Source organism: Lethenteron reissneri, chromosome 18, assembly GCF_015708825.2.
Source record: "Lethenteron reissneri isolate LAM-NWPU_2019-01 chromosome 18, ASM1570882v1, whole genome shotgun sequence".
NCBI lineage: Eukaryota > Metazoa > Chordata > Hyperoartia > Petromyzontiformes > Petromyzontidae > Lethenteron > Lethenteron reissneri.
In genome coordinates, this window is record NC_083796.1 from 1,630,394 (window position 1) to 1,774,572 (window position 144,179).

Consider the following 144,179-nt stretch of genomic DNA (forward strand, 5'->3'; position numbering starts at 1 on the left):
CGCACACGGCCCCACCCCTCGTTGGGGACTGGGCATATAACCGGAGCTCCCTGGACGATCGGCCCCAGTTGTAACTCAAGACCCAAGACCCACGACCAGCCATCTGAAGACCCTGGGATGCTGTGAGAGCCAGCGCTGGGACTCTGGAACTCCCGACGCTACGACCTTGTGAGGGCGAGTTCCGGAGCGTAGCCAGAGTAGAGTATCTAGGCTGTGTAGCTAGGCTGTGTACCTAAGCTGTAGCAGAGTACCAGGACTGTTGGAGTGTTGTGTTGTAATAAAGAAGTTACCTCTACAAGTGTCTCCGGAACCCGTTACATTTGGTGTTAGAAGTGGCTATGGAGACAAGAAGTAAGCCACGTACCTTCAGTCCTGACGGCGATGAAGAGGAGCAGGCAGCGATGGGGCGGCCAACGCCGGCCGACAGCGACGCTGCACCGCCGGCTGAGCAGCTGTCTGCTCCGCCGACCGTCCCCTCTCCAGCGTTGGGAGCAGAGATGGAGGAGGCGCTGCTTTGCCTTGCAGAGCTGCTCTGCGCCACCGCCTCCCTCCTGGGCGAGCTGCGGTGCTCGCGGGCGATGGCGGGAGGGAGAGAGGAGGCGCGGCGCTCGCCCGAGCCCAACGCCGCCGCCATTCCCCCCACGGATGTGAGGGATACTTCCGGGAATGACATCACTTCCACCAGAGGAGCAGTGACCGCTGGGAGCGACGTCACTTCCGGGCCCAGCGTGTGCCAACCCGACGACGCCGCGTCATCAGCGCTGCGTCCCTCACCGCCGGGTGACAGCTGTTGGCAACCTAGCACACCGCGTCATCAGCGCTGCGAGCGGACAGTGAGGGCGCCATTGTTACTGTAACCAGCGCCGGGGCCGGCACATGGACCGACACGCTGCTCGCCGCCTTTGCTGCTCTGGCCAAAGGTTGGAGGTCGGGAGACCAGGCCCCTGACACTTCGTACATTTTACGCGCTCCGGATTAATGATTTTTTTGTTGATATTTTCTTCGTTGTCGTCGGGGAGTCGTGACTGTTGTTGGGTAAACTGTGTGGAGCTTCGCCCGTGAGTGTTGTCAATGTGTGTGCGAAACTTTGCTTGTGATTGTTAACAATGTATGGTTTATATTGAGCTTTGTTCGTGATTGTTAATGTATAGCTTGTGCTGTCATTGTTAACGATGTATATACTGTATGGGGCATTTATCTTGAGATGGTGACATGCTGCCAAGGATTTGGAGTTGTCATGCTGGCTCTCAAATATCTTGGGGTGCAGATCCTGACCAGGATGTCCCAGCGGGTGTTGCGTGTCTAACACGAGAGTTGTGGTCCCGTCATGCTATGGCTGACGGCTTGACCTGACAGCCCGGAGATAGACACTCCGTGGCATGTCTAGCCTAGTGGGCTGTGTGCTCACATGGCTCGGAGAGTGTGGTCCCGTCATGCTATAGCTGACGGCTTGACCTGACAGCCCGGAGATTGAAACACTCCGTGGCATGTCTAGCCTAGTGGGCTGTGCGCTCACATGGCTCGGAGAGTGTGGTCCCGTCATGGAATAGCTGACGGCTTGACCTGACGGCCCGGAGGTTGAGACCCTCCGTGGTACGTCTGGAGCAGTAGGCTCACCCTGACGGCCCGGAGATTGAAACACTCCGAGGCGCGTTGAAACAGTGGGCTGGAGATTCGTGGTGTTCAGGTGTAGTTGTCCCGTTACGTTGGGACTGTATCCCTCAGTTGTTAGGGTGCATGTTGTGCAGGGAGTGAACAATGGGTCGTCTCAGATCGGTCGGTACAGCTATATGCTGCGATGCGAGTCTTGGAGAGAGATTGGGTCTCAGATCGGTCGGTACAGCTATATGCTGCGATGCGAGTCTTGGAGAGAGGTTGGGTCTCAGATTGGTCGGTACAGCTATATGCTGCGATGCGAGTCTTGGAGAGAGGTTGGGTCTCAGATCGGTCGGTACAGCTATATGCTGCGATGCGAGTCTTGGAGAGAGGTTGGGTCTCAGATCGGTCGGTACAGCTATATGCTGCGATGCGAGTCTTGGAGAGAGGTTGGGTCTCAGATCGGTCGGTACAGCTATATGCTGCGATGCGAGTCTTGGAGAGAGACTGGGTTGAAGTCCCCCCCGATATGGCCGACGTGCGCGGTTTTAGGATGGAGACGCCACGTTGGAAAGGCGGGGGGTGCAAACGGTTGACATGTAATGTGGGTGGTGGTCCTCATTGAGGGCTGCTGGGACGCAAGCACGGGATGCCTTTTGGAGATGCGGTTCATGCGTGCGGCCACCATTTATGGACAGGAGCAGGCAGATTTATTTTGTTTGTGTCATGTAAATTTTATATATATATATTTTTAAAATGTAGATACTGGAGCAGCCCTGAAGTACGACTTCTTTGCCCAGTACATGGGTCGGCCCTGAAGTACGACTTCTCGACCCGGGACGTAGACAGACGTCCGGATAAGTGCGTGTAGAGGGATGCTCGACATGTTGGTCTTCGCCTTCTCTCCACCTGACGGATGGGAGGCTGGCAGGGTGGTGTGGATCCCTGCCATCCATGCGGTGATTGTGTGATTTCGGTTCGATTACCGGTGTTGGTTGGGCATCCAACGCGTCGGAATCTATATATTTGTTGTTGTTAATTCCCCGTTTTCTATGCGGATCCCGAGGAGGGCTAGGTGGGCCGCGGGTCGTTTGTTTACGTGTCATTGCTTCACCTTTTTGTTGATTGATGCTTGTATATAGTGTAGAGTTGTACAGGTTGGTTATGGTATTTATGGTTGCTTTGTTGTTCTCTTTTCTTTTCCTGTTGAAGCTCGCGTATTTTTTTTTTCTTCTCTCTCTCCCTTTCGTTAATTTAAACTTTCTAATTATTGACAGCCGGGACGGCTGGAGGCTACATAGAGGGGGGTAATGTAGTGACATAAGAAGGGAGGGGCTGCTGTAGGCTCTGGGTTCCCAGGTGGGTCCAGACGCGTAATCCCCTGGGCACCAGGCGCTGGGTTCCCAGGGGGTCCAGACGCTTAAGCCTCTGGGCGCCACCAACGGGGGGGGCTGTGTGTGCTCTGTGGGATGTCTGGTGGCGCACACGGCCCCACCCCTCGTTGGGGACTGGGCATATAACCGGAGCTCCCTGGACGATCGGCCCCAGTTGTAACTCAAGACCCAAGACCCACGACCAGCCATCTGAAGACCCTGGGATGCTGTGAGAGCCAGCGCTGGGACTCTGGAACTCCCGACGCTACGACCTTGTGAGGGCGAGTTCCGGAGCGTAGCCAGAGTAGAGTATCTAGGCTGTGTAGCTAGGCTGTGTACCTAAGCTGTAGCAGAGTACCAGGACTGTTGGAGTGTTGTGTTGTAATAAAGAAGTTACCTCTACAAGTGTCTCCGGAACCCGTTACAGAACCAATACCTCTGCAGTGGCTGATCATTGTTATAACGCAGTGCGCTCGCACGATATTGTTTTTTCCGAGACCAAGGTACTCTGCAAACCTTCGGGCTACCATCAAAGATTTGTCCATGAAGCGATTCAGATATATAAACACAGAGACAATTTCAACCGAGAAGATGGGTACAAGCTGAGCAATCATTGGAAGGACGTTATTAACCAAGCAAAGTCGTCACTTGCTGTGGTGCATCCATTCTTCCCTGCCGTTTGGCTGTTATCTCCGACTCTCTGAGTTGCATTGCCCTGTTAGGTGCCTCTGCATTAACGGGCTGGGGTCTCACTAACATGGCCACCTCTGTTACCTTAGCCTCTGGCTGTGCGATGGGCTTTGTGTCTCACTGACACGACCACCGTTGCGGTAGTTTTCTTGTGTGGACGCGCATGCCTCACAGCGCAGCTGGCAGCGCCACAGCTTGTGTTACACATAGACATGACATTAACTTACTAACCCCCCTAATATCCCTGCCTAATCTCTCCCATCAACATAGTGCTAATCTCCCATTAACACTGCTGTTGTTCGCATATGCGTGGATGATACTCTTATGCGTCGACGGAAGCTCATTTTATGCTAATCTCTCTCCCTAATCTCCCCCATTAACACAACTGACGTGTTTGCATCCGGGGATGGAATTCCTTTCCAGCTCAGACCCCGCTTGCTTGCCCATCGCCACATATATAACCTCGTGTTGTAACAGCTCTCTCGCTGGTTCAGCAGTTCCACTGCTGGATTATTTTTTTCTGCCTGAGGACGACCGCTTGTGTTGCGATCGAAACGTCGTGATATATTATTTTTTGTTTTATTTTAATCTCTACTTACGTGACTTTACCGAAAGAACCAAAGAGTAACCAAATATATTATCAAGCATTTTTTTTGCTTGACACATCCCATCAGCCAGGGCCGGATTAAGCTTCTTCTAAGCATTTCTGTTTCGCAGGCCTTCACTGATAACTTTCTACAGCTGGCACTGCTGCTGCTGCTGCTTGCTGCCCCATGTCACCACTACCGCCACTGTCACTCCGCTTGTTGCACCTTTAATTCGTCCAGCCGCTGGACAGATGTCCTTACTGCTGATGCGTTCATTATTTAGTCTGTGCCATAATTAAATAAGAAACCTATTGACATGACTCTGCCTCTTTGTATGTGCACTGTTGCATATCCTTGCGAGATAAATATATTTATTCAAGAAGAAATCTTGGTCAAATTTGTTTTATCATACAAACAACAAAAACATGTTTAACACGTAGACTTTCGCGACCAATATAATCCATAATACAGGTTGTTGGGTTGTAAATGTTGTGGATTTGCTCTCCAACACACCGGTGTGCCGAGCTAGTAACGAATTGGCATGTTCTGTTTACGTGACAACCCCTTACTAATTGGCTGTGTCGGGCGGTGGCGGGTTTAAAGACAAATTTATATATTTACGCGATCTAACCCTAAAAAAACACCGCTATTATGAACAAAAATAACATGGTCAACATTTATTTTTTTTCCCGTAGGCCCGAGGAACCGTGCCCACAGTGCCCTACTGGATAATACAGCCCTGCCACCGGCCACACGGCCCCTCTCTCTGGGAGGCGTGCAGCACAATTTCAGCAGCATTGCTTCAACACAAGCGCCACTAAGGGGCCGTCCATAAATGACGTCACGCACCTGGGGGGAGAGTCAGACGTTTGTGACGATGTGTGACGATGCGGGGTGGGGGGTTGAGAAATGTGACGTCACATCAAAATGCGCAACTTTAAATAAATATAGACAACACGTTCTACTTAATGAAATAGACTTTTTAACAAATGTTTTCTCCTACAAGATCAGAGTGCAGCGCCACATTAAATACGCACTACAATGACAAGAGTTTAAAGCGATTTGAAGCATGCTTTTTTTTGGGGGGGGGGGGGGCAGAGCTTTGTGACGTCATATTTGAGGGGGGGGGTCTGACGTTTTGTGACGCCGTGTGACGAAGGGGGGGGGGGGTCAATAATCGCGTGAAGTGATTAATGGACGGCCCCTAACTCCCTTTAATTTTGGTGGAGGAATCGACGTTCAGCGACCGTGGCAGTAGCGAGCAGAGGTGGGACAAAGTCATTGTTATGCAAGTCCAAGTCGAGTCTGAAGTCATCAAATTCATGACTCGAGTCTGACTCGAGTCCAAGTCACATGACTCGAGTCCACACCTCTGGTAGCGAGACAAGAGCGAGGCGGAGGGCGGTGGCAGCTCAGTGTTGCGACTGGCAGGAGGAAGCCACATCTTTATTTTGACTGCAGGAGGAATCCGAAGAGCTATGAAGCTCTTTATTGCAGATCTCCAGTATGGGCTGGTCAAAGATCGTTGGGCCAAGTTAGAGTACTGCTAGGGAGTACCTAATAGGAGACATGATGTCACCTCGTGGTTAATTCCACTTTGCCCCTCTGAGCTTTTACGAGTTTCTCGCCACAATCGCCGCTATTATAGCGCCCCCGGTGACGTCACCGCGCGCACCGGCTGAGATTTTACGGGCAAACGGAAACTTGGGGGGGCAGGTGGCAGGGAGGGGGCGCAAGGAGGGGGGGCAGGGGGTGGGGGGCAGGGAGGGGGGCAGGGGGTGGGGGGCAGGGGATGGGGGCAGGAAGGGGGGGCAGAGGGTGGGGGCATGGAGGAGGGGGGCATGGAGGGGGGACAGAGGATGGGGGGTAGGGAGGGGGGGGGGCAGGGGGTGGGGGCAGGGAGGGAGGGGGGACCCCCTTCTATTTAATCCCCGGAGTGACCCAGCTACCAACCCCCACCCCACACCCCGTCACTTCCCCGTAAACGCTTTCACACGCAGCTATAAACCTCACAGAGTGAGCGCTTATTAAACAGTTGCAAATGAGCAAAAGGTGAAAAAGCTCCTTATAATTATTGTTGCCAACGGCAACTGTACCCATCGTCAAGCGAGACGTCAACGACGTCACCTCGCCGCCCACTCAAGTCCCGACCCCATCCCTTCTGGGATCGCTGCTGCTGTCACCCATCCTAGAATCTCACCCAGAAGAGGACGAACGCTGCTGCTGGTACCCATCCTAGACGATGCAGCTGCTGCAGCTGCTGCTGTGCGAACATAGTGGGAAAACGCGGACATAGAACAAACACCTCCTCATTCGAGACCCAAACACCTCCTCCTGGCTTTGAGATTCAAACACCTCCTCCTGGCTTTGACATTCCTCCTCCTCCTGGTGGTATAACCATCAACTGCGTCAGAACATCACCAGGCCGATGCTGCACCACATCTTCGTGAACGTAAAATGAGAGCCACGAGCCACGGTGGTGCGATTGCCGCCATGAAACCCACACTGTGGCCCTAACAGTAACCCTATAAGACCAGCCGCCAAGTGATGGTGACCTCACCACGGCGCCTGTGCCAGGCCAGATGCACTTTGAGGCCACATGAAGTGTCCAAGGCTCGCTGACAGGTGACGGGACAAACTCAGGTGTCTGAGATGACTGGCAGATACACACATTGGCTGTGCCATTTTGTGCTACTGTGCAATTTTGCTAAATTGTAGATGCCTGGCTCTCCACTCGTTGTTGTGAGCATCGCTCCTCTGCCCTCCGTCGTTGTTGGAGGGCGACTGCCTCCAACTGCCCAGGAGTGTCCTTCACGAGCCTCCTCCATAGAGGTCGATCTTGACACCGCTGGTACCAGTGTTTGGGAAGTCCACTAAGCTCCACATCCTCCTGTACTGCATCCGTCCATCTATTTTCCAACCCGTGTCGTGCCCGTTTAACCTCCTCTATCCGACCAAACAGAAGATGCTTAAGCATGCGTTGGCTGGGCATGCGAGCCTACATGACCCCGGAGGAGATCACTCATGGGACTGTGTCCAGATCTTTTAAGGATTTGTGAGCTCATCACACAATCCAGCCTGGTTAAACCCAGGATGGATCGTAGGTAGGCCAGCCTGAATGTTTCTAACCGGTGCAGATGTCCCTTTAGAGGGCATGACCTATAGACACACATAGAGATACATAGAAACCCATAGAGATACCTTGAAACACATAGAACTACATAGAGTCCAGAAGAGATATACAGTGATCCCTCGTTTATCGCGGTTAATTGGGACCGGAACCCCTCACAATAGGTGAAAATCTGCGAAGTAGGATTGGCCCCCTAGGAATTTCCGTATATGTGTGTGTGGGTACCAGAATGTTTAAAATATGTATATTTATACTTTATATATATTTTACTTAAATCTATTTAATTATAAAACCTTAATATTATACATTCACTCTCTCTCTCTCATACGATACGCATTATGGTGTTCTACACTCACCAATGACAGTAGTATCTTGAGACTTGACTCCAGTAATGACGACGACGACGATGACAATGACGATGACAATGACGACGATGACAGACCTGTGCAGTTCGATGAATGTGATGATGAATGATGATGATGATGGTGTTACTGCACAGGTATAATGAGGCCTTTAAATCAGTTCGAAAAATCCGCGATGCACTGAGGCCGCGAAACTTGAACCGCGAAGTGGCGAGGGATTACTGTATGTAGATATATTAACGACAACCCACAGTACTGTCGTGCGATTGTGGCCATACAACCCAATTTATGGGCCCGACAGTAAACCCACCGTCGTCTGTGCTCCTTCCACAGAGTAGGAGGAGCAGCAACACGACACGAACTCTCTGTCTCTCTGCTAAAGCCCTCTCGTCGTGGCTGGCAGACCTCCAAATTGGCATTTAGCTGCTGAACATCATTGCTGGCGCCATTACTCGCGAAAACGGAATATAATTATACAAATTACGCCGCAATGCTGCTGCTGCGTTGGCAGTGGTGCACAAGCAAAATTAACAACATCAAAAACGATAAAAACATTCATCAATAACAGCACGGTGTGTACGTGTGTGGCTTTAAATGGACAACAAAAATAAAAGGCGATGTTTCCGGCACTGACCCTTTTGCATATCACTACGATATACTATATATGTGGGTGCCACGGTGGTGAGATGTTAACTACCTCGCCTGGTATACAGGAGGTCGTGGGTTCGAACCCGCCCCTCACGCCATTATATTTGAGTCGTGTGGATTTTTCTCCGAATTTTCCCTCCACTTTTAACACGAATTTCGAGTATTTGGCTGCTATACATTTCCACGTGATAAGCGACTTTATTGAGTTATCATTTGTGGCCAGGTCGCTTCTGAAAAAGAGCTATATAGCTCAGTGGGACTTACCTGGTAAAAAAATAATAATAGTAAAAGTATTGTATGTATAGCTTCCCTTTAAGAGAGTGTTGTTGACAGAGAGCTACTGTGGCGTGATGGTGAGCACACCAAGACTGGATAAACCAAGAATGTCTCTCCTCCGTCCTGCCAGACCGGTTTCGACATTGTGGGCCTCATCCGCAGGGTGCGCGTGAAGCCTTGTGAAGCGACATCTTCCACGTCCGTGCACACAGGGAGGTGCACTGCTCGCTGCGAGCCCTGTTGTTCCGAAGGTAGCAGGACCCTCCCGAGGAGTCTTGAGACTTGGTGAGGCTTTCGTGGAAATTTCATCATCATTATAATCATCAGCAATCAGTGTCTATCCACTGCTAGACGAACACCATTCACAGTCATTCCTATTCTATCCCTGAGCCTGCGTGATGGAAATTCCACAATCATATGACGTTGACGACTCCATCCATAAAAAAACGACTTCCCACGAAATGGTCCTTATTTTTTTATCACGCCGGAAAATGTTTCCGGTTTACAACCGGAACACTACATCCAGTATACACCACTTTGCTAATCGCCACAACACAGCCTACCAGCGACGCAGGGAATCAAATTAGCGAGGAATTACGCCGAGTCCTGCATCCCACAACATTCGCGACTCTATCATTAAATACATAAATAAATATATAATCTCTCTCCACTCACTAATTGGCCCCTCAATTAGGACAGCAATTCACCAGAAAAAAAACTAATTAATTTCCTCACCCCGTCCAAAGTGTTTCTCACATCCCCCCCCCCCCAATCACCACTCCCCATCACCCCCTCTCTATACCCTCTCATTCACCCACCCACTCACCCACCAATAAACCAACCCTACCCACTCAGTCACCCAACTGAACTACTCATTCACTCACTCACCCGGTTACGACTTCACAAACCCAGCCACTGACGTTACCCTCTTAGCCACCCACCCAACCTCTCACTCACCTTCCCTCTAACCCACGCACCCACCCACTGACTCGCATGGAATGGAGGGGAGGGATTTTTCGCTCAACGCAAACGCAGAGGTGGCCCCACAAATCAGAGGCGGCATTACCCTGTCACGTACCCTGCCACGTGCGAGTCCGTCACGGTGACATCTCCTCCCCGTAGGGGGGATGGGGGGTATTTCTGGAGAGTAAATCATCTCGGTTTCATCATATAAACGCACGGCAGCAGCAGCACCCATCATCACCTGCGGCAGGGAGGTTCCGCACCTGGGGAGGAATGCGGAGGTCACTTGGGGGCAGAGCTGGACGGTACTCAAGGTCGAGCTCATGGGGTTCTATTCGGCGCCCCCCCCCCACGCCTGCGAGCGCATAGATGATAACTCGGTCACTCGTGCACTCACTCGCAGCAGCAGCGAGCATTGGTGCCTGTACTGTGCTGATGAGTTCTAATAAGGATGAGGCCGGCACACGGTTTGTCTATCGCTGCATCCTTGCTGTTGCGGCTGCTGTCAGTCTGTCACATTTGCTAAAATAAAAATTTCCCAACGTCGGCACGTGGTTGGAACCGTTGGACCAACTTTGGCATCTCTCAGCGATTGAGATATGTAATAGGGACGACGCTGTTTATAAAACTAACATATTACAGCATGGTGCTAGTTCCATAATCTTTGTGTTACAGTGCGTCTCACCTGGCGAGGGATGGAGCGACAGGTAATAAAGGGGGTGGTGGGGGTGCAGCTACATCCCCACGTGGCACCACGCCGCCCCCTGGCGTCAAACATAACCACGACCACTTCCACAGCAACTTCAACTACCACACCATCAATCACATCCACCAGCTACCCACCTACGTATCCCACTCACCAACCCACCTACCCAGCCAGCGACTCACCTACCCAGCTTCCCACCCCGCCAACTACCTACCCAGTTGCTCAACCTACAACCCACTTAACAAGTCACTGTCTGCCACCCAGCTACCCAGCCACCCAGTTACCCAGCCTGCCACCCAACTACCCAGTCACCGAGTGTGCCGCTCAGCCACCCACCTGTAACCCGGTCTGCCTGCCATTCATTCACCCACTCACCCACCCACGTATCTAGCCAACCAGCCTGCCAAGCTAGAGGAATGTCGCCGTTGATGAGTGAGCGATGCCCTCCCCGGTCGCAAATAAACCACGAATGGCCATGTGTGGAAATGACGTAGTGTTTATACATAGATAGTGCGCACGTGGACATCGACTCCAGAGGAGATACAGCGAGAGTACGACGATAATACTGAATTGCAAACAACACTTCAGCTAGTGGTTAAACCGTTAAACACGTGCTTTAGTAAAAACAAAATCATGATTAATATAACCGTACGTATAAAAAAAATGCTACGATGTGGAATGTATTAAATACTGTGGTTTTTAAACAAAATCACATCAACACAGGTTCATAATTGCCACGACGAGGTGGCGTGCTGTGCAGTGACTGAAATGTAGCTGACGGTGTGTGTCAAATAATTAAGACGAACAGCAATACGAATTAACATCGTCATTAGTAGGCACGTAACGATTTTCCCTCTCCACAGTTGTCTAATTTGTGACAATTACACTTGCTCAATTCCTTTAAAACCGTTGTATAACCGTACAATTGGAGTTTGCACGCTCTCTCTCCCCATAGTCGTGTGGATTTTTCTCCAGGTCCTCTGGCTTTTCCCTCCACATTTAGAATCAACACCACGCATTTGGAGTATTTAGTCGCTATCAATTTCCACGAGATAAGCCACGTCGTTGAGCTATCATTTGTTCCCAGGTAGCTTCCGAAAAACAGCTATTTCGGTCAGTGGAGCCTTATCTGATAAATGACTAAAATAATAATCTATCGTGGCCGACAAGTGTTCGTGTAATTATCAGCAACACACGTGGCCTGTGATCACATGTCGTGAAAATCCCTTCCCATTGGGCGTCGAGGAGGCGCCGTGCCCTAAACGTCATCTGTCCCTTCTGTATGCTGGGATAGAGGGTTGCCCCCTCGCTCACACATGTGGGTTTTCTTCGGGTGCTCCGGTGTCCTCCCAACATGTATAAACACTCATTCATTGGTTGAAAACACCTTCATATATAGAGATCGCAGAGCTTGGGCAACTTTTGGCAGCGCCAGCTCACCAACTGGCTGCTGCCGTCCACTTTGTCTGTGGTTCCTCGGCGATTGTGAGAGATTTAATTTGCATGAACGCAAACATATACATTATATTATTATTTTACACGTGATATTACATGAGTGCATTGTGAATTAATGACGGGTTTAAATCCGTGTAGTACAATAGAACCCCTCTTCTTAACTAGCACCCCTGTTAACGACCCATAGAGCCCCATGTGTAGTGTATAGTAGTGTAGTGTATAGTGTAGTTTATAGTAGTGTAGTTTAAGTGCCTCCATAGAGCCCAATGTGTTCGCTTACCGACCATTCCCCTGTTAACGACGGGCTGTTGTAGGTACAGTAAATATTAATTAATACATTGATTAACCAACATTTATTTTAATACTATGTGTTTGATGTTAGCATCTTCATGCATTAATATCCATTGTTGAAATGTTATAAAGTACGTTTTTCGTGCAAAAAAAGGGTAACGTTCGATGCTATCAGGACGAATTAAGCCTATTTCCTATACTCGCTTAATGACAAAATCACATAACGACCGGTTTTGTGGAACCAATTACCGTCGTCGAGAGGTGGTTCTTCTGTTTATGGATCGTTACGTGCCTAACTGCAACACCGTCCTGAAACACCAACAGCATTAAACGTACAGGTTCAATTCCTATATGAAAAAGAGTATAAAATGACCACACACACACAGAAAAACGACAGTTATTCTGCCTTCGGATCTACTGTTATTCTCACCATGTACTGGGTTTCTCATCAGGATTTGTTCTCAACTACATTCTGCTTATTCTCGTCAAAATGAATCTGGAAGGTCTTCGAAACCCGATTTTAAAAAACCCCTATTAAAAAAGTGGTGTTTTAACCTGCCCCGATCAAGACCAGAACGAACGTTTACCCCGTCCGTATTTTTTGTGCACTCCGGACTGGCGCAGTGAACGAGAAGCAGAGACTGTGCATCGTTTGCGACAAAACCTTTCGAGCGGAGGGTCGTCTCCCGATTCCTGTCAGAAACCCACTGACTGGGCGCTGCCATCCTTTATTCCACCCTAACCCCGAATGGCACGTGACAATTCCAGCAAGGCGTTTATTTGGCACAGGTCTGTATAAGCATCAACCCCGGGCAACTAGAGTACGGGACGGGCAGGTGCTAAGCCTCGGCCCATCCGTTATCCGTCCGTGTCTCATCATCGCTTGCGTTTGGTCCGATTTCTATTTACTTGTTTTTGCCCCAATTGATATTTTGGGGCGTCACGGTGACGAAGATATGTTATCTCCCTCGCCTGGTATGCAGGAAAGCGTGGGTTCGATCCCAGACCCTGGCGATCCGTGTTCTCTCTCCTTGTGGTGGTCCTAGTGTGGATTTGTTCTGTGGGTTCCTCCCGTTTTGCCCTCTTCCATATTTAGAAACGTGCGTTTAGATTATATGACTTATACATTCCCACGTGTGACGATGATGATATAAGCCACTTTGATGATCACGTGTGGTCAGGTTGCTTCTGAAAACGTGTTAATGGCTCACTGGGCTTCATCTGGTGAAGTAAAATGGTTTAGCTTTTGCTCCAATTTTTTATTGGCTCAATAGTTCTGATATTGCTTTTGTTATTTTGGTGACCCAGGTCAAGTCACTCTTGCAAATTAAGACCACTGTCATCTCTCAAGTTCTCACCAGGTCAAAACAAATTCAACTCGACGGTCGACCGGTGTTAACGAGGGGGTCGTCCGGTCGCCCCCCGCCGTTGCTCGGCAGCGCCGGTGAGGGTGGAGCGAGCGAGGCTCCAATTTTGAGGGGCCCTCGCTGCTGCCGCGCCCTCGATAGGCCGCGACGATGGAAACCGTGATGGGAGCAGACAATAGAAGCAGCGCGCACAGAAAGTACGGAGACGGACACTCACGTCCGCGCCTGGTTTAGCGACGCATTCCTACGCTCGCCAACACCGTCGACTCCGGACGTAAACGATTCCCTCGTTAGGGTTAGGGCTCTTGTCTGGGTTCGGGCTCATGCCGGGGTTAGGGTGAGAGTTAGGGCTCTTGCTTGGGTTAGAGACAATCCCTCATGCCCACAGCCCTCACCCGCCCGTCTGCCCGATCGCTCGTCTACCACGTGCTGCCCGAGGGCCCAGCCCTGTCGGGTGGTAGAGTGGGATAGGCAGGAGGACCCTCTGGTCCCCTTGGAGCGCAGAGGAGGTGGGCAGGGGGAGGAGCGTGGGGAAGGGGGCGAGCGACGTGTGGTGAGGTGAACGTCGCAAGTGAAACGTGAACAAAAAGTGAAGAGTGGACCGAGTGACGCGACAGATGAGGGGCTAGTGTTAGAGTTAGAGTCAGGGCTAGGGCTTAGGCCTGGTTGGCTAGTTTATTGTATGGATATGGGTAGGGCTAATGTTTGGTTGGTCAGGGTGTTAGCTAGAAGTACAATTCAAGTCCGTCTGGCTCGCTGGTTAGGCTCACGGCTCGTGCTAGCATCCGGCCGACCTCTAACACTTTACCCCTCAATCTCTCTCGCTCTCTCTCCCCCTTCTCCATCATTATCATCAACCATCACCGATCCGCTACACGATCCACTCGTCAACCCGTCCGTCGTCCGCTCCCCAGCGGGCGAGCGGCCCTCAGCACTCGGTGGCGGCGCGGGCGGGCCCCAGCTGGCTCAGTGCCAGCATCAGCACGTCCTTTCTCTCTTTGTGGAAGCGCAGCTCCCGGCCGGCGAGGCGCGCCCCCTCCAGCTCGCGCCCGGCCGCCTCCAGCTCGCGAGCCACGCAGCCCGGGCGCTCGCGCTCTTTCGACACCCAGTCGAGCGCCATCTGACTGCGCAGCTCCTCGTCCAGCGAGCGGTCAGAGTAGTGCGCCAGTACCTCCTGGACCGTGGAGGCGGGGGGGGAGAGAGGAAACCGCGTTGAGTGGAGTGGGTGATGATTAAGCGGGTGAGTGGGGCGGAGGAGGTGAGTTTGGAGGGGGGGGGGGTAGGTAGGCGAGTGTGTGAGTGGGTAGTGTGGGGAGTGGTAGTGAAGCGGTTAGCATGATGCGCTGTGAACCTGGCGACCCAAGTATGATTCCCACTCACGGTTAACACCAGTGATGATTATCTGAACTGGGCCTGGGCCTCCTCCCCTAGGTCGACTCAGCCTCAAATGAGTACCTGCTGCGGTATGTAAACATCGTCACTGGGAAGACAAAGGCAGTTGGGCGTGATGCCAGCCACCCACCTCCTTCGTGTGCTGTGCTGGCCTTCATAGGTGCTCGCTAACTGTACTTGCCCCAACAGTCTGTTGAGGTTATACGGGGATCTTTGTCTTTGAGTGGTCGAGTGGGTGAGCAAGATGATAGGTGCAAAAGTGAGTAGGCAGTGTGGTGGGGGTGGTGGGGCTGAGAGTGAGGGAGTAGGTCGTGTACGTGAGTGTATGGGGGATGGATATGGAAGAGAGGTAGGTGAATTGGATGGGTTAGTAGGTGAGGGGGTGGGCGAGTGGATGGGGTGAGCAGCTAAGCAGGCTTGAGCCTGGTTAGCAGTAGGGTGCGCCGAAGGCCGGGGCGGTGAGGTGACGGAGTAGATGGTCACAATAACCCATGGCACACAATATCATAATCATTGTCACACCCACGGCCTGATGCGTGTGAGATTTGATTGTGATCGAGTAATCGATGCAGTGTTACATGCCTGCTGTGAATGTCGTTCAGTGTCACAGGTGTCCAGGTGAGTATAGGGGGAGCGGTGGCACAGTGGTTAGCGCGCTGAGCTACAGGCCCAGTGACCCGAGTTCGAATCGGCTCACGACCAATAACAGTGACGAATATCAACTGGCCCTGGGCCTCTCCCCTAGGGCGACTCAGTCTTAGGTGAGTATCTGATACGATGTGTAAAACATCAGCAGCGGGGAGACAAAGGCAGCTGGGCGCAGTGTTGGCCACCCACACGCTCGTGTGTGCCGTGCCGGCCTTCATAGGTACTCGCTAGCAGCACTGATGTAGATTTTTTAAAATCTAGATTGAATACTAATTTCTTTAGAACTGCTTTTTTGTTTAGTTTGTTGGCCTTCCCCTGCACCTCCGATTAGGACGGTTGGCTACGTACGGTGTGAAAGAAGTTCAACATACCTACATACATACATGGGTGCCACGGTGGCGAGATGTCAACTATCTCACCTGGTATAGAGGAGGTCGTGGATTCGATCCCAACTCTGACTCTTGCATATTTGGGGTTTGCATGTTCTTACTCCCAGAGGTCACGTGGATTTTTCTCCAGGTCTTCCGGTTTTTAGCTGCTATACATTGCCACATTATAAGCGACTTCATTGGGCTGTCATTTGTGGCCAGGGTGCTTCTGAAAAGAGCTACATACTATAGCTCAGTAGGCCTTACGTTGGTAAAATAAAAAAATGTGTTTAGTTTTAGTTTACATACATGCCTGCCAACAGTTTGTAGGGCTACATGAGGGACCTTTCTCTTTTCATGGGGGCGGGTGGAAGGACAGGGTTCGGGTGCGGTGGAGGAGAAGTTGGTTCACCTGGCGAGAGCACTGCCGCTCCCTCATGGCCTTGAGGCTGCCGTTCCAGTGCAGCAGCTGGAAGACTGTCATCAGCTCCTGTGTGTGTGTGCGCGTGTGTGTGCGCGTGCGTGCGTGTGTACGTGTGTATGTATGTGTGCGTGTGTGCGTGCGGGCAGGTATGCGTGCATGCGTGTGGTCAGGCATGCGTGCAGGCATGCAGGTGTGTATGTATGTGTCCAGATGTGCAAAGATATGCAGATTAGCGTGTGTTTTCGTGAGCGTGTATGAGTGTGCGCGTGTGCATTTGTTTGTGTGCGCATGTGTTTTTATGAGTGCGTTTATTTGTGTGTATATGTGTATGTGTGTGCACATTCATGTCTTTGTGACTGCGTGCATGTGTTTTTGCGAGCATGTGTGCCTGTGTATGCGCGTTTTCGTAAGCACGCGTGTGTGTATTTTTGTGCATGTGCATACGTTTTTGTGCGTGTGGTTTGTGTACGTGCACGCGTATTGTGTAGGTGTGAACATATGGCGAGCACACAGCATTTTCAAGTCACGTGACTTCATGATGCACTCCACTTCACACCACCACCAAACAAAGATAAAGATCCCCGTATAGCCGTAACAGACTGTTGGGGCAAGTGCTGTTAGCGAACAACTATGAAAACCGGCACGGCACTCGAGGGGGTTGGTGGTCAGCACTACGCCCGATGTTTACACATCGCACCAGGTACTCATTTGAGGCTGAGTCGACCTAGAGGAGGCTAAGGACCGGTTCAGATCATCATCACCGGTGTTGGCCGTGAGCGGGAATCGAACTCGGGTCGCCGGGTTCATAGCGCAACGTGCTAACTGCTACACCACTGCTCCCACACACCACCACCACCACCGCTGTCGCTCAGGCGAAACACCAGTACCAAACAATCGCACGTCGACACCACGGCCCTCATTCTTCGTCACGGATCAGCTCAGGCTCGCTTGACTCTGGCTCGAGCGAGCCAGCCTCAAAGGAACGCTCTACTTGAACTGGCTCCCGGGCGGTCCCGGCCACGCTCACAAGATTTCCATAAGGCAGAGCCGGAGCCAAGCCACGGTTGTAGCCGTTTGAGATTGTTTATTTAGATTATTTGTATTTTTTGTGTGATTTGCTTTGCTTACCTTTCCCGTCTATACTTTGCACTGCGACCGTGTTTTTACATCGTTTGCTGTCTTAACGTTCTGAGCCGCCCCTAAATGGACATCCGTGAAAAAGAGCTGCATAGCTGATTGGATTCCTCCAGTATGAACAAATATTCTGATTCACTCGGACGAACTCCGATATGAGCGGGCGAGTGGCTCGAGCCCGAGCCGAGCCGCGGTCAAGAGGCCGAGCCAGATCCGAGCAATGACCGGAATGCTGCCCACCCCCCACTACGAGTCTGGCGTCTCAGCGGAACCACAGCGCGGGCCGGGTACCTGGAACTCCAGCATGCTCTTGCCCTTGTTGGCCTCCAGCATGAAGCGGAAGGCCCCGATGCCCGTGTTGGGGTTGTCTGCCTCCTCGGGATTTCCCTGCGCGGAGGGGGGGGGGGCAAAGCACCGAACAGGGGAACAAAAAAAAGAAACGATAAACAACGATACAGACGGGACAACATCAAAACTGACTCTGAATCTATTTGCTGAAACAACTCAGCGCCACCACACAGTGACGTTTCAGTGTGTCCCCTGGAGCACGGTGAACAATTACATGCACAGGCCATGGTCAAACCCACTCGTGCATGTGACAACTAGGCCCCATATCTAGCAGACAGAGAGGGTCCTTGCCTATACATACATATCTGGTAGTTCATCAACATTGGTTCAAGCGAGCTTGGCTCTGTTGATCCGAAAACAAATGTCGAATCCGGTCCAAAGTTTTGCTCGTGTTGAAACCGAAGCCGCTGGAATTGTGTGCTGACAGTTCGTGTGGAAATGTATCGTAGCCAAATTCTCTAACCGCATGTTTCTAAATGTGGAGAGAAAAACCATAGGACCCGGAGACAAATCCACGCGACCACAGGGAGTGAGAGAGAACATGCAAATCCCAAATATACAGACGTCAGGGTCGGGATCGAACCCACGACCTCTTGTATACCAGGGGAGGCAAATAACATCTCGCCACCGAGTCGCAGTACAGTGTTTTACACACTGCGCTTAGAACCCTACAAACCCAGTTCAATTCCCTGCCACGGCTCACATCAGTGGCGAGTGATATCTAAACCGGTCGTGGGTTTTACCCTCCTCCCCCCAAACCCACACTGACCAGCATGGTGAAGTATGGTCAAACTACAACCCCCATGACCGACGCTGTGTGGGGAGGCCTTCATCCAGCAGCGGATAGACATGGCTGCAAATGAAAATTGTTATGATGCTCACACCTGGTTTCATACACATCATATGACTAAGATGAAGCGTTTTGAGTGTTACAAATGTAAACAAGGAATTACGATTCACGATTGGTTTCTCTCAGGTCAGATCGTCGTGTAAGGTTAACGTCGTTCAAGCCACACAGCCTCCGCCACCCGGCACGGCCAAACAGACGCAGTTGTCGCGTGGGCAAACGTGCCGATTGATTTTTGTCTGTTTTATACACGTAGGCTTTTGCAACTAATATCATCCATAATAGTTTTGTTTGGGTTAAATCGCGTAAATATGAATGTCTTGTTAAACCCATCACCACACCCGACACAGCCAATTAGTAAGGTTTAATCATGTAAACAGAATATGCCAATTCGTTACAAGTACAGCACACAATATTTATAATCTGAGTACGACGTTTCGCTAATAAATTAAATTAAAAGTGTGGATTTGCTCTCCAACACACCAGTGTGTTGTATTAGTAACGAATTGGCATAGTCTGTTAACATGACAAAAACCTTAATAATTGGCTGCGTCAGGTGGTGGTGGGTTTAACAACACATTCATATTTATGTGATCTCACCCAAAAATATCTATATTATGGATGATTTTCGTCTTTCAGTAAAAAAAACCACGCAACGTTGAAAAGCGAGCAAAAAAAATTGTTGACAATTTTGCAGGAGAGGTTTCGCCGGAGATTACAACTGGCGTCGCCAGGTGTTAGCAAAGAGCTCAGATCTCGAGTGAAATTTGACAGTTGGCGGTGTTTTAATGACAGCGCGGCGTCAGGAATCTCGTATTTCGGGTCGCCGTGGGATTAGACAGCTGTCCCAGGAGGCCGCTGTGGTCGCGGCTGTGTGTGTGTGTTTACTGCCGTCGTGACACTGCTGACGTCACACGACAGCTACGCGGCATGGCCAGGGGTCAACTCGGCCCACCGCTAAATCTTCGTCGTCAGTGTCATTCTGCTGGGGTCCAACATTGGAATAATTAACACTTCTAATAATAATAATGGTTACATTTGGGATTTATGCCATCATTCTCATAGCGCGAGCATATCGCCAAGGAAGAAGGCGCTGCTGTTTCACAAAGTTTGCCAGTAGTTTCACAGTAAGGGGCGACGTGTCATCCAAACTGAGTAATTTTCGGCATCTTTTTTATTTATTTTGGTGGCAACAGTCGGCACACAAATGGCCTCCTGCCCATATTTGATAACGTCATGGCATCTTTGACACTAGTGGGAGATCGGTGTCATTGTTACGGTCAGAATCATCAGTATCACCACCACCACCATTGTCAGCAGTGTCAATTTCACCAATATCATATCATATCACTCGTATCAACAGAATCAACATCATCGGTTTCATCAGAATTGTCAGCAATGCACCATCATCAATGTGTATCAATAGTGTCGCCAGCATCATCGACAGCATTGGTATCGTCAGCGTCACCATCATCATGAGCATCTTTGTGTTGCCAGTATCACCGGCGCAATCGGCGTCGTCAAGTATCATTAGAATTGTCAGGTTCGACGTCATCGACATCGTCAGCTGTTGTCGCTGGGCGCTCACGTTGAACGAGGCGAGGGCCTCGGCAACGCTGCTCTCGATGAACTCGGGGGAGATGCGGCGAGATGGGTGCTCGTTAAACACCGAGTTCATCAGCGCGATCTTAGCAGCGCTCCTCCGGGCCTCCGCCTTCGTCGGGCAGTACTGAGGGAGGGGGCGGCAGACAGGGTGAGGATCAGTGGGAAGAGGCAATTAAACCGAGGGGGGGCGGGGGTAAATGTAATTCGCATTCCGACCAACACAAACGAGCACGTGTGTTGAGGAACGCAAGCATCGTGATGACGTGACAACATGCGAGCGATTCGGTGATTTGCTGGGTTCCCATTGAGAGGCAGGAGGAGCAGTTGTAACCGAGTGGCTCAGAGGTCTGATCACCGAGCCTGGCGCTGCCGAGATCCCTGGTTTGATGTAGGGGTTTAAATCAGGTGGGTTCTCGTCCGTACTGCATCGATGGTTTCAACCCGATCAAAGATAACGATCTCATTGTCACAGTGGGTGTGAATGTGGCGCCCTCTACCGTGTGGTGCTCCACGGGTCGCTGGATCTCAGCGATAGTTCTGCGATACCCGCTTCCTCGCAAAGGGTCGCGCCGATCCGCTCGCCCCCCATCAGCCTTCTCTGGTAAACAGGATTCACTGCCTTGACAACGCGGACGGAGTCGCTTCGTGTGTGCCACGGTGGCGAGATGTTAACTACCTCGCTCGGTATACGGGAAGCATGGGTTTGAACCCAACCCTGACGCCTATATATTTGGCATTTACTTGTCTCTATATCTCTGTGGTCGCGTGGATTTTTCTCCGGGTCCTCCGGTTTTTCCCCTCCACATTTAGAAATCAACATGCGTTGAGAGTATTTGGCTGCTATACATTTCCACACGATGATAAGCCACTTTGCTGGGCTATTATTGTGGTCAGGTCTTTTCTGAAAAAGAGCTACATAGCTTAGTAGGCCTGACCTGTTAAAATAAACAGTTTAGTTTAGCATCCAAGGTCTGACAATCGGGTGCAGTCCAGTTGATTTGGGCATGGATCATCACCATTATATAATGATTTTGTTTGTCGCCTGCACACATGTTTCATGGCGCTTCGTATTATCTTGAGCTGGAGAAATTGCTTTAATTTGGTCGCTTCTGAAAAAAACGACACAGCTCAAGTGGGCCTTACCTGGTTAAAAATACCAAAATAGTTTAAATCTGCGCACGATCTGCCCGTCCGCCACCCCCACCTGGAAGCTGCCGAAGCACGCCCCCCCAGGCAGCGTGACGTAGCACACGTAGGGGGGGCTGTTGGAAGGCACGGACTCGTAGACGACGAGGGCCCCGTTCTTCAGCTCCGCTCCGCGCGCGGCCTTCATCTGCCAGAACTCCTGCAGCGCCTCCACCACGTTCACTGTGGGGGCGACACGACGACCCGCCCCGTGAAGCCTTCTGAGGATCACTCGTGGTCGGCCGACGACGCGACGATCCGCCCGTTAGCCGAGATCCTCGCGAGCGTCGAATCGCACGCGGAATCCAACGGGATGGTTTGTCGATGGTTAAACCTCGTTTGTCGTGGGTTCACACAAGCCCTCGTGTCTATGCCCCCCCCTCCCCTTTCTTCACCAACCTACACTGACTGCCACGGCCTAGTACGATGACACAAATTCTATGGCATGTGCCGTGGCAGGTACTGCAAGACCCGACCATGTCCGACCAGAGCCCTCCAAGCTGCATTGGCTTCTGGTTGCTGAACGAATACGTTGTAAGGTCGCACTCATTACACACAAAGCGCTCGCCACAAATGAACCACAATACTTTGATCTCGTCAAGCAGCATAAACCATCACACAAACTCCGACCATTCTTGCAGTGGCATGTGGCTAACCATCGAACAAAGACAGTCACTGCACCGCGTGTTTTAGGATGCACTTCTGCAGCCATCTGGAATGCTCTTCCTTCCGATATTAGGAAGCCACTGGAGCTATGCACTTTTAAATCAGCTAGATTGAAAACTAATTTATTCAGAACTGATTTTTCTAGTTTGTTGTCCTTCCCCTGCATCTCCGATTAGCATAGTTGGCTACGTACGGTGTGAAATAAGTTCAACATAAATACATACAAATCCCTGAAATCCACACGGCTTCAGGAGGCCCTCATCCAGCAGCGGATTGACAAAAGGGGCATGTAAACGTATGCTAATATTATAATTGTTTTTATTGCAGGATTTTGAGAAAAGATGACTTCGAAATATCTGCAAAGTGCAAAAAGGCACAAAGGGAACTTGAGGCTGTCAGACAAGAGTCTCCTCAAGAGCTCCCTGTACCACTCCTCCCCCGTCCTACACCCGGTGATGTTTTAAATTACAGAGGAAAACGGCGCCTCCCGGGGTGGAGGGGACTCGTTTGGCTCTCAGCGCACCCATAACTCCACGCACGTTTCTGGCCTTGACAGATTTGAGGGGGGGGGGGCGGGAGGATTGGTGGTGGGGTGGGGCTCCGGGGTGTACACCACAGGCAATTATGGTGCGCCCCTTCCCAACGCAGGGGTTAATGTGGCTGGCAATTCTTTTTACATGTTTTGTCGTAGTCTTAGCCCAGTCGGTGGTAAGCCATGGACATTCAATCAAGTCGTGGTGTGTGTGAATCATTCTGTTTGTCTAGTTGAGTATATCTTCTTGGTTCGTTCGGTAAAGTCACGTAGAAGGGAAGTAATAAAATAATAAAAATAAAACATAATAAAATTAATGTTTTATTTTTATTATTTTATTACTTCCCTTCTACGTGACTTTACCGAAAGAACCAAGAAGATGAATCCCTGCAGTCACGAAAGCTTTAAATCAAAATTTAGTTGAGTATAGCGGTCAAACAAGTAGTCCACCAGTTATGAAATGTTGCTGTGAGGCAGTCAGCCATCCCGTGAACTAAGTAAATCGTTGCATGTGTATTAATAGCCAATTATCATGGTCTGGTCTTCCTCGGTGCAACTGCAGTATCTGGCGTTGTTAATTTATCTTTCGTCTGTGTCGTCATTCCGACTCGTTAGTTTCGCCCCATCACAGTCAGAGCCACCATCACGCTTGACGGTTTGCATCCAATCAAAGCCATCGCTGACTTAAAGCAAAGACGCAATTACTTGGCAAATATTTTTCAACACCGATTTCGTGCACCAAAATTATCACGGCCACAGCCCCGTCGCCCCCCCGCTCCGCTATCTAATCTCACCGGCCTGGCACCGTTCGCCTATCGCATGTGGGGGCGGCTGCAAAATACGGCGCTATCTGTCTCGGCAACCAGGCATGGGGTGGTGGTGGAATGCGGCGTTCCTGTTTTTCAAGGGTTTTCTGGGTTTCTGACCAGCTTCTTCTCCTCCTCTCTCTCCCGTTCCTCCCACACGGCTCCACTCTTCGCCGCTGCCTTCGAACTCCCCCGCCTGGCGCGCGAGCCGCTGGTGTTTAATAAGATAACGTCATTTGTTTGTCTGAGAAAGCCTCACTGAGTCCCCGAGCTTGCTTTCAAGAAGAGCCCTGCGCGGAGAGGCTTGGCCAATTCCATTAGTGAGCACATGACCCTCCCGACAAAGAGTCTTGAGACTCAGTGAGGCTATCCTGGATTAATAAAGGACGAGGGGCTTTGAGCAGCTGGCTTCATGTGGGGGGTGGGGAAGTGGAGCACCTGGCGAAACCCATCCAACGCATACAAAATTGCACCGATAGATTCAAGAATCCACTATCGGAGTGTGATGGATTCTCTGAAGGTGGTGTACCTAGAGAACACCCACCGCACGTAAGAGGGCACGGACAGTTGTAGCCATTGCCACGTGAGTAATGCAAGGCTCCCTTAACCAGTGACGATTGACACCGCAATGCACAAGCACGCCAAGAGGTCTCTTACAGCGCTGTCAGATTTTCACTTTCTGAACTATCTCTTGTTTGCACCGTCTCGTTTGTGCCGTCTCAAAATGCGCTGCCTCATTTGTGGTGGCTGTGCCATGTCTGTGGTAGCCATCACTACCGTGACCCAACACCGGGGGGGCGGTGGTCACCGTGATAAGACACCAAGGGCTCGTGCCACACTTAGAACGCAAGACAATCACGGAGATGCAATGTTTTACAGGTAGAGTCTGCCAATAGGGACCGATGCTGCTACATGTAATCCCACGTTTTCTAAGGACATCGCGGGATCTTTTAACATCCTCCGCGTAGCAGACGCAGCGCATTTCACACGGTTATTAACCGAGGCGGCCCTTTGGGTTCAGTCTGCAAACCTCTGCAACGAGCGGCGAGCGCCCTGCCGCCAGGCCGCTGCGTCGCTGCTCCGAAGAGCGATATGCGCTGCTCGTCGTCTGGAGATGGAGCACGAGAATGGCTGCCAGGAGGCAGTCTGGAGGTGTGCCAATAACCCCTGACAAAGCAAGCGGCAGGTTTGGCGGGTGTGCTGCTGCTTCAGCAACCAGCAGCAGCAGCCCTGGGGGGGGGGGGCAGTTGTGACCGTTAAGTTTGAGGGGGCCGGCAACTCGCGGGGGGAAGCGCTGGAGGAGGGAGGGGAGTGGATGGAAACTCCGTGCCAAGTTCTCACGCAGACTTATGGCTCGTTCCTTTACACGACGAGACCACAATGCCATGGCATCCGGGCGTAGGAAGGGGCCGTTATTGTTTTTTGATGTACACAGCCTCGTGTTCATTTGGGGGCCCTTCAAAGGCTCATGCGTCCAGTTCTGTACATTCGGGTTTTTTAAAATGAAAATACAGCCGCGCAGTGTGGAGCACGCTTGTAATCCGGCACTTTGCTTGTAATCCCGCACTTTGCTGGATTACAAGCGGGAAATGGGCACTATTTAATCCAGTGTTCGTCACTAATTTTCAGAGGGGGGCCACTTTCGCCAAAAAGACATCAGTGTGAGAGCCGCCACACATTTTAAACGATTGGGTTTGACAGCATGATGGGGCGTTTCACACATCGGGGGCCGCATTAAGGCCACCAGGGGCTGCCAGTGGCCCGCGGGCCTTGCAATGAACACTGATTTAATATATCTGCGTGGAGTTTTGTGTAATATCCGCTCATATGTTTGATGGGTTTTCTCTTGCTACTCCCTGCCACGCGAAGCCAAACTCCCATTAACGGAATTATTCAACATCGCAATGGAGTAAGAACCATCATGAAAAAAAGTGAGACTCAAGTGAGGATTTTTTGGGGGGAACTAAAAGAGCATTGTTATTATATTTTATTGTACTCGTTGGTGCCATCCCATCGCAGCAGGAAGTATAGTCAAACAGCCCTCACGACCCACACAGCATGGAAAGGCCCACACCCAGCAGTGGGATGACAACAGGGAATGTGCATGCATGCTATCATTATTATTTTCACCATCACCTACACATTAAAAGAGCACCAGTTTTTATATTATTCCGGGTCTCGACTTTTTTTGGCAGAGGAGCAGGGCGTGTGAGATTATGAGAACGCGCGCAGCAGGCTTGCGGTCGTGACGGTGAGCGATGTCTCGCGGTGGCAGGGCACTCTCAAGCCAGGGCGACGCGGGGGGACAATGAGCACGTAACAATCGCGGTATAATTAACGGCTCATCACCTCGCCACTCTCCCAGGGAGACTCCCACGACACCCTACCGTGACCGCACTGCCCGGCAACAACACGAGCGCGACGCTCGTAATGATAATAGATCGCGTTCACGCGACGCCTTTCACCTCCAACCACTGCTGGATGAATGGATGAAGGCCTCCCCGCGTTTGTTTGTTCTGAGAAGTGTCGGTATGGCATATCACTGTATACCCCGGTGTATTGAGACCACCGGTAGGAATCGCGTCTGTGACAGATTCCCAACCTCTGATAAATTGTGGCCACCACTGAGTTGACAGCCTCTGCACCTCACCAGCATCCAAAATCGCAAGGTGTATGACCTGTGTCTGCACACCGCTTCAACGAGGCGTATTTGTGATTATTATTATCACTGGAGAACTTCATCGGTTTTTACCGAGTGCCGTGAAGCAGTCCAGCCATCATCACCACCACCACCACCACCATAAAAGTGGAACAGGACAAGTCCGCACGTTGCTGTACTACGGTTTCTTGGCGAGGCAGGGTATAGCATCTCCTCGACGCCTACGGGAAGGGAATTTCGAAACATGTGTGCGGTCCACCAACCCCCGCCGTCTCAGCAGTGGTGGATTGCAAAGCGTGCGTAGCCGCCACCGCCCGGCAAACAAAAACGTACGGCACAAAAGAGGTGGACGAGAAAATGTGGCGGTGCTTTTGTAAATCTTAACTCAATCGTGCAAGGAAGCATAGCGATGTGCATCATGAAGACGGTGCGTAACCAGCGCATATTACCTGTTATGACGTTTGCATCAGAAATATGAATAAAATGGAACAAAAGGGTGTCTGACTTGGCTAGACACCTCATGTATAATACGTGCGTGAAGGGTGCAAACTAAACATTCTAATAAGTTATTTGCAATTGAACGACTCCTGATTCATGAATTTCCTGTTACACTGAAGCCACCACGAGTTTGACGACAAATCCTCAATATTTACCGGTTGCACGACAGAGTTTGGATATGCATCACAGTCAATGCACTCCGGTTAATGTAGAGGCATAGAGTCATAGATGGAGAGAATAAAAGAGGGGACACTGAGCAACCTATAAATCTTAAAGGATTAGAATGTCATTTTCAGCAGTTGTGCTTTTACATCCGAAGCAACCAATTGAGAGGCTGTGATTCCAATAAAACTGAATCTTCACTTTCCCATGTGCATAATGATCGGCACCCTAATGCACGTGTGTGTTGTATAGGCATGTGGTTTATGTTGTGTTTTTTGGTGGGTCAAAAATTGCAATCCATTACCGTGTCTATTTCAGAACTCGTGTGTGTCCCTGCTGGTTTTCCTTGTAAAGCTGACTTAAGTGTCTCACCATCGCCCTACATATACTGTATGTCAATGCAGCAGCAGTAAACATTTTAAAGGATGCAATGATTTATGAGAGTTGTAAATTGTGTTATTTTTGTGACCAGACACCAATACCAATTTGTGACCCCATATAAAAAGCCCGCTTGTGACCAAAGCTCGAAACATAAGCAAATATGAGTCTGGAAAGTACAGTCTTTGGACTGGTCATCACGATGTACAAAACACGTTGTCCTGGGCATATATTGTTGTAGTGTACTTCCGTGGGACGATGTCTGTATTTGTTGTTCTCCTGATTCACCTACACCGGGCCACTGGTGATGAAAAATGATCAAATAACCCCCTGCGACCCGCACTGCTGTAGGAGCTCGTTATCAAGTAGTGGACTGACGAAGGGATGTCGGGAACGATGGGAATCAGGGGTTTCTATGGGAATCAGGGGTTCTCTCTATGCCGAGGGGACCCTGGGATTAGCTATGAGATACAAGAGGTTATATATGGATCATTTAATCTATAATACTTAAGGCTCATCTATGAGCCTCTGGGATTTTCGATGGGGCCATCAGTTCTCAATGGCACCACGAGTTCTCTATAGACTCAGGGATTCTCTGAGTTCCAGGGGATGTCTATGGGACCCAGGGGCTGTCCATGCTTCTCGTGGGGTTCTCTACGGAGACCAGGAGGCATTCAGAGGGGCCCAAGACCCCGCTCACCTCGTCCGTAGCCATGCGTGTGCTTGGCAAAGCTCTTCACCACGGCGTCCACGGCCTCCCTGAGGACGGCGCGGGCCGCCTGCTGCTGCTGCTGCTCGGGCCCCGCGGAGCCCGAGGAGACCCCGGGCCCCCCAGGGCCCCCGGGCCCGAGCTCGCCCGCCTTGGGCTGCACCCGGGCCGGGGAGCCGCTAGGCGAGGCCGAGGCGTCGCGAGCGCGGACGGGTCCTAGGCCCGACGACTTCATTGTCTCTCGGTTTTCGCGTCTTTCTCTCTCCCTCAAGTCTCAATAAATCCCCCCTCGTCAGCAAAACAAGAGTAATGCTATAAACTATCCCTCTCGTATTAACGGAGTATTCCTTAATTTCCCTTTGAGGCGTCCCTTCAATCTCCCTTACAGAGATGTAGGGTGCAGTATATTGTATATTCAGTCTCGCTTAATTATTTCTAAACCTCTCCAGGGCCAACCTCAACGTCAGTCTTGGGCATCCCCTTAAGTGTTTTTATCTTTAAGTCTCCCGGGTAGTTCGTAGTCGTCCCCGAAGTCTAAAACTTGGATGTCGAGTCAGTCCTCGGCAGGTCGAGTTCTCCACCAAGTCCCGCTGCGGTTTCTCGAAGCCGTCCCCCCCCCCCTCTGCGTCTCCCCCCCCCCCCTCTGCGTCTCCCCCCCTCTGCGTCTCCCCCCCTCTGCGTCTCCCCCCCCCTCTGCGTCCCCCCCCCCCTCTGCGTCTCCCCCCCCCTCTGCGTCCCCCCCCTCTGCGTCTCCCCCCCCCCCCTCTGCGTCTCCCCCCCCCTCTGCGTCCCCCCCCTCTGCGTCTCCCCCCCCCTCTGCGTCCCCCCCCCTCTGCGTCTCCCCCCCCCCCTCTGCGTCTCCCCCCCCCTCTGCGTCCCCCCCCTCTGCGTCTCCCCCCCCCCTCTGCGTCTCCCCCCCCCTCTGCGTCCCCCCCCTCTGCGTCTCCCCCCCCCCCTCTGCGTCTCCCCCCCCCTCTGCGTCCCCCCCCTCTGCGTCTCCCCCCCCCTCTGCGTCCCCCCCCCTCTGCGTCTCCCCCCCCCTCTGCGTCTCCCCCTCTGCGTCTCCCCCCTCTGCGTCTCCCCCCCCCCCTCTGCGTCTCCCCCCTCTGCGTCTCCCCCCCTCCCTCTGCGTCTCCCCCCCCCCTCTGCGTCTCCCCCCCTCTGCGTCTCCCCCCCCCTCTGCGTCTCCCCCCCTCTGCGTCTCCCCCCCCCTCTGCGTCTCCCCCCCCCCTCTGCGTCCACCCCCCTCTGCGTCTCCCCCCTCTGCGCCCCCCCTCTGCGTCTCCCCCCCCTCTTCGTCTCCCCCCTCTGCGTCTCCCCCCACTCGACCGGCACTAACCAACCTCCTCCACCTCCACCACCATGGGCCCTGGGTCCCGTTATTCCTTCGGCTCCCCCGGAGACGGGGGCAGTGGGCGATGAGGGAGCGTGGCCAGCAGAGGGCGTGAGATGACCACCACCACCACCACCAGACGGCCCCCCCCCCCCTTTAGGGGCCGTCCATTTAGTCCGTACGCATGGAGAGGGGTCTACTGACTATGCACGCATAGGAAATTGGGGGGGGGGGGGGGGGGGTGATGCCTCGATAATAATTTGTCTACATTGGCCTTCAAATGAGTTAGATAGTCCGGCGGTGGACTGTCTGTTTAAACACGTTAATATTATGATTCCTTGATCGCTTCTGCGTCGATTAAATATCGGCCGTTCTATAGGATTCATGGGAGGCGGCGGGGGGGGGGGGGGGGGGGAAAAGTCCTCGTGCGTACAGGGAGGGTGGAGGGGTCGAGTTTTTGACAGATTTTTGCGCACCTACTCAATGGATGGCCCCTTACCCTCCATCAAAGTGAGATTTGTAACTCTAGAATAAACAGGGTGTTTAAAAAAATGTTAACACTTGTGAAAATTTGGAACAATCTGGGCTCTGGAGACCACCTGGAGAAGATTCCAGGCACGCGTTGACGATGATGGCGAACAAGCAATTGACAACATTTGTAATGTTACAGTGGATTATCCGTTCTTTTTCTGACAATTCTGTCTGTCCGCCTGATGATGACGCCGGTTTTCATTACTGGCGAAACGCGGTGCTCAAGATAGTAAATGTTGTGTTCTGTTTACGTGTAATTACTGGCGAAACGCGGTGCTCAAGATACTAAATGTTGTGGATGCCAGCGGCACAACTGGTCGAAGCACGTGCCGACGTTGGGGATATTTAATTTTGGTAAATGTGACCGACTGACAGCAGCATTGTAAATGTTGTGTTCTGTTTACATGGCAAACCATTACCAATTGGCTGTGTCGGGTGGAAGGCGGGTTTAACGCGATCTAAGGGGCCGTCCATAAATGACGGCATGCACCTAGGGGTGGGGGGGGGGGTCAGACATTTGTGACGATGTGTGACGAGGGGGGGGGGGTTTGAGAAATGTGACGTCACATCAAAATGCGCAACTTTAAATAAATACTAGCAGAAGTACCCGGCGTTGCCCGGGTGAAAAATATATTTCTTAATAACCTTACATATATACACAGATGGGCTGCTACCCCTGCCCCCCCCCCCCCCCAGCCACGATCTCCTCGGCCGCTGTGCAGTAATATGTACGGCCTATAGTGTGGTGGGGTGTCGAGGCCTAGTATCGTGCAGAGCCTCCGGCCTCGCCTAAATTGCCCACCCGGCTGAGGCTGGGTACTGGGGCCGTTACCCCCCCCCCCCCCCGCGCTACAATAATACTGTCTAATCGCTATAATTTTTATTATCTACCGACCCTATAATAGTAATTGCACACATTGGGGTGGGGAGTGAAGAGGACGTGAAACTTTGATGAATTTACCTCAGAGTCGCGTGTTAATGCGTGCGCATATTTTTAACGGGAATTAAAAATGGCGTCCACCCCGCAGCGAATGCGTCGCTACCCGTTGCCAGGGGCAACCGCCGTGGAAAACCAAACGGACCAATCGTGTCTCGCAAATCCCTCACATTTCGTCCAATGAAACTGCGTATGGTCCGGCGACACACAGACAGACAGACACACACACAGACAGACAGACAGACAGATTTGCGATTTTATATATATAGACTAGCAGAAGTACCCGGCGTTGCCCGGGTGAAAAATATATTTCTTAATAACCTTACATATATACACAGATGGGCTGCTACCCCCCCCCCCCCCAGCCACGATCTCCTCGGCCGCTGTGCAGTAATATGTACGGCCTATAGTGTGGTGGGGTGTCGAGGCCTAGTACCGTGCAGAGCCTCCGGCCTCGCCTAAATTGCCCACCCGGCTGAGGCTGGGTACTGGGGCCGTTACCCCCCCCCCCCCCGCGCTACAATAATACTGTCTAATCGCTATAATTTTATTATCTACCGACCCTATAATAGTAATTGCACACATTGGGGTGGGGGGGGGAGTGAAGAGGACGTGAAACTTTGATGAATTTACCTCAGAGTCGCGTGTTAATGCGTGCGCATATTTTTAACGATAATTAAAAATGGCGTCCACCCCGCAGCGAATGCGTCGCTACCCGTTGCCAGGGGCAACCGCCGTGGAAAACCAAACGGACCAATCGTGTCTCGCAAATCCCTCACATTTCGTCCAATGAAACTGCGTATGGTCCGGCGACACACAGACAGACAGACACACACACAGACAGACAGATTTGCGATTTTATATATATAGATAGACAAACACGTTCTACTTAATTAAATATACTTTTTAATAAATGTTTTCTCCTACAACATCAGATTGCATCGTCACATTAAATACGCACTACAATGACAATAGTTTAAAGCGATTTGAAGCATGTTTTATTTTGGGGGGGGGCAGAGGGGGGGTCTGACTTTTTGTGACGCAGTGTGACGAAGGGGGGGGGGCGCCAAAAATCGTCACAAATCGCGTGACGTCATTTATGGACGGCCCATAACCCAAAAAACCCCCTCGATGATGGAAAAACTAAACTAGTTTATGTTTCCACCAGGCAAGGCCCACTGAGCTGTGTAGCTCTTCGTTTCAGAAGCCACCTGACCAGAAATGACGGCTCAACGAAGTGGCTTCTCATCGTGTGGACATTCATAGCAGACAAATACTCTGAAGTCTAAACGCGTGGATGTTGATTCGAAATGTCGAGGGGGAAACCCAGAGACACCGCAGATATACAGCAGCAGCAGCAGGCATCGTCAGGGTCTCGGGATCGAGTCCACGACCTCCTTGTATACCAGGCGAGGTGGTTGACATCTCATCGCCACCGTGGAGCCCATGTATGTTGAACTTCTTTCACACCGTACGCCGCCAACCGGGCTAATCGGAGGTGCAGGGGAAGGACAAACTAAACAACAAAAAACACTTCTAAAAAAATTAGTTTCCAATCTACATTACGACAAATCTACATTGAAAATAAGTGCTGCGAGCGAGCACCTACGAAGGCTGGCACGGCACCACCTCCTGTATACCTGGCGAGGTAGTTAACATCTCACCAGAGACAATCACACGTCCGACTCAACAAATAGAGATTAAACTTAGTTTTGTTTTACACATGCCATCAGTGACCACGATCTAGCTCGTGGGAGTGGATAATTTCAGCAGCGTTGATTTCAAGACAAACAAAATAATTTTGCCATTCAGCTTCTCATCAGCAGTCCAGGGGCACGGCGCTCCGCTTGTTGTTGTGACTTGTGAGCGTCCCTCCCCGTGCCCACCCCCAGCAGCATCACACCCCTTACGGACGACCTTTGTCCGCGAAGGGGCTAAACCACCGAAGAGCGGCTCTACACCAATAGAGCGAGACCAGCTGCGCTTGGCCCGCGACTGGAAAATGCTAGCTGACATTGGCCGGCAACTTGTGTTTCCTCCGGAGATCGCAACCACCACCCTAAGACCTGACATGGTGCTCTGGTCCCGTTCGCTCAAGAAGGTCTTCATCATTGAGCTCACAGTACCCTGGGAGGACTCAGTAGATGAGGCTTATGAGCGAAAACATCTGCGCTATGCCGATCTGGCTGCCGAAGCACGGCATCATGGCTGGAACACAGAAGTCTGACCAGTGGAGGTGGGCTGCAGAGGTTTTGTGGCAACATCTACAACCAGACTGCTTAGAGACCTGGGAATTAAGGGCCAGAGCCAGCGTTCGGCAATCAGAGCTGTATCGGAGGCGGCAGAAGGCAGCAGTCAGTGGCTCTGGATGAAGAGGAAAGACCCCAGCTGGGCCCCGAAGTGAGAGGGCCAGGAGGTATGCGGTCAACATTGCTTGACTCAGGGAGGAGGACGCCCCTGCCATGCATAGTCCCATGGGATGTTGGCTTTCTACAACAAGGCAACTCCTATGACTAATTGGGAATGGGACACAAGCGTAGGATTGATCACCCTGTCGCTGGCCGCCTTTGGGGAGGGTGTATAGTATGAAAGGCCGAAACACCCTAGGAACCAAAGGTACACTACTGATGATGCGCTCCCCAAATTTCGCCAGGCTCACTGTTCATGAACTCTTGGAAGTGCTTGCACAAAGGGTAGTAACATCTCATCCTGTGTTCTTGGAATCTGGAGGGCGACTGCCACCTACTGGCCAGTTGCGTCCTTCACGAGCCTCGACAAAGACTTCAAGTTAATTTATTTGGTGTAGTCCTGTGAGTCATTCGGCTCTTGGGTGGCCAGCACCACACCCGGCCGCCTTTGTCTCGCCAGTGGCGATGTTACACACCGCATCAGGTATTCATTTGAGGTTGAGTCAACCTAGGGGAAGCCCGGGACCGGTTCAGATAATCGTCACTGGTGCTGGCCGTGAGCGGTAATCGAACCCGGGTCACCGGATTCATAGCGCAGCGCGCTAACCGCTACACCACCGCTCCCCCCACACACTGACACAAATCCCGATAGTCACTGCCTATGTAAGGGCTATCCCGTGAGTGTGCACGTAAGCCCGGCTAGCTCAGTCGGTAGAGCATGAGACTCTTAATCTCAGGGTCGTGGGTTCGAGCCCCACGTTGGGCGCTAGTTTTTATTTTATTTTTAATCACAGGTGAATTCAAAATCATTCATTCTTCGAAGGGTGTATGGCCACAAATGCATTCATTTAAACAAAGGACGTGAATAATGTTTAGATTTTTTACTTCATTAAAATGTTAAACTGGTCGCACAGTTGCTTGTGAACAGGCGCGGTATGGTGCACTATTGCCCCCTACTGGAAGGTGCCTACACTGCAGTAACAAAATCAAAGTTCCTGCTCCAACGAGCATCGCAGTTGTGGCTCATCTCCTCTTCACAGCCTTGAATCGTCAGGCATGGCAATTACACATTATTACTATGGCGAATCTTTCAGAGGACAATCACCTCCAACCCAGCGTATATATAAGCTCCTAGCTTGGCAGTGTCTCATTCTTCACCTGAAGACGGCTGCTTGCGTTGTCGCCGAAACGTCGTGAGAATTATTTTATTTTATTATATTTTTATTATTGTATTACTTCCCTTCTACGTGACTTTACCGAAAGAACCAAGAAGAAGAGCAATCACTATCCTTCTGTCGTATGGCTGATGCAGAGCAACAACTCCAATTTCACGTGCAGGTGGTTATGAAGGCACACAACCAACCGCGTCAGGAGCAGCTGTGAAGTCTCCTTCGTATTTGTGGATCTGCCATTGCGTCGTTAAGCGTCGCGCTCCGGTCTGTTCTGATGAAACACAGTCGCACACTGGAGCGTTTTAATTTTCCATTTGTGCATCAGATACCGACATCTACTGCCCTGGTTTGGAAGATCGAACCCAGTGATCTTCTGCGTTGGGTCTTCACAAGGTGGTGTTAGTGAGTCCTTTTGAACTCCATTCAGCTCCCCACGCTCCATCGGGTTGAACTCACATTGATGAAGGGCTTGGCGTGACTTCAAGCGATGACGAGTGACGTTATCAAGGTCCCGGTGAATGGGAAAGCGGCTGATCAGGTGCTCGTTAACCACTATTGATTTCCCCACAAAGTGGTACTCATCTTATTGACCCCCGAAGGATGATGGGCTATGACCATTACTTAATCCGACAGAACCTTGGCAAGCAAATTCCTTCATATTAACCTCCACCCCTTCCTTAATCCACTGCTGGCTGAAGGCCTTCCTGTGCTGTTATTGGTGGGTGTCATTTGACATACTTCACCACGCTTGTGAAAAAGAGACCCATCATTGGTTCAGGTATACTTGCCCCACCAGTGTCAGCCGTGGCCAGGGTCACAACGCAACACGCGACCCACCAAGTCACCGACTGAAACAGACCCGGCTCACGATACATGCACACAGTAATGCATGAAGGAATCGATCACCGTCCAGAACTCAAGTTAAAGAAAATAAGTACATTTGGTAGTCAGGCCAATCAGAAATGGTAAATTCATAATTAGAACGAAACTGGCACACAATGGCCTACTCTTTTTGAATAGTCGTGGGACGCATAACATCTCCTGTGAAGCAGATGGTGGGAACATATTGTATGGTTAACACACCGGCAGTACTAACTAGAACGGGCTGCCGGATTTAAACCGCAAACCTCTGCAAAAAAGCAACACTATCGCTTGGCATACGTCACCACCTGCAGAGGTGTCGATGAGAATGAATTTCCTGAAGCCCCGGCACGCAGAGAAAAACGTTGGGACGAGGTGCCGAACAACGCGTAGCGGTACAAAAAGAAATCGGAAAACTGTACAGCACCTCCAATTTACACGGTTAGCTGTGTACGGTGCGAAAGAAGTTCAACATAAATACATACAGCACAAACGCAAAAACCTACATTCGTAGAAGTTTTACACCATTCTAGATTCCCATAACTACGACTGGAACGATTCATTCTCTGGGTGATCCCGTAATAATGGTTAAAAGACAACAGCAAGATACACATGTATATGTTTTTATTTTATAAATCATACTTCAAAGGCAGAAGATTCCACACCTGCACTCGTCGTTTGAGAACGATATCTTACGTTTACAATTTACAGAGGAACACGGTGAAGCGACAATGAAGAGGGCCAAAAATGGTACTCAGGAGACACCGAGACACGAGCGCTTAGCAGCTTAGCAGCACCCACTTGCTAATGAGCCAAGAGGTTGCCGAGTGACTGTGGCAAAACCCAGCGCTACAACTTTAAGGGTGACGATCAATTTTCCTTTTGCAATAAAAACCGAATTCAAGTGATATCTCCAGCTCAAGATACTATCAAATAAACAAAAGTATTAGCGAATGGTCGTAGCCCATGCCAAAATGACCTGGACTGCACCCGATTGCCAGACCTTGGATGCTAAACTCCTGGTTAGTGCCTGGAGTGTGCTTCAATGGGTGACCAGTTTGCGTGGCCGTTGTCATAGGCGAGTGTGTTACGGTGCCGACAGGAGAGGCCAATGCAGGGTTTGATAAGCGTTTAAATTGGATCACATCTGAAGACGCTCCCCAGAAACATGCGACATTTCATAGATACCACCAGTCGCAGGTTTCCATTCGAGATCGGGGACCTTCGTGTGGAGCCTATGCACCGTTGTGCGAGTCAGCACAACACGTGTATTTACATCACGATAAAATGTGAGCACGTATAAAGACGCAGTACACACATGGTGGGCATATTTATTTCATGGAGAGAATGAGGCCGCCAAGCACAGGTAGAAGGGATAGAAATATCTGGGGCCTGGACGTGAACCCAGGCAGGGTGTCGGCAGCACGCACGGCAGAAGCTGAAGGGAGTCCCGCGCTGAATGAAATCGCAGTTGAGAGGAGTCATCGGATGCGTTTGTGGCGGCTCAGCTTGTTGACGCGCCACATGTGCTGCTTCCGCAGCAGTCGGAAATACTCCATCGAGTCAGGCTCCACCTCATCCAGCTTCAACGGGGGTCCCACATTCAGCTCAAACAGCCTTGCATGGACAGGTGGTACAGGGGAAAACAAAAAACCAAAAAAAACACGAGGATGCGTGGATTGAGTAACGCTTTCCGTCACGCGCTCGTCTGCAGAAGCACTGAATCAGCGATAGTAGAGGTGAAGAACCAACATGTTAAATTAGTTTTTTCCCATTATCCCATTCCGATGACATACGTGTACATACGTGTACCTCATCGGAGCGGAATCGGAAGAAAAACTAAAATAAAATAACTTTATCGGTACATCTTCAGGTCGGAAGACGTACCGAGGCTCCCACAAGGCCATGCGGGAAGGCATGTGGCACAGTTTGGCGCTAGCTATCATAGATTGTGTCGCTACAGTTCTCTGTGGTGAGTACAGTAAAATGTTAATTAGATGCCTCTAAATAAAATGAACAATAACCACATACACGTTCTGAGCTTCAGTAGTGAATGGAAATGGTAAATTCTGCTCAATTCCAGCTGATAACTTTTTTCCCTTTTTGATATGAATTTTGACTGTCATGACCAAAGGCAGTTTCCCATCCAAAGAGTAAACCTGGCTTATCCCTGCTTGGCTTGAGATATGATCAGATTGGGATTATTTGCTCATGCAGATACAGCAATGACTCAAGAGCTCTGCATTACACCTCAGTAAGCGTTTGGATTCACGCTCGCGTCACAGGTAATGAGAAAGGGTGATAAGGACTCAAGTTGGGGGTCTGTGAATAAACCCCCATCCACCCCGTCAACTCATCACCCTGTATTCTAGTCCACCAATCACCCTGTCCATTCATCACCCCATCTTAGATTTCACCAGTGACCTTGTAAACAAACGCCCCCCCCACCCGACCAATATTCCCCGAACCTTCGATTAGGACGGTTGGCTACGTTCGGTAAAAAAGAAGTTAAAAATACATGCATACATACAGGAGCAATACTACCTATTTCTACGCGGGGGCCAAGCAAGATACGACTGTGCCCCCCCCCTCCTTTCTCCCGACTCTCTTTTACTGAAATAGCTATGGATGTTTTAAACCGTATACACAATGTAGGCTATAACTATTATTGTTCTCATATTTTCTGAACATAGAACCCCTCTTAACGGCGGTACAGTGATACCTCGGTTCACGAACGCTTCGGTTCACGAACAACTCGGTTCACGAACAGAAAATTTCATAAAAATATGCTCCGGTTCACGAACTCCGCTTCGGTTCACGAGCAGGAGCCGCGCCCATTTTTATGCTAATTCCAGGCTGTCACGTGGTCGTGACTTCCTGTAGGAAGATCGTGGAGAGAAGCAGAGAACCAGAAAGAAGTACTGTGGGTACTGTGAAGACACTTTCAGTGACTTTTTGATTTTTGGTGTGCTTTTTTAGCACATACAGTACTGTACTGTACTACTGTACTGTACAATACTGTACTTACTGTATTGTACAGTTCACCCGTTTGAGTGCTTACTGTCTCCCATCCGCCTCCCACCTGCCTTCCTCCATGCCAGAAGTCATCTCAAGCAAGGTTAGTGTTCTCTCTTTATACATTACTATACTGTACAGTACTACAGTAATGAGTATTGTCATTTGTTTCATATTTTTGTGCTTCAAAAACCAAAAAAAAAGGTCTGAACGGATTAACCGGATTTACATTGAACCCTATGGGAAAATGTGCCTCGGTTCACGACCAGTTCGGTTCACGACCAGAGTCAGTTCACGAATTAAGTTCGTGAACCGAGGTATCAATGTAATTGGTTCCGCGAAACCGGTCGTTAAGTGATTTGGTCGTTAAGCGAGTCTAGGAAATACACGTTAAAGGCTTAATTCGTTCCGATAGCATCGAAAGTTAACATTTTCACCCAAAAAACGCACTTTATAATATTTAAACAATGGATATTAATACATACAGACACTAACAACATTATAAACACACAGTATTAAAAGAAACGCGGTTAATCAACTGTATGAATTAATATTTACTGTACCAATAACAGCCCGTCGTTAACAGAGGAATGGTCGGTAAGCGAACACATTGGGCTCTATGGAGGCACTACACCACACTACTATACACTACACTATTATACACTGCACTACACATTGGGCTCTATGGAGACACTACACTATAAACTACACTACTATACACTGCACTACACATTGGACTCTATGGAGGTACTACACTTTACTACTATACACTGCACTACACAATGGACTCTATGGAGGCACTACACTATACACTACACTACTATACACTGCACTACACATTGGGCTCTATGGAGGTACTACACTATACTACTATACACTGCACTACACATTGGGCTCTATGGAGGCACTACACTACACACTATACTACTATACACTGCACTACACATTGGGCTCTATGGAGGTACTACACTATACTACTATACACTGCACTACACATTGGGCTCTATGGAGGCACTACACTACACACTATACAACTATACACTGCACTACACATTGGGCTCTATGGAGGTACTACACTATACTACTATACACTGCACTACACATTGGGCTCTATGGAGGCACTACACTACACACTATACTACTATACACTGCACTACACATTGGGGTCTATGGAGGTACTATACTATTTACACACTACACTACACATTGGGCTCTATGGATGCACTACACTATACACTACACTACTATACACTGCACTACACATTGGGCTCTATGGAGGCACGCCGTTTAGCAATCAGTCGTTAACAGGGGTGCTCTTTAAGATAATTTCTACTCTAGTTTTTCTTTAAAAAAATGTCGCTGCTTATCTGTCGATTCGGGCGGCCCCACTGCGGCCGACCGGGGCCCCTACGCGTCGCATCACGCTGCATGACCCCCAACCCGCGTAGTTGCGCCCCTGCACACACACCAGGGCGGGTACTCGGAGTCGGCACGCAGCGGGGGGTCGCTGCCCTCGCGGAGGTAGTTGAGGCCCACGCAGTGAGAGACGAGGACCTCGGGGTCGCGACTCAACTCCGGGTCGACGAGCACCTCCTTCACCATGGCCTTGCCCTTCGCCTTGAACGCTGCGCATGGCGGTGGGGGGGGGGTTATTGGTGCTAGCTGTTGTATCTACGAACATTTACATAGCACGCGTACACGCAAGGATTCATGTACACAAGATTAAAACAAGAATGCTATGCACAGATTTGTAACGCGTGAAACACAACGATGGGGGTGGATCTTCGTCCTTGTGTCTTTCTCTCGTGCTTTCTCTGCCGTTTCAATTCGCACGACCCGGTGTTTCACTGCACGTACACCGCCAACATCGCATCGCATCTCTCCTCGTGTGCTGGTGTCTCCGCGTTCACCGCCGTATCCTCGCCTCCTGGAGTGGCTCGTGTCACCCACACAGCCACGTCCGTCGGGGAAGACGCATAACACTGTCTCGTCTCCCCATACTTCTATAAACATTCACCAGCTCCCCATACTTTCTTGTCTCCCCATGTCCCCGTGTCTCCCCATGTCCCCGTGTCTCCCCACGTACCCCTGCCTCTCCTGTCCCCGTGTCTCCCTGTGCCCACAGTGTCCCCTCGTCTCCCCCGTCATCCCCACGTCCCCCAGCGTGTCCGCTCACCCGGCTTCTTGGCGTAACCTCGGCTGGCAGGAGGAGCCGGCGGCATCAGGGTCTGTAGGCCGGGACCCACGAGACCCGCGAATCCTCTGAGGAGCCCCCCCGACGGCCTGAGGCCGCCTGCTGCGCCTCCTGCGCCTCCTGCGCCGCGCGCCAAGGTCGCGGGCAGCAGCAGCAGCAGCCTCCCCACTCCGCACGCCGCCATGGCCAGCACACGTGCCTCGTGACCTCTCAACCCGCACACTCTGACCCCTCCCTCGATAGGACCCGCGCTGATTGGCCGAGAGAGGAAGAGATGGGGAGGGCGGGGCAAAGGCGAGGGGGGCGGGGCTAGGGGCGGGGCTAGGGGCGGGGCTAGTGGCGGGGCTAGGGGAGGGGCTAGGGCGGGGCTAGGGGCGGGGCTGGGGCGGGCTAGGGGCGGGGCTAGGGGCGGGGCTAGGGGCGGGGCTAGGGCGGGCTAGGGGCGGGGTTAGGGGCGGGGCTAGTGGCGGGGCTAGGGGAGGGGCTAGGGCGGGGCTAGGGGCGGGGCTGGGGCGGGCTAGGGGCGGGGCTAGGGGCGGGGCTAGGGGCGGGGCTAGGGCGGGCTAGGGGCGGGGCTAGGGGCGGGATGTCCCTGATGGGCGTGGCCAATGTCCAACCTCCTCCGAGGCGGAATCCGTAGCGCTGTAAAGCTCTTTTGTTTCATTCCAGATTTGATTTCTTTACCTACGTGACTTTACCGACAAAACCTAAGACTCCTTGCAGTCACGAAAGCTTCAAATCTAGAATTAATACCCTCTACGGGGAGGAATTCCACCTATCTGTTAGAGTTTTTGACAGACAACGAGACAAGAAGTCACAGCTTCTCGAGACGCTGGCCTTCCTCAAGAGATGCCGCGCAAACAAGGTCATACCCATCGCCTTCACACTCACATCTGCTGCTGTGTCCTCACCGAACTCTAAACAGATCTTATTTAAAGCTAGCCTATCACTAATCTCGGAGTGAATAAGGTTACTCCGAGTTGAACTCGATAATTTAGACAAGACTCTGACAAACACATTCAATGCTAACACAAAAAATGTCCCCTTCTGATTGGAACCACGTTGACAACATGACTTCTGCTTCTGCTGACTTACTATCAGCCAAATGCAAAGCTAACCTGATTTCTTTACCTACGTGAGTTTACCGAAAAAGCCTAAGACTATTTTGTTTCCCTCACGGATGTCCAGTAGGGGCACAGCGTCAGAACGCGACAGCAAGAAGCGATACAAAAACACGAACGGAGGTGCAAAGTATAGGAAAAGTAAACAAATCACTTAAAAATAAAATACAAATAAAATAAAAATATCCTTCATCTTACCAGGGTAAGGCCCACGAAGCTATTATCTTATTTCTCAGAAGCGACCTGACTATCACAAACGAGAGTTTAACGCGACGTGGCTTATCGCGTGGCAATATATAGCGGCGAAACAATCGATATACAATCTAAATAATCTCGGCACGTGATTATTTCGACTATGCGCTATGAAGAAGGACCATTGCCCGAAACGTCGGCCATCACGTATGTTTTTTTTATCAAGGCCACACGCACGCACGGGTGTTGTTATTGACGAATGTTTTGAGTTGTTGTTTATTGTGCTTGCCGACGCAGCAGCAGCATCATCATCATCATCGCCCGCGGCACCACGTGTTTAGCTGTGAACACAATCATACTACTTGACTTAGAGCTTTCGTGACTGCAGGAATTCATATTGTTTGGGTCTTTCGGTAAAGTCACGTAGATAGGTTCAAAGAAAATAAAAATAAAATAAAAATAATTTTCTTTGAAACTATCTGCTGATCTTGAACCACAATGCGGTATCATGGGATACATTTTAGGTTTTACCCTTTCTGGCATTAAAACATGAGGTTTTAAGATGTTCAAAGACCAAATAGAAACCGTTTGCAAGGAACCGAATCCACATGAACCACATAGGGCACTTGTGGTGAACATGCAAATACACTCCGATAATGATATACGCGTTGTCTTTGAAACTTTAATCGATTTGCTGTTTGAACGTCTTAACACCTGATTTAAAGCTTTCGTGACTGCAGGGATTCATATTCTTGGTTCTTTCGGTAAAGTCACGTAGAAGGGAAATAATAAAATAATAAAAATATAAAACAATAAAAAAATTCTCACGACGTTTCTTGCTGTGGATTTCACACCTGATGACGATTGCTTGTGTTGCAGTCAAAAGTCGTGAGAATTTTTTATTGTTTGATATTTTTATTATTTTATTATTTCCCTTCTACGTGACTTTACAGAAAGAACCAAGAATATCTTAACACCTGTTTTATTGGCAGGAAGGGTACAACCAACCTATTATTATTTTTTTCACACGACCTTGGTGATCTCGTCAAGGAACACAACCCATCACGCGAACCTCGGTCATCCTCACAGAGACGTTTGGCTCAGATGCCTTCACATCGCGCGCTTTCAGATGCACTTCTGCGGCCGTCTGGAACGTTCTGCCTTCCGAAATGAGGAAGCCCTTAGGAGCTACGCACTTTTAAATCATCTCGATTGACGAACTAATTTCTCTAGAACTGCGGTTTGTGTTTAAGTTGGTTGTCCTTCCCCCGCACCTCCGAGTAGTGCGGTTGGCCACGTACGGTGCGAAAGAAGTTCAACAAAATACATAAACCACAGTCGTACTGTGGCCCGTGTTAATGGGGGGTGGCTATGTGACTGCATGGATATCCACGCGGGCGGTGTCACGACAGAGTGACGCCTGGGCGCCACCGCTCTAAAATATATATATAACTAGCGGAAGTACCCGGCTTTGCCCGGGTGAAAAATATATTTCTTAAAAACCTTACATATATATACACAGATACTAAGGTATTGTCAAAGCCCGGTGGGCTGTTTGTACATTTCTCCACCAACAAATATATAAGAGGCTTTCACAAGTCCAAAACGTTGTAGAAGGTGTGGGGTAAATAGTTGATGTCAAAAGGTTTCCGAAAATTGTGGTCTCCCCCTCCCCCCTCAAAAAATATCTTTACCCCTCGTAGGTATATACAGTGGCGGCTCCTGCAAAATCTCTCAGGGGGGGCAAATGTCTGGATGATTGATAAGGATAAGGTCCACCCATGCAATGGATAAATTAACAGCTTAAGCATGTAAAGGCAACTTCACTTCTTTAATATTAATGAAAAATAAAGTGACTCTTACAATACATCTTGTTTGTTTATATACTCACTATTAAAACAAACCACTCAAGTTTATTTTATTAAAGATTCCACTAGATAGCGATAAATTATATTGTTGGATGAAACGTGCTTACGTATGATGACGTTAGCACGTATGATGACGTAAGCACGTATGATGACGTAAGCACGTTAGGGCTTGCCCTCCCGGAAGCCATAGATAATGCATTGGAGCGCCCCCGTTCGAAAAAAAACATCTTTGAATGTAAGTCTATGGGGCCACTCGGGGCGATTCTCAGCCGGAGTGAAATCGCCCCAAAAGAGGCGGTACTCCACAGAACGTGACATGACGCTGATTGGACTATATCCAGAGGCTGACAGTGACGGCTAGCGTGACTCTGTGGTTGAATGACATTGGTGGTGCGTCGCCCAATCGCCCTAATGAAGAAACCGCCCCTGGGTATATATATGTAGTAAGTATATGGAGGCTTGACGACAGGATCGGAGGCACACTTATTTATTACACCAACACAGTTAATTACAGGTCACTGGGCTACAGGGATTTCTCGACAGCTAACCCCTCTAACCTATACCAATTCCTCCACTACGGGACTAGGGGAGGCTATCTGTCCCAGCTTGGTTAAGCTGGGATCCCGGCTCCCTGAGTCACCAGACCAGCTTCGTCTGGGCTCTCGGGGCCACGCCACCGGCTTGCCCTGGTCGGCCCTTATAAGGACAGCGAGCCAGGGGAGCTCTGGGGCCTACACTAGCTGGTCTTCCGTCTTCTCTGGTTATAGCTGAGTCCCGACTCCCGAGCCTTTCGGCTCATCACCTTTTATAGGACTTGCCCTCAAGGGGGGGGGCCCGTGGGGGATACACATGCGGACGTCGGTGCGAGCGCCACCCTTGTGTACGGCCGTAACCCCGCCCCTTGTGTTTGTTGGCCATCCGTGGCCATGCATAATCACACCTCAACATTCGTAGACATGCGCAATTACACCTCTACATCACCCCCCCCTGTACAGCTCGCAGCCGTCCCCGGCTGCCAAAAAAAAAAAAATCAGAATAAAGGTGCATCCCTCACAAAAACCCCGTGTGTGCCTCGCGTAATTTTTAACAAGAACAAGAACAACGAGAGGAAGAGAGAGAGAGAGAAAAAAAATAACCCGACGCACCCCCCCCCGGATAACACCCCAAAACCAACATATATATACACTCCGGACGTCACCTTTCCCATCGTCCGCAAGGCCCCCCAACGGCCGACCTCACAACACCCCTCCCCTTTTGTCCGCCAGGCCCCCCAACGGCCGACCTCACAAAAGTCTGCGCGTTTTGGCGCGCGTTCTCGCGGCGGGTCCGTCACAAGGGCCCGTCCCGGCACGCTCAGTGACGGTTGTTGACGGTCCGGGTGCAAGAGGGTCAGGCTCCGCTGCCGAGTGACCCCCGACCCCTCCGGGAGGGGTTGGTGGGCGTGGGCCCGTCACTCCTGTTTCACCTGGGGGCGGAACAGTTGGCGTCAGGTTAGGCGAGTGCAGCGACGACGGGAAGTCGGCGACACCCTCACACGTTTGGCCATGCGTGTGTGTGTGTGAACCCCGGGGCGGCGTGACGAATGGTTTTAACCTTGAGGGGTGCACATACCACCGGCGCCTCCCCCATTTGACGCGAACACATTGCGGCCGCAAAACCTGCACGACCTCCACTGGCCCCCGCCACGGCCGTACCAATTTCGACGAGGTTGCCAGCGGCACCTGAGGACAGTGCAACCACGCCCTGTCCCCTGGTACCCATTTGACCACCTGCACCCGCCCCAACCGAAGCCTCTCGTTCGCCTTCTGGCGGAGTTCAGAATTTTGCACGGCCGCTTCCCGCGCCTCAGACAATTGAGCGATGTTAAATTTAACGTGTTCGGACAACTTAGACTTCGCCTGGAGCGCCGAGAGCTTCAGCTGGGTCGCCACAGGAGGGTTAACTTCGCGCCCATACATTAAAAAGAAAGGGGAAAATCCGGTGGCCGCATGGGGAGCCATTCTGTAGGCCTGCAACACACCGGCTATGCGGAGGTCCCAATCCGTCTGGGATACCGACACCTGCTGGGACAGCATGGACGTGATGGTCCGATGCAGCCGTTCCACCATCCCGTCAGTTTGTGGGTGATACGGAGAGGTCCGAACCTTCTCCGTACCCAAGAGGTCGCACACCTCACGTAGGAGTTTACCAGAAAAATTCCTACCCTGGTCAGTAAGCAGCCGTTCCGGAGCACCCTTGTCGAGGACATAGCCCTGGACAAAGGCCTCCGCGATGGCTGCTGCCGATTGGTTCGCCAGGGGCCAGGCCATAGGCCATCTCGTGAAGTATTCAACCCCCGTTAGTAAATACCTATTGCCCCTGGGTGTAGCGGGAAATGGGCCAAGTATGTCCAGAGCGACGAGCTCGTTAACCCTGGAAACTTTTATGGACTGCAGCGGAGGGTTGGACCCCCTAGCAGGTGGCTTCCTCTGCGCGCATTGCGTGCACGACCCCAAGAGGTCCCCCACGTCCTTTTCCATGCCCGGCCAGAAGAAATCTAGCTGGAGCGTGGCAAAGGTCTTATGAACCCCCAAGTGCAGAAGCCGCTCATGAACAGCCCATACCACCTTACCCCTTAAAGCAGCAGGCACCACGAGCCGCTGGCGCCGGGTTTTACCATTCCAGTGCATTAAAAGTCCCTGGAACAACCCCCACGAGTCAACGTTTTCCACCCCCTGGCCAATCCCCCCGGCGCGACGGCGCAGAGCGAGGAGGGAGGTGTCCTCCATTTGGAGGCGACCCCATTCCGCGACTGACAACCCCAGCAACGAATCCCTCCCTTCTTGCTCGATAGGACCCGAAACCGAAGGTGCATCGGCAGCGGCCACGAGGACCGAATCGGTGGTGACGTTCGGAGACCTACAACGCCCCGAACCCAAGAGGCACGCGCACTCCGAAGTGGGTGGCAATCGCGACAGGGCGTCAGCGTTCGTGTGGCGGAGACCCTTACGATATGTGGTGACAAAGTCATAGTCTTGGAGAATCTCCAACCATCGAGACAACTGGCCCGATGGTTGTTGAACCCGCAGGGCGTATTGTAGGGCCGCATGATCTGTACGGACGGTGAACCGCCGACCGTACAGATACGGGCGGTACTGCTGAATGAAATAAACAATCGCCAATAATTCCCGACGGGTAACGCAGTACCGCTGTTCGGCTGGAGACAGTACCCGACTACCGTAAGCCACCACATGCTCTACGCCCCCAATGAGCTGGGACAGCACGCCCCCGATGCCCGTGTTACTTGCATCTGTATCGAGCAAGAAGGGTTGTGAAAAATCCGGGTAATTCAACGGCGGCGCCCCCACCAAAGCATTCCGGAGGGCGCGAAAAGAAGCCTCCTCCTCCGGCCCCCAATGAAACCTGACTCCCTTGGACGTCAAGGCATGCAAAGGTTTCGCAATCGTAGCGAAGTCAGCCACAAATCGCCGATAATACGACGCGAACCCAATGAAACTCCTGACCTCTCCCACAGAGGTGGGAGTCGGCCAGGAGCTGACGCATTCCGTTTTGGCGGGATCAGTGGATATCCCCGAGCGCCCAACAATGTGACCCAAATATCGCACCGATTCGCGGAGTAAATGGCACTTCTGTGGTTTAAATTTCAAATTGGCAGCCCGCATTTTGAGAAAAACAGCACGCAACCTCTGGAGGTGTTCCTCGAAGGATTTGCTAAAGACGATGACATTGTCTAAGTAAATCAAACACGAATCCCATTGCAACCCTGCCAAGACCAATTCCATTAACCGCTGAAAAGTTGCCGGCGCAGAATGTAAACCCATCGGCAAGCGGTTAAATTGGAAGAGACCCTGCGGTGTCCGAAAAGCAGTCTTAGGTTTTGATTCGTCATCCAGAGGAAGCTGCCAGAATCCAGATAGCAAATCGAGGGTGGAAAAGAATCGCGCCCCCGCCAAGGCATCGAGCGACTCATCCATTCGAGGAAGCGGGTACGCATCTGCCACAGAGATTTTGTTCAGACGCCGAAAGTCGACACAAAACCGCAGTGAGCCGTCGTGTTTTTTCACCAAAACGATCGGCGCGCCCCACGGGCTATTGGAAGGGGAAATGATATCGGCGGCTAGCATGTCATCAACAGCCGATTTGACATGATCCTTTTCGGCGGGACTCAACCGAAAGGGATTTTGGCGGATTGGCGCGCTGTCACCCGTGTCAATATGGTGTCGCAGCAATTTAGTACAACCAATATCAAATTTGTGTTGACTAAAAACGTCAGCAAATTCGCTCAGAAGAACTCGCAGCTGCGCGCGCTGCGAGTCGGACAGGTCCACTGAACCCGCGCAAAGCGCATCCAGCCAACCGTCATCACAGTCCGAATGCGGTCGCGACGGAGGATCGGTGGATACCTGACCCACGAGTGGTTCCTCATAGGGTACCGGCGTTGCGTGTGCAAGCACGGTCCCTTGAGGAACCACGGCCGTTCGCGATCCCACATTAAGGACTGCAATGAAGGGGTCCCCATCCCCTCTCACCATGGTCTGAGCCGCAAGCAAATCTGGTCAATTTACCCCGGCCCGAGATGGTCCCAACAAGACCCCCCGATCCGCAACCCCTTCATTAAACGGCCGACGCAATCTAAGAGGGACGAGCATCTGAGCCCCCGGAGGCACGCGCACAGTTTTTGTGACGAGCGCCTGCACAGTGGCAAACGCCCGACGCTCCGTGGTGGGGGAAGACAGAAATGTAACGCGTCGGCCCGATGGGAGCTCAATGCACCCTTGGTCAATAAGGATGCGGATGGGCATTTTGGCCAGAAAATCCGTCCCCAACAGGCACGGAACCGCGAGTGAGGAGGAAACCAAAACAGGCCCGGATAATTTAATGTCCCCAATGCAGATAGTGGCGCGGATTTGGCCAATAATGCCCAGAGAGCCCCCGTTAGCGGCATAGCACGGCACATCAACAGGGAGCAAGGGACGACTTTGAACGGGAAGGATGTTATAAATTAAATCAGATATAATGGTCGCCGATGCCCCTGTGTCAATTAAAATCCGCACCTCTACCCCATCAATGTGACCGACCACGACCGATGATCCCGCCGACGCAGCAACGACACGATGGGCGAGCTCCGACCACTGACCCGGTTGGAGCGCCCGCCGCATTACCGAACGATCGCGCGCGACGGATGGGGAATTTGGAGCCCTGTTTAGTTGGGCGCGTGAGTGTGTGTCGGATGTGTGCGTGGGCCAAACGTGTGAGGTGCCGCGACTCGCCGTATTTCTCTGCTGGAGCTTGGGAGGAGACGGCGTGGCGTCCTGACGAGGTGTCGCCCCGCGCTGACGGGGAGCCCGGCATCCTGACGCAACGTGGCCTTGCAGGCCACAGTTGTAGCAGCGTGTGAGCGCCCCCGATGTCCTGGGCTGCTCCTGGCGGCTCGGTCCATTCCGAGCCTGTGGTACTGCCGCTCTCCATTCCCCTCGCCGCTCCACCCCGCAGACCTCCTCCGATGGGAGGGCGGTAGCCGCCATGGCATGGCTGGCCGCCCCCTTTGCCGCCTTTCGACGAAGGGACCGCAAGCCCCCGTGGATGTGGCGCGCGACCAGCAGGGACGACATCTCTGAGTCGTCTTGAGCCAGGACGTTGACGTCCAGCTCATCAGCGAGTAGCAGCAGCTTCTCAGCCACCATGGCATCCACTCCTTCCTCGTCCATCCTTGGGAAAACAGCCTTCGCTAGAGCCAGGAGAGCAGTCCGGAAGGCCAGAGGTGATTCGTTGGTGCCCCGACGCCGATCGTGGAAAAGCTGCCTGCAGTCCGAAGGTGGCCCATAGACGGCTGACAGCAGCTGCAACGCCAGGTGTAGGGTGGCGCGCTTTTCCCTCGGCGCCGAGGTGAGGGTAGCCAGGGCGTCGTTGTCCAGCATCGCTGGCAGCGCGCGTAGAGCCTCGGCGTCCGTCCAGTTCGCCATCTCCTGATGAGCGATGAACCGTCTCTTGAAGCCGCCCCAGTCTCCGTCTGCGCCTACGAATTCTTTCAGAGGTGGCAGACGCTGCTGCAAGGCGACGTCCGTGGCTGTAGATCGCTCTCCGTCGCTCCCCGCCGATGATACAGTGTGGGCGGGCTGTGCACATGGCATCGCCGGTCGCTCCGATGTCGACGCGCCGGCCGGTGTTGATGATGTCACGGCTTGTGCTTGGCGCTCAGCAGTCACGTGACGCGGGCCGGCCCCGCCGTCCGCTCGCACTGTAGAGATGGCGGGAAATTTAACCGCCAGCCGCGTCGGGGTGGCGGGAAACGTTGCCGCGCGCCGGCTGCTGTCGTCGACCCGCGCTGCCCCTCCAGCCCCCAGCCGCGTGATCTCCTCCAACGCAGCGGCGGCGGCGTAGAGCAGTTCCGCCAGGCGGGAGTGGGCCAGCCGGAGTCCTTCAGCCGACGCATCCCCCCCCTCTTGTCGTAGCGGCACGGGCGTACTTGGCCCCGGCTGCTCCGATCCGACCCCGGCCATCTCTGGTGTTGAATCGGCCGCGGCGTCTTCCATCTCCGACTCCTTGGTACGTGTCGTCCCTCGTGTGTCCATCGTTTGGACGTTTTACTTCTGACACCAGATGTAGTAAGTATATGGAGGCTTGACTACAGGATCGGAGGCACACTTATTTATTACACCAACACAGTTAATTACAGGTCACTGGGCTACAGGGATTTCTCGACAGCTAACCCCTCTAACCTATACCAATTCCTCCACTACGGGACTAGGGGAGGCTATCTGTCCCAGCTTGGTTAAGCTGGGATCCCGGCTCCCTGAGTCACCAGACCAGCTTCGTCTGGGCTCTCGGGGCCACGCCACCGGCTTGCCCTGGTCGGCCCTTATAAGGACAGCGAGCCAGGGGAGCTCTGGGGCCTACACTAGCTGGTCTTCCGTCTTCTCTGGTTATAGCTGAGTCCCGACTCCCGAGCCTTTCGGCTCATCACCTTTTATAGGACTTGCCCCCAAGGGGGGGGGGCCCGTGGGGGATACACATGCGGACGTCGGTGCGAGCGCCACCCTTGTGTACGGCCGTAACCCCGCCCCTTGTGTTTGTTGGCCATCCGTGGCCATGCATAATCACACCTCAACATTCGTAGACATGCGCAATTACACCTCTACATATACTAACAACACCTTACATACAACAGAGGAAGTGGTATCTATTGACTCTGTAGTAGTATCTACTGACTGTACCGTAGTATCTACTGAGCCAGTAGTAGCTACTGACTGTGTAGTAGTATTTAGTGACTGTAATAACTACTGACCATAGTAGTATTTATTGGGCCTACAGTAGTATCTACCGACTATATACTCGTAACGACTAACTGTATAGTATCTGCTGACTCTATAGTTGTATCCACTGACTATAGTAGTAACTACAAAATCTATAGCAGTATCTACTCACTCTATAATAGTATCTACTGACTCTAGTAGCTACTCACCGTGGTAGTATGTACTGACTGTATAGTAGTATATACTGACTGTAGCAGTATTGACTGACTGTAGCGGTATATACTGACTGTTTTAGTATTTACTATAGCGGTATCTACCAACTCGATAGCAGTATCTACTATCGCTACAGCAGTGTATACCGACTGAGGTCGTACCTGCTATCACTACAGCAGTGCATACTGCTGTGTTGGTACCTGTTATGATGACAGCAGTGCATATTGTGGTGGAACCTGCTATGATTACAGCAGTGCATACTGCTGTGGTGGTATCTGCTATGATGAGAGGAGTACATATTGTGGTGGTGGTACCTGGTATGATAACAGCAGTACATACCGAGTGTGGTGGCACCTGCTATGACGACAGCAGTACATACTGTGGTGGTACCTGCTATGATGACAGCAGTACATTCTGTGGTGGTGGTACCTGCTATGATTACAGCAGTGCATATTGACTGTACTCATCATTCACCCTCACCATTCACCACTCACAACTCACCCTTACCACTCATCCTCACCACTCACCACTCCCACTCACTATTCACCATTCACCCTCACAACTCACCACTCACCAATCTCCCTCACCAATCTCCCTCACCAATCTCCCTCACCCTCACCACTAACCCTCACCACTAACCCTCACCACTCTCCCTCACCACTCTCCCTCACCACTCACCACTCACTCTCACCATTCACCCTCACCATTCAGCCTCACCACTCACCCTCACCACTCACCGTCACAACCACCACTCACCCTCACCACACAACCTCACCCTCACTACTCACCATTCATCCTCACCAATTACCACTGACCAATCACCACTCACCACTCTCCACTAACCCTCACCACTCAACCTCACCACTCACCCTCAAAACTAACCACTCTCTCACCACTCACCCTCACCACTCAGCACTCACCCTCACCACTCACCCTCACCACTCACGCTCACCACTCACCCATCACCACTCACAACCGCCACTCACCCTCACCACTCACCCTCACCACTCACACTCACAACAACCACTCACCCTGACCACTCACCACTCATCCTCACCAATCACACCCTCACCAATCACCACTCACCCGCACTGCTCACCCTCACCACTCACCACTCACGCTCACCCTCACCACTCACCCCTCACTAATCACCACTCATAACCGCCACTCACCCTCACCACTCAACACTCACCCTCACCACTCACCCTCACCACTCACCCTCACCACTCACCCTCACTACTCACCACTCATCCTCACCAATCACACCCTCAACAATCACCACTCACGCTCACCACTCACCCTCACCACTCACTCTCACCACTCACCACTCACCCTCACAACAACCACTCACCCTCACCGCTCACCACTCACCCTCACTACTTACCTCACCACTCACCACTCATCCTCACCAATCACACCCTCACCAATTACCACTCACCCTCACTGCTCACCCTCACTGCTCACCACTCACCCTCACCACTCAACCTCACCCCTCACTAATCACCACTCACAACCGCCACTCACCCTCCCCACTCACCCTCACTATTCACCACTCATCCTCACCAATCACACCCTCACCAATCACCACTCACCCTCACCACTTGCCACTCACCCTCACCACTCACCACTCACCCTCACCATTCACCCTCACCACTCTCCCTCACCACTCACCAGTCATGCTCACCACTCACCATCACTACTCACCACTCACCCTCAACACTCACCCTCACCGCTCACTACTCACCCTCACTACTCACCCTCACCACTCACCACTCATCCTCACCAATCACACCCTCACCAATTACCACTCACCCTCACTGCTCACCCTCACCGCTCACCACTCACCCTCACCACTCAACCTCCCCTCACCACTCAACCTCACCCCTCACTAATCACCACTCACAACCGCCACTCACCCTCCCCACTCACCCTCACTACTCACCACTCATCCTCACCAATCACACCCTCACCAATCACCACTCACCCTCACCACTTGCCACTCACCCTCACCACTCACCACTCACCCTCACCATTCACCCTCACCACTCTCCCTCACCACTCTCCCTCACCACTCACCAGTCATGCTCACCACTCACCATCACTACTCACCACTCACCCTCAACACTCACCCTCACCACTCACCACTCATCCTCACCAATCACACCCTCACCAATCACCACTCACCCTCACTGTTCACGCTCACTGCTCACCCTCACCACTCACCCTCACAACAACCACTCACCCTCACTACCAAAAACTACACATGTGTTAGTCCCTGGGTAGCAAGTGTTATTTTCTATACGCTGACATCTCAAAAGTTACAAATTGGAGAAAATTCCCCTCAAACTTATTTTTTTGAGATACAGACAGTGACCAAAATTTTAATCGTAAAAATATATTATTTTTTTTACCAAAAACTACACATGTGTTAGTCTCTGGGTAGTAAGTGTTATTTTCTATACGCTGACATCTCAAAAGTTACAAATGGGAGAAAATTCCCCTCAAACTTAATTTTTTTTGACACGGACAGTGATATTTACAAATGGAGCTATTTTGCTAGGAGAAAACGTGTGCATTTGTGTAATTCTTTCCTTTATATAAAGTTCTGGTCACAAAAGCAACATGTATGGGGAATAATAGCCATCTTATATACTTAGGAGGCTTAAGCAATATAAAAATAACACTTTTTACCCAGGGAAAAATCGTGGTGCATAGTGTATATTTACTATCATCAAACATAACTTAATCCCTAACATCTTTTAATATATAAGAGTGATACAAAATAGTAAACATAAATATTTTAATGTTTTAACTGAGCTGTGAAGTTGCGTGACTAACCTCGTAGCTTTTCGACGGAAATAAGAATCTCCGCGATTGTTTGAAGATATCGGTGAGGGTGGGGGGAAGGTAAACACGCCCACTCGTGACACCCCCCCCCACCGAACACGGAGCAACGCCGCGAGTGTGTGCGAGTCTGAGAGTGTGAGTCTGTCTGAGTGTGTGCGAGTCTGAGAGTGTGAGAGCGAGTGTATGTGTGAGTCTGAGTGTTAGAGTGAGTCTGTGTGTGTGAGTCTGAGAGTGTGAGAGTGAGTTTGTGTGTGAGTATGAGAGTGAGTGTATGTGTGTGTGTGAGTCTGAGAGTGTGAGAGTGGAGTGTATGTGTGTGTGTGAGTCTGAGAGTGTGTGTGTGTGTGAGTCTGAGAGAGTGAGTGGTGAGTCTGAGAGTGTGAGTCTGTCTGAGTGTGTGTGAGTCTGAAAGTGTGAGAGCGAGTGTATGTGTGAGTCTGAGTGTTAGAGTGAGTCTGTGTGTGTGTGTGTGTCTGAGAGTGTGAGAGTGGAGTGTATGTGTGTGTGTGAGTCTGAGAGTGTGTGTGTGTGTGAGTCTGAGAGAGTGAGTGGTGAGTCTGAGAGTGTGAGTCTGTCTGAGTGTGTGTGAGTCTGAAAGTGTGAGAGCGAGTGTATGTGTGAGTCTGAGTGTTAGAGTGAGTCTGTGTGTGTGTGTGTGTCTGAGAGTGTGAGAGTGGAGTGTATGTGTGTGTGTGAGTCTGAGAGTGTGTGTGTGTGAGTCTGAGAGAGTGAGTGGTGAGTCTGAGAGTGTGAGAGTGGAGTGTATGTGTGTGTGTGAGTCTGAGAGTGTGTGTGTGTGTGAGTCTGAGAGAGTGAGTGGTGAGTCTGAGAGTGTGAGAGTAAACATAATCTCATTGAATATCGCCCGTACTGAGAGTGCAAATGTGAAGAAGCTGGAGCGAAAGTGTCAAGAGATTTATTTATTTAAATAAAAAAAGTTGTCAAAAATTGGAAATATTAAAAACATTTTTTACCAAAAACGACACATGTGTTAGTACCTGGGTAGTAGGTGTTATTTTCTATACGCTGACATCTCAAAAGTTACAAATGGGAGAAAATTCCCCTCAAACTTAATTTTTTTTGACACGGACAGTGATATTTACAAATGGAGCTATTTTGCTAGGAGAAAACGTGTGCATTTGTGTAATTCTTTCCTTTATGTAAAGTTCTGGTCACAAAAGCAACATGTATGGGGAATAATAGTCATCTTATATACTTAGGAGGCTTAAGCAATATGTATTTTTCCCCCGGGCAACGCTGGGTATATCGAGTTTATACCACAAAGTCATCGCCTGACAGAGTTGCGTGTCGAGGCCTAGTGCCGTGCAGAGCCTCCGGCCTCGCCTAGATTGCCCACCCGGCTGAGGCTGGGTACTGGGGCCCCCCGCGCTACAATAATACTGTCTAATCGCTATAATTTTATTATCTACCGACCCTATAATAGTAATTGCACACATTGGGGTGGGGGGGGGGAGTGAAGAGGACGTGAAACTTTGATGAATTTACCTCAGAGTCGCGTGTTAATGCGTGCGCATATTTTTAACGGGAATTAAAAATGGCGTCCACCCCGCAGCGAAGTTGTTGCTACCCGTTGCCAGGGGCAACCGCCGTGGTCCGCGCCGGCCGGCAATATTAAGTAAATAAATAAAGAATTAAATAAATAACTAAAGAGAAATCACACTAAATCGATAATCGGTCCGATTCAAAGTTTAGAGACGAAAAATCGGAAATGCCTAAGTTTACCGCGGGCCGGGGGCGTGCCCACCTGCAAAATTTAATCTCGGCGAACCCCACGGTCCGAGAGCTAAATCCCCCAGAAGGGAGCGTACGCAGACGGACGGACAGACAGACAGACAAAAAATGAATTATATAGGTTAGATATGAAATAATAATGGTTCTACCAAGTAAGGCCCACTGCGCTGTATAGTTCTCTTTCAGAAGCGACCTGGCTATTACGAATGACAGCTCAACGAAGTGGCTTATCGTCACGTGGAAATGTATAGCAGCCAAATACTCTCAGCGCGTGATGTTGATTATAAATGTGGAGGGGGGGGGGGAACCAGAGGACCCGGAGAAAAATCCACGCGACCACGGAGAGTGAGAGAGGGTAGGGGTAAGAAGGAGGAGAGCAGAGCATGAAGTCTTTTGTGAAATCTTTCATTTAAAAGGGGGGGGGGGGGCACATAAAGCAAAGCATTGAAAAAGGAAACAAACAAAAAACTAAATGATGAACGAAGTAAAGTGCCGACTACACCAAGCATCTTCTTGTTTTCTCTGATTGTAAAATAAAAAAGAAAGAGAGAGAGACATGCAAACTCCAAATATACAGCAGGCGGTCATGGATCGAACTCATGACCTCCTGTATACCAGGCGAGGTCGTTAACATCTCACCACCGTGTGCTCGGTGTGGCACTTGGGGTCGAGAGGTCACGGGGAAAAACAACATGTGAGGACGCGAGCATAGATTGGGAAAGACGGGCCTTCATCCAGCAGTGGGTAGATCCTGGCAGATCATCTATCCAGCGGTGGATGGATCAGATAGAGAGAGAGACTCAGATAGAGAGACAGGACGACTCAAAGAGAGGGAGCAGGACTCAGGGAGAGAGAGAGTGACTCGACAGAGAGAGAGCACGACTCAAAGAGAGAGGACGACTTAGAGAGGACGACTCGAGAGAGAGAGGACGACTCATGGAGATAGAGGGCGACTGTGAGAGAGAGGACAACTCAGAGAGAGAGAGAGACTTAGAGAGAAAGAGTGACTCAGAAAGAGAGAGAACGACTCAGAGAGAGGACGACTCAGAGAGAGAGGACGACTCATGGAGATAGAGGGCGACTGTGAGAGAGAGATGACAACTGAGAGAGAGGATGACTCAGAGAGAGAGAGGGGACGACTCAGAGAGAGGACGACTCAGAGAGAAAGGATGACTCAGAGAGAGATAGAGAAACGACTCAGAGAGAGAGAGAACGACTCATAGAGAGAGAGAGGACGACTCATAGAGAGAGAGAACGACTCAGAGAGAGAGAGGACGACTCAGAGAGAGAGAGAACGACTCAGAGAGAAAGAGGACGACTCATAGGCGCCAGGAGGAGGAATCACAGAGGAGCAGTAAAGCAGCAGCAGCCAAGGGGTGAGTAGCCGGCCCCACCAACAATTGCCCAACCTCTGCAGTCCTCTCTGTATGAAGGTGTTATCGATGTCGATACCCTGAACGGGGCCAAAGGGAAGGATGTTAGGAACGCCCCTCCCTTGCGGATTGTGTGACCATACTTCACCATTCTCGACAGTACGTGTTGGTTGCTGCAAGGACCGCTTCCGACGCGACCCGTCGCTCATCTTCAGCCGTGGCACGGAATCGAGGCCGTTCAGGACGCCGTGTGCGCAAAACAAAGCGCAACGCGCTAACCACTGCGCCACCGGTCCTCCGCGAGAAGGCAGACGAGCAGATGTGATACAATTATAAACGAACAAGCGGGAGTCTGTTTCAATCGCCAATTCGATCCGTATGAATCAAATAAAAATGTAACTCGTTGGCCAATCGGTCTACCGGGCATCCGGCCCAACAATTCTACAGCAGCAGCAGACGGCATTGATTTAAATCATTAGGTGGGAGTCCGCTGGCAAGATACATCCATCAGCTACTACCATGGTGACTGTCCCCGTGAACTTTACTCGCATCGCCACTTACACACACTGACCCACTCACCCAATCATTCACACACTCACTCATTCACTCAATCATTCACACACACACTGACCCACTCACTCAATCATTCACACACACACTCACTTACACAATCATTCACACACACACACACACTGACCCATTCACTCAATCATTCACACACACACACACCCACTCACTCACTCAATCATTCACACACACACTGTCCCATTCACCCAATCATTCACACACACACACTGACTCACTCACTCAATCATTGACACACACACTGACCCATTCACTCAATCATTCACACACACACTGACCCACTCACTCAATCATTCACACACACACACTGACCCAATCACCCAATCATTCACACACACACACTGACCCACCCACTCACTCAATCATTCACACACACATACACTGACTCACTCACACACACACACACACTGACCCACTCACTCAATCATTCACACACACACTGACCCACTCACTCACTCAATCATTCACACACACACACACTGACCCACTCACCCAATCATTCACACACACACACTGACCCACCCACTCACTCAATCATTCACACACACACACACTGACTCACTCACTCAATCATTCACACACACACACTGACCCACTCACTCACTCAATCATTCACACACACACACACTGACCCACTCACTCAATCATTCACTCACACACTGACCCACTCACTCACCAAATCATTCACACACACACACTGACTCACTCACTCAATCATTCACACACACACACTGACTCACACACTCAATCATTCACACACACAGACAATGACCCACTCACCCAAGCATTCACAAACACACAAACACTGACTCACTCACTCAATAATTCACACACACACTGACCCAATCATTCACACACACACTGACCCACTCACTCACTCACTCAATAATTCACACACACATACACTGACTCACTCACACACACACTGACCCACTCACTCAATCATTCACACACACACTGACCCACTCACTCAATCATTCACACACACACACACACTAACTCACTCAATCATTCACACACACACACACACTGACCCACTCACTCAATCATTCACACACACACACACTGACCCACTCACTCACTCAATCATTCACACACACACTGACCCACTCACTCACCAAATCATTCACACACACACACACTAACTCACTCAATCATTCACACACACACACTGACTCACACACTCAATCATTCACACACACAGACAATGACCCACTCACCCAAGCATTCACAAACACACAAACACTGACTCACTCACTCAATAATTCACACACACACTGACCCACTCACCTAATCATTCACACACACACTGACCCACTCACTCAATAATTCACACACACACACTCACTCAATCATTCACACACACACACTGACCCACTCACTCACTCAATCATTCACACACACACTGACCCACTAACTCACTCAATCATTCACACACACACACACACTAACTCACTCAATCATTCACACACACACACACTGACCCACTCACTCACCCAAGCATTCACAAACACGCAAACACTGACTCACTAACTCAATCATTCACACACATACACTGACTCACTCACTCACTCAATCATTCACACACACACTGACTCACTCACTCAATAATTCACACACACACACTGACCCATTCACTCACTCACCCAATCATTCACACACACACAAACACTGACTCACTCACTCATCCAATCATTCACACACACACACTGACTCACTCACTCAATCATTTACACTCACACACTGACTCACTCACTCAATCATTCACACACACACACTGACCCACTCACCCAATCATTCATTCACACACACTGACCCATTCACTCAATCATGCACACACACACACTGACTCACTCACTCACCCAAGCATTCACACACACACAAACATTGACTCACTCACTCAATCATTCACACACATACACTGACTCACTCACTCAATCATTCACACACACACTGACACATTCACTCACTCAATCATTCACACACACACTGACCCACTCACTCAATCATTCACACACACACACTGACCCACTCACTCACTCAATTATTCACACACACACTGACCCACTCACTCACTCAATCATTCACACACTCACTCACTCAATCATTCACACACACACACTGACCCACTCACTCAATCATTCACACACACACTGACCCACTCACTCAATCATTCACACATTCACATACACTGACCCACTCACTCACCAAATCAGTGACACACTCACACACACACATTCACACACACATTCACACAAGAACCCAATCACGCACCCACTCAAGAACCCAATCGGCGCTCAGTCTTCCTCTCGCCCATCGCGCGGGGCCTTGCTAAGCAATCATCAGGCGCGTGCAGCGTGCACAGAGACATTTCATTGTCGGCGGCGATCTCGGAGAGTGGGCTCGCAGTTTGGGTGATGTCGCGGAGGTTGTCACGGTGATCACAATGTTGCTGTTGTGTTGTTGTTGTGTTGTTGTGGTTGTCAGGATAAACGGCCACGTGCTTGTGATTGATCGGGAATGTGTTTTTCGACAGATACGTCGGAATGGGGCGGGGGGGAGGGACAGCGAACCAATTAACGTTAATGGGCAGCGTGTGTGGTGAGGCGGTTCACGTCACAAGGGGGGAGGTCAAAGCCCCCTCCTCACCATCCTCACCAAGGGGCCGTCCATAAATGACGTCACAAAGCTCTGCCCCCCCCCCCCCAAATAAAACATGCTTCAAATCGCTTTAAACTATTGTCATTGTAGTGCGTTTTTAATGTGGCGCTGTACTCCGATGTTGTAGGAGAAACATTTATTAAAAGTCTATTTAATGAAGTAGAACGTGTTGTCTATATTTATTTAAAGTTGCACATTTTGATGTGACGTCACATTTCTCAACCCCCCCTCCCCTCGTCACACATCGTCACAAATGTCTGACCCCCCCCCCCCCCAGGTGCGTGACGTCATTTATGGACGGCCCCCAATGTCTCAAGGTGTCCCGACCCAATGGGTCGCCGCTTTTTCTATATCAGCACTGGGGGAGACAAAGGCGGCCGGGCGTGGAATGTGGTTCTGGCCACACAACAGCACCACCGCCATCGTGAGCCATTTCCTGTCTTTGTAATAGGTGCTCGCTAACATCAGCTGCCCCCAACAGTCTGTTAAATACGGTACGGGGGATCTTTGTCTTTGGATACGGTTTGCGTGTGTTCCCCCGTGTGTCGCAGTGTGTCTGTGTGTGTGCGTTTCCATGTGTGTGGCTGTGTCTCTGTGTGGCTCTGTCTCTATGTGTGTCTGTTATTTATCTGCATCAGTGTGTCTACGTCCCCCGTCTCTATGTGTCTCAATGTGTATCTCTGTGTCTCTGTCTCTATGTGTGTCTGTGTCCGTGTCTCTATGTGTGTCTATGTCTCTATGTGTGTCTGTGTCTCTATGTGTGTCTCTGCGTGTGTGTCCGTGTCTCTATGTGTGTCTGTTATTTATCTGCGTCTGTGTGTATACGAGCCCGTCTCTATGTGTCTCAATGTGTATCTCTGTGTCTCTGTCTCTATGTGTGTCTGTGTCTCTATGTGTGTCTCTGCGTCTCTGTGTGTGTCTGTGTCTCTGTGTGTGTCTCTGTGTCTCTATGTGTGTCTGTGTGTGTCTCTGCGTCTCTATGTGTGTCTCTGTGTGTGTCTGTGTGTCTGTTATTTATCTGTGTCTGTGTGTATACGAGCCCATCTCAATGTGTCTCAATGTGTATCTCTGTGTCTCTGTCTCTATGTGTGTCTGTGTCTCTATGCGTGTCCGTGTCTCTCTGTGTGTCTCTGTCTCTATGTGTGTCTGTGTGTGTGTGTCCGTGTCTCTATGTGCGTCTGTGTCTCTATGTGTGTCTGCGTGGGGAGCGGTAGTGCAGCAGTTAGCGCGCCGCACTATGAACTCTACGAGTTCGATTCTCGCTCATGACCAACACCGGTCCTGGGCCTCCCCTAGGTCGACCCAGCCGCAAATGAGTACCTGGTGTGGTGTGTAAACATCGCCACTCGGGAGACAAAGCGGCCGGGCGTGGTTGCGGCCACCCACCCCCTGGTGTGCCGTGCCGGCCTTCATAGGTGCTACCCCCCAACAGCACTTGCCCCAAGTCTGTTACAGGCTACACGGGGGATCTTTGTCTTTGTGTGTATCTACGCGCGACCCTCACCGCCCCGCCTCCTCTCCCCCCGCCCCCCCACCCCACCACGCCATCCCCTATATAGAGACCCCGTTGCGACAGGGGACCCGTTTCGCTGGGGACCTGCGGCGGGTTCCACACGGACACGGATCCCCTTTGAACTCCACCATCGGCGGGGTCAGGAAGCACCGCAGGAGGGGCCGAAAGGTTACGCGGGGTCCCGAAGAGAGAGTCGCCCGTCTCCAGGTGGCGAGCACAACAGAGGTGCGGCCGGTGCAAACACTTCCACCATCTCTCATCGTTCGTTTACTTCGTATTTATACACACTAATCCCATCGTCATCACCAACATTATAATCACACCATCATCATCACCAACATCACCAACATTAAGCCCGTCATCATCACCAACATTAATCCCACCACCACAATCATCACCAACATTAATCCCAACATCACCACAAAATCATCACCAACATTAATCCCAACATCACCACAAAATCATCACCAACACTAATCCCACCACCACAATCATCACCAACATTAATCCCATCACCAACATCACCAACATTAATCCCACCACCACCACCACCACCACAATCATCACCAACATTAATCCCATCATCATCACCAACATCACCAACATTAATCCCACCACCACAACCACAATCATCACCAACATTAATCCCATCATCATCACCAACATCACCAACATTAATCCCATCATCATCACCAACATCACCAACATTAATCCCATCATCATCACCAACATCACCAACATTAATCCCACCACCACAACCACAATCATCACCAACATTAATCCCATCATCATCACCAACATCACCAACATTAATCCCATCATCATCACCAACATTAATCCCATCATCATCACCAACATCACCAACATTAATCCCATCATCATCACCAACATCACCAACATTCATCCCAAAATCATCACCAACAACCACATCTCATTCGACTCCACCACTCACCCGCTCCTCACCTCCGATTAGCACGGGTTGGCTACGTACGGTGCGAGCAGGAAGTTCAACATACATCATCGCCATCTCTCCGCGGTGCAGGCGGCCATGCGGCCGCCTGCACCGCGAGCTGATTCCATCCTCGCTCCATCTCCTCCGGAGCGGACGCTGTCCGTTCCATTAGGGCGCCACGGTGGCTCGGAGATGTTCACTCCCTCGCCTGGCATACAGGAGGTTGTGGGTTCTATCCCGACCCTGGCGTGTCCCTTCCTCTCCCCGGTGGTCGTGTGGATTTTTCTGCGGGTCCTCCTGTTTTGTTCCCTCCACATTTAGAATGAACATCACGCGCCTAGAGCATTTTGCTGCTGTGAATTCCCACACGACGATATGCCGCTTCGTTGAGCAATCATTTGCGATCGCCAGGTCGCTTCTGAAAAAAAACAGCTACACAGCTCGGTGGGGCCTTGCCTGGTAAAATAAAACAATAGATTCTCGCTTTATTTACCTGCCGCTCCGTCGTTAGTCCCTACCGCCGCTCGTCAGCGTCCCCTCGAAGCGAGGCGTCTCCTGCCGCCACCCACGCCCCACACCACGAGACCACACGTACAACAACAACAATCCTCACGCAGTCAGAGTGATCGACGTCTTGACCCCCCCACCGCCGCCGCCGTGTGGTTTCTCCACGTGCGCGCGCGTCTCTCTCGCTCTCTCGATTTCTCTCTCTCGATTTCTCTCTCGGTTGCAATTAACCGAGCGCGAGTCCGTCTCATCCACTCCTTCTCTTGCGAGCGCATTCTCTTTGCGTGACCGGTCCGACCCGTCCGATCCGTTTTCGTCACCTATCGGCGTCTCCTCCGAGCCATCGGGTCGATGTCGAGGGTTGTTACGCACCGATTCAAATCCAAAACAAACAAACAAACACACGCCGCACGTACAGAGAAAAAAAAAAATCTGCGACGAGGTGTCCGATTGTTTGTTTACGATTCCCAGATTTCGTACGGACCTTGGTTCACAAGGTGTTCTATGCGCGTTGCTGCTGCCCCAAACGTTTTGAAAGCACCACGTGACTTTTGTAACTCTTTTAAACGTCCAAAACGATTGAGGTCGAAACAAATTTGAAATGCGAATGTGAGTGATTGTTTTGGAAGAGTATTTGTTTGTATTTACATAATATATTTTAAAAATATATTTTATATCTTGGTTATTAACTCTGTCCGCTGGCAGAGTCACTCTCGAAAGAGAGCTGTCATATTTCAACGGGTTATTTACTCGGATATCAAACTGCTGATTTTGATTCAACGCTTTATTCTCTGGACACATCCCAATGTGTTTTTGACACAATGTCAAGTCCACCCTTCCAACCGCGCTCCAGCATCCACCGCACTGTCGCCCACCTCTAGAATCCATCACTTTGATCCTTGTCTGCGTTCAACACCCGTCCGTAGGTACACGACCAGGGCACACGACAGGGTACACGACAGGGCACACGACAGGGTACACGACAGGGTACACGACAGGGCACACGACAGGGTACACGACAGGGTACACGACAGGGCACACGACAGGGTACGCGTCCAGGGCACACGACAGGATACACGACAGGGTACACGACAGGGTACACGACCAGGGCACACGACCAGGGCACACGACCAGGGCACACGACAGGGTACACGACCAGGGCACACGACAGGGCACACGACAGGGTACACGACAGGGCACACGACAGGGTACACGACCAGGGCACACGACAGGGCACACGACAGGGTACACGACAGGGCACACGACAGGGCACACGACAGGGTACACGACAGGGCACACGACAGGGTACACGACAGGGTACACGACCAGGGCACACGACAGGGCACACGACAGGGTACACGACAGGGTACACGAAAGGATACACGACAGGGTACACGACAGGGTACACGACCAGGGCACACGACCAGGGTACACGACCAGGGCACACGACAGGGTACACGACCAGGGCACACGACAGGGCACACGACCAGGGCACACGACAGGGCACACGACAGGGTACACGACAGGGTACACGAAAGGATACACGACAGGGTACACGACAGGGTACACGACCAGGGCACACGACCAGGGTACACGACCAGGGCACACGACAGGGTACACGACCAGGGCACACGACAGGGCACACGACCAGGGTACACGACAGGGTACACGTCCAGGGCACACGACAGGGTACACGACAGGGTACGCATCCAGGGTACACGACCAGGATACACGACAGGGTACACGACAGGATACACCTTGCCTCGCCGTGCCTCCCAGTAGTGTCCCCGTGCCTCCCAACTTTGCTGCTGCGTCGGCAGTCGTGCACAAACAACAATAACAGCAGCAGCAGATATACACCATTCGTCAACAACAACAGTGTGTGTGCGCCTCTTAGAGGAAAAAATAAATATATTAGGCGACGTTTCGGACAATGGTCCTTCTTCACAGCACGTGGAGAGAACAGAGAGGAGTAGAACGAGTAGAGAGTTGACGAGTCTATTATGTTTCTACCTCTCTGGCCTCTCTCTGTGTGCCGTGAAGAAGGGCCACTGCCTGAAACGTCGTCTGTTATGTACTTTTGCATTTTAAAGCCGCAGTGTTATCGACAAATGTGTTGTTTGTTTTGTACGGGGTTATTAATTTAGTTCATATTTATATTTAGCAGTTGTCATGGCAACCACATCTCACGCGACTCCACCACTCACCTGCTCCTCACCCGCTCCTCACTCGCTCCCCACCCATCCCAGACTCTCTCAACATCGTTGTTCACCAACCCACTCCTACCCCTCTCGCAGCCTCCAAACATCCACCTTTATCTCTCCTCTCTCTCTTCTCTCTCTCCTCTCTCTCTGTGTCGCGCTGGGCAGAAGGTGTACATGGAGTCGAGCACGGAAGGAGCGGTGATGCCGGCGGAGGAAGCTTTTAAGCCGAAGGTAAATCCCACCACCATCATCACCAACATCACCAACATTAATCCCACCAACACCATCATCATTACCGTCGCCAACATTAATTCCACCATCATCACCAACATCACCAACATTAATTCCACCATCATCACCAACATTACCAACATTAATCCCACCATCATCACCAACATCACCAACATTAATTCCACCATCATCACCAACATTACCAACATTAATCCCACCATCATCACCAACATTAATCCCACCACCATCATCACCAACATTAATCCCACCATCATCATCACCAACATTAATCCCACCACCATCATCACCAACATCACCAACATTAATTCCACCATCATCACCAACATTACCAACATTAATCCTACCTGTGACCGCCGCGACAATGTCCCCCTCTCAGCGTGTACCCCCTCCGTGTGTAGGGGGATGCGCTGACCCAGCGTGTCCTGACCGCCCCTAGTGGAGCTGGGGTCACGCGTGGCGCTGGACCCCCTTCTTCTACCTGTGACCGCCGCGACAATGTCCCCCTCTCAGTGTGTACGCCCTCCGTGTACCCCTCTGCGTGTAGGGGGACGCGCTGACCCGCGTGTCCCAGCTGCCCCTGGTGGAGCTGGGCTCGCGCGTGGCGTGGGACGCGTACGGGGACGCCAAGCGGAGGAACCGCGCCCTCTCCGCGCTCTGCGGCCTTGCCGAGCTGTGGCTCCGCGGGGTCGCGGCCCTCGCGAAGCGCACCGGGAGGCCGCTCGCCTCCCTCCTCGAGTCCCAGCGTGAGTACCCGGCCGTGCCCCACACTGAGTACCCGGCTGTGCCCCACACTGAGTACCCGGCCGTGCCCCACACTGAGTACCCGGCCGTGCCCCACACTGAGTACCCGGCCGTGCCCCACACTGAGTACCCGGCCGTGCCCCACACTGAGTACCCGGCCGTGCCCCACACTGAGTACCCGGCCGTGCGCCACACTGAGTACCCGGCCGTGCCCCACACTGAGTACCCGGCCGTGCCCCACACTGAGTACCCGGCCGTGCCCCACACTGAGTACCCGGCCGTGCCCCACACTGAGTACCCGGCCGTGCCCCACACTGAGTACCCGGCCGTGCCCCACACTGAGTACCCGGCCGTGCCCCACACTGAGTACCCGGCCGTGCCCCACACTGAGTACCCGGCCGTGCCCCACACTGAGTACCCGGCCGTGCCCCACACTGAGTACCCGGCCGTGCCCCACACCGAGCACCCGGGGGTAACCCACACAGAGCACTGGCATGCTCAACGCGAGTGCCGGGGTAAGCCAGCGTGAGTGCCGTGGGGAATCCAGATCCTGGCAGCAGGGGTTCTGTATCGAGTCAAGGGGTCTCGGGACGAGTACCGGGATACCCGCAGAGAGTGCCGGGGATACTGCAGAAGTGGGGGGGCTGGGGTGGGGGGGACAATCGATTATCAGGCATCCTCTGTGACCGTGGCGGCCGGCGGAGGTTGGTCTCGATGTTTGGGCGGAGTGGGTTCACATTGGACACCGGCCGGCATCTCGGGGGTGCGGGATAGTGGGGGAGAGGGGGGGGGGTCCTTTCTAACTGTGGGGGGCAAGGTGGGGGAGGGGAGGGGGTCTCCGCATGTGGTGGACCGCAATGCTAACCGGAGAACTCGCGGCACGGCAAGTTGGCGACCAAGGGGCACACGGTAGACCGAGGGGTCTGCTGGGGATGAGTTAGAGGTTCTTCTGGGGGAGGGGGCGGGGGGGGTTCCAAAGTGAGTGGAGGGGTCTCAGCACGGGGGGGGTTACAGGGGGTCTCGCGGCGTCACGTGACAGCTGCATCAGGGGCACATGGCGGCACAGGGGGGTGAGCGCGTCCCCCAACACCAGGGGGTACACAGAGGGAGTCAGGGGGGCACGCAAGTGGAGCACAGGGGTCACAGGGAGACAAACGGGATCCTTCGCCACCCCCATCCTCAACTCCACCACCACCACCACCCCCACCCCCACCACGACGCCAACTCCACCTCACCCCAACTGCAGCACCACCGCCACCCCAACTTCACCATCACCCCAACTCCACCACCACCACTACGACCCCACCACCGCCACCCCAATGCCACCACCACCCCAACTCCACCACCATCCCAACTCCACCACAACCCCAACTCCACCACCACCCCAACTGCACCGCTACCCCAACTCCACCACCGCTACCCCAACTCCACCACCGCTACTCCAACTCCACCACCACCCCCACCGCCACCCCTCCCAACTCCACCACGACCACCGTTTGACCTGGTTGCGAAAGTCTCGTTGGGGTGAGGCGGCGGCGCTGTTTGTGATTATTTTTTAATTTAATACACGCGCCCCCCCAGTATCCACCACGCCACGCGCGGTGGAATGTTGTAGGGGGGGGGGGGGCACCCGTGTCGAGCTGGCAGCTGACGAGCTGGAAAGACGAGCCCCTGAGTCTCGAGCCAGGCGCGCGAGTCTCGAACCAGTAGCACGAGGGAGCCTGCATTGTGTGGGGAGCCGGTGGCGTAGCGGTTAGCGCGCTGCACTACGAACCCGGCGATCCGAGTTCAATTCCTGCTCAAGGCCACCAACACCGGTGACGATTATCTGAACCGGTCCTAGGCCTTCCCCTAGGTCGACTCAGCCTCAATTGAGAACTTGGTGCGATGTGTAAAAACAAAGGAGGCCTGGCGTGGTGCTGGCCACCCACCCTCTCGTGTACCGTCCCAGCCTTCATAGGCGCTCGCTAACAGCACTTGCCCCCACAGTCTGTTTAGGCTACACGAGGGATCTTTGTCTTTTGTTGTGGGTAGACGGAGGGTTGACATGGATTGAACATGCCGGGGATTTGTTTTGGATGAAGTTTCTGATCACCAATGCTGATGTTGTTGATGCAAATATACAACAACACCCGTACAGATGTCGGGAACAAAAACAACCTCCACACCGTGTGGCCCTCACACGTGTCCCACCCATCACTACCTCCTCCTCATCATATTCGCTACCTCCAAGTTGCTTATCCTCCCCTTCGTCTCCACCCTCATAAGGCAACGTGCTCTTTATAAAATAGACGTTTTGGTCATTGGCCCTTCTCTTTATACGCCATACTTCTCTGGTCCCTCTCTATGTGCCGTGAAGAAGGGCCATTGTCCGAAACGTCTATTATATGCACATATATGTGAGCCGCGGTGGCGAGATGTTAACCACCTCGCCTTGTATACAGGAGGACATGGGTTCAAGCCCGACCCTGACGCCTGCTGTATATTTCGAGTTTGCGGTGTCTCTCTCACCGTGGTCGCGGGGATTTTTCTCCGGGGTCCTCCGTTTTGTCCCTTCCACATTTAGAATCAACAACACCACGCGTTTCCAGTGTTTGGCTGCTATAAATGTCCACTTGATAAGCCACTTCGTTAAGCTATCATTTGTGGCCAGGTCGCTTCTGAAAAAAGAGCTACATAGATCAGTGCGCCTTACCTGGTAAAATGCTTTTTTAAAATATCTGAATATAAAGAAAAACATAAATCCAGTTCCTTACAACCAATCTATTGGTCAAAGCAGACCCAGCTCTGCTGAGTGTTGCTCGTGTTGAACCAATTGCTGCGGAGATTTTGCTCTACGAGAAGGAAGGCCGCGTGTGGCTGATGGGATGAGTCGAGAAACAAAACACGACGTTCACGATGGAGGAACTGATACGCGAGGGAGGCATATTGTCCGCTTGGGTATTCCGTTACATGTCCAGTCAAATGCAATTTAAGTCGGTACGCGCTGCACGCGCCTGATGATTGCCAACCCCGTTTTGCAATCTGCAGGTCACAAGTTTAAATCCCCATTATAGGGGTCGACTCATAATCGTATTCCTCTTTCTATGCAGATAACATGTTTACCACTTTGAGGATTGGGTTATTGTATGCACGTATGCATCTCCTCTTTCCCAGCGGAGATGCCTTCTTGGCGAGTGTGACCGTTTCAACCTAATGGGCATCTGTGAAGAAGAGCTTTGTAGCTCGTCGGATTCCTCGAGTGTATAAATAAACACTCCGATTCCGATCTTTCTCACTGCTGCCCCCTCCCCCAACACCCCCGACTCATCCCGCCAATCACGACGCACCGCGCCGCAGTCGCCTTCGCCAATGACATCGCGTGCCTGGGTCTGGACGCCATCGAGGAGCGCGTGCCCATGCTGCACCAGACTCCTGACAAGGTGAGGGGGGCGGGGGGAGGGGATGAGGGGCGGGGGGAGGGCGAATGGGCCGAGGGTCGGGGGGGGGCGAGGGGAGGGGGCAGGGGGAGGGGGGCGGGGGGAAGGGGGCGGGGGGGTGAGGGGCGGGGGAGGGTGATGGGGAATGGGACGAGGGGCGGGGGGAGGGGGACTAGGGGGGAGGGGCGGGGCAAGTGGCGTGGGCGATCCCATTCATCATTCTCAGCCATTGTCTATCTACTGCTGGATGAATGATCTCACCGCACCGTCACCATCCACCGCTGCTGCCATCCACATGTAAACTAAATCTATTCTATATTTGACCAGGTAAGGCCCACTGAGCTATGTGGCTCTTTTTTCCAGAAGCCACCTGGCCACAAATGAAAACTCATAAAAGTGGCTTATCGTGTGGAAATGTATAGCAAGCAAATACTCTCAACGCGTGTTTCTAAACGGGGAGGGGGAAAACCGGAGGACCCGGAGAAAAATCCACGCGATCACGGGGAGAGAGACACGCAAACTCCAAAGACAGCAGGCATCGTCAGGGTCGGGATCGAACCCAAGCGCTCCTGAATACCAGGCAAGGTAGTTAACATCAATTTGGCTGTCATGCCGTCCCTAGTCTCGTCCATAGACCCCATGTCCGTGCAATGTCCAAGTCACGCTCCTCACTCAAACCTCACTTATACTGGTAGGAACCTCCTGGTAACACCAGCCCACAGGGGATTATTGTGTCCGTCCGTCCATTGTGCAGGGAGGGGCTGGGTGGGGAGGGGCTGGGTGGGGAGGGGAGGGTGGGGAGGGGCTGGGTGGGGAGGGTGGGGCTGGGTGGGGGGGTGGGAGGGGTGGGGCTGGGTGGGGAGGGGCTGGTCACCCCGTGGTGCCCTTATAAAACTCAACGTTTAATCTCTTCACGCCGGCTTGTGCCCGCCCTCACAGTCGGGCATATTTGCGGAATACACCACGCCGCCGTTGACCCTGGCCATTGACCGAGCAACCCAACGTTCCTACCAGCTCCCTCCGCAGGAACGTGTTTCTTCCCTAGCCCACCCCACGACCCCCTTAATAACCCCCACTGTTCCCTCTTCATTCATCATCATCATGATCTACTCTCATCAATTTCGCTTTCACCGAATTCACAGATGTGCCCCCATTGCTTCCTCTCATCGGATTTCATTCACCTCATCTCCACAATGACATTCGCATGTAGCGCCGTCGTTAATTCGTTGGGACGGGGTTCACGTTAGCGCCTTAACCCAGCGCCTTAACCAAGGCGCTATTACAGATCCCGTTGAGATGAAGAAGTCGCCTGTCTTGTCGATGCGACGTCCCTCCCCGATCCGTCGATGGGTTGCGCGGCGGCAACAACCTGGGCAGCGCCTCCACCGAGCCGAGCCGACAAGAGCCCCCCCCCCCCCCCTGTGTGTGTTTGTGTGCGACCTTAAATAGGTAGTGTAGCGGTTAGCGTTACGAACCCCCGTGACCCGAGTTCAATTCCCGCCCACGGCCAAAACCTATGACGATTATCTGAAACCGGTCCTGGGCCTCCCCTAGGTAGACTCGGCCTCAATTGAGTACCTGGTGCGGTGTGTAAACATCGGCATTGGGGAGACAAAGGCGGCCGGGTGTGGTGCTGGCAACCCAGCCTGCCGTGTGCCGTCCCGCCGGCCCTCATAGGTGCTCGCTAACAGCACTTTCCCAACAGTCTGTGAAAGGCTACGCGGGGGATCTTTGCTTGAAAATGACAAACACGTAAGAGGCGACGTTTTGGGCAATGGCGCTTCTTCATAGCGCATCAGGGTTATTCAGAAGGGTCGTTGTCCGAAATGTCACCTGTTGTATATTTTTGCTTTTTTTATGTTTCCATCTTGAGTGAGGAATGTGTTGGGGCCTGCTGTTATTTGTGCGCCACTGCCAATGTAGCAGCAGTATCCCCAATGAGTTTGTTCTCTATCAAGGCACTGAGTGATACCCTTACTCCAGTGACACACGAGTACTGCTACTACTACTAGAGTTAAACTGACCTACTTCGACTGGTCCTCAGCTGACATTTCTCATGTTCTTCCTCTCCACCGACCTTCCCCCTCACTCCTCCCTTAATCTCCTCCTCCCATCTCCCCCCATCTCCACCTACCTCCCCATCTCCTCCCATCTCTCCATCTCCTCCCATCTCCACCTACCTCCCCATCTCCTCCCATCTCCACCTACCTCCCCATCTCCTCCCATCTCCACCTACCTCCCCATCTCCTCCCATCTCTCCATCTCCTCCCATCTCCCAATCTCCTCCCATCTCCACCTACCTTCCCATCTCCCCATCGTCCCATCTCCCCCCACCCCCTCCCAAAGGTAATGGCGCGCGCCATGGACGCGGGCTCCGTGGCCGTGGAGTCGGCGCGTGGCCTCGCCGCGGCGGGCCTGGGCGCGCTGATGAGCACCAAGGTGGGCGAAGTGGCGCACGCGGTCGTGGAACTCACGCTGAGCCGCGCGGAGATGGCGCTCGAGTGCTACCTCCCCGACGCGGGCGACGAGGAGGAAGCCGACGCGAGCAGCAGCAGCAGCAGCAGCAGCCGCGCCATTGAGAGGCGGACAGGTGAAGGGAGAACGGGGGTGGTGGGGGAAAGGAGGAGGTGATGGTGCAGGGAGGGGAGGGGGTGATGGTGGAGAGAGGGGAGGGGTGATGGTGGAGGGGGGGAGGGGGTGATGGTGGAGGGAGGGGAGGGGGTGATGGTGCAGGGAGGGGAGGGGGTGATGGTGAAGGGAGGGGAGGGGGTGATGGTGGAGAGAGGGGAGGGGGTGATGGTGGAGGGGGGGAGGGGGTGATGGTGGAGGGAGGGGAGGGGGTGATGGTGGAGAGAGGGGAGGGGGTGATGGTGGAGAGAGGGGGAGGGGGTGATGGTGGAGGGGGGGGAGGGGGTGATGGTGAAGGGAGGGGAGGGGGTGATGGTGCAGGGAGGGGAGGGGGTGATGGTGAAGGGAGGGGAGGGGTGATGGTGAAGGGAGGGGAGGGGGTGATGGTGGAGGGGGGGAGGGGGTGATGGTGGAGAGAGGGGAGGGGGTGATGGTGCAGGGAGGGGAGGGGGTGATGGTGAAGGGAGGGGAGGGGTGATGGTGAAGGGAGGGGAGGGGGCGATGGTGGAGAGAGGGGAGGGGGTGATGGTGGAGAGAGGGGAGTGGGTGATGGTGGAGGGGGGGAGGGGGTGATGGTGGAGGGGGGGAGGGGTGATGGTGGAGAGAGGGGAGTGGGTGATGGTGCAGGGAGGGGAGGGGGTGATGGTGGAGGGGGGGAGGGGTGATGGTGGAGGGGGGGAGGGGTGATGGTGGAGGGAGGGGAGGGGTGATGGTGGAGGGAGGGGAGGGGTGATGGTGGAGGGAGGGGAGGGGTGATGGTCGAGGGAGGGGAGTGGATGATGGTGGAGGGGGGGAGGGGTGATGGTGGAGAGAGGGGAGGGGGTGATGGTGGAGGGGGGGAGGGGTGATGGTGGAGGGAGGGGAGGGGTGATGGTGGAGGGAGGGGAGGGGTGATGGTGGAGGGAGGGGAAGGGGTGATGGTGGAGGGAGGGGAGGGGTGATGGTGGAGGGAGGGGAGTGGATGATGGTGGAGGGGGGGAGGGGTGATGGTGGAGAGAGGGGAGGGGGTGATGGTGGAGGGGGGGAGGGGTGATGGTGGAGGGAGGGGAGGGGGTGATGGTGCAGGGAGGGGAGGGGGTGATGGTGGAGGGGGGGAGGGGTGATGGTGGAGAGAGGGGAGTGGGTGATGGTGGAGGGGGGGGAGGGGTGATGGTGGAGAGAGGGGAGGGGGTGATGGTGGAGGGGGGGGAGGGGTGATGGTGGAGGGGGGGAGGGGTGATGGTGGAGGGAGGGGAGGGGGTGATGGTGCAGGAGGGGAGGGGGTGATGGTGGAGGGGGGGAGGGGTGATGGTGGAGAGAGGGGAGTGGGTGATGGTGGAGGGGGGGGAGGGGTGATGGTGGAGAGAGGGGAGGGGGTGATGGTGGAGGGGGGGGAGGGGTGATGGTGGAGGGAGGGGAGGGGGTGATGGTGGAGGGAGGGGAGGGGGCTGAAGAGGGGGTTGGTCCATCACAACCAACTCAGATTGATCACGACCATTTGTAGGGGGGACATGCCCCCCCCCCCCCGCTGGCAGCATGTATCTGTGTGTGTGGTGCCTGGGATGGGGGTTGGTTACTTGTCGCATTCGGCGGCATGTGGAATGTAGAGATGCGTCCATCACCGTTGTAATCGGAGTCTCCTTCCTCATCTTCCCCCCCTCCGTTCCCAGGGAAGGACGGGGTGGACGGCTCAGGGGGGGGGCAGGAGGAGGAAGCGGCGCCGCCCCCGCGGCAGGAGGCGGGGTTCGGGGTGCGCACCGCGGTGCTGCTCTCGCGGGTGGCGCGGCGCGGCTCGCGGCGCGCGCGCGCCCTCGCCTTGCGGGGTGCGCGCGTGCCTCGCGCGCTGCTCACGTCCCTGGGGCTGGTACGTGCGCGTGCGTTGCGCGTGTGCGCGTGCGTTGCGCGTGTGCGCGTGCGTTGCGCGTGTGCGCGTGCGTTGTGCGCGTGCGTTGCGCGTGTGCGCGTGCGTTGCGCGTGTGCGCGTGCGTTGCGCGTGTGCGCGTGCGTTGCGCGTGTGCGCGTGCGTTGCGCGTGTGCGCGTGCGTTGCGCGTGTGCGCGTGCGTTGCGCGCGTGCGTTGCGCGTGTGCGTGCGCGTGTGCGCGTGCGTTGCGCGTGGCGTTGCGCGTGTGCGCGTGCGTTGCGCGTGTGCGCGTGCGTTGCGCGTGTGCGCGTGCGTTGTGCGTGCGAGTGTAGTAGGTGAGCGCGCTGCGCTACGAACCTGGCGACCCAGGTTCGATTCCCGCTCACGACCAACACCCATTGACGATTATCTGAAACGGTCCCGGGTCTCCGCTAGGTCGACTCAGTCTCAAATTGAGTACCTGGTGCGGTGTATAAACATCGCCGCTGGGGAGACAAAGGCGGCCGGGCGTGGTGTTGCCCACCCACCCTCTCGTGTGCCGTGCCGGCCTTCATAGGTGCTCACAAACAGCACTTGCTCCTACAGTGTGTTCAGGTAATACGGGGGATCTTTGTATTTTTTACATGCGTAGACAACAAAGACAAAGGTCACCCGTGTAGCCCACACAGGGCTGCTGGGGCAAGTGCGGCACACACCGCACCGGATTCTCGTTTCAGGCCGAGTCGTCCTAGGGGAGGCCCAGGACCAGTTCCCCACACGATACATACAAACGGGTACACGCGCACAGGGTTCGGCTACATTGGGATATCGCCGCGTGATCCACCGCATCCACTACCACCGCCAACCTGCCGTGCTTGGTTCATAATGCGCTGCGAAGGGCTATTGCCCAAAACGTCGCCTCGTATATTGTCCTTTGAAGGCCACTGTGCTATTGGCACGGGAAGTGTTGAGTTGTTAACTGTGCATACTCTTTGGTTCTTTCGGTAAAGTCACGTACTGTAGGTGAAAAATAATGAGAATAAAAATAAAGAATAAAAATAACTAAATTAAATCACGACGTTTCGGAGGCAACACACGCTTCCGTCATTTATTTTGACCTACGTGACTTTACCGAAAGAACCAAAGAGTATGGATCCTTGCAGTCACGAAAACTTCAAATCCAGAATTTGTTAAGTGTGCTTGTGCACCACTTGCAACGGTCTTCCTTACGATATTAGGAAGCCGCTGGAGCCATGCACTTTGAAATAATCGAGATTGAAAACTTAACTTCTTTAGAACTGCTTCTTGTGTTCAGTTTGTTGTCCTTCCCCCGCACCTTCGATTGGCACGGTCGGCTACGTGCGGTGCGAACGAGGCTCACTGCACGTGCAATCCAGCAGTAGCATCGCCCGAGAGAAGTGTTTCACAACAGCCACCTTGGCTCTCTCTCCACCCTCTCCCCCCACCCCGGACCGCAGCACCCGGACCGCGGGGTGTGGCTGGTGTCTCGCCGCGCCGTGGGGGTCCTGCAGGCGGCGCTCGGCGTGGCGAAGGGGGCCGCGGGGGTCTGGCTGATTGCCACCGTCAAGACCTTCAACGCCTCCAAGGTGGTGCTGGGCATCTCCGTGGCCATTCCCCGCATGGCCCTGCGAGTTCAGATGGCGACTGTCAGGTCAGTCAGCAGTGGGGGTGGGGGGCACACTCAGGAGGGTGGGGGGCACTCAGGAGGGTGGGGGGGTCACTAAGGAGGGTGGGGGGGGGGCACTAAGGAGGGTGGGGAGCGTAATACAAAACGTGCCCATCAGTTACAACTGTCACGTAACAAACCTGACTAATTGCCTGTGCCGGGTGGTGGCGGGTTCAACGGCACATTTATATTCACGCGATCTGACCCCCACAACAACTTGCCCCACGTACCTCACTCACGCCCCCCCTTGCGTCTCTGCCCCGTGCCTCTCCCCCTCTCCCGCAGGGTGTCGATGCGCGTGGCGCGCGTTTGGCTGCGCGGCGCCGGGATCGCGTGGGGCGCGACGCGGGGCGCTTGGGGCGCCGGAATGGGCGCCGCGCGCGTCGCCCGCCGCCTCGCCATCACCATCCCCGAGCACCTGGTGCACAACACCCCGCTCAGCTGGCTGGTAGGTCCGCAGTTCGGGCTGCGCAACGCCGCGGGGAGTCGCGGGGAGGCGCCCGGAGGAGGCGAGAGCCAAGCGCTCGCCTCGTGGGAGCGCGCCATGGAGCGAGACATCGCCATGCGCAGACGTTTCAGGGCAAACACCTTCTAGACCAGAGGGTGCGCCGGCGCCAGCGGTGGCTAGGAGATGTTAACTACCTCGCCTGGTGTGCAGGAGGTCGTGGGCGAGATCCCGACCCTGACGCCTGCTGCTGTATATTTGGAGTTTGCATCTCTCTCAGTGGTCGCGTGGATTTTTCTCTGGGTCCTCCGGTTTTCCCCTCCACATTTTAGAATCAACATCACGCGTTTTCGAGTAATTGGCTGCTGCTATAGATGTCCACGTGATGATGATGAGCTTCTTTGTGGCCAGGTCACTTCTGAAAAACATCAGAGTGGACCTGATCTGGTTAAAAAAAAAAACGGAGTTTTTAAGTTTGGTGGTCCATTCGTGATGACATGGGGGGGGGGGCTGAGGGGCGGGCAGAGGGAGAGGGGGGTGTGTGGATGCGGCGTCGCGTTGACAGTCGTGCTGACAGTCATAAAGGTGACCCGGTGTGAACTTGTAACTTGTAACAAAATGAGTGGAGCTGTCCCTCCACGTCTCGATCTCGAAATCAGCTCCACTTCCATAGGGGGGCGGGCGGGCAGAATAAAAGGCCTGTTGGAAAGCACTTATGCGGCAGAATCCATGCGCACGCACGATTGTTCTTCCTTGTTGGAATGGATGTCAGCCTGGATGTTGGTGCCGAGATGTTAACTGCATTGCCTGGTATACAACCCTGACGCCTGCTGTATATTTGGAGTTTGCGGTGTGTCTCTGCCCCCGCGGGTGCGTGGATTTTTCTCCGGGTCCTCCGGATTTTTCCCTCCACATCGAGATCGACATCACGCGTTCAGAGTATTTGGCTGCGATACATCTCCACGTGATAAGCCGCTTCTTTGAGCCGTAAAATAATGTCCAGGTCGCTTCTGAGAAAGAGTTACACAGCTCAGTGGGCCTTACCTGGTAAAATAAAACAGTTTAATAGTTACGTTTTAATAGTTTGGTGCAGTATAAACAGAGCACCATCAGCAGCAGCAGCATCGTCATAATCGTTATCGGTTGTAATCAAGAGCTAATGACAATCATAACACACGATAATCAGTAACATAATGATCAATAACTAGGTTATAATTATCGCTAAGGCTACCACCACTGTATTTACCCACCACCAGATCGTGTAATCAATTCAAATCACCATACCCACCACCTCGTGTAATCAATTCAAATCACCATACCCACCACCTCGTGTAATCAATTCAAATCACCATACCCACCACCAGATCGTGTAATCAATCCAAATCACCATACCCACCACCTCGTGTAATCAATTCAAATCACCATACCCACCACCTCGTGTAATCAATTCAAATCACCATACCCACCACCTCGTGAAATCAATCCAAATCACCATACCCATAACCTCGTGTAATCAATACAAATCACCATACCCACCTCCACCTCGTGTAATCAATACAAATCACCACCCCCGCGTGTAATCAACGCCGATGCCCCTCACCACGTGACACCCCCTCCTGATGATGCCTGTGCTGTGGGTTCGTACGGGGAGGCGGCGGGGGGAGGGGGGCTACTCCTTCTGTCATAATAAACCCCCCGCTTGCAAACCGCATCTCTCGCACCTGTCTCTCTTACTCCGCGAGGGGGTCCCGAGTGTGTGCAGGGGGTCTCGAGTGTGTGCAGGGGGTTTCGAGTGTGTGCTGGGGGTAGGAACCCAAGTTGAATGTCACACTCGGGATCCACGGAGTGAATTTCACGGGGTGATGGATGAGCGATGAGATTCGCTCGGTCGTTCCTCTGTCAATCAATCACGACACGCCTGAGAGCCTCACCTGAGAGCCTCACCTGAGAGCCTCACCTGAGAGCCTCACCTGAGAGCCTCACCTGAGAGCCTCACCTGAGAGCCTCACCTGAGAGCCTCACCTGAGAGCCTCACCTGAGAGCCTCACCTGAGCCAGACTCGAACCTGCAATACACTCACTCCCGACGCGTTCACACCGGGTAGAGGTGGTGGTGGTGGTGGCGACGCCGCTGCACGTGGCTGCCTGTAACCCAGCGCCGCTGTCGAGGCAGTAGCGAGGGTTGGTGGATCACCGATGAATGTTGTGATACTCCCTTCCGTCGTGGGCGTCGCGAAGGAGTCACACATCTGGCTCGCCAGAAGGCGGTACAGCAAGTGTTTAGTTTGTTGTCCTTCCCCGCACCTCCGATTAGCCCGGTTGGCTACGTACGGTGCGAAAGTAGTTCAACATACATAAATCGCCATTTGTTTATTCCGTCTTGACGGGGATAGCGCGTTGCCCCTTCGCGCAAGGTGGTGGCGTTTCCTCCTCCTCCCACGTGAATAATAAACAAACACGACTCATTGTCGTTCATCGACTGAAAACATTCAAAAATAAAACCTCAATTTAGTAGCAGCAGCAGCATCCTCCTGAAAAATTATCCGACGATTCAGTGCGGCTGTCGTGGGGGAAAAGTTAAGGGAAAATGTCAAAACTGGGTGCACCCTGGGTGGCCAAAAACTTGAGTTTTGGACACTCAGGGTGCACCCAGTTTTGACATTTGTCAAATACACTTGATAATTGTATACTAGCACAGTGTGCCAGCACCCCATTCATCCAAACACTTGGTATTTGTATACTGGCACACTGTGCCAGCACCCCATTCATCTAAACACTTGGTATTAGTATGCTGGCACAGTGTGCCAGCACCATATAACTACACACACTTGATATTTGTACGCTGGCACAGTGTGCCAGCACCCCAACGACCAACATTTCAAGCTACGGCTCGGACTCGGAAGTGAGCTCGGGGCGGGCTTGCGACCAGGCGGGCGCACTGCCACCTTGCGTGATGACCTAGACTAGTGACTCGCGTCAATACCAAACTTTTGGATTGTGGGTTGATGCTACGCGCTACTGTACACCCTTAAATTTGCCATGCATTCGACCATAGCCCGCCAAACGACCAAGCACAGAGACAAAGGCGACGTCCTTGGGAGATGGACCAGCCTGCTTGACGCTCCTGACCATGGTCCCAATGGTGCGGAACAAACCAACGAATGCGCATCTCGTTGATTGGTCAATCCTTTGGCCCACCGTTACGGTGATTGGCGGAAATATTGTGTGAAAAATCAAATTGCTGGCAATGAAAATAGACATATTGTCTCGTGAAAAATTGAAAGTAGACGTAGAAACGTGATTTTTCACAAGCATTTTTCGCGAAACAGGTGGAGGAGCGGCTCACATTCGAATGGCAACCCTCCACCCCAAGAAGACTTTTACCACGCGCCGCGAGGCCATCCACGGCATCCAAGACTTTGCTTTGCAACAAGGCAAGCGCGCGGTCCTTGACCTCAAGCGAAGCGGCGGACGGCACGTTGCCATCGTCTGCTCTAGTTCAACACCTTGTTCCTTCAAGGTGAAGCTGACGAAGCTCACGGGGGAACGACGCGGCTTCCGCGTCTCGGCGCTGTGCACGGATCACCACGGCTGCACGGGCACTACCAAGATCACGCAGCGCCAAGTGGAGGCGAACACGACAGCCCGTTCGGCCTTTCGCGCCAACCCCCGTACCTCCGCACCGACTGTCATTGCCCAGGTCGCCGACGTTGCTCGCGTCATTGTCCCGACCCAGGATGATGTACCGCGCCAAGGACACGTGCATCGCGGCGAACGAGAGTGCGGCCCATGCAGGCTTCGAGTTCATCAACTCGCTGGTGGAGACGTTCGGCAAGCTCAACGCGACGACCTGCAGTGTGCGAGAAGACGCGGGCATCTTCTGGGGTGCGTTCATCTGCAACCCGATCGCACGCTCGTTGCAGCCAAGTCTTCAACGCGTCGTCGGCATCGACGGGTCGCACATGAAGGCGCGCGCCTACAACGGAACCATGCTCGTCCTCGTTGGGCGCGACGGCAACAACCGCAACGTCCTTCTCGCCGTGGCGCTGGTGCCGTCCGAGACGGCAGCGGCCTACGACTGGTTTCTCAACTGCTGCACGACCAACGACATCGAGCTCGACGGCACGCCGGTCTTCTGCGATCGTGGCACGGGCATCCTAGCCTCCGACTGGAAGGACCTCATGCTCATCCACTGCACGCAGCATTTGATCTGCAACGGCGTGGACAACATCGGCTCCGCGTTCACGCCCGACCTCCAAGGCATCATCTACGATGCCCAAGGGTGCACCTCCGAGGCCGCGTTCCGCAGCTCCTTGGGCTGCTTGGGCGTAGCTCTGCCTGCGGCGGCCACGTACTACAACAAGATCGACCCCCACACGTGGGCGCTCTACCCGCACCTGCACACGACGCCATTGTACGGCTGGCGCACGACGAACTTTGTGGAGTCCACGAACAGCGAGGCCCTGCCGGCTCGCGAGATGGACCCCTTCCACTTCCTCATGCACCACATGGAAGACATGATGACGACGGCCTTTGCCCACCGCAGCGACGCCGAGAAGTGGGCCGCTCAAGGGCATGTCATTACGCCGTACGCTCAAGGACTCATCGACGCTCAGCAGGCGTTGGCCCCGAGGTACAAGGTCTACGAGAGTACCTCGACGCGTGCATACATCAAGGATCCAGACGCCTACGCCTCTGCCAAGCGCCGAGTCGATCTCAGCTCTCGGTCGTGCACGTGCGGGTACATGAAGCAGATGGGCTTGCCGTGTCGGCACTACATTCGTGCCCTCATGGCGTTTGGGCGGATGCCCGAGCTCTACGACGCATGTGCGGTGTGTTACCAAGTCTCTGCCATCAACACGACATGGACCTCGGTTGCCGGTATCGAGCTGCCAATTGCCGAGGAGCTGCAACGCGACAACACCATGATGCCACCTCCTCGCCAGAAGAAGGCTGGCCGCCCGAAGAAGCGTCGGATTCGCAACCGTGGCGAAGGTGGCCCATTGGGCCTCACGCGGTGCTCCTTCTGTCGCGCCAAGGGCCACAACAAGCGCTCTTGCCCGTCCAAGTAGTTATATATATGTAACAAACATGTTTTGTTCTAAGTGTGCAGCACCATACTTCTCGACGCAAACACTATCTACCGTTGTTCTACTGTAGTAGGTGTAGCATGCAAGCTGGCACACTGTACCAGTATACAAATGGCAAGTTCGTGTATGTTCGCGAGCTGAAAGTGTTACTGTAGTTGCAAGCTGGCACACTGTGCCAGTATACATATGGCAAGTAAGTGTTACTGTAGTAGCGAGCTGGCACACTGTGCCAGTATACAAACGGCAAGTAAGCGAGCTGGCACACTGTGCCAGTATGCAAACGGGAAGTTTGTGGTGCAAGGTATGGAACATGAGCCACGAGAAACATCATTTGGAACGCTCTAAATCTGTGGCGACATATGGATGAATAACGCAAGGACCTAAACGTGTACAAAATGATACATTAAATCGTACACCTTCTTCACCCAGTTTTGACATTTGTCCACATTGAACATCACCCAGTTTTGTCATATCAAAAAGCACCACCCTGTTTTGCCTGTCGTTTTCCAAGACCACCCAGTTTTGACATTTGGGATCCAGTTTTGTCGGCAAAAGTTAAAAACCACCCAGTTTTGACATTTTCCCGAAAAGTTAATTATTAAATTACTTAATACTAGATTTGAAGCTTTCGTGACTGCAAGGATTCATACTCTTAGGCTTTTTCGGTAAAGCCACGCAGGTAAAAAATAAAAATAAAATATAAAATAATAACAAATGAAAATAAATCAATTAAATCACGACGTTTCGGAGGCAACACAAACTTCCTTCATCAGGTGTAAAAAGGCACAGCAAATTCACTGTAGTCTATAATTTATAATTACTTAATACTAATTATAAATTATATTGGACGTCTAAAGCGGTGCACGCTCACCCGGACGAGCGTCTCCGATGACCCCTCGCTCGGAGCGAGTCGTGCGACCCCAACCTGCGACCCTGGCCCGACTTGCAGCGCCCACGAGGCCTCCCCCGCGTGCTCGGCCCGGCCCGGTGCCGGCCACCACCACCCGCCCGCCTCGATCGGCGCTACTCGCGAACGGCACTTGGCCCAACAATCTGCTTCGGCTATACGGGGGATCTTTGTCTGTGTGTGCTCATCCCCCCCCTCCACCCCTGTCTCCTGTCCGTGACTCCTCGTGTCTTGTCGCTTCCTCGCGTCCCCTGTGCGCGCCCTCTCTCCCGTGCCTTGCCGTGCTTCCCCAATTCTTCCCGACGCGTCCCCGCGCCTCCCCTGTAACCCCCTCCCCTCCACGTCTCCTCCTCCTCCCCCCCTCCCTCTCCCCGTGTCTCCCGCAGCTCCCTCGCTTCATCGTCTCGCTGCTCACGAGCCCCGAGCGCCGCCTCGCCCTCGCCTCCCGCGAAGCTCGCGTCGCCCGCCGCAGGTCCCGCGTCTCCCGCCTCAGCGACTCCGAGCTCCCGGCCCTTGCCGAGTCCCAGCAGCAGCAGCAGCCGCAGCCGTGGGGACCTCGAGTGGAGGGGGCCGAGGGGTCCCCGCGCCGGAGGGGGTCCTACGACTCCCCGACGCGCATGCTCATGCGCTCCTCCCGCGACTGACTCCCAGCTGGGTCCGGTCTCCTCGCCTCCACCGCTCGACCTCTGACCTTTCGCCTGCCTCTCCCGTCGATCGTGCTCTCCCTGGCCGAGTCGTCTCCTTCCTGGGCGAACTCGCTCCGTCTCCGCCTGCCCGACCCCGCCTTGTACCTCTCCCGCCCACTCTCCCGCCTCTCGACGACGATCTCCTCCCGTCTATACTCTCCCCTCTCGCGCTTCCCATCGTCGTCGTCTCTGTCGCGTATCCCCTTTCCGCTCTCCTGCTTCTCCTCCCCTCTCGCCTACATCGCATCCTTCTCTCCCCACCACGATCCGTCTCCAATACCTCAACCCGCCTCGTCTTCCTCACATCTCCCCTCCTCTCCCTTGCCCATCTCTTCCTCGGTCTCCCATCTTCCCCCTTCCTATCCACCCAACATCTCCTCCCCTCCCTCCGATCTGCTCTCCCCACCCTCCTGGCTGTTCTCCGCTCTGCCCTATCTCCTGTCCCCACTCTCTCGGCTCTCCCTCCTCTCCGCGCTCTCTCCCGGGAGCCGAAGCCAGTCCCCTGCACTCCGCGAGGTGGCTCTGCGCTGCGTGGGAGGCGATATAATCACCTACACTTACCACGCGTAGTCACAGACAGCCGGAGGTGGTCAGTCACGTGCACCGTCGCTTAATATTACAACGGTCACGTGCAGGAGGTGGCCATAGTTTGGGGGGAGGTGATCGGGCCCAGCGGCAGCGCGTTCGCCGCTTCCTGCAGCGGTTCGCGGCTCGAAGCGGCTGGCCGCACTGGTTAACACTGCGGTTGTTTTAACGGCAAGATGCAACTTCTGCTACTAATGCGACGACGCGCCTGTCTCCTTCGCAGTGGACGTTAACGATCGCGTGGCGGCCACTCGACTAGCGCAGGCCATTGTGTGCCGGCGTCACGGTCCGAATTCTAAAGATGACACCGCAAACATAACCCAAATTGGGATCACACAAACAGCAGCAGCAGCAACATCGCCGCTACCGTGAAACTAACGCAGCGTCGTCGTAGCCTTGCGCTGTAGGAGCGCCAGCGCCCGGCGGCACGCGGACTCGACTCCAGTCACGCGCGCTCCGTTACGCATCGACGATGACACGCTCGCCATGGGATGTGGACCTCTGCGCCGTGAACTAATAATCGATTAATTCGCCATCGATCCGAGGTTCGAATCCCTCACCAATGAACGCTTTCTGTGAATGCAAATTTAATTCTGCCGATTCAGCTTTTTCTGCACTCGGTAGCCACCGAGTTGAGATTATTTTCAGCCTAATTCAATAATCACCACAATCTCGCACGTGTCTATTACACGCTTGTTGCTGGCCGCTCTGCGTGTCGGGCCTTCGGGCGCTGTGGCTCAGCATGATTCAGTAAACCTCCTCGACTTACCAGCCGTGGGAATGGCCTCGATGAGTCTCAAGACGTCTTTGTGCAGGAGGGCCATGCCAAGAAATCCACGAGTTTGGCTTCGTGTGGGGGTGGGGGGAACCCGCCAATCGTAAACTAGGGGTAACTTCAAACTCCACACAGATAGATTCAATGATCCACGACGAGGACATCTGGCACGCGCGATACGAGAGTCGCAAATGCGCGCTGTGATCGGAGAGGAATTTGACGAACTCGAGACGTCTCCAGCGCGAGTTGTGTGTTGGTGCGCGGCGGAAGGCAACAGGGCGATGACATCATCACGGATGATGATGGCGGGTGAGGATGATGATGGAGGGGGAGGATGAAGATGATTTCATCAGAAACTGCACGTGTCGTGGAGCAGGGTGGGATTATGATGGGGATCGTAGTGATGCTGATGACTCATTAAAGCGATGATTATTATGACAAGGAGCGGGTGGAATTTTTCGTTCGGGATGCGATACGGGTGGGATGATGTTGTTGGCAATGATGATAATGTTGATGTACCTCGTATTGTCAGCATGCTCAAGTGCATGACAACCCATTCAATCATTGCGAGTTAAACGTGGTTGCCACCTATGTGCTATGATGGTGGACACGCCACATTATTATGGCGTGGATCAGGATATCCACAGGAAAAAAAAACACCACCACCGATTTCTCAAAGTGGCGCTACCCACATTCATGTCAGCGATTTACGCCAATTTCATCCCCGCCGTGCCACCAGCGACCCCGCACGGACCAGACGGAGAAGCCATTCAGAAAGAATTGCGCCACCCGCGGAGGAGGGCATCTGAATTGCTTCAGATCACCTCCGATCCACACGAGCGACGCTGCATTTCCCCGTGCGCTCTGCTACCGAGATCAATGTCACGTCGATATGACCAAGCTACAGTCTACATTAGACTGCCAGTACACTCACTGAGCTTGATAACCATTGCTACAGCCTACATTACAGACTGTCAGTACACTCACCCAGCTTAACCATTGCTAGTCTACATTATAGACTGCCAATACACTCACCAAACTTAATAACCAGGCTACAGTCTACATTATAGACTGCTAGTACACTCACTCAGATTAAGAACCAGGCTACAGTCTACATTATAGACTGCTAGTACACTCACTCAGATTAAGAACCAGGCTACAATCTACATTAGTGTTTTTTTATTATTTGTATTCACTTGATTTATTTTCAATCTCCGTGACTTTACTGAAAGAACCAGAGAACTTGACCAGTCGGATCGTCATCAGCCACGTGGCTAAGGCTCTGTGACGTCACCCAGTGTCGCCTCGTCGCGGGAGATGGGCAACCTTCACGCGGCCCCACTCCGTCGTGAAAGTGATAAAATCACGACGAATGGCATCAAAGCGGCGACCGAACATCGACCGTCGAGCTCGGCCGTCTCCAGAGCGACGCCGCCGCGTTGGAGTGATGCAGCCTCGTGGCCAAAGGCTGGAACGGTGCCGTGACAAAGACGTTCTCGACCCCCTCTCCGCCCGTGGGGGTAGAAGCGCGCGACTGTGTGCAGTGTAGTGTGTGTAGTGTGTGTGCAGTGTGTGTGCGCAGTGTGTTTAGTGTGTGTGCAGTGTGTGCGCAGTGTGTGTAGTGCGCAGTGTGTAGTGTGCAGTGTGTGTGCAGTGTGTGTGCAGTGTGTATAGTTTGTGCAGTGTGTATAGTGTGTGTGCAGTGTGTGTGCAGTGTGTACGCGCAGTGTGTGTAGTGTGCAGTGTGTATAGTGTGTGCAGTGTGTATAGTGTGTATAGTGTGTGCAGTGTGTGTGCAGTGTGCGTGCAAGGGAGTCGTCCTCCGTTCTTGCGACCCGCCAAACAGGGCGGATGCGTCTCGAGCGGACGATGTCATCGATGGGCAGGGAAACCGGGCTATCACCACATCGATATTGGACTTTCTTCAGAATATCAGATATCACACGGGGCAGGCAATAGCACAGCAATATCACACAAAAGCCAATTCGTTGAGCTATCATTTGTGGTCAGGTCACGTCTGAAAAAGCGCTACATACCGCAGTGGGCCTTACCTGGTAAAACTAAAATAGCTTCGTTTTTAGTTTTAGTTTAGTTTGCAATCACGGATCGCGGAGCGGCCAAGTCCTCAGTGGTGCCGGATCAACGACCTGACCTCCGAGCCACCCGAACCATCTCCTCTACCCAGAGCAAGGCCGTAGCCATGGAGTCAACATTGGGGGGGACCAAATCTTCCAGGGGGTCTGGGGGTCCCCCCCCAGAAACATAATAATCTAAATTTGAAAACTAATTTCCTGCCATTTCCTGCCTAAAACATAAAAAATCACTAACACATGGGATGGACTTTTCCTTTATTTTTTCAATAATGTCTAATAGTGTATTGTATTACATTGCTCTGCTTTTTCCTTTTTTACCTTTTCTTGTTTCATTGTATGTAATGGCAGAGATTAGGGATCAATAAAATACAACCATAACCACAATCACATAAACATAAATTTAATTTATAGCAATATATTGGGGGGGGGGGACATTTTGAGCATATTAGAATATTGGGGGGGATATTGGGGGGGGGGGATGCGTGTCCCCCCCCCCCCAATATATAATAATAATTACGGCCTTGACCCAGTGTTGTATCCGGCACCACAGTGATGACGAATCATCTTACACGTGCGTGTTTTTTCCCCACGTGTGCAATTTGAATTTTTATTTCTTTGCTTTTGACGCGCGGCGCAAATGATCTCAGCACGCAACGCGACACCGAAAGACTTAACATAAACATCAAACAAAACGAGAACACAACAACAGAACGACAATCATCGCGGTGACCAGTTTCCAGGGTCCACCCAGGCACATCGCAGTCCACCCCCCCTCCCCGCAAAGACAAAGATCCCCTGTATAGCCTTAACAGACTGTTGGGACAAGTGCTGTTAGCGAGCACCACCTTTGTCTCCCCAGTGACGATGTTTGCACACCGCACCAGGTACTCATTTGAGGCTGAGTCGACCTTGGAGAGGCCCAAGACCAGTGCAGATAATCGTCACCGGTGTTGGCCGTGAGCGGGAATCGAATTCGTGTCGACGGGTTTGTAGTGCAGCGCGCTAACCGCTGCACCACCGCTCCCCCCTCCCCCCCCCCAACACGGCACGGACAAAATTGGAGAAACAAAAGTGAGACAACAGTTGGTGGGAACGACTGCGGGAACAATGGAACTGAGCGCAATGAGAATAACGGGACAATGGAGTCACCACGAGAACAACGGGGCAGACAGAAGCACAAGAACATAAGAGAAGATCAGTACCGTAACAAGGGAATCGGGGACAGAGGAGATAACGACAATGGAGATGGTAGGAACAATAAGACTGACAACAATGGGACAAAGAACAAAAACAGCAGGAACAATGGGAAAACTCAGAACAATGAAAACAAAGGGGCCAGGAACGATGGGGCAATTTGGGACAAATAGGAAGAGAAAGAGAGGGAAATAAGAATACCACCTCGGGGATTGACACAGGTGGGAGAGGAGATGCCGTGGGCGAAGGCTCGCCACGCGTGGGGTTCACAGAGAGGACTCGACTCCGAGTCTCGCCATGGGAGAAGAATCCCATTGAGCAGCCGTGTGGGGAGGAGGCCTCGAGACGCCCCAAGCTCACGGCTCCCATTGAGCAGACGGACCCAGGAAATACATTTCATGTATCAGAACATTCACACGGCAGTCACGATGACAATTACATCGTCGTCATTATCATCATCAGCGGCGGCAGCCCCACAATCAGCCACCAGGATAAATCCACTGCTGGATGAAGGCCTCCTCCACCCTAAGCCAGTTGCCGCTGCTTACCCTTCGTGGTGCAGTGATGGAGGAGTCAACATCCACCACTCGGATTGCGAAAACTCGATGCCGTGGGACATGATTACGAGGGACACGATTACGAGGCGGCGGCTGAGGATTTGGAGACGGTGAAACTCATCCGTCGAATTGAAAATCCACGTTGGAAGACTCGCTGGTGAATATCAAATATCACAGCTCCTCCCATCGAAGGAGACTCCAATTCAGGAGGCCCCATTAAGAAGGAGCGATAGGCAGGCGCTTCAGTGACAGAACGTCAACTAGAGATAAATTCATGACAAGTCTGCCGAGATGACAGCTTGAGTTTGCCCAGATGCGCCACGATGGTGAAATGTTAACTACTTCGCCTGGTATACAGGAGGTCGTGGGTTTTATCCCGACCCTGATACTTTTATATTTGGAGTTTGCGTGTCTCACTCTCCCTGTGGTCACGTGGATTTTTCTCCGGGTCCTCCGGTTTTTCCCTCCACATTTAGAATCAACATTACGCGTTTAGAGTATTTGGCTGCAATACATATCCACGCGATAAGCCACTTCGTTGGGCTATCATTTGTGGGTAGGTCGCTTCTGAAAAAGAGCTACTATATAGCTCAGCGATGGGCCTTACCTGGTAAAATAGCTTCGTAAATAGTTTTAATTGAGCAATGCAATCAGAGTGCCACCAAGAACCTCTCAAAGATGCCAATTGTTCTTGCCCTCTCCCGAGAGCATTCTCACGAGAGGTGCTCTCTGGAGCTGCCTCTTGTTGTCAGGTGGTCTCTTTCCAAAAGCGGCGGTGGCACGCACGGGCAAAGTAGATTGCAGGGACTCTTAAACCCGGCCCCCTCCTTCAAACCGAGCGGATTTCAAACGAAACGCCACCGGGCAAGGACACATCAATGAGGGAAAAACGGACGATTCGTTCAGAAGTCACACCGAGAAGAGTCGACGGCAATCGTCCCAAGGGCGAGAAGCGTAGGACGACGACGACGATCAGCAATCCGTTACATCCGCACCGCTGCCACCAATAATGACGACGACGACGAGAACCGACGCGTACATTCGCCACTCTTCACATGCACGGCGATAGAGCCGAATCAAAAATATAATTATCTTAGTCGTCATCGCCGGCATCATCAGCATCACGATCTCCCACCCTCCAAACATTTTGTACAGCTTTTTTGTCGCAATTCCTCCCAAAAATAGACACGTACACGCTCAAGCACACACCTCATACAGCAATGAGCAGTTGTATTTTCGTGTTCCTGCGAATTCTAACACTGGGTGATGCATCAAGCATCTTCTGCTGCTAATTGTTCCTCCTCCTTCAGGTCACCAATACCCTGGCCCCATCCCGCCACTAAGTGACGGTGCCGTGACCACAGTGCCTGTGTGCCAGGCCAGGTGCAACTTTGAGGCCACGTGAAAGTGTCGAAGGCTCGCCGACAGGTCATGGGACAGACAAAGATCCCCCGCACAGCCTTAACAGACTGTAGGGGCAAGTGCTGTTAGCGAGCACCTGTGAAGGCCAGAACGGCGTAAGAGGGGGTGGGTGGCTAGCACCACGCCCGACCGCCTTTGTCTCCCCAGTGGCGATATTTAAACACCGCACCAGGTACTCATTTGAGGCGGAGTCGACCTCGGGGTGGCCCAGGACCGGTTCAAATGATCGTCACTGGTGGTGTTGGCCATGAGCGGCAATCGAACTCGGGTGGCCGGGTTCGTAGTGCAGCGCGCTAACCGCTAAACTACTGCTCACCGGGCAGACACTCTCACACACACACACGCATATATTTGTTACACTTTAGATCTCTTATTAAAGTTACACACAATCCCAACATCGAGCGGCTCTTATCTTGTAGCTGCGCATTTCCCTCGAGCTCCCCCCGTGCCCAAGCAAGCGCTGCGATGCTTCAATTATGAAAGTCTCCACATGCCGGCCCATTATCCTTCCTCAAACACGACCGTTGCCTTCCTTCTGTCTCTGTCCACGTTATCACTCACAAAGCGCTGCAGCAAGTCCTCCCAGAAGCAGCTGCACGACTTCTCGTTGTACCTATTGCAACCTTCCCCGTGGAAAAAAAAATAAACTCATTACATTCATTCCCTCGTTCATTATTATTCATGAAACAAAGGCGATCCGCTGACGTCAGGGCTAGGTCACCCCCCCCCCCCCCCCCCCGGGAACACACGCAGGGCTCGTGCGCAGCTACAAGGCAGAAGGGCTCATCGCATTTCATGATTCGATTCATATTCTTTAAATAAATCACACTCGCTCCGATCGCACAGTCGAAGTGGGGGGGGGGGGGGGGGGGATGGGGGGAAATTGGCACCCATTGAATTTTAGTTTAAACATTCAAACGTTCCACCGCCAACATCGGCAACTTTCTCCGACCGTCGCCGGGGGGCTACGACCTACGCGCGAGGGGCAATGCAGTGGCTGTCCAGGGGGGGGGGGGGGGGGTTACACAGAGCCGGACGGCTGCTGTGGCGCTGACTGTAGGAGCGGTGAAGGACCGGGTTTCCTGGGGGGGGGGGGGGGGGTGGTTGAGTGAAGGGGGGCGACCCGGACCAAGTGAGGAGGAGGAGGATAGGCAACCGGCTCTCGCGAGTCACCTCACCCGGAGAATCCAACCGTGGCCCCCCAGAATTCGTGGGGGTCTCAGTTCCACCTCGCTGGAAAGTGCACCGTGCGAAGGCACCATTCGTTGTAGTCCAAAAAAGTTAATAAAATATATATATATACTGTCTTTATGCATATATATACTGTCGTAGGCGACGTAACACAGACTCGGATACAGTACTTGGTATGCTGTAGTTGTTCGCGTGCGCGTACGTACACGCGCAATGTTACATGTGTGCAAATGTGTGTGCGCGTGAATACACCTAAATAGGCGCTCGCTAACAGCACTTGCCCCAGCAGCCTGCTATCTGAAGGCTATACGGGGAATATTTTGTCTTTGGACATGTACACGCACATGCAGTGTTATGTGTGTACGTATACACATGTACACACACTCTTAACACTGCGAGTGTGTGCACATACACACACGCGCACAGTGTTACGAGTGTGCATATGTGCCCATGTAGACACACACATGCAGTGTTACGCGTACACACACAGCATTGCGAGTGTGTGCACATTTGCACATACATACACATGCGCGCAGTGTTCAGAGCGTGTGTGTGTTGGCGTGCACGTGGCAGCAGGACGCGCGCGCTCTAGGTAGTAGTTTCATCAGGCAAATGCAGAAGCTTCTCTTGTGACACAAGTCTCTCTCGCAAGGCCGACCTCGTACAGTACACACGTCAAACGAGTGTCAGGTTGGCTCGAAACACAGAGTCATCGAAATAATAACTTAAAGCCCTTTGTTTATCCACTGCTGGTTGAATGCCGACCAACCCCCACCCCCCCATCATGCTGCCGCCACCTCTTGCGATGGTGTCGCGATGGCAGACCGTGCAAGACGACAGCACTTCACCACGCGGGTCAGTGCCGGTTTGTGAAGGTTGTCAAGATGGGGGTGGGGGGTGGTGGAGGACCGACGGTTCGAGCGGTGCTTGCTGCGGAGGTTGGCAGTTCGGCTTCAGTGGGCCACCCTGGCTATTACCGCGGTCGAGTTAATAATGACGGCGGGCGTTCGTTCTGGATACACCCCCCCCCCCAACGATGCCAAATTTGCCAAAATTCACACCGCTGCCAACACCCCACCTGCCCCTACAGTGAGAACGTGGACAGGAACCCGCTGAAAAAGAGTCATGAGACTCGGTGACGCTTTCCTCTGTAAACAAAATAATAAAGTAATTGGCGCCGCCCGATTGGTTAATCGTGATTGAGCCAGCCGTGATGGTGGTGGTGAGCTTCTCTGTGGGGTGAGAGGTGAGGGGAGCAGCAGGGGGGGGGTCGGTCGGTGGGGGGGGAGCCGAGCGAGGAGGTACCGGCACCACTCATCGATGCCCACACACCCTGTTCCCCCCCCCCACTTCCTTCCCTTCTACTCACTCCTCCTCCCCCTCAAGCCCCACCCTGGCTTGGCACGGACCACCCAACTGACCGCAAGAATCGGCGGAAACATTCTGCCAGCTCTCGAGGGCACGGCGAATACTTGCGATGACCGCGGGAGATAACGCAGTGTAAACCGGTTTAAGTCGAACTTACAGGAGATATCTCAACTGATGAGCCTAAAACCTTTGACACTTTTAACAGGGAAACGAAGGGAGCTGCCACGTTGGTGGTGTAATGGTCGGCAGCAATGCTGCGGCTCGCAACCCGGAAGTCGCCGGTCACATTCCACCTCCTGTGGCCTTGGCAGTCGAAAAGCAATGGCGTAAGTTTGATTTAAATCGGCCGTGCCCCGATACGGGCTGGGACGATGTCCGACGTTTCGCCTCCGGGCGCTGGGAGCCTCTTCTTCTTCTTCAGGGAGCGAAACGCTCAAGAAAGTGTGCGGAGCTTCGTGCCGAAATGGAGGGAGCCGCGCGGCACGACCCGCGAACTTATTTTCACGCTGCGGATTTCGCCCCGCGCGAAAGGGGGCCGAGTCGCCGGCCTGCCGCGTCGCCACCCCGTGACCGCTTCGATTGTTCTACAACCTCTTTTGTCTTTCGCGCGGAAACAAAACGGCGACACCGCGTTGGGAAAAGAAAAACGCCGCCCCTGGCGCACGCACGAAGGGGTTTGCGATAATGGCCGATGCGCAGGCGCTAATTACGCGGCTGCATCTGGCGAGATTGACAACAATACAGGGGAGACAAACACGTGTAAACGTGTCTTTTCTTAGTGTAGTGGGACAAAAATATAGTTTGTGAAGCTTGCTCAAGAGTTGTCGGTTAACGGGAATGGCTAAGGTTTGCCGGTGAATGGCAGAGATTTAAGACTCGGCGGTTTGAGAGCGTGGGAGTTTCCTCGCTTACATACTCGCATTAGCACACACGCATACAATCGATTAAACACCACCACTCAGCTCGATGTTACTTGCAGGGACATCCGCACATCAGGTCGCGATATCTCATCGGCGCACACCACCACCGCATCTCCGATAAGCACGGTTCACTACGTACAGTTCAACATACATACGTAGGTAAGTGGCTGGTGTTGATGCTGGCGCTGGTGGACACGTGGTTGTGTTTGTAGTGGTGGCCGTGTGGCTGACAGATTGGGGTTGATTGGTGGTGCTGTAGGTGAGGAGGAAGTGGTGGTGGTGGCGTGGCCGGTGGTCACTTGCTGGTGGCACGAGCAGGAGAGAGACGCTATCCGCGGGCGGTGGCTCGGCTACGAGGACTGGTCGTAGTCCGTGATGAGTTGCTTGATGTGCGCCAGCTTGGAGTGCAGGTACTCGCAGCGTCGCTTCTCTTGCTGGTAATCGGGGTTGGTCTGTGGTGAGAAAGAGCAAGATAGAGAGGGGTAAACGCATACCAAGACAAAGACCACCCCCCCCTGTGTAACCGACACAGAATGTCTAGTCAAGTGCTGTTAGCGAGCAGCCTCTACAAATGCCTGCACGGTGCACGAGTTGGTGTGGCCGTACCCGGTGTCTGGCCGCATTTGTCTCCCCACATACACACAAACCGACACGTGTGGGCAAGTATGACAATACCAATACCCGCCATTCGCCACTAAGTGACGGTGACGTCACCAGGGCGCCCGTGACGGGTCGGGCGCTCTGAGGCTACGTGACGCGTCGAAAGCTCGCTGACAGGAGGTCACGGGACTCACACAGGTGCCATGGGTTGACTGAGATGACTGGCAGATGCAACAGCTGTGCCCTCTACTCTGCCAACTACCTGTGTGCATGTATGCACACAGGCACATGTACAATGACAAATGCATACGCAAACAGACACACACGTACATGCGCAAGCACGCACGCATGCAAACCACCCGCTATGACTATGGATGGAAAAGCATGCCTGTCAACCCTTGATCAGTGCCTACCTTATTACAGACCAATTCAGACCTTATTGGTCACCCCGTGCCCTTAAAAATCTCAAAGTTAATCCTACAGAGTCCCATCACAAGGGGGAAACACAAACAAATAGACAAAATAAATGCCCGTTTTTAAACGGCTGTATGGACCTGAAAACTCAATTTCCCTCGACAAGAATACGGGCAAACAGTACGGGCTGACAGGTATGCTATAGTCGTCGCCGCACGGCATGCGCTCCTCGCTCTCGTAGGGGGAGAGAGAGAGGGGGCAACTAGGAGACAAAGAGATCGACTCAGAGGCACAAGGAGGAGGAACCAGAGACGAGCGGGAAGGCAGCGGCAGCGGCCACGCAGTGACAGGCTGGCACTCCCAGAAATTGCTCCGAGCTCTGCTCTCCTCTATATATTACGGTGTTATCGGCCAATTAAAGAACGCCTACATGTGGGTGAAACAGGAGCGCCCGGAGAAAACCCACACATGCGTGCAAGGGGGAAACACTTGATCCCACGCAGACGCGACAGTTGGGAGTCCACATCTTTTGGCTGTAGCGCCTTCTACTGGCGAGGCTGAGTTACGGCTCCTCCTGGACGCTCGTGAGAGCGAGCGAGAGGGAGTCTTACAGCGCCTGCTGCGCGATCCGCCAAGCCCAGTGGGCGCAGGCACAGCGGTGCTCCCGCCACGAGGGCGACGACTCACCTTCTTCACTTTGCTGTACTCCTGCACCACCTGCTTCCGGATGACCTGGGGGGGGACAGAGCAAAGATCGCATCACCGCCGCAGGCGCTGGGTCCACCTCCTCTCCCCCCCCACACCCCCGTTTCCTCCCCCGTCATCCACGCACTGCGGGGTCGTCGGTTTAGGCGAAGTGCTCGGTGAGCTGCGGAGATCACAGCTCGTGAGAGAGACGGGTTCGGACCCCCGCTCTCTTACCTGATGCTCTCCCTGTCCTCTCCCCTCTCTAAAACCCAGTGCTCCCTCACCCCACACACTCTCTCCTGTCTCACTCCTTCCCCCACCACTCGCCCCCCACCACGCGCCCCCCACCACGCGCCCCCGACCACTCGCCCCCCACCACTCTTCCCTCTCCCTCACCGATGTCCCTCCTGTCTCGTTCCCTTCTCCTCCCCCTCTTCCTCCTCTCCCCTCCCCCCCCACCTGCTGCTCCCTCGAGTCCGGGGCGAGGGCGTGCATCTTGTGCTGCAGCTGCTCGAAGCGCCGCTTCACGGTGTCGATGCGCCGGTGCAGCCGCCGGTACTCGGAGAACTCGCTGCTGAAGTCGGCCTTGTAGCGCTCCCTCTGCTCCGGCGTCACGATCGGCACGTAATCCCTGCGAGCGAGCACGCCGCCGGTGAGCGCCGTCGTCGGCGAGTACTCGGGAGCGGCGGGCGCTCTCGCGGCGAGCGAGCACGATGCTAGCGAGCGTGCACCTCTTGCGGTGAGTACACGCGTGCTAAGTACACGCGTGGCAAGTACACGCGTGGCGAGTACACGCGTGTTGAGTACTCTCATGTTGAGTACACGTGTGGTGAGTACACGTGTGGTGCTCTAGTGATTAGTACTCACAGTTTGTAGTCCGGGTTGCTCGCCGCGCTAGAGGCACGTTCTGGTATCAGCTCCGGTTTGTCTGCTGGCGGTGAGGAGAGGTTGCAGGGGACGAGGGGAGGGGCAGGCCGATGGGGTGGGGGCGGCGGGGAGGAGGAAGGGGGGGGGGACCGTAAGGGCGACACGAAGAGAAAAGTGAAACTATGGGCAGGCAGCACGAGCGTGTAAATGAATCACGTCTTCTGGACATCTGTGAAAAAGAGCTTTCAAGCTCCTCGGATTCCTCCAGTGTCAATAACGATTTAGACTTATAATCTGCAGCCCCTTCCAAGCCCACTGCTGGATGAAGGCCTCCCCATAGATCACCGTTGCTCTACCATGCCGCTCAGGGCAGATGAGCGAGTGACTGACTGCGGCTCGCATAACGCACTGAAACAGGTGGACTTCTCCACAAATCTGGCTGTCGCCTGATGATGCTAGTTGTAATTTCAGGCGAAACGTCGTACTCAGATTGTAAATGTTGTGGCTTAGCTCTCCAACACATCGGTGTGCTGCACTAGTGATGAATTGGCATGTTCTGTTTACATGACAACCCTTACTATTTGGCTGTGTTGGGTGGTGGCGGGTTTAACGGCACATTTATATATTTACGCGATCTCATCCTATAAACCTGTATTAGGGACCACAACAGATTCGGATGTCGTTCACCAACGATGTCAGCCTTTGCCGGGAATGGAACTCGGGTCGCCGAGTTCAAGGCGCAGCTGCGCTACCACTCCACCTCACCGCAAATCTACCCCCACGGATTGTTTCTTAAAGACATGACAAAAATCCCCAGTATAGCCGAAACAGACTTTTGTGGCAAGTGCTGTTAGTGAGCGCCTATGAAGGCCGGCATGGCACACGAAAGGGTGGGTGGCCAGCACCACGCCCAGATCCCTGTGTCTCCCTCGTGGCCATGTTTACACACCACACCAGCTACTCATTTGAAGCGACCTAGGGGAGGCCCAGGACCGGTTCAGATAATCCTCACCGGTGTTGGCAGTAAGGGGCAATCGAACTCGGGTGACCAGGTTCGTAGCGCGCTACCGCTCCCCACACACACTCACACACGACGACGTGTGCGCGTGCGTGTGAGAGTCCGAGAGAACCTTGGGACAGTGACGCCCGCGTTGATAAACGAACCAGAGGGAAGAAGGAATGCTCATTGCCAAATCTCCGAGCGACGATGCCAATTGCTCCATTCCCAACGGTCCGTCAGTCAATTGTGCAAGCGTCGATTACTCAACTGTGCACGCGGCCGACACGCGCACGTCCATACCCGTGCTGAACACACGCAGATCCTCCCACTCGACGGTTACAGAACGCCGGGGGGGGGGGGGGAATGTTGCCATTTGATGAGCAGCTACGAAGGCCGGCACGGCGGCGAACCGACGATTGGGGGGGGGGGGGGGTGTGGGCAATGCCACTGCGCCATCGGCCGCCTTTGTCTTGTCAAGTGCCAATGTTTACACACCGCACCGGATGTTGTTGTTTCAGGTGGAGTTGACTGGTTCAGATATACATTGTGGGACTCACGTTAAGCCGTGGCCAGGAATCAAACTCAGGTTGACGGCTGCACTGGGTAATGTGTGCCCACCGTTGCAAAATGGCTTCTGATGTACCTGGCTGAGAGCGCGATTCCCCTTCAGAAACCCCTCCCGCCGTGTCAGAGAACGGCCCCGTAGAAGCGAATTTCACAGAGCTACTTCTGAGGTGCCTTCTTCAAGTGGGACCATGCGGTCGTTGGCAAGGCAGCGCTTTCTCCGCCGCGACATTTTAAACAATTCCAAGCCGAAATCTTTGGCAAATTAAACATAGAATCCAATTAGCAGTGCTGTGCAGTCACTGGGTAACCAGGCGGTGACCAGGCAGAGACCGTTAATGCACAACACTTGTGTACCCCGGGTTAATCACAAAATCATCATGGGTGTCTTTGTGGAGAATAAAGGTAATGAAATAACTTTGGACGGTAAGGACACATTTTCCTTCACATGACCGTCCCTCCATGCCTCCCATCAGCCACAAAGCTGGCTACGTATGTGTTTTTTTCAGCAGCATTGGTTTAACGCAAGTGTGGACGCTGGACTGGTTCGACATTCGACGTCTCACCAGCAGAATCAGGCTTCATTCAACCAACGCTGGCGACCGGCAGTTCTTTACAAGCCATAGGCCCTCTCTGTGTTGGCTTGCGCGGGCACACAAAGACAAAGATCCCTCCGAGAGCCTTAACGGACTATTGGGGCAAGTGCTGTTCTCGAGCACCTATGAAGGCTGGCACGGCACACGAGCGGGGTGGGTGGCCAGCACCACACACACACACTACACCGCGTGCACACACACACGCACACTCACACTACACCGCGTGCACACACACACGCACACTCACACTACACCGCGTGCACACACACACGCACACTCACACTACACCGCGTGCACACACCTTCTCTGGCGTCCATTTTGAACTTCTTGTACTGCATCTCTTCCTCAGACACTCCTTGCGAATCCACTTCCATCTCCTCTGCAGGCTCCGTCACGGCTTTTGAGTTTTCTTGCTCCCTCCTCTTTTCCATCTCCTCCTGCCTCTCTCGCTCTCTCTGTTTGTCTCTCTCCTCCTGCCTCTCCCGCTCTTGCTGCTTGTCTCTCTCCTCCTGCCTCTCCCTCTCTTGCTGCTTGTCTCTCTCCGCCTGCCTCTCCCTCTCTTGCTGCTTGTCTCTCTCCGCCTGCCTCTCCCTCTCTTGCTGCTTGTCTCTCTCCGCCTGCCTCTCCCTCTCCTGCTGCTTGTCTCTCTCCGCCTGCCTCTCCCTATCCCTCTCTCTCTGCTTGTCTCTCTCCGCCTGCCTCTCCCTCTCTCGCTGCTTGTCTCTCTCCTCCTGCCTCTCCCTCTCTTGCTGTTTGTTTTTCTCCTCCTGCCTCGCCCTCTCCCGGTCCCTCTCCCTCTGTTTGTCTCTCTCCAAGTCGCGGAGTCTCTGCCGCTGCCTCTCTTGATCCCTATCTCTCTGTCTCTCCCTGTTCCGTTCTCTCTCCCGGTCACTCTCCCTCTGTGCCTCTCTATCTTTCTGTGTTTCTCCCTTCCCTCTGTGCCACGGTTTCCCTCTGTGTCTCCTGGTCTCGATTTGTCTCTATGTTTCTCTGTGTTTCCACGTCTTTACTTGTCTCCCTCTCTCTCTGGGTCTCCGTGACCCTCTTTGTCAGCAGCTCCTTGTCTCTCTGCGCCGCCCTCATCATCTGCATTTCTTTTTCGATCTGCGCATCCTTGTCCCTTTGCACCTCTTTGTCCCTCTGCATATCCCTGTGTCCCTGTGTCTCTCTGTCTCTCTGCATCCCCCTGTCCCTCTGCATGCCCCTGTCCATCTGCATCCCTGTGTCCATCTGCCTCTCTCTGCCCCTCTGCGTGATCCTATCCTCCGATGTCCCCGCGTCTCCCTGCTTCATCCCCGCGTCTCCCTGCGTCGTCGCCGCGCCCCCCGGCATCTCCTTGCCCGCTGGCGTCTCCCTCTCCCGCTCCTTCTCCCTGCGCTTCTTCATCTTCCTCCGCGCAGTGTCGGGCACGGGCTGGCACGGTGGCGCCGCCGCCACCGCCACCGCCGCCGCCGCCGCCACTCCCTCGTCCTTCTCCCGCCGCGGCGGTTCCGGGCGATCGCAGGGGGTGGGAGGAACGCGGCTCGTCAGATGGGACACGCGCGGCTTCTTGGTGCCGTTCTGCGACATTTTCTGCTGCTGCTGCCCCCCCAACGACGGCTCCGCGTCCTCCTCGGCGGAGGCGTTTGGTCGTTTCTGCGGCAGCAGCAGACGAAGCACCCGGGTAGAGTGACAAGTGACGTGACCATCTGAGTAGTGTGAGAGGTGATGTGACTATCCGAGCAGTGACAGGTGAAGTGATACCTGTGTAGAGTGACAGGTGACGTGACTATCCGAGCAGTGACAGGTGAAGTGATACCTGTGTAGAGTGAGAGGTGACGTGACTATCCGAGCAGTGACAGGTGAAGTGATACCTGTGTAGAGTGACAGGTGCCACCGTGATTACCTGGGCTGTGTGGTTGGGTGGTCGGCTGGCCTCCGCGGCAGGACTAAGCCGAGGTTGCGGTGCATTGTGGGATAGGCCTAAGGGGGGCGGATGCTGCTGCGTCCCTCTCCTGTGCAGACACGACACGACACACAGGGCAGGCTGGGTCACGGCGGGGCCAAGCGGAGACGCAGGGGTCACGGTGGTGGAAGCAACGGCGACGGAAAGACCTTCCATCCTTACGTGGAACATCCAAGTCGGCGTTCAGTTCATTGCTTGTGCTAGGCCTCAGGTCATGAGATTAGGGTTTGGCCTGGGTCAGGGTTAAGACTAGGGTTATGTTTTGGTTTTGGGTGATGATTAGGGTTAGGATCAGGGTTCGGGCTATGTGTGTGACTCGGGTTGTGTGTAGGGCTGGGTGTAGGGCTAGGGTTCTGTGTAGGTCTAAGGTTATGTGTCGGACTAGGGTTGTGTGTAGGGTTGTGCGTTGGGCTAGGCTTTTGTGCAGGACCAGGGTTAGGTGTAGGCCTAGGGTTGTGTGTAGGGTTGTGTGTAGGACTATGGTAGTGTGTAGGGTTGTGTGTAGGGTTGTGTGTATGACTATGGTAGTGTGTAGGGTTGTGTGTAAGGCTAGGGTTGTGTGTAGGACTATGGTAGTGTAGGGCTGTGTGCAGGGCTATGGTTACGTGTAGGCTTGTGTATAGGGCTAGGATTGTGTGTAGGACTAGGGTTATGTCTAGGGCAGATGTTGTGTGTAGGACAATGGAAGTGTGTAGGCTTTTGTGCAGGACCAGGGTTATGTGTAGCGTTGTGTAGGACTACGGTAGTGTGTAAGGCTTTGGTTGTGTGTAGGACTAGGGCTGTATGTCGGGCTAAGGTTGTGTGTGTAGGCTTCTATGCAGGACCAGGGTTATGTGTAGGATTACGTTTATGACTGGGGTCGTGTGGTGCAAGGTTTGGAGGGCCGGCCTGACCGAGAGAGCAGGGCCTGCACGGCGCGTCGCTCCTCCGGCGAGTAACCCGGCCAGTCCGGCCGCACCTCCGCATAGGCCGCCTCCTTCAGTTGCTGCCGGCCATCCTGGCCCCTTGGTGCCGCCACCTCCACGGGCAGCCGGCAGAGGGGGTTCATGGAGGCGGGGTGGTGGGGGAGAAAGGGGCAGCGGGGTGGTGGGTGGGGTGTAGCAGACCACACCATTAGCACAGCAGTGACAAACTAGAAACAGGACGGAGGGGTTTAAAAACCCACCTGCTCTCCCGCAGTCTCATGGCAACCAACGCATTTAATCCAGTGGCTTTGGGAGCTTCACAAAATCTGCACGTCATCCACCAACCCCTGCCTCCAAGGTGTTTTTTTTGCCACCACTGTGCCCGGTTCACAATTGCCTGGCGAAGGTGGCCACGCTGGCCAGCTGGAACCCATTGCCCAAGAAAATTTGGGGGGAAAAAAAACGTGATATATAGTATGGAGTTTGAGAAAATATAGGAAGTGGGCCTATAAGACTTGCGTGTATGCAAAAATATTTGCCCGTGGGCGACACTGCCCGTGGTGGATACGAGTAGCATTCTCCACCAGCAGTGGCAGTGGGAGGCTCCTCTTGGCTCACGAGCGAGTGTCGTCATATTCTAGTGCCAGATGTTTTTATGAAACGGGCAAAAACAACTTCTCAAAACACCGCCTCACCTGCTCCAGGATAGCGAACACTTGCGAACGGTCACACTGCCCACCACCACCAACGCCACCAGCGTCCCTCTCTAGCCGTGCCACCAGCTCGGCTTTTTTGCAGGGCCGCAGCGCCAGGAAGTGCACCACACGCTCGCGCATGGGGCGCCGCAGGGCCTCCGCAGGGCCCGAGGAGGCGGCGGCGGCGGCCGCAGGGGACGCCGGACGGAGCGCAGCGGCGGTTGTGGCGGCGGCAGCGCTGTTAGTGCCGGCGGCCGGGGCCTTGCGCAGGGTGTTAGCTGGGTTGAGTGGCGCCGATCGCTTGCGCCCTGGGGCGAGGTCCATCAACTCGGGCGGCAACCTCCGAACGGTTCTCTTGCCTGGGGTGGTGGCGGCGGCAGGGAGGGAGGAGGGCGAGGGGTGGCGGTAACGGTGAGATGGTTGGAGTAGAAAAAACACGGCTGTTGTGAAGGGCCCCTTAATCGCGTGGGCCCTCCACCACCGACTTTCCGGGTGAATGAGAGGATCAGTGAGTGGGTGAGCGAGTGGGTGAGCGAGTGAGTGGGTGGGCGAGTGAATAAGTGGGCGAGTGAGTGAGCGAGTGAATAAGTGAGTGAGTGAGTGAATGAGTGGGTGGGTGAATGAGTGGGTGGTTAAATGTGTGTGAATAATTGTGTTCTTGATTGGGTGAGTGGGTGAATGAGTGGGTGTGTGTGTGTGAATGGCGAGTCTTCAAACACTTGTGCACCGCGTTACAATAAAATTTGTTTGGCTGCGTCGGGGTGTTCAAGTCAATTAAATACGCGGCCTAACATAAAAAAATTATAATCCATTGTGAATCTTAATACCGGTTGCGAAAAACCACCTACTCGTCAAGTCAACGGCGGTCATTTCCCTTTCGTCGTCGTTAGGAGTAATTCCTCTGCGGCCGTGAAATAAAGGCGGTAAAAAAAACGAACACGAGAGGACCGTGTCAGCCAAGTGACGCGCAGCCTGGGAACAAATAATTGCCTCCCCGGGGGAGGACGCGGCGTGCCAGCGTTAACGAGCGAGGATCCGTTACAACACCAGAGCTCGACCTTTGGCCCCCCCCGCTCTTAATTCGTGTCGCGGGGGTTTAAATTTGGGGCGTAATCGTTGGTCACGCGTCGGACGATGCTCGGGAACGCCGCGAGACGCCTGCGGAAACGTGCCCCGTCGCGCTCCCAGGCAATTGCTCAAATATTTTCAGGGCAGACGGCGATCCGTCAACGATGCGGAGAGGCGCCCGCCGCCGCTGCCGCTCACACTAATCCCTCGTGCGAGACACCGGACGAGAGCTGGGCGTGGTGGCGCGCACGTTCGCGTGTGTGGTGGCGTGGTAGTAATGGTGTGTGGTGGTGTGCGTGTAAAGTTGTGGCATGTTGGCGTTGTGGTGGCGTAGCGGTTAGCGCGACCTGGGTTCGATTCCCGCTCACGGTCGACGCCAGTGACAATTATCTGAACCGATCTTGGGCCCTCCTAGATCGACTCAGCCTCAAATGAGTACCGGTGTGGTGTGGGGTGACAAGGGCGATTGGGCATGGTCTTAGCCACACACCCCCTCGTGTGCTGCGCCGGCCTTCATAGGTGCTCGCTAACAGCAGTTGCCCAATAGCCTGTTAAGGGTATATGTGGGATCTTTGTCTTTGTTCCAGACATGCGTGGTGGTGAGGGTGGTGTCTGTTGTGTGGAGAGTGGAAGTGTAGTGGTTAGTCGTCCTCTCTGATAGCGAGTGAGTACTGTGCGGCAGTGGCGCGTTCCAAGTTGAAACTATGCCCATTATCACCGTTGTGATAATGTAGAGTAGAGATGTACGCAGTGCACGCAGTTGAGCGGGTGCAATTGAGGATGAGCAGGTGTGCGCGCTGGGGCAGGAGGTTGGCGCCGGGGAGACGGGAGATGGGGGCAATGATTAGGGATGAAAGAGTGCGAGAGGTACATGAGGACTCGGAATAAGGAGGGGTATATAAGCGGGAGTGTGCGTGAGCAAAGGGAGTTGTTCGGGGACCAAGAGAGAAGACATCGCCGCTGCTGCTCAAACCGTCAACGGGACCGCGCCCCGCACGCCGTCGCCGGGCGGGTGTTGGCCGAAGCCCCCGCCCGGGACAGACGGGTGAGTGGGTACGGGGCAGCGTAGGAGAGGGCAGCGGCGAGATAGGAGAGAGTCGGTGAGGTGCAGAGTAGGTGAGATGCAGAGTAGGTGAGAGCGGGTAGTAGGAGAAGCAGAGTGTGTGGTGACAGTGGAAGGCAGTCATAGGAGTGCCTACAACGGGTGCGAGAATAGGATTAATAAAGTGTAAGCAGGTGACCTATTACTCCGTGTGCGAGTAATTTCAAGAAATATAAAAGTTGCAAGTTGAAAAATTAAAACCTCACTATGAGGGCGTTATTATAGCAAGACGCAAATTGGCCTACAAGGTGGCCTGGAGATGGCAGGACAGTCAGAAAGTTGCAAGTGGGGAGCACAGGTGGTGCATCTGCCAGTCATCTCAGTTAGTCAACCCATGGCACGTGAGTCTGCCATATTACCTCGTGCCAGGAGCAAGTCTTTGACACTTCACGTGGCCTCAAAGTGCATCTAGCCTGGCACAAGCACTATTGGCGATGTCATCCCTACTTGGGCATGGTGCTGGCTACCCACCCCCTCGTGTGCGGTGCCAGTCTTCATAGGTGCACTTGCCCCAACAGCCTGTTAAGGCTATACGGGGGATTTTTGTCTTTGCATGCGTCTAGGTTGACAACACTGGGGAGACAGACGTGACCAGACAAGGTGCTGGCCACCCTTCCCAGTCACCGGTGCGCCTCGCTAACAGTCGGTGAAGGCTACGCGGGGGACCTTTGCCCTTTGTGTGGTGCAGCATCACCGTTGAAGGGGCCGCCGGGTTTGATGACGATGGCGCCGCGGCTGCGCGTCTCCTCCTCGGCCTGCGCCATGCGCTCGCGCGTCGTCTGGTACGAGTCGTCCGTGGCGCAGATCGTCAGCTTCTCCTGCACGGTGCCCACGCAGTCCAGCCGCGGCACGCCCAGCCTGCACACGCGCACACAGGCGAAGAAACCGCCCCCCCAGGTAGCCTTTAACAGACCGTTGGAGCAAGTGCCGTTAGCGAGCGGCAGTGCATGTGAAGGGTGGCACGGTGTGCTAGGGGGTGGGTGGTCGGCACTGCCGCCACGACCGGCTGCCTGTTTTTCTGCCCAGTGCTGAAGTTTACACATTTAAGGCTGCATCGACCTAGGGGAGACCCTGGACCGGTTCTGATATTCTCATCACTGCATCACTGGTGTTGGCCACGAGCGGAAATCGAACTCGGGTAACCGGGTTCGTAGTGCGCAAACTAAATCGCCACCACCCTGCCCCCATACAAACACACACAGGTATACATACACGCATACACAGGTGCTAATGCCCACGCACGCACAGGCTGTAACACATACATGCCCACACGGGTACACTCACACTCACACAAGGTTATAAAGATAGGAGCAGGTACTAACAAGCACACAGGGGTATAAACACATGCAAATATGTATGCGCAAGTATCAACACGCATAAATACACACATGCATGTATGTGCATGCCTAGGCACAGGCCGGAACGTACAGGCATAGTCACACATACCGGCATTGTTGCATCAGTATCAGCAGCATTACCAATTACGCTAATGCACGCAGGCGCCTTCCACTAATGTCTCAAGGCTCCTAATAAGAATAAGGAAAGGCCAAGAGAGAAGAAGCCAAATAGAATAAACGGATTTTATTTTTCGATTTAAAGCTTTTGTGACTGCAGGTATTCATCTTCTTGGTTCTTTCGGTAAAGTCACGTAGAAGGGAAATAATAAAATAATAAAATAAAACATAATAAAATACAATTCTCACGACGTTTCGGCCACAAAGCAAGCAGCCGTCCCTCAGGTGAAGAACAGGGCTGTCGGAAAGACAGCGTCCGAATGAAAGACAGCGTTGTGGCCGAAACGTCGTGAAAATTGTATTTTATTATGTTTTATTTTATTATTTCCCTTCTACGTGATGACTTTACCGAAAGAACCAAGAAGAAGAATAAACTGACTTAAGATGTGGTTTTTAGACGAGACTTATTATCGGATGAACGAATTTCCAACGGTAGGGAATTCCACGCACGTCAAGTGGCCGCGCTCACTCCAGGAACGCAGCCGGGGTCGAGGCACGCACAGAGCTCTTCTTCACAGATATCAATGCACGATGGGAGGAACAATCCTCTAGTCACGTTTTGCAAAGACATCAAACTTAGCGATAAAAAGTTGCTCGTATCATCACCACCACCATCATCGCTATCATTATAACCACGCTTATTTGTTTCCAGCCTTTACGTTTAATTTGTGTTTCCCGTCACCGTTTTGCGAAATGTTTTTTTGTCACTTTCTCCCCAGTTTAAAATCCAGACCGCGCTATCGGCGACGTTACGAGACGGCGAATCCATTCGGGAAAATCTCGCAGAGCCGCGCGCCACTCCATGTCGCAAGAGAACGGCCCACGGAAGCGGACATCGAAGAGCTACCACTGAGGTATATTCTTCAAGTGGCCTCTGGTGCACACCCAGTAGGGGGATAGGGGTGGGGGTGGCGGGGGGGAGCAGCACTTTCCCATCCGCTCTGACCAACGAGAATCGCACGACAGTCAAACCGATATTTGAATTCTCGGAGATGACATTCAGCTGAAGGAAGTGCAGAACCGCATTGAATGCGACAGTGTTTATTTTTTTGTCATCGGTGGGTGAGCAACACGAGACAATCGTCAAATCGCTAGGCTTGAGAGCGCGGTTTAATTGCAGGCGGTGGGCTGAAACCTGGAATCTAACCCACTCGGCGTCTGCGACCTCTTGAGCCAGCCATTGAATTCCTCTCCGTTTGCAGAAAGCGTTCGGCCCGTATTCTTAGTCGGGGCTTGTCTCAGCCTCGGGCATGGCTCAGGGCGAGCTGCTGGCTCAAAGCCAATGCTCACCCTGAGCAACGCTGTGAGCATGGTCCGTGTCCACGTCCGTCCAGTGCTCGCCGAGCTGCATCGGCTTCCGTTTGCCGAAGGAATGCGTTATGAGGTCGCGCTCATTACCCACAAGGTGCTTGCCACAAATGATCTCGTTGAGTAACATAAGCCATCATCACGCAAACTCCGGTCATCCTCGCAGCGGATTTTGGCTGGCCGTCACAGACGGTGGTCACCGCATCGCACGCGTTCAGATGCGCTTCTGCAGCCGTCTGAAACGCTTTTCGTTCCGATTTCAGGAAGCCACTGGAGCAATGCACTTTCACATCATCAGCTAGATTGAAAACTCATTTCTTTAGAACTACTTCTTGTGTTTAGTTTGTTGTCCTTCCCCTGCACCTCAGATTAGCACGGTTGGCTACGTACGGTGCGAAAGACGTTCAACATACATATACATACATTCCCACAAGGCAGAGCCAAGAGGCGAGCCGCGATTACGAACGAGAGCGGTTCGGTTGCGAGCTCACCCCTCCGTGCGCGCGGCCGGTGGGGACTCACCGGTCCACGTGCTGGTGCACACAGTCAAAGCTGCCCTGAGCCCCGTCCCGCGAGCGGTAGATGGAGAAGGTGCGGAAGCCGCTGGGGCTTTCGGACAGCGGCACAGGGATCTTCATGTACTACGGGAAATGCAAAAAAACTCTTAACCGGGGAGTGGCACGGCCCGGTGACATCTGTGCCATCGAGTCGGTGCCAACCACACAGGGTGGTGCCTGCCGAGCGGTGGTGGAGTGTGGTTGGCATGGCTTGAAGTGGGGTCCCCAGTCCAAGTTAACCCCCCTTCCACCACCCCCTACACCCCCTCTTCTCCGTACCTCGGCGCCCGCGGTGCAATTGTACCGCCTGCACACTCGGGAGCTACGCCATTGACACCAACCCAGCGGTCAGGTAGCAATGAGCACACTGCCGAGTATATTTCTAACCACGGCTGGCACCAACACCATGGACCAGTTGGCCGTTAGTGATGCCAGAGAGCATCGTGGCTTTGGCTCGAACGGCCCTGGTCATAGGGCGAGTGCCGTGCAAATCAGCTGGCAGTGAAGGTCTACCCTCCTCCCCTGCTGGCCGCCCAGGCAGAAGTTTCCAGTGGGACTGGTTTGGCGACAAAATAGTTTTGCATCTCTAGTTGTTGTTGTAGTCATCGTCATCATCACCACCACCACCCCTCGGGCCACCACCCTCTAAACACAACCAACACCTCCACCCCACCCCCCCTAGGAGGTCTAACAGCTGTGAGCAGACCACCCCCCACACACCCAGGTCTCCTTTGTGATGTATGTTATGTATTTATCTAGGAGAGCCACACCGAGTCACAGGACTCTTGGTCCTGCTGCTGCTGCTGCTGCTGCCACATTGAGGCTTTTATTTTTTTAGTTGTCAAATAATGATGAATTGCGTTCATTATGCACGTGGCGAGTAAACTGGCGTACCCGGAGAAAACCAAGGCCTTGTGTGAGAGGGGGAACACTCTATCCCGTGCCACGAGTTCACATTATGAAGCCACTGGAGTCATGCACTTTTAAATCTAGATTGAAAACTAAGTTCTTTAGAACTGCTTCTTGTTGTGTTTAGTTTGTTGTCCTTCCCCCGCACCTCTGACTAGCGCGGTTGGCGACGTACAGTGCGAAATAAGTTCAACATACGCACATACTACTATACACGCCACTATAAACTACACTACTCTACACCACTCACTAGACACTCCACTACAATACACTACACTGAATCATCATTTCTTTAGAATAGTTTTTTGTGTTTAGTTTGTTGTACCTCCCCCACACCTGCGATTAGCACGGTTGGCTATGTACAGTGCGAGAGAAGTTCAACATACGTACGACCAAACCCCCCCCCACCGCCCCCCACAATGACCAGTGTGGTGAAGTATGGTCAAACAAACTCCAGGGCAGGCAAACAGATGGACAAGGCGCTCTGAATTATGGTGATTGTTATTTTTAGCGACGTTCTGGCGGCCACCAACGGCTGAGTGGGGCGCCCATGTGAGATGGAGGTGGTGATGGAGGTCCTTACCCCCTTGTCTCCTCCCAGACAGATCTTTGGCTGTGGGGATGAGGCTCCCTGTGGTGGGGAAAAGAGGAGAGGAGGGATTGGGAGGGAGCAGATACAGGGGGGAGGGGGTAGTGTTTGGACATTCATTATTCATTGATTAATTAACTTCACTTAAATTCCTTTCAATAATTGTGTTTAGTCTTTCGAGTCCCGATTATCAGCATCACAAGACGAAGAATCTATTCGGAATGCGCACAGCAGGGCGGATCCCCTTCTTGTTAAGAGAATGGCCGGCAGAAGTGGACATCACAGAGCTATTTCTGAGCGACCTCTGATCCAACAGAGCGGAGGGCAGCACTTTCCCATCCTGCCCTGCCAACCGAGAGCAACGTTCGTCACATGACGAACATCAAACTGATATTTTAAATTCTCGGGAGGTGGAATTAAGACAATTTAAGAAGCCTAATTTAACACGATTATACCGGCCTGAGACCGTAAAACTCGCTTGACTTGAGAAGGCCGAATTAATCACAGACGTCTCTGCCCACCCCCCACTGACCCACAGCTGCGTTCATCACCAAGATGATGTGCAAACAAAGACAAGCTCCCCCGTATAGCCTTAACAGACTGTTGGGGCAAGTGCTGCCTGCGAATACCTATGTAGGCCGGCACGACACACGAAGGGGGTGGGTGGCCAACAACCAAGCCTCGCCGCCTTTGTCTCCCTCACGGCAATGTTTAACACATCGCACCAGGTACTCATTTGAGGATGATTCGACCTAAGGGAGGCCCAGGACCAGTTCAGATAATCCTCACTGGTGGTGGCCGTGAGCGCGATGCGCAAACACGCACGCTTGCACACGCATGCTGTTCCCATGCCGTCAGTCAATTCAATCAGCCAATACACAAACACAGGGAGGAAAACCCCATGAATATGCACGGTGAGATTTTGTGCAAATGCTTTCCGACGTGCGTCTCGTCTTTGGAACGGATTTAATCGGCGCAGATCGAGTCGTGGAGGCGCACCACGAGATGGCGATCAACGTGGTGGCGTGACGTGGTCAGCCGGCCAAAAAGGCTTCTCCGTAATAGCGCCGCCGGGGGGGTTAGTGGCAACGCTTTGGCGAGCCAGTCCGTGAAATTGTCAAGATTTTATCGAATTACAACACCAAGGTTTGATGTAAAAACGTTCTTTTTTCCTTGCGTATTTGTTTTGTTTTGTTACGACAGTTATTGTAGTCCACTGCATTTGGATGGACGGTGCTTATGCAGAAAATGTAAAATAAACAAACTTCGTCTAAAGAAAAATGTAACCGCCGGGTGATTTAACACCCGAAACCAAAATAACCTCGGACGTGCTTGATTTAGTCTATTACTATTAAACTATATATTTTATCTTACCAGGTAAGGCCCACTGAGCTGTATAGCTCTTTTTCAGAAGCGACCTGGCGATGGCATGGCGATGGGGAGGCCGTCATTCAGCAGTGAATTGACTTTAAAGGGTTGTTGCATGCACACTCGGTCAAGCAGACAGATTGTTTAGTCTCGTCCACACTGTGCTCATACCGCTACCAACACACTGTGCAGGTCAAAACAACACACCCACCCACTCACTTACTCACCGACTTACCTACTCGCTCACTCACCCACCCACTCACTCACAAAGCCACTCACCACACTGCAAGCACAATAAGATGCTCACCCACCCACTCAATCACTCACTCACTCACCGAACCACTCACCCACCCATCACAGTGCAGGTCACAACACTTCTATTTTTCTGCTTCTACCCTCACAATGCTCCACTGTGGAATCTCCTCCTCCCATCATCGTCGTCTTTTCCCCCCAAAGCTCTCACAACATTAACCTTCCTCAACTCAAGAATACACGTGTTCAAAACTATTATCTCTTACAACTTTGATAATACTGTAAAAAGCCGTTTAGTGACGGTCATTCGATCTTTTTGAGCCTTTGCTCTGCAACTTTATTCAGAAAAAGGAAAAAAGTGGTCCAACATTTCAGGCAACAGCCCAACTTCAGAGCACAGAAGAAGAGGGGGTGGGGGGGCAGAGTGAAACTCGCCAAACTTGTGGCTGGCAATGCGCGCGCTAGCTTTACAGCGCGGGGAGGCAGATTTTCTCTACCTCCTATAAAAGCGCCGAGTCTGTGTTTCCCCGAGGCCGCGTGGCCAAGGTCCACGGGCCCACGTCACAGGGTGCAGATGGAGGCAGCTGCGCTGGGCGCAGCCCCCGAAACCGCTCGCGTCAGCTGATGCCGGATGGCGCCTCTACGCTCGAGCGAACCCAAAAAAGGGGGGTGCTTTGGACTTAACTTGGGGTTTGACAGTGGCTTGGAGATGCTAAATGCCTCGCTTGGTATTCAGGAGGTCGTGGGTTAGATCCCGACCCGGACGCCTGTACGTGGATTTTTATCCGGGTCCTCCGGTTTTTCCCTTCACATTTAGAATCAACATCACGCCTTTAGAGTATTTGGCTGCTATAAATGTCCAGATGATAAGCCACTTTGTTGAGGTATCATTTGTGGCCAGGTCACTCCTGAATAAAGCTATGCAGCTCAGTGGGCATTACCTGGTAAAAATAAAGTTAAAATAGTTCAGCTAACTCTGCCACATTGACCGGACGTGCTGTAAGAAGTTGGCAGTACCCACACTTTACCCCACCACGGGCAATCACAGCCAAACTGCGGTGAACCCATTCGTGTTGCTGGGTGGACAGAGGCGGAGGGCGTTGTGGGGGGAGGGAAAGGATTTGGGAAACTTGCCCCGTTGTGACAACTGCCGCGCCTGGAGGTCGTCTCGGACCTGCGACCTCTGGATTGCCAGTCCGGTGCGCTGCTAACGATTAACGTCGCAGCGGCAGCTTAGTCATAGATGTTAATTGATTAAATGACAAGTAATTAGGGCCTCTATACACAACGCAGTGGGCTAAATGGCTGACGAATACGAGCATTACTGTACAGGTGGCGTCTCAAGCTCAGATAAAATATATAATTATTGGCCAGTCAACCCATTACCGACAGCTCGTTAGCCGTACAATGAGTCATGCACTCCCCCCCTCCCCCCCCGTGACTCCATAAATTATGCCCATTGGAAGCCCAGGCGATGATTCAAATCAGTAGTCGATTCTCCTTTTGTCACTCATTATCCACACTGTTCAACCACCACGACTGCATGTCACAGCAGCACACCCGCCCGCATAACCACATACTCTCTCACTCGCTCGCCCACTCACCAGAACCCACTCACCCTCCCGCTCATACACCCACTGACTCACCAACTCAGTCACCAACCCACTGACTCACCAACTCAGTCACCAACCCACTGACTCACCAACTCAGTCACCAACCCACCGATTCACCAACTCAGTCACCAACCCACTGACTCACCAACTAAGTCACCAACCCACTGACTCACATATCATTCACCAACCCACTGACTCACCAACTCAGTCACCAACCCACTGACTCACCAACTCAGTCACCAACCCACTGACTCACCAACTCAGTCACCAACCCACTGACTCACCAACTCAGTCACCAACCCACTGACTCACCAACTCAGTCACCAACCCACTGATTCACCAACTCAGTCACCAACCCACCGATTCACCAACTCAGTCACCAACCCACTGACTCACCAACTAAGTCACCAACCCACTGACTCACATATCATTCACCAACCCACTGACTCACCAACTCAGTCACCAACCCACTGACTCACCAACTCAGTCACCAACCCACTGACTCACCAACTCAGTCACCAACCCACTGACTCACCAACTCAGTCACCAACCCACTGACTCACCAACTCAGTCACCAACCCACTGACTCACCAACTCAGTCACCAACCCACTGACTCACCAACTCAGTCACCAACCCACTGACTCACCAACTCAGTCACCAACCCACTGACTCACCAACTCAGTCACCAACCCACTGACTCACCAACTCAGTCACCAACCCACTGACTCACCAACTCAGTCACCAACCCACTGACTCACCAACTCAGTCACCAACCCACTGACTCACCAACTCAGTCACCAACCCATTGACTCACCAACTCAGTCACCAACCCACTGACTCACCAACTCCGTCACCAACCCACTGACTCACCAACTCAGTCACCAACCCACCGACTCACCAACTCAGTCACCAACCAACCGATTCACCGACTCAGTCACCAACCCACTGACTCACCAACTCAGTCACCAACCCACCGACCCACCAACTCAGTCACCAACCCACTGACTCACCAACTCAGTCACCAACCCACTGACTCACCAACTCAGTCACCAACCCACTGACTCACCAACTAAGTCACCAACCCACTGACTCACATATCATTCACCAACCCACTGACTAACCAACTCAGTCACCAACCCACCGACTCACCAACTCAGACACCAACCCACTGACTCACCAACTCAGTCACCAACCCACTGACTCACCAACTCATTCACCAACCCACTGACTCACCAACTCAGTCACCAACCCACTGACTCACCAACTCAGTCACCAACCCACTGACTCACCAACTCAGTCACCAACCCACTGATTCACCAACTCAGTCACCAACTCGCCCACCGACCCAGTCACGAGCCACAATACAGGGCACAACACTTCTCTCTTTCTGCTTCGTCCCTCGCCACTGCTCCACTGTGGAAATCCTCTCCCCCTCCCCCATCGTCTCTTACCCCCCCCCCACCAAAGACATTGTAATCACCGTGCAAATTCCCCAAATTATTACCATTACAACTTTGACAGTGCTGTTTGCTAGTGGCCGTTTGATGTTTTTGGGCCTTTGGGCCTGTGCTCAGCAACAGTCTAAAACAAATACAGTCGACCCTTGTGCATCATCGCCAAATTTCCCCATCGCAGCTTCGATATGTCGTGGGGTCGGCAGAAGAAATTAAATGGGAATATTTTGGGAATATTTTGGGAGTTTTGCGAAGGCCGCAGACGACACGTGAAAAGTTGAGTAACTCAGAAAGTACAGTACTGTATAATATTAATGTATTTTATATTTGATACCATAAATAGACCATTTTTTTAAAGTAAAATTTCGTAAAAAGTTAAAGCAAAGGCTGCAAATGTAGAGACAACTTAAAAAGTTTAGTAACGCGAGGTGCTCGCTTCACTCGCCAAGGGGACCAAAACATTTCGCGTGGTTTTTCCAGATCGTGGGGGGCCTGCCCCCCTAACCCCCCGCGATGTGTAAGATTCGACTGTAAAGAACCCTTGCAGACATCACAGGTGCAGAAGCACGCATTCATTCATTCACTGCGGCACAACAGAGAAAGTGTCAAGGCTGTGTCAGAGCCCACAGATGAGGTGACAATGAGGCGTTACAGACGATGAAGAGGTCGCAATACCAGAGGTGGTGGTGCTGTGTCAGAGACCAGAGGTGGTGGTGCTGTGTCAGAGACCAAAGGTGGTGGTGCTGTGTCAGAGACCAAAGGTGGTGGTGGTGCTGTGTCAGAGACCAGTGGTGGTGGTGCTGCTGTGTCAGAGACCAGAGGTGGTGGTGCTGTGTCAGAGACCAGAGGTGGTGGTGGTGCTGTGTCAGAGACCAGAGGCGGTGGTGGTGCTGTGTCAGAGACCAGAGGTGGTGGTGCTGTGTCAGAGACCAGAGGTGGTGGTGCTGTGTCAGAGACCAGAGGTGGTGGTGGTGCTGTGTCAGAGACCAGAGGTGATGGTGGTGCTGTGTCAGAGACCAGAGGTGGTGGTGCTGTGTCAGAGACCAGAGGTGGTGGTGCTGTGTCAGAGACCAGAGGTGGTGGTGCTGTGTCAGAGACCAGAGGTGGTGGTGGTGCTGTGTCAGAGACCAGAGGTGATGGTGGTGCTGTGTCAGTGACTCGAGGGGGGTGTCAGAGATTGACAGTTATAGCCATCCTGTGAAAGCACCCCCCCCACCCCCAGCCCCAACAGCTGCAGGCAGACACAGGATGGATATTTTATTCTATTCTGAGAGACTCGTCGAATTCCTCAACTTTCCCCTGGGGGGCGGGCACAATTGCATGGGATTTTAGTTTGACGAGTAAAGCAGTCCCCCCCCCACCCCCTTAGCTTCGCGACGCAAGGCGTCGCGTGCGTAGCAATTGATGCTTTTCAATTTGCAGAGTTGCGACGGCCGTCGACGTTACCGCTCGCGGACGCGATTTGCCGTTCACCGCTATGTCAACGACGACGACAGCAGAAACCACACCGGATCGATTCCACTGTTGGAGAGTGCAATTTTGGATGAATTCGCGAAGCGTCGCGACAATTCACCGACATCTCCGGATGGGGAATGTTCACCATCATCATCGTCATCGTCACCATCAGCCACGATCAATCCACTGCTGGATGAAGGCTTCCCCAAGCCGCCACTGAACATCACCAATGCACGAATTGACCTCGTCGCTCCATCTCCTCCGCGATGGTGGATGTCCTCTCCTTGGCTGCCACTCTCCCCTAGACTATTCTCGACCATCTGCCATCGTCCCCCTCCTCGCCGTGACATGTGTCCTGCCCAAGCACTCCGCTAACTTTTCTGAACACTTTAGGGACGGGACGGTAAGCATCATCTAATAAGAGCATCAGGATGATGCCGCTGACGATGAGAATAAAGTGTCTTTCAAAACGTCAACAGTAAAGAGAAGTCAAGGTAAAGGTGCAGCCCTGCAACGTATTGCTCACGCGCCACTGCTGGCAGAAGGAACGACGTTTAAAGCGAGACCTCCCACCGCCGCCATTTGACCATACTTCACCGGCTTGGTGCGGGCTGGTAAAGCAGGAGGGAACCCAGGACTGTTACAGGAATCATTCGTCACTAATGGCAATCGAATTTGGCTCACCGGGTTGCATGTTAACTGCCTCGCCTGGTATACAGGAGGTCGTGGCTTCGATCCTGACCCTGACGCCTGCTGCTGTACATTTGGAGTTGGTGTCTCTGTCTCTCCCCCCATGGGTGCATGGATTTGTCTACAAGTCTTCTGGTTTTCCATCCACATTTAGAATCAACATCACGCATTTCAGAGTATTTGGCTGCGATACATTTCCACGTGATAAGCCACTTCGTTGAGCTGTGTCATTCGCTTCTGAAAAATAGCTATACAGCACGGTGGGGCCTAACCTGGTAAAATTAAATTTAAACCACAGTGCCAATGGGTTGATGTGGGGGGGGGGGGAGATATTCCTACCCATACTCTCTCCCCCTAAACGACAGTTTAAGTCTTAAACACCCCTCTCGTCACCGTGATGGGACAGAGTATTACAACCACACACACACACGCGCTAAACCCAGCTCTCCTTTCTTAACTGGGGCTGGATCATCGCTCATTCGACGTGTCCATCCGCATCACCAATTGCAGCAATTAAGCAGAGCAAGCAGCTATTTATCGTGAATTCATCTGACCGTCAGTTTTTACGCCAACGCCGCCGCGATTCGAAGGCCATTTAAGTGGCTTTCAAAATTATCTAAAACGAGCGGGGGACGAGAGATAAGGCGATGCAAATAGTATTGCGGTTTCTGTTCGGTTGGCTGCGAATTTTCCCAACGCTCGAGAGTGATGTCACTTGTTGCATTACACCGCCACAGGCGCGCGTGTACGCACGCTCGCACACGCGTGCGTACACACACACGCGCACGCGTGCGTACACACACGCGCACGCGTGCGTGTGTGTACGCACGCTCGCACACGCGTGCGTACACACACACGCGCACGCGCGCGTACACACACACGCGCGCGTACACACACACGCGCACGCGCGCGTACACACACGCGCACGCGTGCGTACACACACGCGCACGCGTGCGTGTGTGTACGCACGCTCGCACACGCGCGCGTACACACACACGCGCACGCGTGCGTACACACACGCGCACGCGTGCGTACACACACGCGCACGCGTGCGTACACACACACGCGCGTACACACACACGCGCGTACACACACGCGCACGCGTGCGTACACACACACGCGCGTGTGGTAAACGCACACTCAGCAGAAATGTGGAAATGTAAGAGAAGGGTTTTCAGGGGGATCGCTTTTGGCAGCTATCTCACCGCTGCGGTCACGTACACAGGAAGGTGACCGGCCGTACACACACACACACAGAGGCTCAACCTCGGCTATTAATGCGTTAACAACGGACCGACGGACACAAATACAAAGATCCCCCTGAATAGCCTTTAACAGACTGCTGGGGCAAGTGCTGTGAGCGAGCGCCTATGAAGGCCGGCACTGTGACACACGAGGGGGTGGGTGGCCAGCACCACGCCCGGCCACCTTTATCTCCCCAGTGGTGATGTTTACACACCACCCAAAACTGAGTCGACCTCGGGGAAGATCAGGACCAGTTCACATGATCATCACCGGTGTTGGCCATGAGCGGGAATCGAACTCGGGTCGTCGGGTTCGTAGTGCAGCGCGATAACCACTACACTCCCGCTCCCAGACGGAATCACACACACACACTTCACGGCACGACTACTGCGATCGTGGCTACAGTGTACGGGTACAAAGGTTCCACATTGCAGGATTGTATTTTATACGTCCGGCCAGATGGTGTATTCTTGTGTTGAATGTTTCATCCTATTTTAAACCAACCATCATCGTCAGCCCTGATCGATTGGTCCATTCCGAGTGATCGCCCCCCCCCCTCCCCCCGCTGTGCCGTGTCCTGCCCAAGCTCCACTCTTCGTAATCGTTTGGACGTCATGAACCTGCGTGTTCTCCGATCAGCGTGTGCTCCTAATGTTCGTCTCTCGATGCTATTTCGAGACCCATCTCTCTCTCCGCGCTTCTGGGAGAGAACTTTGCGGGGTTTTTGTTCTGCGTTTTTTTTTTCCACAAAGGGCCGCACCAACAACGCGGTACGGTTCCATCACGGTCGAAGGCGTCACGATGGCACTCCAGTGACGTCACCGTGACATCACTGCCGACGATTTTCTTAATTAAACGCCCGTTCACGTGACATCACTTGAGCGCAGTGGCCGAGTGATAATGACGTTAAAAGTAGTTGTTTTCCTTTTCTACGAAACCTCAAATAATGTGATACCTCCACCACATAAATCTTTGGCAAGCATCAGCAGCATAAGGGCTGTTTGTATTTTGTGTTGCGTCCCCCCAATTTAAATTATCGCGCACAATTGGCACTAGTCGGAGTGGCGTCTGTTTTCACAGGGGGTGGGGAAGAGGGGAGGGATTCAGACTGGGCGTGGGACACACAGAGGTCACGTGATTTACGCGAGGCTTGAGCCGATTAGGATATGCAGATGGTTATTCGAGTCGAGGTCGTCTGAAGATACAAAAAGACGTCCTTCTATAATTTGGTTGACTGAATCTCGGGGCAGAAGAGATGCGAAAACACGGGGACAGCCCAGAGAGACGCAGAGTAACACCGAGACAGGGAGACCAGGAACACATTGGCACACACGGACACACAATTATAAAAGTCAGAGACATGAAAAAATATATATAAACAGAATAGACAAGTATACACAGTAAGAATAAACATGTGAATAGTCAGGCTAAAGTGCAGTAAGACGCATTATTATCAGACACACAGATGGATACGTACATAAGATCCTGTACACACAAAGACACAGTCATACAGTAAGGGAGAGAACACACTAACACAGACACTCAAACATGTAGACATACATAGAACACAAACTCACTCAAACATGTAGCCATACATACAACACAAACTCACTCAAACATGCAAACATACATACAACACAAACTCACTCAGACATGCAGACATACATACAACACAAACTCACTCAGACATGCAGACATACATACAACACAAACTCACTCAGACATGCAGACATACATACAACACAAACTCACTCAGACATGCAGACATACATACAACACAAACTCACCCAGACAAAGCCTACCGTACACATTAAACCAACCCACAACATCCGCCATTCGCGACGAAGTCACGGTGACGTCACCACAGAATTTGTACCAGTCTAGGTGCACTTACAGAGTACAAAGGGGCAAGTGCTGTTAGCGAGCGGCACCTATGAAGGTCGGCACGGCACACGAGGGGATGGGTGGCCAACACCACGCCCGGCCGCCTTTGTCTCCCCAGTGAGGATATTGACACACGCGCACTAGATACTCATTTGAGGTTGAGTCGACCTAGGGGAGGCCCAGGACCGGTTCATAAAATCGTCACTGGTGTTGGCCGTCAGTCAGCGCAGCACCCTAACCCCTATACGACCGCTCCCCCTTTAGAGTGCACACAGAGAGTACACACAGAGTACACACGCATACACATAGACCCACAAAAACACCACAAATACGCACACTTACGTACACACAAAAGCTGTTTAACACGAATAAAACATCCCCCGTATAGCCTCAACAGACTGTCAGGGCAAGTGCTGTTATAGCGAGCACCTATTAAGGGCAGTACGGCAGTGGCCACACCCGACCGCCTTTATCTCCCTAGTGGTGATGTTTACACAGCACTGGGGAGACAAAGGCGGTCGGGTGTGGTACAGTATTGGCCACTGTCGTACTGCCCTTCATAGGTGCTCGCTAACAGCACTTGGCCGAGTAGACCAAGGGGAGGTCCCTAGCACAGACACAATCTCACACACACAGACACTCACCGACACAGACACACACGGACACACACGAAGACACACGGACACACACGAGCGAACAGACACACACACACGGACAGACACACACGGACAGACACACTCTCACACACACGGACAGACACTCTCACACACACAGACAGACACACTCTCACACACACGGACAGACACACTCTCACACACACGGACAGACACACACACAGACACACGGACAGACACACAGACACACTCACACAGACACACTCACACAGACACACTCACACGGACAGACACACGGACACACACTCTCACACACACGGACACACACACTCACACACACGGACACACACTCACACGGACACACACTCACACGGACACACACTCACACGGACACACACTCACACGGACACACACTCACACGGACACACACTCACACGGACACACACTCACACGGACACACACTCACACAGACACACACACGGCCACACACACCCTCACACAGACACTCCAACCCTCAACAGCCGCCATTCCTCATTACTCTCCATGACCGCGTCGACGCAAGGGAGTTTGTACCAGGCTTGGTGGCACATCGAGACGACAAAGACGCATACAAAGACATGCACACATACAGCCAGACACTCAATCAATCCACAATCCACAACAGCACTCGCCATTACGTAACGGTGACGCGCTTGTGCCAGGCTAGGTGCGCTTCCGTAGCCGCAATCAAACAACCGCTCTCCGCCAGACACACACTACACATCCACACACACACGGATACAACACCCACACACACACGGACACACTACACACACACACGGATACAACACCCACACACACACACACGGACACACACATACACACACGGATACAACACCCACACACACACACGGATACAACACCCACACACACACGGACACACCACACACACACACGGATACAACACCCACACACACACACGGACACACACATACACACACGGATACAACACCCACACACACACACGGATACACACACACACACCACACACACACACGGATACAACACCCTCGCCCACAGACAGTCAACACCCCAATCCACAACAACAGCCGACATTCACCTCCGCGACGGTGACGTCACCAGAGCGACTTGTGCCAGGCTAAGTGCGCCTCTACAATACAACACACGTACCCAACAACAACAGCAGCCACCGTTCGCCACTAACACGACGACGTCACCACCAGAGCGCCTTGTGCCAGGCTAGGTTCACACACACACGTAGACAACTTCCAAGCGAGTCGCTTGTCCTGCCCCGCCACTCACTCACCCACTCACTCACCACTCACTCACCCACTCACCCACTCACTCACCCACTCACTCACCCACCCACTCACTCACCCACCCACTCACTCACCCACCCACTCACCCACCCACTCACTCACCCACCCACTCACCCACCCACTCACCCACCCACTCACCCACCCACTCACCCACTCACTCACCCACTCACTCACCCACTCACTCACCTACTCACTCACCCACTCACTCACCCACCCACTCACTCACCCACTCACTCACCCACTCACTCACCCACTCACTCACCTACTCACTCACCCACTCACTCACTCACCCATCCACTCACTCACCTACTCACTCACCCACTCACTCACTCACCCGCTGTGCGGGCGGCGTCTCCAGGGCCCGCAGCGCCGAGTCGGTGAGCTTGACGAGCAGCACGGAGCGCCTGGAGCCAGGCCCCACGGGCCGCAGGGCCCCCCCTGCGCCCGGCAGCAGAGCGGCACCCCCCCCGTGCCGCGTCGTCCACTCGTCCTCGGCCACCGCCGTCTCGTTCCCTTGCTGCTTGGCCCTGTGCGGCGCCGCCATCGACCCCCTCGTCCCTCCTCCTCCTCCTCGTCGTCGTTGTTGTTGCTGATCGTCCGCGGTGACGCGACCGCTCCACTCACCACTCGCTCACCTCGTCCACTCGCCACTCGCACTGCCCTCTGCGGACCCCCACCCCTCGCACGGACAGGGGAGGGATGGGGCAGATGACGTTGTCACGGCTGAATTACATGACGTCACTCGCCTCACTCACTACTTCCCTCTTTCGCAATCCATCACTCACACGAAGCGATAGGGATGATGACGTAGGGCAGAGTTTATTACATGACGTCACTCGCCTCACTCACTACTTCCCTCTTTCGCAATCCATCACTCACTCACATGAAATGATGGGGAAGATGACGTAAGCCAGAGTGTATTACATGACGTCACTCGCCTCGCTCACCTTGCCTCACTCTCCCAATTCCCCACTCACACGAAGTGATAGGGATGATGACGTAGGCCAGAGTGTATTACATGACGTCACTCGTCTCGCTCACCTTGCCTCACTCTCCCAATTCCCCACTCACACGAAGTGATGGGGAAGATGACGTAAGCCAGAGTTTATTACATGACGTCACTCGTCTCGTCGGTTGACGTTTGTCATTCACACATAAGCCCCCCCCCAGCTCCGCCCCACCGATATATATGACGTCACTAGCAAATTCTGAAGTTAATTGCGTCATCCACCCCCCCCGGCAGCGACGTGCCTTCACAGAATCCCATAGAGATCGGAAATTACGTCACGGCAGTCATCTTGGTAAAAGTGACAAGTGACGTGGGGGAATTTTGTGCTAAAAGGCGTAGTGCCAATCTTGATTTGAAGCTTTCGTGACTTTACCCAAAGAACTAAAGAGTATAGGCGTAATGCCGTCGACCGCTGGAAGACATCATGTCAATCCGCAAAACGCCGTGCAAATCCGAACGCTGGATGGCGTCAAAATCAACGGAATTGAAGTTCGTGACGTCACGCCAACGCTTTGATGTGTCGTCACACTGCGTGAAAATTGCGTCATGCCAGCGAATGCTTCCGGATGACGTCACAACAGGGCGTGTCATGGGACTGCGCTGCAGAACGTTAGCGGTGCTGGTGCACAAACAACATTAAACTAAAATAACTCAACATAATAACAGCTGATGTGCTATGAATAAGGGTCATTGCCCTAAACGTCGCCTATTATATATATTTCCCCTTTTAAGACCACACACACGGTGTTGTTTATTGACTAATGTGTTGTAATTTTTTTTCTCTTTAAAGTCTAAATGATGCGGTGATGAATGGTCGAAGCCGCTTCAGAATTTTTTTTACTTGTGTTAAACCAATACTGTTTTATTTTTATTATTCACTCAGAGGATCCGGTGTATGTGAAAATTACTTTGGTTTTATTTGGATTGGCAGATATTTTAAGGAGACAGATTGGCTGATTTTCTTTTCGGTAATTGAAACACATCGGGTGATGACGTCATTCGATGACGTCAATCGAGGTAAATTTGAGTATAAATAAGTGCGGACGTCACCATGAACTCCGAGAGGGACCTGTTGCCACGATGCCCCGAGTCGTACCACTCGGTTAAGAAAAATGGGGGTAAATATTGACTGCCATTTACAATCACTCAAATTAATCCTTTAATTAAACTATTAATATTTTCTTCCTAACTTATAGTTGTATATTAATGTGTTTATATAAGAAAAACTGTTTAAAATATTTCAGTATTTATGTTATGATGGCAAAGTGTTTTTGGTTTCGCCCTCCCGTCGGCTGCGCTAATGGACTCGCCCGTTCCACTGCTTCAGCTGGAGGTGACGTCACAGTGACGACGGGTTTAAAGGGAAGCGCGGTTGCTCGGCAACGTCCACGCGTCTCTTTAAATGGAAATGTGACGAAGCTGACGATTTGCCGCCCTCCTGCCCTTGATCCACCCCCCTAAAACATACTGAAGTGTTTTTTAAAACACATCCCATCAGAAACAAGGCCTTCTGCGGAGTGCGTAATTTCCGCAGCATTTGTTCATTAAAATTAATTCATTGGGCATTTGTCTAATGGAAAACTAGACCGGTTTCGACATTAAGTGTCTCATCAGCAGGCAATTCAGGCAGGTAGTGCTCAGTAAATACTACTCAGTCAATACGAATCTGTAAAACTACTTTGTCAGTACAGTCGATAACAGTACGCAATCTTTACAGCCTATGCAGTCAATACAGTATATAAACAGTACTCTGTAAATTACAGTACCCAGTCTATACAGATTATACTTTGTCAGTGAATAGACCATCTAAATCGTCCTCCCTCTGTAAAGTCAGTCTATAAATAGCTCTCGGTTCATACAGTCTATACACGGCACTCAGCCCATACAGTCTATAATCAGTGCTCGGTCCATAGAGTTTATAATAATCGATCCATACAATGTATAGACAGGACATTACTCGGTTCGTACAGTCAATAAACGTTACTTGGTCCATAAGTCTATAACAGTACTCGGCCCATACAGTCTATAACAGTAATATGTCCATAAGGGGCCGTCCATAAATGACGTCAAGCACTTAGGGGGGGGGGGGGTCAGACATTTGTGACGAGGTGTGACGAGGGGGGGGGGGTTGAGAAATGTGACGTCACATCACAATAGTTTAAAGCGATTTGAAGCATGTTTTTTTTTTGGGGGGGGGGGGGCAGAGCTTTGTGACGTCATATTTGAGGGGGGGTCTGACTTTTTGTGACGCCGTGTGACGAAGGGGGGGGGGGTGTTAAAAAAATCGTCAAAAATCGCGTGACGTCATTTATGGACGGCACCTAATTATGTAAATAGTGCTCGGTCCATACAGTCGATAAACAGATTTGCAGCGCAAAGCGCTAACCACGGCGCCACCAACACACACACACACAAAGCCAAATATCCCCTGCATAGCCTTAACAGACTGTAGGGGCAAGTGCTGTTATCGAGCAGCTGAAGGCCGACACGGCACACGAGGGGGTGGGTCGCCAGCACCACGCCCGACCACCTTTGTCTCCCCAGTGGCGATCTTTTTACACACCGGACCAGGTACTCATTTGAGGCTGAGTCGACCTAGGGGAGGCCGAGGACCGGTTGCTGTCATCTCCCTGGCCCACCGCGTCTGAAGAGGGGGCGCAACGGCCTTGGTTTGGCGTGTGTGTGAGGCAAAGCTGCGTGTTCCACTGCATTAGGGATCATCATTGAGTCGAAGTCGGCAGCCCGCTGAGCTCACGGTATCGTTTAAATAGACAACCCCTTTTGTCAATGCCGTGGGGGCTATATAGCCATACCTCGCCACGCTGGTCAACGCGGGGCGGTGAGCACGATGACCATAGTACAGGTACAGCACCACTTAATTGTGTTGCGCTGCACTCTGCTGGCCCGCCACGTAGCCATGTAGCAGCCTATAGCACCTGTTATGCATGGTGGTCACTCTTCCGAACACGATCCAGGTCTCCACCCTGCTCAGCTCTCGAGAGACCTGGAGAACGGACGCATTTAGAGGTGATTTGGTCACCTAGACGTGATATTATATGGGTCCTCACATTCATTGGGGTTCATCAGTTATCCACGCTAAATACTGTACTGACAAACATATCCCAGAGTGTTCCCTAATCCGCGCAATTGTTAGGAATCATGAGTGCGCCATATCGAGACAGTTCAGATTGTTATGAATGCCAACACAGCCCAGAATGGTAAATGAATCCTCATCTTCATTGTAAACTGCCAAGAGACTACAGCTGAAAGTTGGAGTGAGAGTGACAGCCTCATCATGTATCTCCTCCTCTTCCTCCACGCTTGGCCTCCTCCTCCTCCTTCCGCCGCCCCGCTCTCATCTCCCTCCTCTCCTCATCCACAACCGTATGCAAGCAGCGAGCGAAACCCGCACTGGAGTTTCGATATGCGGAGCCTGGAGACTGGAGCGCGGATCCTGGAGCCGCCGAAACAGATTCGTCTGAAGGCGAAGTAGTCGGTCGTGTCGTCAAAAGTATGGATTCTGGAGTGGGGATCTAGATCCTGATTTTGAAATATGGATTCTGGATCCAAAATCCGGGATTGCGGGTGTCGAAACATGCAGCCTCGAGAGTGTGGGGAGCGGTGACGCAGTGGTTAGCGCGTTGCGCTACGAACCCAACGACCCCAGTTCAGCTCCCGCTCACGGCCACCAACACCTAATGGCGCATATCTGAACCCGGGTCTTGGGCGTCCTCTATGTCGACTTAGCCTTAAATTAGTACCTGGTGCGGGAGATCTTTATCCTCGTGTATGAAATAAGTACAGTATATGTGTACTGTCTATGTATGTACTGTGTATGGTCTGTGTATGTTGCATTGATATACTTGGTGTGTATGATGTTTGTATGTCATATATGTGTATGCATGTTATATTCATGTAGTATGTACTTACTATGTGTATATGTAGTCTGTTTGGTGTACGTAGTGTTTGCGTTGTGCATGTAACATGTATGCAATGTGTATGTAGTATGCTTGTGTGTGTTGTATGTAGTATGTATATTGTGTTTCCTATGAATGTAGTGTGCATGTAGTATGCATGTTGTATGCATGTTAGTGTGGAGTTTATACGCATGTAGTATCCATGTTGTGTGCTATATGTATGCAGTGTGCATGCTGTATGTAATAAGCACGTGTGATGTATGTAGCGTGTATATTGCATGTGTGTAGTATGCACATTGTGTTGGATGCTGTGTTGCACGTAGTGCATATATTGTATGTATGTAGTATGCATGTTGTATGTATGTAGTATGCATGTTGCATGCATGTAGTGTGTATGTTGTCTGTGCACTGTGGATGTAGAGTTTGGAGGTACATCAATTACAGAACCGCCTTCACCTTGGCTTCAGTCCAACATCCTCCCTCCTCCTCCCCTCCCCCACTCCCCCTCCCCTGCCTCTTAATCTCTCCTCACCCTTCTTCTCTCATCACCGCTCTTATCTGCTCCATCTACCCCCGTCAGTCACCCCGTCTCCTCCATCTCTTTCCAATCCCAGTTCCCTCCCTCTGTGCTCTCTCCCCTCCCCCAACCTCTTTCTCCTCCCGCCTTCCTCCCCTCTCGCTTCCTCCCTTTTCGTTCCCACTCTCCCTCCCTCACATTCGCTCTCCCTCCCACTCACCTCTCTCCCTCCATCCCATTCGCTCTCCCTTCCTCTTTGCCTCACCCCTCCCCCTCCCTTCCTTTCCCTCCTTCCTTTCCTCCCTGCCTCCCTCCTCTCCACCCCTCTGCCCCCTCCCTTTCTTTCTCCCTCGCTCTCACAGTCGGGCTTGACTAAACGCGTTTCCACGAGTCGTAGTATATCGTGTTACGTTAACCGAGTTTCCAGCAAGAAGCCAGACAGACAATACAAACGAGATAGAACTAATGAGACGGACAATACAGATGTAGTGGGTTAAATTGAGGTGCACACTTGATCTTATAGGCAACACGTTATATTAACTAACTCCACATGTAACTCCTACGGGTGGTGATCACCATTAGTAACTACATACACTTGGAGAGATGACTATTTACATACTGGATGGGACAACTACTAAATCGGACCAATACAGCCAACACGCTGCCTGGTCCACGTGCGCGAAGACCAGAAACTGAAGACCCACGAAGATGGAGGATTTCTTCCCAGAGATGAACAACCACGATCCCTGCCAAGATCTGCTTTATCTGCTGCGGCATGGCCAGGCCCCGCCCTTGGCCCCGCCCTTGGCCACGCCCCTTTTCCAGATCCTTCTCGACGACTCAGGACCCACATCACGTGTTCCTCTTACCTCCCTGGTCCCCGTTACCACCTCATCCGGTCACGTGCCCCATTGGGTTCACCCAGACTGTCATGACCTCACCCGACCTGTTCCCTGATCTTCTCACTCAGGTGCCAGGGAGAGGCTCCACACATATAGTACCACTCACTCGGTACTGTCGCTACACTATAGGGCCATCATTTATGACACTACAGTTATTTCCTGTCTGTCTCCTTAGTTCTGTCCAGGGTGTATTGTCTTTCTTGTTAGTTCCATCTCGTCTGTATTGTCTGTCTCGTTAGTTATGTCCCGTCTGTATTGTCTGTCTTGTTAGTTGTCCCGTCTGTATTTTCTGTATCGTTAGTTCCCTCCAGTCTGTATTGTCTATCTCGTTCATTCTGTCTCATCTGTATTGTCTGTCTCGTTAGTTCTGTCTCGTCTGTATTGTCTGTCTCATTAGATCCATCTCGCATTACTGTCTGTCTCGTTAGTTCTGTCTCGTCTGTGTAGTGTCATAGTTGATGGCACTATAGTGTAGCGACAGTACCGAGTGAGTGGTACTGTATGTGCGGAGCCTCACCCTGGCACCTGAGTAGACCAGGGAACAGGTCGGGTGAGGTCATGACAGTCTGGGTGAACCCGAGGGGGCACGTGACTGGATGAGGTGGTAGCATGGACCAGGGAGGAGGTGAGAGGAACACGTGATGTGGGTCCTGAGTCGTCGAGAAGGATCTGGAAAGGGGGCGTGGCCAAGGGCGAGGCCTGGCCGCGCCGCAGCAGAAAAAAGCCAGTCTCGGTGGGGATCATGGTTGTTCATCTCTGGGAAGAAATCGTCCATCTTTGTGGGTCTTCGGTCTCCGGTCTTCGCGCACGTGGACCAGACAGAGTGTTGGCTGTCCTGGTCCAATTGAGTAGTTGTCCGATCCAGTATATAAATAGTCATCCCTCCAAGTGTATACAGTTACTCATGGTGGACACCACCCTTAGTCGTTATCCTGTTAAGTAGGAGTTACCTGTGGAGTTAGTTAACAAAACATGTTGCCTCCAAGTGTGTGCCTCAATTTAACCCACTACAACTGGTGCCAGAAGTGGTAATATTTTCTAAAGTAGGTGAAATGTTCGCACGTCGGAGACAACTTACCAAGACGTCTTCGGATGATGAAGATGATGAGGTAATTATCCCACAGACAGCCCCGGGAATAGCAGCCCTGGAAAGAGGGAGCAAGGCCGCGCTACCGGCGGAGCAGTGGGACAACCACCACACCGCCGCTTAGCTGCCGTCGGGGAGAGAGCGCCGGTCATTCTGCGCCTGCCTCGCCGAGCTGCTGGAATCTACGGCTGTGCTGGTCGCCGAGCTCGACCGAGAGGAGCCTGCGACGGAGGTTGGAGCATCGGAGCCGCGAGGTGTTGAACTTGCCGCTGTCAGTTTCCCGCGTACGGTAAACTTCGGCCACACAGCCCGCGCATGCGGCCGCCATTTTGGTGGACAGGTGGGAAGAGGAGCCTGCCAAATTGGAATTCCCGCCTAAACCGCAGGTGCAGATCCCATCACCCAAGCACCGGCTCCCGTTTGTGAAGGAATTCACAGCTGCAGGAGGAGATTGGGAGGCATTTAGGCGGCGCTTTACTGCTGACTGCGAGTTGGCGAGCTGGACAGAGGCTAAGGCACTGAGGGCGCTTCCCACCGCCTTGGACAACGACGCCTTGGCGACATTCTACGCCATCCCGCCGGCGGTGAGGGCCACGCTGCCGCTGGCCTTCGCACAGATGGCGGCAATCTACAATCCGTCATCTAATGTTCATCACAAGTTTACCACGCGGAGGCGGAGGGGGGCTGAGACCCCTCTCGCCTTCCGCAGCGCACTGTTGTCGCTGGCAAAAGCAGCATTTCTCAAGATGGAGCAAGCTAGGGTTGACTCGTTGGTGTTGGAGCTTATGCTGGCCTTGGCGAAAGAACCTAACATCACCCTGCCAGCAACGGAAGATGACAATTTATCGTCCCTCAAAATCGCTCGGTGCATTCAAGCACATTTCAATTTGAAACAGCGTACGCAAGTTGTGGCGTGCACCGCACCCTCCAAGGTGTTCGGTGCAACCGAAGAATATGAGCCCGCTCAAGCCTGCGCTTCAGTCGATGACGGAGGTTGGCGAACAGGTGACGCGGAGCCATGAGGAGGACACGACCGATGGCGGGGGACCTCTTCTCGCATGGGGATCGGCTCCGTCCTTTGCTACAATTGCGGCCTGTCGGGACACATCTTGACAGGATGCTGCGCCGCAAGGAAAAGACCCTCCGGGCCATTGCCATTATCCATATGGATATCAACTTCACTTGGTCCTAAGGCGAGCCACGGCACACCACACACTTGGCCCGTACAACCACCTCACTCATCTCGTTCGGTCGTTGGTACGCGCTCACGCATGGAACGCCCTCGTCGGGTTGCGGAGTGGGAGAGTTCGGTTTTGCCGGGAGATGGCTGGCCACACCGTCCTGGTCAGTGGTCAGAATTGGCTCACCGTGTGGTCACTGCAGCGGCGGGATCATCAGCCGTTATTGGCACGGTACAGGGGATAGAGGTAAGGGTGCTCATCAACATCGGAGATTTTGCTACCATCATTTCGGACATGTTCGTCCTGTCACAGCCCCGTGTTTTGCCGCAAATGGTGGTTCACTCGGAATTTTCGGTCAAATATTGGCAACGGCGTGCATTGGTGACATTCAATTGACAGGACTGGTTTTAGTTTAAACATCCCTAGCCGTGCCATGTCTGCTGGGGACCGATTTCTTGGGGAAAATGCCCCTTAAAATCTTAGTGGATCAGGGATGCCTTGAATTGCCATCGAGCCGTCACATGGCGTTTTTTTCTTCTCCCACTCGATTGCGGATGGTTAACGCCACGGTTCGGGCGCCAGCGACTAAAACTGTCACGATTCCACCCGGCGCACAAATGTTGATTCCCTTGCGGCTGAGGAACCACCTCGATAAAGAAGCGACCGCCGACGGGATCCTGCAGACACCCGCGAATAAAGCGGCTCGGGGCCTAACGCTAGTGGGGGCACAAACGCTGGTGTCCAATCAACCCTTCATTCAGGTTCTGACTGCGGGGTTGAACACGTCCGTTGTTCAGGCGGGCACTGTGTTAGCCCACGCGTCCGCCGCAGGTTGTGCCAGTGACTTTGTTGGAGAGGTGGGGGTGGTGTCACCCACGGAGCAGAGGTTGAAAGGCGATGATTAATGGATTGATGCACTCTGCTCGGAGAACCCCGATTTGTCAGATGGCCAGAGGTGGAATTTGCCAACGTTTTTAGCAAAAGAAAATATGATATCGGCCACACCACTCTCTGAAGCCACCACATCGACACGGGAAATACTGTCCCCATTCGTCAGAATCCTTACAGGTTAAGTCCCACAGAAAAGGACCACGTGCGTCAGGCGGTTGATGAGATGTTGGCCGCCGATATTTTCTCCATCTAACAGTCCGTGGGGTGCTCCTATAGTCCTTGTCAAAAGCAGGATGGGAGTCTGAGGTTTTGCGTCAATGGCTGACGCGTACCCCCTCCCGCGAATGGATGACTCATTGGATGCTTTGGCAGGGGCAAGTTATTTTTCCACTCCTTGACCTGCTGTCGGGGTTCTGGCACTTTCCTCTGGATAACAGCTCTAAACCCAAAACCGCTTTTCGTACACCACAAGGGTTATTTGAGTTTAACTAGCTCCCTATTGGCCTCCACTTGGCTCTAGCGACGTTCCAGAGGCTCATGAAGATAGTTTTGGCGGGCCTCCAATGGGATAGTTACACGTGTTTTTTTCTTAAAATGCGGGCGGCGAACCTCAAATTCAAGCTGCAGAAATGCCATCTGTTACAAAAGTCGGTTCGATACCTGGGGCACATCGTTAGCAAGTCGGGAATAGCTACGGACCCGGATAAAATTGCGTGCGTGCGCACATGGCCAACCCCCAAGCTGTTGGGTGAGGTACGCAGCTTTATCGGGTTCGCATCCAACTACCGCCGCTTTGTGTCCGGGTTCGTCACCATCGCTAAACCTTTTCATGCCCTGACGGCCAAAGGTAAAACATTTTGATGGGGGGAGGAGGAGGAGGCCGCATTTGTTGCGCTCCGGAACGGCCTGGTGGATGCCCCTCCCCTCCGATACCCCGATTTTTCACTGCCCTTCGTCTTGGACAAGGACGCAAGCAACACTGCCATTGGCGTCGAACTGTCCCAGGTGGTGGACGAGGTAGAAAGTGTCGTGGCATATGGCAGTGGAGTGTTGTCCCCGGCCGAGCAGCGCCACTGCATTACGCACCGAGAATTGCTGGTCATTGTTTTCTTTATACAGCAATCTCGGCCGCACCTCTACGGCAGGACCTTTGAGGTGCCGCCCTCCAGTACGTGCTGCGCATTGAACAACCATCCGGCCAGCTATCCCGATGGTTGAAAGTCCTCCAGGACTACTCGTTGGAAATTCTTACCGACAGGGTGCACGGCACACGAATGCGGACGCACTGTCGTGGTTACCACCGAGCGACGAGGGCGCATGTCTTTCTGGTTCAGGGCACTGTAAGCCAGCTGCCGCGGCAGTGCCCCCTTCTGTTGTGGCGTTGGCGGAGGTTCCAACCCCTCATGCTCCCACGTGTCCGGATGCGTGTGATGCCACGCTCAGTTTGAACCACGCGGAGTGGGGGCGCCTCCAGACGGAGGACGCCTCTCTGTTCAAACTGCGGCGTTATGTCAGGGATGCTGGGGATAAGGCGAACCGGCATGGGGTGGCCCCTGTCATCCTCAGAGGGTCTGTTGATGTACTGGGATGGCGGGTTGTGCCGCTACAGCATCGTGGTGCCCACTGTCCTAAGGCGCATGAGCTGCTGATGCACCTTGCGGAGCACAAAACACTCGCAACCCTCAAACTTAACTGTTTTTGGCCCGGGATGGTAGGGGACATTGTCAATGTGCTGAAGGGGTGTGTGCAATGTGCTCGTCCCAAACCCCTGCCTAAATTGCGCTGTCCGCACTTGCAATCTATTCGAGTTTCCCGTATAAATGAACTTGTCGCGCCGTTTTGCTGCTTGTCGCACTCCTTCGACAGTTGGGTCATTGGCTGAACCTGGCCCTTCTCGTGCTTAGAGGTGTTGTCACATACACAGGGCAGGGACGTTCTTTTGGGGTGGGGGGGGGGGGTAACCGGGGTCGTGTACATTGCTGACGTTTTTTTGTGTTATTGTTGTCCTATCTTTCCTCTATCTCTCCTTTACCCCTTCTCAGTAACTGTACATTTTGTATACAGTATATTGTATTTATTGCACGGTTGCCAGTTGTTTATTGATGTTATTGTTTAGGAGGCACACCCTTGCGTTCGGGTTTGTTGACAGCCGGGACGGCTGTGTTTTATAAAGGGGGGGGGGGTGATGTAGTGTCATAGATTATGGCACTATAGTGTTGCGACAGTACCGAGTGAGTGGTACTGTATATGCCTCACCCTGGCACCTGAGTAGACCAGGGAACAGGTCGGGTGAGGTCATGACAGTCTGGGTGAACCCAAGGGGGCACATGACCAGATGAGGTGGTAACGGGGACCAGGGAGGAGGTGAGAGGAATACGTGATGTGGGTCCTGAGTCGTCGGATAAAAGCCGAGTCCCGGTGGGGATCGTGGTTGTTCATCTCTCGGAAAAAATCCTCCATCTTCGTGGGTCTTCGGTCTCCGGTCTTTGCGCATGTGGACCAGGCAGCGTGTTGACTGTCCTGGTCCGATTTAGTAGTTGTCCCATCCAGTATGTAAATAGTCATCCCTCTAAGTGTATATAGTTACTAATGGTGGTCACCACCCTTAGTCGTTATCACGTTAAGTAGGAGTTACCAGTGGAGTTAATAAAACGTGTTGCCTTTAAGATCTAGTGTGCACCTCAATTGAACCCACTACATAACTAACGAGTCAGACAATACAAATGAGACAGATATAACGATACAGACGAGGCGAAACTAACGAGACGGACAATATAGATGGGACAGAACTAGGGAGACAGACAAAACAACCTAGACATAACTGATGAGATAGACAATACAGACGGGATAGAACTGAGACAGACAATACAGACGAGACAGAGTTAACGAGACAGTCAATAGAATCAGAAAATAGCTAACGAGTCAGACAATAGAAACGAGCCGGAACTAACGAGACAGACGAGGCAGACAATACAGACGGGACGGAACTAACGAGACAGATAATACAGATGGGATGGAACTAACGATACAACACATTCCTGCGGAGGGAGCTGGTAGAAACGTTGGGTTGCTCGGTCAATGGCCAGGGTCAACGGCGGCGTGTTGTATTCCGCAAATATGCCCGACTGTGAGGGCGGGCACAAGCCGGCGTGAGTAGGTTAAACGATTAATTTTATAAGGGCACCACAGGGTCACCAGCCCCTCCCCACCCAGCCCCACCCCTCCCACCCAGCCCCACCCTCCCCACCCAGCCCCTCCCAACCCTCCCCACCCAGCCCCTCCCCACCCTCCCCTCCCCACCCAGCCCCACCCTCCCCACCCAGCCCCTCCCCACCCTCCCCTCCTTACCCAGCCCCTCCCTCCTCGCCCAGCCCTACCCTGCACGACGAACACAATAATCCCCTGTGGGCTGGTGTAACCAGGAGGTTCCTACCAGTAAAAGGGACCTAACTAACGAGACAGACCATACAGACGAGACGGACTTAACGGGACAGACAAAACAGCCTGGACAGAACTAAGGAGATACAATACAAACGAGGCAGAACTAACGAGACAGACAAAACAGACGGGATGGAATACGCGAGACAATGGAAAGGGGGTTGAGGGGAGGGGGTGTGGGGGGTGTTGTTGTTGATTGGAGGAAGAGGGGGAGATGCTAAACAACAGGAAGACCACAGAACTGTTGAATGAGCGGTGAAGGCAGCAAACAGGAGGTTGATGTCCATACGAGGTTTTTTTCAACGGTTTTACTTAACTTGACTCCTATGTTTGTCGAGGTCAAATCTTGTAATCAATGTTAGTCTACTTCCTGTTGTCCAATCAATTCCAAATTTTGCACACGCACTCAGATCCGGTGACAACGCATGCGTGTATCAAAATCGGCATCAATTAATCAATGAATTCGCTACTTTAAAGCAATTGACATTTTGTATGGACGCTTTATTATATATATTTGTGTGGGTAAAAAACGCCGTGGTCCCTAAACTCTCCAATTGCCTCGCCCAACCGTGTGAACGAATTACGGAAGTAATCTATTAATCCAAGTAAGCGTTGATGTGGGAGCAGGCGCGCGTCATTGACGTACTTCTCGACCGTGAGTTAAAACCGTTGTTTAAATAAAAAAACATTTTTTTAAGGAGTTTATTTTGGGTTCGATTGCTAAAATATAAATGTCGTTAAACCCACTAGCACCCGACACAGCCACTTAGTACGGTTTGTCACTTAAACAAAACATGCCATTTCCTTACTAGCACAACAACCGGTGTATTGGAGAGTAAATCCACGATATTTACAATTCGCTCGTAATTGCAACCAGCATCATCAGGCGACAGCCAGACTTGTGAAGAAATCCCCAGCCTGTTCCGTTCTTAGATAGAGGAATGAAGGGAGGTTGATGGTTGGTCGCAGACAAGGTGGACCCGTAGTTGAAATACTTTTGAGTTACGGTTGAATCCGATTTAAGTTATAGATATATAAATACCGTATATATATTCTCTATAAAACGCCGTTCCGTGTGGGAATCATTGGCACTGCGTAGCCGCTCCGCGTGATGCCAATGCAAACGTTGTTTTAACCGAGTGGGCGAACTTGACTCCGCTATTATTTGGAAGTGTTGTCAATTGTTACACGAAGACAAAGATCCCCCCTTATAGCCTCAACAAACTGTTGGGGCAAGTGCTGTTCGCGAGCGGCACCTATGAAGGTCGACACGGCACACGAGGGGGTGGGTGGCCAGCACCACGCCCGGCCGCCTTTGTCTCCCCAGTGAGGATGTTGACACACGCGCACTAGGTACTCATTTCAGGCTGAGTCGACCTAGGGGAGCCCTAGGACCGGTTCAGATAATCGTCGCTCGTGTTGGTGGCCGAGAGCGGGAATCGAGCTCGGGCCGTAGGCGAGTTCACAGCGCAGCGCGCTAACCACTGCGCCACCGCTCCCCGATACAGACACACACACGTGCTGTGCGTGTACACTCGCATCATCATCATCATCACGATTATCACCATCATCATCAGCCATGATCAATCCACTGCTGGATGAAAGCCGAGGCCATCTCTCACGCCCGATCCTGGGATCCGCGACAATCCCACCGCCTCTCGCTCCCGTCGGAGTAGGAGCCGATTTGAGCGCTCCATCTCCTCGTCGAGGGTACCCCACCCGGTCGCGTACTCGACACACACACTCACACGAGTAGTATATAGATATGTGTGTGTCGCCATGGTTACTGTGTGCCTTATACAGTATAATGTGTGTGTGTGTGTTCTGCCTCTCCTCTTCTCCGCGTGTTCTGTCTTTCCGAGAAAAGGGCTGAATATTCGCCCCCCCCAGACTCCCCCCTCCCAGCACCATTCTATCACCATCACCACCTCGTCTCCCTGCCCCCACCACCACCTTCCTCTGATGTCTTTTCCTATCTGCCCACCCCCACCGCCTCTCTCTGCACCTCCTCTCACTCCCTCTTAACTCTCCCTCCCGCCTCCCCCACTCTCCCTCCTCCCCCACTCTCCCTCCTCCCCCACTCTCCCTCCCTCCTCCCCCACTCTCCCTCCTCCTCCCCCCACTCTCCCTCCCTCCTCCCCCACTCTCCCTCCCTCCTCCCCCACTCTCCCTCCTCGCCCACTCTCCCTCCTCCCCCCACTCTCCCTCCTCCCCCACTCTCCCTCCCTCCTCCCCCCACTCTCCCTCCTCCCCCACTCTCCCTTCCTCCTCCCCCCACTCTCCCTCCTCCCCCACTCTCCCTTCCTCCTCCCCCCACTCTCCCTCCTCCCCCCACTCTCCCTCCCTCCTCCCCCACTCTCCCTCCCTCCTCCCCCACTCTCCCTCCTCGCCCACTCTCCCTCCTCCCCCCACTCTCCCTCCCTCCTCCCCCACTCTCCCTTCCTCCTCCCCCCACTCTCCCTCCTCCCCCCACTCTCCCTCCCTCCTCCCCCACTCTCCCTCCCTCCTCCCCCACTCTCCCTCCTCGCCCACTCTCCCTCCTCCCCCACTCTCCCTCCCTCCCTCCTCCCCCACTCTCCCTCCCTCCCTCCTCTCCCACTTTTTTTACGATCAGAGGAAACAAGAAGATGCTCGGTGTAGTCGGCACTTTGCTTCGTTCATCATTTCGTTTTTTTATGCTTTGCTTTATGTTAATCCCCCCTCCTCCTTTTTAAATGAAAGATTTCACAAAAGATTTCACGCTCTGCTCTCCTTACCCCTTCCCTGTCTCTCTACCCCTCTCTCCCTACTCCATGTCTATGTTCCCCCTATGTTTTCTATGTAATATTTGTAATATTATAAAAAACAATTTTTACTACGACAAGTGCTGCATCTGCGCCCACTCTCCCTCCCTCCTCTCCCACTCTCCCTCCTGCCATAATCTCCTCCATCTCCAACCCTGTCCGGCTCTGCTCCTTTCTCTCCCTTCCCTCCCCCATCTCTCTCCCATCTCTCTCCCCCTTGACTCTCTTTTTTTTCAATGCTTTGCTTTATGTGCCCCCTCCCCTTTTTAAATGAAAGATTTCACAAAAGATTTCACCCTCTGCTCTCCTCCTTCTTACCCCTTCTCTCTCTCTACCCCCTCTCTCTACCCCCCCCCCCCCCCTTTCTCTCTACCCCCCCCTCTCTCTCTACTCTATGTCTATGTTCCCCCTGTTTTCTATGTAATTTTTTTTGACTACGACAAGTGCTGCATTAGCACCCAGCCCTTCTCGCAGTCCTACGCCCTCCGACGGTAGCTCATAACTGCATGCAGAGCTCTCCGTAACTGCCACTGAGAACACGGCCTCCTCCAGCGCCCACTGCTCCTTGAAGGCCGGCACGGCGTGGGTCAGCCGCGCATGGCGGAACTCCAGCACACCCTGGCACCGACCAGGGCGTGGAATATGCTCAGGCTGCTGGCCGGACGTTTCCCCTCCACGGCCACCTTCCTCGCTCTATATATGTGAGCTTGGCGTAGCCGACGAGTACGTTAACTAGCCTCTGAAGATGTTGGGATCCATCGCCCTTTGGGTGTCCAAAGATGAGGACCGTCGGAGAGAAGTGGAGGCTGAACCTTAGGAGGATGTTTCTCAGGACCTTGAATAGCGAGTCCAGGCTCTTGCACTCCACGTATTGGTGCGCCACCGTCTCCACTTTACCACAGAACCGGCACTCCGGGGACGTGTTGGTGAAGCGCGCCAGGGAGGCGTTGGTGGTGATGGTGCCGTGGGCGATGCTCCAGGTCGCCGATGTGGTTGTACGTCGAGCTGGAGTAGAGTTGCCTCCAGCGAGGCCTCTCTGGAGAGATGCATGGCAGGGCTTTCCTCCAGGCATGGTCCTTGTGGCTTCTCAGGGTGTCCTGTTGGTGAAACCGGACCATGTAGGAGTAGAAGGCCACCTCCGGTAGGTCTTCCAGCCGGCACAGGTTGTGATCCGCCTTCGTTTGTCGGCATTGGCGATGCAGTGGCACGAGCTCAGGTGGAGGGGGACCGAGAGGGGCCTCGTCATCCCCAATGCCGATGGGGGGCGTTCTCCCTGCTTCCGCTGAGAAGGCCCCCTTGGCTTCGGCCAGGATCCGGGCAGCCTCCCGGAGCGACTGCAACCCTGTCTTTGCGGCCATTTCTGCTGGTCCGAGCCTCCAGCCCCGTGTTCCAGGCTCCACCAGATCTCCCATCCTGGTGAGCCAAGCGTTGTCGAGGTGCCTCTCTATGCCAGGGGTGGTGGTGGATGGCAGTTTTGTTTGTGGGTTCCTGAGGATCGGTTCGAAGACCAAATCCTCGGCCGATCGCAGCTGGTTCAGCCTCCTGACGGCGAGGGAGTTTTATGTCTGCAGGACGCTCCTGTAGAAAGGTGGCAGCTGTCCCAGTGGGAGGCCCTGCAGGTCCATGTAGAATAGTTGTTTGGAGCACTGCAGAGCCCCCAGCTGTTTCAGGAGGAAGGAGGCCGTGACGCTCCAGGCCGGTGCAGGGGCGGCGTGCAGGAACTTTTGCGCGGCCTGCAGTTGGAAGGTGGCCAGCTGACTCCGCACACACACCAGCCCGTGACCGCCCTCGTCCAGTGGCAGGGCCAGGACCCCAGCCGCGACCCGGTGTCCTCTGCCCGACCAGAAGAAGTCGAGGACTCGCTTCTGAAGCGCGTTGACGAGGCTCATGGGGGGGGGGGGGGGTGCAGGGAGAAGAGTCGGTGCCACAGCATGGACGTCACCAGCTGGCTCGCCACCAACGTCTTTGTTCTGAAGGTGAGGAACTTGCACAGGCGACTCCAGGTGCCCAACCGCTCCTTCACCTTCTCCTCCAGCTCGACCCAGTTCCTCTGCGGTGGTTCCTCCTCTTATGCCAGGAACACACCCAGGTGGTGCAGCGATGTTGCACTCCAATTTATGGCTTTTGCCTTCTGGGGACACTCGGTCATGTCCCACACTCCAACCAGCAGCCCGCTGCACTTTTGCCTGTTCATTTTTGACGAGGAGGCCTTCTAAAAGACCTCCTGGCACTCGTGCAGCAGGGTGACATCATCCAGGGAGCGCAGGATGAGGAGGACGTCGTCGGCGTATGCCGTCAGGACCAACTTGACGCTTGGTTCTCTGAGCACCAGGCCGCTGAGTCTCTGCCTTATGAGACTCAGGAAAGGCTCTAAAGCCAGGGTATAAAGTTGTCCCGACAATGGGCATCCCCATCTCACTCCTCGCTCGATTTTGACCAGGGCAGTGAGGGCGCCGTTGACCTTGATCATGCACTCCACCTTGGTGTAGAGTAGGCGGATCGTTCGGACAAAGCCATCCCCAAAACCATAGGTCTTTAGGGTTCCCAGCAGGTATTTGTGGTCCACTCTGTCAAAAGATTTTTCCTTGTCAAGGGCCAGAAACGCGATTGGGATGCCCAACCTCCGGGACACCACAATGAGGTCCCTGACCAGGAAGATGCCGTCATGGATGATTCATCCGGGGATGGTTTGTCCGGGGATGGTGTAGGACTGGTCCCTGTTTACGACTTGTGCAATCACCCCTTTCAGTCGCAGGGAGAAAGCCTTCGTCAATATTTTGTAGTCTGTGTTCAAGAGGGATACCGGACGCCAGTTTTGTAGGTGCCTCAGGTCTCCGTTCTTGGGAAGCAGAGTGAGCACCGCCCTCCTCCAAGACTGAGGCATCACCCCGGTCACAGCGGCTTCCTCCAGCACCTCTCTGTAGTCCTCCCATAGGGATGGCCAAAAAGGGCGTAAAACTCCCCTGTTAGCCCGTCAAATCCTAGGGATTTATTTGGGGCCAGTCCTCTTACAGCTGCATCAAGGTCATTCCTGGTGAGCTTTTGCTCCAGCAGCTCTTTCCTGTCTTTTCCCAGGGTGGGTAGACCACTCCATGCCTCCGCCTGGGCCGCTCCCGATGTTTCTTCAGGGGAGAACAGGCTGCCGTAGAAGTCTCTGATGATGGTCGACTTCTGCTGGAGTTCGTGTGCCAGGACACCGTCACCATCAAAGGGGCACTCCATGGATTTGCGTTTCCCGTTCTGCCTCCCGAGGGAGTAGAATAGCGGGGATCCCGTGTCGAGGTCGGTGATGAGCTTCACCCGGGATCGCACAAACGCCCCCCTCGTCTGCTCCTCCTGTAGCCCTTTGAGACGCTCCCTCTTCTCATATTCTCGGAGAAGAGCAGGGTCGCTGTCTTCAGCGAGCCGACCCTCCAAATCGAGGACTTGGGCTTCCATGTCGGTGATGTCCGCGTTCTTCTGTCTGGTGCTCCCCCAGGTGTATTGTTGACACAGCAGCCTGGTAATTTGTTTGCGGAAATATCTCCGCTTTGCCTTCTCCTTGCCCAGGGACTCGAGTCCCTGCTTGGCGAAGAGTCTCTCGGCTTGAGTCACAGAGGCCTGTATTGCCTTGATGTCCTTCCATCGAGCCAAGGCAATGTCTGCTCTGTCCTTCTTCAAGTTGGTCTCGTCGAGGAAGTGCCAGAGATCTTCCGTGCAAACCAGGGAAGTCTGTGGGTCAAGGAGTGTCGACCCCTGGCTGCTCTCGCTCCCCTCGCTGAAGCAGTCGTCCCGATCTGAGTCGATCTCCCCGCCATCCGGCTCAGCTGGAAGAGCTGCAGCGGCTGGGCTGGCGCATGGCCCAGCGGCGTCTTCTCCCCCAGTGTCAGGGATGGCCTGGGATGGCTCCTGCTTGACTTGATCTCTACTCTCTCTCCTCTCTCTCTCTCCTCTCTACCCTCTCACATCTCTCTCCCTTTCTTTATAAGTTCTCTCTCTCTCTACTCACTCCATCCACTCACTCCTCTCTTCCCCAAAGCTCTCCCTTTGTCTCTTCTTTTCTCTCTCCCTTTATTTCTTAATTTCTCTCTCCCTTTCCCTCTCCCTTCTCCCTCTAGTTTTCAATCGTTCCTTACCCACTTTTTTCTCTCTGTTCATGCAAATTTCCCCTCCCTCCCTCCATCCCTCCCTCCATCCCTCCCTCCATCCTCCCCCCCCCTTGTTCCCCTCATCCCCCCTCTCACTCCCCTCAATCTCCCCTTTATTCATAAAATCTCCCACTCTCCCCCGTCTCCCTCTACAACACTTCTCTCCCATCTCCCCTCTCTCCCTTGCTCAACATTTGTTGCTTCTCCCCAGCACTCCTTATCTCTACCCTAATCTCTCTCCATATCTCTACGCTCCCTCTCCTCCGCACCCGCTCCAAATCTCATTCTCTATCATTGCTCTGTTACCCCCCCCTCTCTCCCTACCCCCAACCACCATCATTTCTTCATCTCTCCTCCCTCTCCCCTCCCCCACCCTTTCTCTCTCATTCCTATTATCTCTTCCCTCTCTCTCTCTCTGCAATCGCCCCATTTCTCTCTCGCACAAACCCTTGCTCACACACCATCTCTCTCCCTACCACACACCATCTCTCTCTACCACACACACCATCTCCCTACTACACACACCATCTCTCTCTCTACCACAGACGCAATCTCTCTCCCACACGCCATCTCCCCTCTCTCTTTTTTTCTTTCTCCCTCTCAGACACACAAGACAAAGCTCCCCCGTATAGCCTGTTGGGGCAAGTGTTGGTAGCGAACACCTATGATGGCCGACGCGGCACCCGAGGGGGTGGGTGGCCAGCACCACGCACGGCCGCTTTTGTATCCCAAGTAGCTACATGTACACATCGCACCAGGTACTCATTTGAGGCTGAGTCGACATAGGCGAGGCCCAGCACCAGTCCAGGTAATCGTCACTGGTGGTAGCCGTGAGCGGGAATCGAACTCGGGTCGCTGGGTTCGTGGCGTAGGGCGCTTAGCCACTGCGCCACTGCTCCCCACACCATCTCACTCACACACCATCTCACTCACTCACCATCTCACTCACACACCATCTCACTCACACACCATCTCTCTCACACACCATCTCACTCACTCACCATCTCTCTCACACACCATCTCACTCACTAACCATCTCACTCACACACCATCTCTCTGACACACCATCTCACTCACCATCTGACTCACACACCATCTCAATCACACACCATCTCTCTGACACACCATCTCTCTCACACACCATCTCACACACACAATCTCACACACCCCATCTCACTCACACACCATCTCACACACCATCTTTCTCATACATACAAACCATCTCACTCACAGCATCTGCCTGACGCACACACACACACGCCCTCTCTTGTACACATGCAATCTCTCTCTCACACACACGCAGTCTTTCTCCCACACACACCCAAGCTCTCTCAAGTACAAAGACAAAGATGCCCCGTATAGCCTTACCAGACTGTTGGGGCAAGTGCTGAACCTCACACTAAGGGGTGGGTGGCCAGCATCACGCCCGGACGCCTTTGTCTCCTCAGTAGAGATGTTTACACATCGGACCGGGTAATAATTTGAGGCTAAGTCGACCTAGGGGAGGCCCAGGACCGGTTGAGACAATCGTCACTGGCCGTGGGCGGGAATCGAACTTGGGTCGCCGGGTTCGTAGCGCAGCGCACTAACTATTGGACTACCGCTTCCACAATCACAAAGACACACACACTTCTCTCACAATCTAACAAGCACACAATCTCTCTCACACAATTATACACACACACACACACCCCTCTATCACACGAACACACGCCATCCCACTCCCTCGTAAACACGCATCATCCCATGCACGCACACACGCAGACATACATGCTCCGTTTTTCATTTAGTGGCGGTGACGTCGCCACGGCACTTGTGCCAGGCTAGGTGCACATTGAGGCTACGTGAGTATCGAGGGCTCGCTTCTGACAGGATGTCATGGAACAGACCCAGGTGTCATGGGTTGACTAACTGAGATGATTGGCAGATGCACCACCTGTTCTCCCTATGCTAACTCGCTACATCTCAACCGCCCCGGCGCTCCGCTCGTTGTTGTGAGCATCGCTCCTCCGCACTCCGCTGTTGTTGGAGGGCGACTGCCTCCAACTGCCCAGTAGCGTCCTTCACGAGCCTCCTCCGCAGAGAGCGATCTTTACAGCGCTGGTACCAGTCATCGGCGAGTCCACTCAGCTGTACTACATCACTCCATCTCCTCTCTAGCCTGTGCCGCAACCGTTCATACTTCTCTATCCGGCCAAGCAGAAGCTTCTTGGACATGCGGTGGCGAGGCGAGCGAGCGACATGGCCCAGCCAACGGAGCTTCACCTGCCGGAGGAGTTCACTGATGAGACTGTGTCCAGATCTTTCAAAGATCTTTGAGCTCCTCACACAACGCAGCCTGGTTAAACCCAGGATGGATCGTTGGCCATCCACTCTGACGCACGTCGCCTATCTCAAACACTATATAAACATACATTCACTGTTTAATATACACTCGAACACACAAAGACGGAGATCCCCCGTATCGCCTTTGCAGGGTGTTGGGACAAGTGCGATTGGCGAGCACCTATGATGAGCCAGGATTGCGGGGTGGGTGGTGGTCAAAAATTGCTGACGTTTACAGACCGATCAATGTATTGTACTAATTTAAGGCTGAGTCGACCTAGGGGGAGGGAAGGCCCATGACCGGTTTTGGATATCACTCGCCACTGATGGTTACCGTGGGCAGGAATCGAATGCACGCTACTGTATTCGCAGCGCAGTGCGCTAACCACTTTCCCACCGCTCCACACACGCGCAAACACGAGCACTCTATCACGCACATACACACATGGGCACACATTATCACGCACACGCTCACACACACTTCCAGACACACACTCCATCATTCACACCACATCTCTCACACTCCCACTCTATCCATTTCATATCTGTAGATGTTTTTTTTATTTGTCTCAGTGTCTCTCTGTCTCTTGTGTATATCTGTCTGTTCCTATATAGCGGGGAGCGGTGGGGTAGTGGTTAGGGCGGTGCACCACGAATCCAGCCTTCCGAGTTAATTTCCCGTTCACGGCCACCAATAGAATTGCGGTCCTGGTCCTCCTCTAGGTCGACTCAGCCTTAACTTAGTTCCTTGGTGCGATTAAAAAAAAATCGCCATGTACGTACGTTGAACTTCTTTCGCATCGTACGTTAGCCAACCGCGCTACGAGGGAGACAAAGCGGTCCGCGCGTGGTGCTGGCCACCCCACCCCAGTCGCGTGCCGTTTGCCGGCCTTCATACGGTACTGCTCGCTAACAGCACTTGCCCCTACACGCTCTGTGGGGTGGGGAAGAGGATCCTTTGTCTTTGTTCCCAAATATATTAAAAAAAAAAATCCTCGCCACCACTAAACCCAGGCTCACAACAAGCGCTTTCATGTCTGGGATGTCGCTAGCGCAGAGGACCCTGATTCCACACATTGCCCTCTTTGTCTCTCTCGTGAATAGAGGCGGACAGTGTGGGGGGCCGCGAGGTGGCCCAGCGGTGCAGTGGAGTCGCCGTTGGTTGCAGGAGACGTGAAGGTCGCGGTTGGAGTCTGGCGGGTCGCCCTGGTTATTCCCGTGTAGTGTCGATCGCGAGCATTTTTATTTGCAATTGTATCGAGTGTTGTCTTGGTGTAGTCAGGGGACTGGATTGTTGTTGGTGTTTTGCTGCCTTTCCCAAGCTTCTGTTTAGTGTTGAAAATGAAACATCGGTGGGAATGTCTGCACTGACGCAATTCGTGCAGATGGATGTACGTATTATTGACTCTCTTACATGATTGTTGTTAATTTCTGACCCGCCCCTTACTGGACATTTGTGAAAAAGAGCTTCGCGGCTCATCGGATTCCTCCTCATGCAGTCTAAATAATCATTCTGCTCCCCGCGGTGGCGGCGTGTGCACGATTCACCACACGACCACTCCCGACCGCGCGTCGCCTGCTCCACTCGGAGTGGAGCACACTCACACACACCCACACTCGGAGTGGAGCACACACTCACACACCCACAGTCGGAGTGGAGCACACACTCACACACCCACACTCGGAGTGGAGCACACACTCACACACCCAC

The 144,179-nt window shown here is 53.1% G+C and overlaps 4 protein-coding genes and 1 non-coding gene across 5 annotated transcripts; 2 read left to right on the plus strand and 3 right to left on the minus strand.

Moving 5' to 3' along the window:
- Nucleotides 1-10,809: 10,809 nt before the first annotated feature.
- LIX1L (limb and CNS expressed 1 like) lies at nucleotides 10,810-28,436 on the minus strand. Its single transcript, XM_061553412.1, has 6 exons — nucleotides 27,797-28,436; nucleotides 21,415-21,578; nucleotides 20,194-20,334; nucleotides 17,702-17,797; nucleotides 16,265-16,342; nucleotides 10,810-14,618 (listed from the first exon to the last, which is right to left on the minus strand). Exons 1-6 carry the CDS (start codon nucleotides 28,038-28,040, stop codon nucleotides 14,373-14,375), a joined length of 969 nt encoding a protein of 322 aa, XP_061409396.1. The 5' UTR covers nucleotides 28,041-28,436; the 3' UTR covers nucleotides 10,810-14,372.
- A 5,271-nt stretch (nucleotides 28,437-33,707) lies between these two features.
- TRNAK-CUU (transfer RNA lysine (anticodon CUU)) lies at nucleotides 33,708-33,780 on the plus strand. The gene has a single exon. It is a non-coding gene; the product is annotated as a tRNA-Lys (tRNA).
- A 1,874-nt stretch (nucleotides 33,781-35,654) lies between these two features.
- MRPL54 (mitochondrial ribosomal protein L54) lies at nucleotides 35,655-40,440 on the minus strand. Its single transcript, XM_061553413.1, has 3 exons — nucleotides 40,239-40,440; nucleotides 39,531-39,687; nucleotides 35,655-36,664 (listed from the first exon to the last, which is right to left on the minus strand). The coding sequence occupies exons 1-3, from the start codon at nucleotides 40,438-40,440 to the stop codon at nucleotides 36,529-36,531; spliced, it is 495 nt and encodes a 164-aa protein (XP_061409397.1). The 3' UTR covers nucleotides 35,655-36,528.
- Nucleotides 40,441-61,708: 21,268 nt separating this feature from the next.
- Nucleotides 61,709-84,766, plus strand: LOC133343681 (uncharacterized). The gene is made up of 9 exons (XM_061553414.1): nucleotides 61,709-61,859; nucleotides 65,463-65,528; nucleotides 66,094-66,292; nucleotides 69,630-69,712; nucleotides 72,056-72,299; nucleotides 73,987-74,180; nucleotides 75,636-75,829; nucleotides 76,130-76,292; nucleotides 82,672-84,766. The coding sequence occupies exons 2-9, from the start codon at nucleotides 65,472-65,474 to the stop codon at nucleotides 82,927-82,929; spliced, it is 1,392 nt and encodes a 463-aa protein (XP_061409398.1). The 5' UTR covers nucleotides 61,709-61,859; nucleotides 65,463-65,471; the 3' UTR covers nucleotides 82,930-84,766.
- Nucleotides 84,767-86,921: 2,155 nt separating this feature from the next.
- Nucleotides 86,922-120,984, minus strand: LOC133343682 (RNA polymerase II elongation factor ELL-like). Its single transcript, XM_061553415.1, is given in 13 exon segments — nucleotides 86,922-93,528; nucleotides 94,778-94,822; nucleotides 95,237-95,408; nucleotides 95,645-95,708; nucleotides 98,106-98,718; nucleotides 98,720-99,439; nucleotides 99,690-99,798; nucleotides 100,643-100,767; nucleotides 101,350-101,708; nucleotides 104,214-104,377; nucleotides 106,864-106,982; nucleotides 108,391-108,438; nucleotides 120,626-120,984. Coding segments are annotated over 13 exon segments (2,850 nt in total). The 5' UTR covers nucleotides 120,836-120,984; the 3' UTR covers nucleotides 86,922-93,426.
- Between the last annotated feature and the right edge of the window lie 23,195 nt (nucleotides 120,985-144,179).

Excerpts from the sequence above, each read along its gene's own strand:
- LIX1L (XM_061553412.1), bottom strand. The coding sequence starts at position 28,040 with ATGAAGTCGTCGGGCCTAGGACCCGTCCGCGCTCGCGACGCCTCGGCC. Across the intron at positions 21,579-27,796 it reads CACGCATGGCTACGGACGAG|TGAACGTGGTGGAGGCGCTG; the intron begins GTGAGCGGGGTC and ends TCGCCCCCACAG. Across the intron at positions 17,798-20,193 it reads AGGCCCTCGCCTCGTTCAAC|GGAAATCCCGAGGAGGCAGA; the intron begins GTGAGCGCCCAG and ends CCCTCCGCGCAG.
- LOC133343681 (XM_061553414.1), top strand. The coding sequence starts at position 65,472 with ATGGAGTCGAGCACGGAAGGAGCGGTGATGCCGGCGGAGGAAGCTTTT. Across the intron at positions 65,529-66,093 it reads AGGAAGCTTTTAAGCCGAAG|GGGGACGCGCTGACCCGCGT; the intron begins GTAAATCCCACC and ends CTCTGCGTGTAG. Across the intron at positions 72,300-73,986 it reads CGCCATTGAGAGGCGGACAG|GGAAGGACGGGGTGGACGGC; the intron begins GTGAAGGGAGAA and ends CTCCGTTCCCAG.
- MRPL54 (XM_061553413.1), bottom strand. The coding sequence starts at position 40,440 with ATGGCGGCGTGCGGAGTGGGGAGGCTGCTGCTGCTGCTGCCCGCGACC. Across the intron at positions 39,688-40,238 it reads AGGTTACGCCAAGAAGCCGG|CGTTCAAGGCGAAGGGCAAG; the intron begins GTGAGCGGACAC and ends CGCCATGCGCAG. Across the intron at positions 36,665-39,530 it reads GACTCCGAGTACCCGCCCTG|GCTGTTTGAGCTGAATGTGG; the intron begins GTGTGTGTGCAG and ends TGTCCATGCAAG.